Genomic DNA, 144179 nt, shown 5'->3' on the forward strand with positions numbered 1-144179 from the left:
AGAGGAAACCCGCTGTCGCCACATAGGCTACTCTTTTACGACAGTCAGCAAGGGATCTTTTATGTGCGCTTCCCACAGGCAGGATAGCACAAACCATGGCCTTTGTTGAACCAGTTATGGATCACAAGTCGGTGCAAATGGTTTACACCTACCCACTGAGCCTTGCGGAGCACTCACTCAGGGTTTGGAGTCGGCATCTGGATTAAAAATCCCATGCCTCGACTGGGATCCAAACCCAGTATCTATCAGCCTGTAGACCGATAGCCTAATCACGACGCCACCGAAGACGGTCGTCTGTAAGCCATTCCTTCATACAACGGTTGCCCGTGCAGTGTGCTGTCGACGCCATCTGCACTGGACCAGACAGCAGTGGATCAGAATCCTCTTCAACGACGACAGAAGGCGTATCTCAGGGTTTCTGTCAGAGGGTAAAACAGGTATGGCGCCATAGCAAAATATTTTGGTAGATTTTATTTTTTAAAGTTAATTTTTTGACAAAATTAATTACTCTTATCATTACTATACGATTTTATTAACCCTAACCCTAAACTTAACCCATTTTCTTTCTGGGGGAGGCCCTCCATATACACCCTGTTGACTGTGGATGCATTCAATTCCATACTGCCATACCCAAACAAATTTGTTGGGCAGAAACACTGCATGATCTGGTTCAAGGTCGAAGAGCGCTTTATTAGAGACATTGTTCGGGAGGTCGACCGCTACGGAGGCGGATCAGTAATGGTGTGGGGCGGCGTCTACCTCAACGGCACCAAATGTTACCAAATGTTTTACATCCAATAACCGATGAAAAAAAAGTGATTGTTTTGTTTCACGACACCGCGAGAGCACATTGATTTATTAATCATCGACTAATGGATGTCATATAGTCAGAGGAAAACCCGCTATGTTTTTCCATTAGTAGCAAGGGATCTTTTATATGCACGATCCAACAGCCTGGATAACATGTTTACCACGACTTTTGATATACCATTGTTGATGTTCTGGTTAAAAAAAAAAAAAAAGCACAATGGGCCCACCGACAGGGATTGATCATAGACCGGCCGCGCATTAGGCGAGCACTTTACTACTGGGCTACGTACCGCCCAATATTTAATGAATATGACAAGAGAAATAGTACCACACCCACGAGAGAGAGAGAGAGAGAGAGAGAGAGAGAGAGAGAGAGAGAGAGAGAGAGAGAGAGAGAGACTTAGACTTAAACAAGCCACTGCATACAGGTGTAAAATAAATGACCGAAGAACTGTTGAAAATGATACCTCTTTATTACTGTGCAACATGTTTTAGACGAATGATCATGAACACATCATTGCTTAGTAAAGTTTCTAAATGCGTCTGGTGAAAAAAGCGCAACAAGAAATGCACAAAAAAAAGAAAACAAGTAGTACAAATTATAAACATCATATTCTGTCCCCCACTTGTCTGTCGGGGGCAACTCTCATAAAACTATACTGTTATGTACAACAGCAAAAACAATTTACAAGATTTAACAAGCTTTTTTTTTCTTTTTCAATTTGTACACATCTGAAATATAGTATACACAAAAGGTTATCGATACAGGCAGTTGCAGCTATTCATAATGCATACATCAGGTAACACTGAATGCAGTATTACTATTACTACATTCATATAGTTTCTCGGTTATTTCTTAACTCAGCTGTATTACGCAATTAATTAACCATCTGGTTTTAACGCCCACCTGTTTATAAAGAACACAGTTGTAGTTTATCTGTACATAAATGGGTTTAAAGCTGCAATCCTACCAACCCATATTGTAAAATATTTTACCAATGCTAATTACAATTTAGTTAAACTTGTTTTGTTGTTGAAATATTCATGTAGCCACTGGTTAAAATAATGAAGTACGAAATAATGCACTTTTTATTTACGGTTTTATGTCCTAAAACATAGTAAAGGACAACACAAATAACGAGACAGGAAACCTATTGCCACTCGATAAACTACTATTTTTTAATTAGCAGCATGGGATCTTTTATATGCACCAGTTCCAAGACATGATAGAACATACCACGGCATTCGTAAGACCAGTTGTATTGCACTAGCTAAAACTAGAAATTCAATATGACGACGTATTCTGCCATCTTATTTCCACATTGTTGGGACTTAAATAGTGACGGATCCCACAATGTCCATCAGCTAAGACTGGTGTGTCACATTAAGAACATCAGTGTGGACATCTAAACAGTGAGCAGTGTTTATGCAACAAGAACGTCTGTGACCATATTTCTGATACTTCGTTAAAGGCCTACTTCTAAGTTTTTTATGTGACCTAGTTTACAAAGTACATCCACAGGATACGATATCAAGCAATGTTATGCGACAGTAAAGACAGTTCAGTGATAACGGTCTATCTATACGGATAAATAAAAACATACTCGTACAGCTTTAAATATTAATAACATTAAGAATGCAGCTTTAAAAACAACTCACAAATGCAGCTTTAAAGAATAAGAATTAAGAATACAGTTTTAAATAATATTTATGAATGCAGGTTTAAATTATAATACATTTATGAATGCAGCTTTAAATTATAATATATTGAAGAATGCAGCTTTAAATTATAATATACTTAAGAATGCAGCTTTAAATTATAATACATTTAAGAATACAGCTTTAAACAATATTTTTAAAATAGTATACTCGAGTATGCAGCTTTAAATAAGAAAATATATATTTTAGAATGCAGCTTTAATGACACATCAACACAGAGAGAACCATTCCAGTGGACTCTATAGACAGGTATATCTATGATACAATCTAACTTGGCCACACTCCCCATTGTAAACAATATAATGTTAACAGTTCCACAATTTGTTACAGGGAGGGGCGAGGTGAACACTTTTACAGTATGACAAGTTTCGTATTCAATATTGCATACTAATTGGAATAGCTGTATTGGCCAGTCAAAGCAACGGAATAAAGGAGGAATAAAATAATTAGTGTTCCAGTTATCATTTGTGAAGCTTTAGATTGACACGTCTAGTGGACATTGGGGTTGAATGGGTGTGGGTTTGAGGGATGGTGCTAGGTTAGAAATGAGAAGTATATGTATAGCCACAAAGTATATCACTTGAAGACTGCCAAATCAGTGTGCTGGTTTAGCATGATTACATGGTTTCTGTTGTTTTGTTTGTTTCTCTCTTCTTTTTTGGGGGTGGTGTTTCTTTTTTGGGAGGGGTTTGAAAAAAAACTGAGTTTCCTTTTTGTACACATAAACTGAGAAAAATTAAATTAAAATTACATAATGAAAATAAAAATAAATGGAAAGTGATGAGAATTTAAATTGTATTCATTACTATAAATATTCAAAGGAAAAGGCAATTATTAATTGGCCATCTTATTACAACATAAATTTATGGGGGGGGGGGGGGGAAAAAGAAGTTTTTAATCGTTACAAAATTCCATGTAAAAAAAACTTCAGTACTATTTTTTTATTACGGAAGTTGTGCAAACTGTATTAAAATATCAGCATTATCACTGTACAATATTAATGTACAAAACTTAATATTTGTACAAAATATACACTTGAATCATCTTACAAAAACGTAAGTTTATTTTACAAATTACATAACCTTAATCAAAAAAAAAATTCAATGATATAAAAACAGCATTCGGAAGAAAAAAAGAAGGAAAAAAGAAAGTTATAAAAAAAACACCCTAAAAGTGGTACATACAAATGTACACCTACGCACATTTGTCTAACCTTTCGGTCATTAACACTGTCAAACTGATGATTGTCCTGGGCATATTTTTCTGTCTATTCCAACTGTGTCATTGCGGTATCTTACATAATATAAGCACTGAGAAAAAGAAATTTACAAAACACACAAGCTTAACATAAAAAACACAGAGGTACACATACAGATATGTACAGCTGAACATATCAGTCCAGTTAATGACTATTCTTTAGTTCTTTATATTGGTGAAAAAGGGGGGGGGGGGGGGGGGGGGGGGGGGGAGAGAGAGAGGACGTCTACCTGCCATCTTATTAGTGGATTTGTTGGATGGTTCTTCTCATTACTACATAAATGTTTTATTTTGATACTGAGGTAAACTTAATTGACTGGAATGAAATCGAAAGTGCATAATAACACAGATGAATCTCTACCTATATAATCCTAGTTACATTATTTTAATGTTATTTCAAACAATCATTTATAAGAAGAAAAAAAAAAAAGAAAAAAAAAAAGAATTAATATTCAATCTTTAAAAAAGAAAACCAAAAGGACTTATATTCCATACCTTAATACATATACGAGTGGTACACTGGTAGTATATATTGTAATATTGTATCTTACGATAATACATACATCTAATGAAACTACCTGCATCTATGATAGGTGATAATTGTGAGAGTTTTGTGTGTACACATTGTTCAAATTTGAAGTCAGGCATTTTAATATGCATTTCATACATAATTAAGGTTTTTTAAAGCTAGACAGAGAAAAAAAAAGAGGAAATTTCTGTTATTTATTTTTCAATCATGTAAGTAGCACAGCCTTCTTATATGGGATAAAATAAAAACATTTAAAAATATCCTGGTTGTTTAGATAACAGTTTTATCTGCACCATAAAATGCCCCAAACATACAAAATCTCAAGCACTTAATTGAAACATGGAGCTCAGAAACAACAGAATAAGAGTTACCAACACATAATGTCATTCAACCATAGTAAAATATATTCTTAAATTTACACAAAATGCATTGCTTACATCTTAAAATATCTGCCATCGCAACATAAAAATTATAAATTACTCAAATACAACTCACAAAGAAAAAGTAATATTACTCCTCAAACATATGTCAAGGCCAAGTCAAATAGGATCAAACATATCTGGTTTATTATGTATTCACAAATAAGTTTTATTCATATTTCCAAAAATGATTTATTTACCTACATTTCTGTGTCAGAAAGTAAATCCGAAAATTTTAAAGCACATGCTTTAGAAATATGATTAATAAACAGAGTAAAAACCTACCAAGTTTTAATAGTTTAATCATTCTTAAAAATAAAATATTCCAAATTCTGGTTTTTGTAGGAAAAGTTAAAAAAATTAAAATCTTTCAAACTACTTTGAAGACGAAGAAGAAAAGAGAAGAAAGAAAAAGAGAACATTACTCTTTTTGTTTGTCGTTGCAAACAAGCGTCTCATCAAAAGAACTAAAAGGAAAACAATACATAACAAAGAAAACCTGCTTTTCACATCTTGCGTTTTAACTCAAGTTCTGTTATTTCTGAGCAAGACATTTTTTTTATGTATCACAATTATTAATATATATATACATTTTGTTGTTGTTCCCATGGAAATGAATACAGAAGAGCAATTTTTACAGCACAGACTATAAAATGTGAGTCAGCCATTCATGCTTTAGTACAATACCATGACAACCGCCAAACCCAGGAGCAGGCAATTCGGGACACACAGATCCTGTTTTATTTATTGCAAAGCTTATGTAGATCATCAGAACATTCTGCTTTAAAACAGAACAGACATCCCATGTCCTGTTTAATGGTGAAAATATCACAAAACGGTCAAAGGACATCAAGATGATAGATCTAAAATGATCATAGAAAAATGTTTTTTGTTTTTCTATGAAATAATATCATGATTCTACTTCATATATTGTGAATTCTTCCGTGATACAATCCTTTATACAGTGGCAGATCTAAAGGGGGTGGGGGAGTGGGGGGGGTCACGGTGGGGGGAGGGGGGGTCAGGGCCCCAGACTCCTAAATATTGCAACATTTATATTTTAATTTAATTTTTTCAGATGGAGAATTCAAAGAATCTCTTCGGAAAACGTTTGTGGCCTTCTACCATATGTCATTAGGGCCTCCACATATATTAATTATCTGGATCCACCACTTATTCAACTTCACACTAAAGTTCTCCTTCCAAAGTTGAAATCATTTACCTTTTGGCTAACACTCAGTTATCTTCAAGCTGTTGAGTTCTCCTCCCATATGATCTAACATTTACTTTACACATTCAGGCAGAAATTCATTTCAACTTCATGCTGTTGTGCTTTCCTCCTCCTTTATGGCTTGTTTTTCTTGCCAACCTTATTGTAAATATCCAATACTCGTTTTCCCTTATAATCAACTGCTTATTCTCAGCTCAAACTAACTTTGAATATGGACACAGATTCTGCAACATGGGCAAAGAATAGCTTTTGAACACGGTTAATGAACAATTTCCAATGCACACCTAACATATCTACATTTTGTTAAGCATACATATAGTGGCTCAGCACCATTAGAATAATCAAAACTGAAACCTGGGCCCATACTTTATAAAACTTTGGTCTAGACTCATCTCAGATTCATCCAGGAACTCTGCAGTACAGAGCATGGCCCACTTCTCAAAACAAGAGGCACTAAAAATTCACAATTTGATGTGTAAATATTTGTAATTATGTCCGACAAATTAATTTAACAATTATGATTGAACAGGCAACACCATTTTCTTAAGCATACATTATATAGCGGTTCTGTCTCATTAGAATGATCAAAACTGAAACGTGGGGCCATATTTATAAAACTATGGTCTAGACTCAACTGGGATTCATCCAGGAGTTTTCCGGTACTTACTAGACATGGGCTACTTCACAAAACCAAGTGGCACCGAAAATTCCAAATTTGATGTGTAAAATATTGGTATTTATGTCTGTTCTGATAAATTATGAGCGATTCATGTTAATTTCTCCAATCTCATCAGGTATGAGATGATGCTCACAAAAAAATGCTGAATAAAACCTTGCTCGACCCTCTAAAGATGTCACGCACATACAATTTGGATGTGTTGCCATGACAAAGCTTCTAGACATTGACAGAGACTAGTCTAAACTTTATACAAGTCAAGTCCATACAAGCTGTAAAGTCTGAAAACTGCTCGTTTTTTAAGTCTGAGGTGTAAAGTTTTATAAACACAGACCCCAGACTCCTGTAGATATTTCTTAATGATGTAGGCAATACTTGAATAGATGTTATATATTTGTACAAACACACCAAATACCCAACACTCCTTTTACAACCAAAAGCCAGAATAAGCTGCACAGACTGACTTTCAGTATTGGTACCATGTGAAAAATCTGTATATTTTATATTATTTCTCCCACCCTCATTAACAATAATGATCCATTATTAACCCACATAACCGACATGACACAATCTTTCGTTCCAAACTCTTTCAATCATTTACTGAATCTCGGGGCTAGCTCTGGCACTCGTCAAATTTGCCAATCGTCAATTTTAAAAAACAGTTTGGAAGTGTCATTTTAATTTGGCAAAATAATTTCATTGAAAAATTGTCATTTTAAAAAGAAAATAACTGTTGAATTTTGCCATTTTTGAAGTTTAATAGACAATTTGGTAAAATATTTTGCTCACCCGGAGCTAGCGCTGCATCTCGATGTCATTCGGTTTTTATACTGACAGGAAACTGCATGTTGGAAAAATCTATTGTGTTTGCAAGACTACTCACACCTCACTTCACCACCATTAACATGACACCGTCAGCAAACACTTGGAAATATTCAAAACAAAATTGTTGCACCAAACCTCCTATGATGATAGTCAGAAAAAAAATCAAAACAAATTCCAACACCCCCACCCATCCCGCAAAACAAATCTAATAAAAAAAACATCTGCAAACAAACTTGCTTAGTTGAAAACTATGATTATCTGCCAGAAAAATAAAGTTATCAAGATGGACTTTTGAAAAATAACACCAGGAAACACTAGGACTTGTATGTTTTACTAGTACATCAATATTATCAAAAGGTAATGGTCTGAAAACAGTCTTTTCTATAGGCCCATGCCTTCCATAAATGTGGTTTCGTGGAAACGTGCTTTTCTAGATCTTTGTTTTTTTGCAAGCAGATTACTATGACAAAATAATAATGCAATGATTATTTGCATGTAACAAGTACTTTTACATGCGCATGTACAATTGTGTTGTAGACATGCAGCCCGCAACCCAGGAGTGTAACTTATTCAGTGTGTAGCTTGCAAGCGCTTCAGTAAAATTTATCATTGTCGAAATGTACTTGTATGTCAAAAGTATATGCCTAGTGGTATGACATCACTGCAATGAAAAAAAATATCACTCAATCGATTTACTTTCAGCATGCTGAATATACGTACAATCGCAGATATCGAAAATCCACGAAAACCCACGAAATCGCATCAACAGAAAGCTGGACTTAATCTACAAGATATTTCTCAATCACAATGTCCACAGCATCAATTAGTCTTTTAAACATATTAAGACTTTTCATTAATTCCTCTCTTCAAATCTAGCTTCTTATTGACCATTCTTCATTCGATACCATTAAACATGCCACCATTTTAAAAGCAATTGGGGCCAAAATAATCACTGCCTTTTAAACGGTGAAACCCCTTGCTGATAACCATAACCAATACTATTCTGTTCGCTCTTTGACCAACTGCTCAACTGTCCAAGGACACAAATATGGCAGCTCGTACGTTGATTTACTGATGGAAACAACTATGGCACCTGTTGGAACTGATTTACTGATGGAAATAAAAATCTTGTGCTTCGTTTTGCTGGACCGACTATTCCCTACATCACCTCGCCTTGAAGGGAAGATAACCCATCCTCTATACAGTCTAACTGCACTGTAAAGGTGGAATTAATTTCGCTCATAGAATTAGATTCTCACTTGTTTCATTTCGGGTCGGTGGGTGCGTAGGATCACCCTCCTATTGGAGATTCACACCTTGCTGCAATCTATTGATAGTTGCCGTGAAAACCCACTCTGTTGCAGTCCACATACTGGGCAAGGAAAATCCAGGTAGACAGCATTTCTGAACACACCATCTCTCTCTCTCTCTCTTAAAAGTATGTCCTCACTTCTTTTTCCTGCAGATATGAATACCCTTCTGCGTCAGACAAAACACCCTCTTGTGGGGGACAAGAACGCAGACCCTGTTGCCATGGAAATGCCAATCAGACATTTTTGGAACAACCTCCTTTCTCGCTCTTAACACTTGGATTTTCAATTCTTTTTATATTGCTAACAGGAGGAACATCTTCCGGTGGGAGAGAAACGTTCTGCTGCAGGCAGTCGACACAGTTGCCATGGAAACTCACTTTGCTGAGGTCTATAGACACTTGCTGAGGATAAACCCAACCCGAACAGGAGTTCTGAAACCTGAAACGGCTCCCTCTCTCTCTGTTCTTACTCTCTCTTAGCCACTGCATTATGAATGTCATCTCTTGGTGATTCTTAACACAACCGAGCCTTTCTTTTGGTCGTCCTCGACAACTTCTGACAAATTCCATTCTGGGTCATTCGGATCTTCGCTAATCACAGAGTCCGACGACGTGCTGGGCAGCGGAGAACAGGGCATGCTACTTGAGGGTGTGCTACATCGCGCAGGGGTCGAAACAATCCGCACCCGCGTCCGCACCCGCTCAGGCATTGGTGGAGTCTCTGCTTTCATAACATCGTACTCCGAGTCACTAAGAGGGAATGTTCTTGACGGCCACGGATCTACTTTCATTTTCGGTTCGGCACTCTCCATTTCTTCTACAGTTGATCCCGAACTTAGTCTCTCTCTCCGGGAAACTGAACCCCTTCTCGTAAATGCCAGATACTCGTCGAAAAATGACCCCTGATTCATCACGGCTGAAAAAAGATGTGGCGAAGATGTCTGGGCGGGTGGTGTAAGCATCGCCTGGCTACCTGCAATCAGTGGTTCGGGTGTTTGTGGTCGGGTAGACGACAACTCCTGCTGCTGTTGATGCATGTCGCCGACGACTAAACTGGGTTCCGGAGATGCAGGTTCATTGATGCTCGATCCGCCGATGTCGAAGCGAGCGCGACCACGGCGAGCTGGGTACTGAACAAAGACCGAGAAACGCTTCTTCTCTTCTAACTCGCACACCAGATGGCGCTGTAGAAAGGCTTCATCAGTCAAGTCTTCATTCTGAAATTATAACCACAGCAAGATGAAGTTTGTTTTATTTAACGACACCACTAGAGCACATTGATTTATTAATCATCGGCTATTGGGGGTCAAACATATGGTAAATTTGACAGTGTCATTGAGGAAACCCACTACATTTTTTCCATTAGTAGCAAGAGATCTTTTATGTGCACTATCCCAAAGACAGGATAGCACATACCATGGCCTTTGATATACCAGTCGTTGTTCACTGGCTGGAATGAGAAATAGCCCAATGGGCCCATCGACTGGGATTGATCCCAAACCAACCACATCAGCAAGCATTAATGTAGTATAGGAATATCTAGCGCATAAAGGCACAAAGAGTAACTGAAAATTAATTAGTCTATTGCAATATCATACAAAATATATTATTAAAGAAATGGACTTGGAGAAACTTAGTTTGTTTTTGTTTAACACCACCACTAAAACACATTAATTAATCAATCATCGGCTGTTGGATGTCAACCATTTGGTCATTCTCACTCTAGTCATCAGAGAAAACCCGCTAAACATATCAAATAGCAGCCAGGGAACTTTTATATGCATTTTCCCACAGACAGAAAAGCACATACCACAGCTTTTGACCATTTGTGGTGCACTGGTGGAACGAGAAAAATACAAATCAACTGAATAGATCCAATGAGGTGGTTCAATCTGGACTTGGAGAAAGCAACTACATTTAACTAATTCTTTCATTGTGGAAGGTTCAAGCCAGATGATATACTTAATTATGTCCCATCTAGATTTTGCATGGGGGTTTTTTCAGCTTGTCTTATATTATATTATATAAGCTACAAGTTAACTAGGTTATATTAATGTTAGAAATAACAAAAACCAAGAGTACCAGTGAGGTACGCCATAGATATTAATGAATATGTTACGGGTATGATTCAATTTTAATTATGTGAAATTTTTACAATGGGATGGATGAACAACGTATCTGGTAATGATATTGCTGCATTCTATATCTTCATCATCTTTCATGTGAGGTTTGATGGTCCTGTATGCAAGATATGTTATGAAAAAGGATTTACTTCTATGTGCAGTAGACTGAAAAGTAGGTCACAGTGACCTAGTAATAGTACACAACACACCGCCATCCCAAGTTGTTCCTACACGTGAGGTTTGATGGTCTTGTATGCATCTGTATGCAAGATATGGTCAGGACAAGAAAACGTGAACAGACCAACGTACGAACGGACAACACCATACCATAACACGACTCATCAAAGATGGGCATATAAAAACTCTTTAATTATGAATTAGGGACTCTTTTATGATATATCTTCTGTGTATTTAAATCCATTACTTCATCATCAGTTGCTTTAAAAGACATGGTTCAATATAAGTGCCCTTTTTCCATGCTTTAATTTTAACTACATTAACCTTTAAGACTACTGGATTAATTTTTAACAAAAACAATGTTGAGTGGGTACAAGTTTATAATTTTCACTCACATATATACACTTAAATGTTTTATAAATACAACAAATAAAGTTCATATTCGAATTGGTTAAGTATCATTTGTTTTTCTAATTTTTATATTTTCGATCGGTTGATGTTGATTAAAATTGGCAAAAAAATCGAAAAAGTAGCGTCTACTTAAAGGTATTTGTGGTCAGCTGTCCAGTATTTATGTTCATTATTCCCAACAACAAGTGGTTTTCTGACCAGAATGTTTAAAAAAAAATTAACTTCAATTCATATTCCAATATTTGGTGACTTTCGTTGTTGGTAAAACGATCAAATTTATTATCAAATTAGCTGTCACAATCAGCTATTGACCCCTGAAAATTACTGCAACGTGCCACCAATGTTGTCAAGCGAAAATACTTGCCAAAAAACCAAAATCCAAAGGTATAATCCAATGAAAAACACTAAATCTAAAGAAACAGGAAGCAGACTGGTCTTCCATTTCCTGTTACTAAATCGCTTCCGGTGAGTTTCGTGTGTAAAACAGCGGGAAATATGAATTGGGGAATGCATTGTATACAGTGCACAATATGTTGACTGGCATAACATCGGGCGAGATATCTCGTCTGTAGTAGTCAGGTGGTTAGCAAAGGTAGAATAATTAAATTTTGACTAATGAAAGGAAACCTATGATGAATAATGAAAACTATTTAGTACAATCAATTCAATTTAACCAACGTTTTTTCACTTAAGATGCTAAATCTGTCATTTAAAAAAAAAATTAACTTCCAATTTGCAAATAAATATCCACAAACTGTCATACAAGTACTGAAATTAACAAAACCTAAAGCATGCTTAGTGAAACTTAACAGGAAAGGGTTACATGAGTTACTAGATACGTTTGCTTTATTTATCTAGTGATTAATGTATATCAACACAAAATACATAAGACTTGTACAAGTTGTAGAATAAATAAAGGTACACAATATATACCTCCTGTAACTCTAAGTCCAGAGTACTCTCCCCTGCATTGTCTGCTGAAGGTGTTTCACTGTCTTCTGGAGAAATTTCTCTCCACCTAGAAAAAAAAAATCAAATGAAATAATATAAATATAACTAGAAAAAATAAATATAAAAATAAAAAGATACTGATATATATATATATATATATATATATATATATATATATATATATATATATACTCTTCAAAAGAAGAAACGCAAAACCACATTGTCGTAACATTTGGAGAATTGATTTAATTATTGAATGGTGAGTCCGATAATTACCAAATGTTGCAGGATTGTTCACAATTCACTCTAGTCCATTGTGAGTAAGTGATAGGACACACCACCAAGGTCAAGGTCATCTGGAGTCAATACCGGGTGTGGCCTCCGCGTGTGTTGACAACTGCCTGGCACCGCCTGCCCATTGAAGCAACCAGAGTACGGATGACGTCCCGAGGGATGGTGGCCCACTCGGCCTGCAAGGCTGCTGCCAGCTCGGGCAGGGTCTGGGGCTGTGGTTGTCGCTGTCGGAGGCGTCGGTCCAACTCGTCCCATAGATTCTCAATTGGGTTCAAATCCGGTGATATCGATGGCCAAGGAAGGACATTAATGTTGTTGTGCTGTAGGAAAGCCGTTGTGAGATGTGCTGTGTGAGGCCTGGCGTTGTCATGTTGGAACACTGCGTTGGCGTTGGCCATAACTGGAACGATGTGTGGCCGGAGGATCTGGTCAATGTAGCCCTGTGCATTCAGGTTGCCCTGCACGTGGACCAGGTCAGTTCTGCCAGTGTGTGAGATGGCTGCCCACACCATGACACTACCCCCGCCGAATCTGTCCACTTCCTGCACGCAGTTTGCCGCATAACGTTCACCACGACGCCTATACACGCGACATCTTCCATCATGACGTCGGAGCAGAAATCGGGACTCGTCACTGAACCACACCTGTCTCCATCGCAGTTGAGGCCATTGTCGATGAATCTGGCACCACTGCAGTCGGAGTCGACGGTGTTGTGGTGTTAAAATGACACCTCGAACTGGACGTCTGGCACGAATTCCTACCTCACGTAGGCGGTTCCGTACGGTCTGGTCGGATATCCTGCGCAAACCTGGTATTGCTGCGGCTGTGGAGGTGGCAGTAGTCAATCGTTCCCGAAGGTGGCGTACCCGGATGTAGCGGTCCTGCCCGGGGGTAGTGACCCGTGGTCGACCGGACCTCGGGAGGTCACGTGTTGATCCATGTTGCTGGTAACGGTCCCCCAGTCTGGAGATGGTGCTTGGGGACACATGGAATGCCCTGGCAACGGCCGTTCTGGATTCGCCTGCGTCTAGTCGGCCGATGGCATTGTTTCTCTGCGGTTCACTGAGACGTGGCATGTCCTGGATTGTCAACTGTCGGCCAGATACAGAGGCCAGGCAATCGAACACCCTGCACTTTTATACTGTCGGTGTTCATGTTGCACGTGCAGACAACGCACGTGCAGTGGTGACATAGTTTGCACGTGGCTGCGTTTTTGCGAATATTCACATTTTGGAACTTTATTGTACAGTAGCTGCGTTTTATCGAATGTAACCGTGGGAATGTGTTTGGGACATGCAATGACCTTATATTCACAAAGCATGAACCGGTAGGAAACATAAAATCGGAGTTATAACCCATTTGTACCCTTTTGCGTTTCTTTTTTTGAAGAGTATATATATAAAAATTAATATTTAGCGACACCCCAGGCAGAATTGTCTTTAAAACACACAACTGGTCTTGTTTGTGCTGCATTCAATAGTCTGTAGGGTGTCAAGCCTACAAGAAAAGAAAATGATCTCGGACAAAAGAATCTGGAAAAAACTTGCAGTCCCAAACAGTTACTGTGATGTTTGCACTCAAGAAACAGGACATGAACAATCTCTCTGGAAGTACTAAACTCTTGCTCATCTTAAACTAAAGCTATTTATTCCATTATCTAGCATATGGTTATTTCAACGACTCTGTGACAGAAGAGATAGATAGGAAACCCATTCCCTGTAAGTGGATTTCTTTTACTAAAAAGTAGTCTGAATTTTCTTTTCCAAACAAGCTGTCTATAATCTTTAAGCCTTAATAAAATAGTGTTTGTCATATTGCCCAATCATTATTAAATACATCGTATTTACAAGTTTTTTAAAGAATATACCTTTCCATTTCAAATTCGACTTTTCATACTATAGATATATTTGATATTAATTATTAACCAGTTTATAAAATCGATTTCATTATTCTTTACCAAATCAAACATTATAATAATTTTATTAAAATTAATTATAGTTCCTGTTCGAGTAAATATCCAATCCGTTACTGCTTGCCATAGTGTGTGTACCTTATCGCAATCAAAAAATAAATGTTGTATTGTTTCGAAAAATTATTACCGAAGCTGCATATATCAAAATCAATGTAGTTAATCTTGTATGGAAAAGTATTAGTAGCAAATATGTTTTGCAATAATCTATACTAAAACTATCGAAGGCTATAACTTTCACACCTCAAAATTGAAATGGTAAAACATAATATCAGTTTGTTCAAATAAGAAGCCTTTGATTTACCAGTCATGGAGCACTGGCTGAAATGAGAAATAGCTACATGGTCCCACCAATGGAGATAGATCTCCAACCAACTACGCATCAAGTGAGCACTTTACCACTGGGCTACGTCGTCTCCCCCACCAATCATAAATTCTAGAATTCTGAATTTTAAAAATGAATACTTACTTCGGTGTTACTATTTCTTTGTACTGCAGTTTCTCCACCCTGGTTGCGGCGGCGATGCTATATGGAATGACAATATTGTTGATATCGTAATCGGTTTCACCACGTCGCTTTCTCAGCACGGCATCCTTCTGTTCCTTGAACGAGGAACCTGGACAGCTGGCCGACAGCGGGGATGGAACCGGCGACAGGTCATCCACAGACAGACAAAACGAGTCAGAGATGCTGGGGTCCGAACGCTTTCTCATGGCTGCTAAACAAAGTAAAGTGTAGACGAAAAAACATTTTAAAGTTTGTTTTGTTCAACTACACCAATAGAGCACATCGATTTCAGGCCTTCTATAATACGGTGGCCCGATGCTCGAGGCCAGTGCTTTTTGGATTCTGGCCAGTAAAAGTTACTTTGTGCAATCCCGATGGCAAGTGGTATAATAATAAAATAAAATAAAAATAAAAAATAAAATCTACAAGGCTACGTCCTACGATCATACAAAAACAAAAGAAACATCTACAAGTCACTTTTTTCGATTTGCTATCACATGCAATATTTCACTAACAAATAGTTGGCCACCAGTAATCTCTGACCCATCCATGGCATCAATATACCTACTGATATAACTTTATTAAAGTTATAAAGTGTAAACATTGGAAAAACAAAAGTTTGTTTTGCCGCCATTTTGTTTTTAACACTGAAATCCAAAGATTTGTTACTCTAATACTAATAACATGCAAAACGGTAACCAGTCTTTTATTAGTTTTAAAGGTTGCACTCACTATTTACAAATACTTTAAATGTGTAAATTATTAATTTCATTTATAAAATATAACATAAATTGCAGTTTTAAAAAAGAAGAAAAAAAGCTTAAGTATACAGTATCATGAAATAGATAATTTAACAAAGTACCCAAATTGCAAAATTACTAATATGGTGTGTGTGTGTTGGAGGTGTGTGGGGTGGGTTAAACTGCAATACATGTACACTTTATGCTAATAAAGGTTCTTAATTGTTTCTTTTCTCTTTGTTTTTTGAGGGGGTGGGTAAGTTCCCATTCATAAGTAAATGAATAATGCTGTTAATTGTTGTAATATCTCGGTAACAGATTATTTTTTATAATTTAGGTGTTTTTAGTGGAAACAATTATTTTAAAATTTTAATAGGTACGGTGACTTTATTCTAAACTAATGAAAATTATTTGCATATTTTTCTAAACAAACCATAAAGCATGCCCAATGAGCCTATCTGTTGTGTAAATTGACAAATTGATTAAACATGATGTGGGTTTTTTTCTTTTATCAACAGTTAAAATTGGGCAAGTGAATTTTTCACCATGGCCAGTGAATTTTCAAATCCATTGGCCCTATGGCAAGTGAATTTTAAAAATATTCTAGAACCCCTGTCGATTTAGTAATCATCGGCTATTGGATAGCAAACATTTGGTAATATTGACAGTCTTAAAGTTTGTTTTGTTCAACGACACCAATAAAGCATTTAAATTTATTAATCATCGGCTATTGGATAACAAACATTTGGTAATTAATAATGACATATAGTCTTAGAAAGTAAACCCGCTACATTTTTCTATTAGTAGCAAAGGATCTTTTTTATGCACCATCCCACTGACAGGATAACACATACCACGGCCTTTGATAAACCAGTTGTGGTGTACTGGCTAGAATAAGAAATAGCCCAATGGGCCCACCAAGTGGGATCGATTCCAAAGTAGAAAAAAAAGTAATTGCTCTATATCATCTTGGGTCCAAGTCACTTTAGTCCTGTGAAAACGTAGCGAGTTCAGAATATTATCTTTGCAAAAAGGATGTTATTTTTGTTTAAAAAGACTGCTAGAGCACACTGATTAGTTAATCACCGGCTGATGGATGTCAGATGCCTTCAAAGGAAAGCTGCTACATGTTTCACTAGAAGCAAGGATCTTATATCTGCACTTCCCCCACAGACAGTACACACAACGGCCTTTCATATAGCTATCTATCGACAACAAGGTGTATAATAAAAGCAGACAATGGTGGCGACAACTACAACCTGCCTTTTTACTAATCAAAACATATAATGTTCATTCGTATAATAATCATGGAAAACAAAATTTCGCTTCCGTGAAATCTGAGGGCCCATATTTACAAGAAATGGAACAAAACCCAAAAATGTAATGACAAAGGGTGATGCAATTGCCATCATAATTATAGGATATCATGAGGACGTAAATGTAGTTTAATATCGTATTTAGGTTTTTTGGGGGGTTTTTTAATGTTTTATTTAACGACGCACTCAACAACACATTTAATTTACTGCTATATCCACACAGATATTGAGGGAGGAAACCTGCTGTCGCCACTTCATGGGTTACTCTTTTCCATTAGCAGCAAGGGATCTTTTATATGCACCATCCCATACAGGATGGCACATACCATGGCCTTTGATATACCAGTAGTGGTACCCTTGTTAATATATATTAAAAAATTTAACTCACCAATAGCTAACTTAGCTGCACGACGTTTGATTTCAGTCTTCAGTCGCCGCGTAGATACGTTTTTCTGCGACGAGTTTTTACGCACCGTTTTGTTCTCATATTTACTGCGAATTTCTGAAAGTAAATTAAAAAGAATATACATAAACACTTTTGAGATGTGATCAAGAAACATTCGTCAGCAACAGTAAAAATTATTCAGATTTTCCAGTAACTGTTAAACCCAACTCACCAAGTAGCAGAGCTTTATTATCCTGTGGTAACGCCAACAGGATGGATGGACAGATAGACAAATGGACAGATGGATGAGTAAATGGTTAAGATGGATAGATAGATCAGTGAATGGGTGAATGGATGAATAGACGAGTTTCAATTGTTCGTTTAACAGGGATTTATCCAGAATGTTTCTCCAGGGTCTCATGTTCGATGGGATTTGGAAAATTAGCGTAGTGAACAATTCATACTTGGAATGTTTTCAGATCAATGAACGATGCAGTACATCTCTATTTAAATAAATTAATTAGAACAGGCATATATAATGGGAAATTTAAGTTTAAAAAGTTGGGAATTTTCAATGCCATTTTCTTTTGGGAAGGGTCCTATTGTTCGGACCCACAGAATACCCGAGTTTATCACTGGTTAATTTGTGTAGTATTTTCTTTTGAGAAAGCTGGTATGTAATTTGGATTTGGGTACAGAGTGATTAACTGTTCCACTAAGTTACTTATATATTAGATATTACCATACAGAGCATTGATATTTAGTTCTTTTGTAGCACTTTTTTAATTATTATTCACAAGACAGAGGGAGCTAAACATTATTCTCCTTGAACTAATCTTGGGGGAGCGATAGGCAACCAGAGGGATAGCTCCCCTTAAATTGGCTCGGTCTGTGGATGGAAGGGATTGGATGGGATTGGATGAGATGGGATGGGATGGGATGATGGATATGTTAGTAGACGATTAGAATTATTTGGGTGTGCGAAGGGGAGGTTTTTGACATCATTCTTGCAACATGATAAAAAAAACAGGACCTGCAGAGGCTGCAGAGTTAAAAGTTTTAGGGTTTTTTTTAATGATAACACCACAGCATAGACAGGAATAATTGTCAGCTATTGTATGTCAAACATTTTGTTAATTCTGACATATACTCTTCAGACGAAATGTGCTACATTTTTTCATTAACAGCAAAGGATTTTATAGATTCACTTCTTTGACAATACAGCACATACCACATCCTTTGATATATCAATTGTGAGGCACTGGTTGGGATGTGGGGAAAAAGGGTCTGCAGAGATGTTTTTGATCAAACAAACCACGCACCTCAGATGAGCACTTTACCGAATGAGCTAAATGCTACCATAACAACGGAAAGAAAAACGTCAACATACTAGATGAAACCAAAACAGCTGCTGCACTTTTGCGAACTTGGCGATTCACCTTTCCCATGGGATCTTGAATACGTCTGTATTTTCTGTCAAAATAAGTCATACAATATTAGTGTTGGCAAATGTAATGTTAAAGGCATATTGTCACAGACCACTGACCTATTTAATGGTCTAACAAAGTATTACCTGAACAAAAATAATTTGATTTGTCCCTAAATGTACTTTATTCAACCATCTTCATAACCACCATACTCCATTTATTAATGATATTTTGTAAAAATAATTGAATTATGGCAATGGTCTATAATTCAAAAAGTAAAATTGCCGAGAGCTTTGACATGGATTTTACTCCATCATGGTTCCATTTAGGTGATGTGATAGCTAGATTTGGTTTCCAACAATTATATGTAATTTTTATTTATTATCCATTTTAAGAGAAATATGGTCCTTAAATTCTTTAAACAACAACAATGCACAGAAACAAACCATTGATTTAAAAGCTGCACACTATCCAATAATATTCTCTCTCTGTGTGCGACTCGACACCTATGGCTTTGAGACTTAGCGTCTTTGTGAAGTGTTATATGTAATAATAAAAAAATTCAACTGATACAAGATAGCACATACCACAGCCTTTGATATACTAGTGCACTGGCTGGAATGTAAAGTTTGTCTTGATTAACAACACCACTAGAGCATATTGATTTATTAATCATAGGCTGTTGGATGTCAGACATTTGGTTTATCTGACATAGTCTTAGAGACAAAATCCGTTACATTTTTTCATCAGTAGCAAGGAATCTTTTATATGCACCATCCCATAGACTGGATATCACATAACACGCCCTTTGATATACCAGTCGTGGTGCACTGGATGGAATGAAAAATAACCCAAGGGGCTCACCAATGGGGATCGATCATGAACAGACTGTGCATTAAACGAACACTACTTTACCACTGGTCTACGCCATGAATTATAAATAGATTTGGAATTTTTAAGCCAATTGGGCTACATCCCACCCCAGAAATTGATCTAAATGCAAAACCTTAATGCAAATGTTGATGTGGTCAACGTCATAAAAATAATACCTGTATCATTCCATTTCAACTTATCTTTGTGCTTATATCCAATTAAGGTTCAAGCACGATGTCCTGGGCACATACCTCAGCTATCTGTTCAGGACAGTGGGTTAATTGTTAATTGTTAGTGAGAGAGAAAAGAGTGTAGTGGTCTTACACCTACCCATCGAGTTGTTAAAATTCGCTTTAGGTGGGAACCGAATTTTAACAACTCATTGGGTAGGTGCAAGGCCACTACATCCTGTACCCATCAGCGATGGCTCAATCACGACACCACCGAGGCCGGTATACCTGTATATAGCCGTATACTTCTTGAAAGGGAGACAAACATTAATCTGGTTAAAGTAGTTACCTTTTCTGCACCTCATTTTTTGTTCTCTTGGGTAGCTGTTTACTCTGCCACTCGCCTGTTTTGAGGAGAGCTTCAAAATAAATAGGTAATGGAATATCTGAAAAATACAAAGAAAATTCAGTTAAAAGTTTGTACCCTCACTACGCACTTACTACATTCTCAATTCTACACAAACAAGGCACAGAAATGCTTCACATCTCATAGCGGTTTCATGATCATGTTTCTATATGTCAAGTTTCATGAAAATTGGATAAGAAATGAAGTCAACACATCAATGACACTAACAATTCTATTGACCTTCACTTTTGACACAAAAGTGAAACTGTCCAAAATATGATACTATATTCCAATAGGTAACATTTCATAAAAACCTGATGAGAAATGAAGTAGTGTATTTTAATAAGTGACCTTGACCTCTGAAACAGTTAAAAGAAAATACTACATTTTTCCATTAGTAGCAAGGGAATTTTTATATTCACCATCCCACAGGATAGCACACATATCACAGCCTTTGATATATACCAAACACTTGCGTACTGGCTGGAACAAGAAATAGGCCAATGGGCCTACCGATGGGGATCTATCCCAGACCGACCGTGCATCAAGTGAGCACTTTACCACTGGGCTCCACACCCTACCCCCACCGTGCATCAAGTGAGCACTTTACCACTGGGCTCCACACCCTACCCCCACTGTGCATCAAGTGAGCACTTTACCACTGGGCTCCACACCCTACCCCCACCGTGCATCAAGTGAGCACTTTACCACTGGGCTCCACACCCTACCCCCACCACAAAGGTAAAATTCATACATTCAAGATATCATTAAGAATCAAGCATATTGTTATGGACACACACAAACCACCTATTTAGGACCGAGTTAATGGTTAGTTGTTATTGAAATTACATATACAATGGCCTACCCAGTGCAAGCCTGGAAATAAGTGGCCGAACATGGACTGTCTGGTAGAGATTTGTTATTTGTCAAGCTTTGACAGTCACCAACTGAAGATTAGCAATTATTTTGTCCAACACAAAATATGTATGTCAGTTAATAAGCTGATGCAGTTTGATGCAGTATGTTTTAAAATGCATATTTAAAATTGTTTGTTGACCATATCATGCAGCATGTAACCTACGTGCTTATTTTGCAACTGTTGCCAGAATGCCTTCGTGTTTTCCCGGAAATGGTGTTTCCCCACATCTATTAATAGACCCAAACAAGCCATATGATCTGATGTGTTCCGAAAGACCCAAATTAACAACAAACCTTATAACACGAAAATTTAACCGTCTAAACTGAACAGTGGACGAATAGTGGTTATCTAGTGACTAAGTCCCATTGGTTTATTTAATGTAAGTTGTAGCTCTGAAACCGTATGGTCCCACAGGTAGCATTCATCATATAAATTCTGATATGTACATCAGACGAATAAACAGGTAGTGTGAGGTGCACATGTTCTGGATTAGCTTTCAGTCTATATTTATCAACAGTATCTTAGCTTGTGGTACAATTCTTACGAATGTCAATTAAGCAATAAATATTAAATGGAGACGTATAATATTTGTTTTAAAATAAGTAAACTACACATTATCAGTGTTTGAAATTAAAAAAGTTCGGCAGTATCCCAGTTGGATACTAACATTTCAAAATCTGGTATCTGGATACTGGGTTCTTGAAGTCTGGTATCCAAAATTAAATTCTGGTATCCCCGGGATATCGGGATACCGTTAATCTATAACACTGCATTATTCCAGGGCTCGAACTTAACGGCAGCAACTGCACAGACTGCCGTCTGTGACATATAAACTGCCGTCGGTTGGGGGTGTCACCGATGGCACTTTTGTGCCGCCGGATAAAAATTACTGCCGTCGGTATAGCTCTTAACCGACAGCAAAATGTATAAACATGTATGAACATTATCTGCCAGTATTTAACACGGATGTTTGGGTCGTTGGAGTTAATTGGTGTTTAGTTTGTACCACGCAACGGAACTATATTTAGTCATGTGCATACCCTGTGCATGATTCCATTTATAATAAATTCTTGTTTATTGAAGTTTATTGACATAAATTCAAGAAATTTGACTACATGTAGCCTACATACAGAAAAATAACCTTTCAGTCAAGTTTATTTGCTGCAAAAGTTAGTTTTTAAAAATTGCCATCGCCATACTCAAAATTGCCGTCGGTGAGCCCTTTCACAGATGACAATTTATTTTTAATTGCCGTGGGTGATAAATTCTTAATTTCGAGCCCTGTTATTCAATATGTTTATTAGATGCTTTATGATAATTTAAATTTATTTCAGTTTCGAACGTGATTGGAATTCATTGATATTTTGTTGGCCTCACTGCAGTGACCGAGCAGTGATAAAAATAATGTTTTCTGTTGTAATGTTTTTAAATGTATATTTAACCAAATGAAGTTTTCAACCTGGTTTTGTGGAAAGATATCAACTGTATTTTATTTTCAAATGAAATTGCAGCATGTCAGAAAGTCTGATGAAATGTCAACTTGTTTGATTATCCATGTACTATAATTGATTGCAGTTATTTGCAGATTTTATTACTTTTTCTAAATTTAATAGTGAACAAAATACATGCTTATACCTCAAATGTTTTTTTTTAAAATAATTTGAGTTTGGTTTGATGTAAGAAAAAATGTAAGTGTTTTAGAAAAAAAAAAATATATATATTATGTATGTATATATATTTATATGTATGTATTTGCATGCAATTTAGAAAACAATAAGCTCAAAAATAAATATCTTGCAAGTTGTAGTAAATTCCATAATATGAAAAAACTTTTAAAGCCTTTCTCTGTGGGAAGAACTATAAATGGGTTTCACTACATTATAAATAGTTCTACAGTTATAATATAATAACATACATGATTAATAAAGGACAATTATTTCAACATTTGGATGACAGGTTACTTTTGACAAGCTCAAATTGACTGACATAGGTAAATTTGACAGGCACCACTAACAAATTATTTCCAGTGAGCTGTTAACACTGGGTGAAAGCAGGTACCATGATGTGAACCCAGCACCTACGATCCTGGCAGCTTAACCAGTGTTCAAAATAAGCACTTGTTTGTTTGTCCCGACAAGTGAAAATCTATTCGGACAAGCAAAATGTGCCTCAGTGGCTGTTCAGTGGAGAAGTATTTAAATGTTCAGTGCAGTTTCATTTTTAGCAATCACAAACATCATCCTGATACTTGAATAAAGTGGAAAATATTGGCGGACAAGTAGACTTTTATATGTATTTGTCCGGTGTACTGCTTATTTCTATCACTGTTAATCACTACACTGTCACCAACACTGGTTCACACAATATTATAATAGCTATTTATATTACTATATTTACAATGTTAATTTGTATGCCATTATGAACAAAAGGTTTCAAAAACTGGGTGAAGGAAAGGTGTTACTGTTAACCTGGATTGGACCATTAGAAAGCTATCAAGCGGGAGGACAGAAAATTAATGAAGTGTGACCATTTTCTGACAAATAAATGAAAACATGGCTTCAAGGCAATTGAAGCCAACTACAAAACAACATTCTCACAGCTATAATTTGGGTGTTATTTTTTTGTTTATTTTGTTTTATGGATACAAAGTTAACGATGCATGTTGCACATTAAACATATACAGGGCTAGAAATGAAAAAAAAAATCTACATGCACCAGATCCATGCTGAAAAAAAATTACATGCACCATTAAAATTCTGCATGCACCAAAAATAAGGCAACTTCGGGGTTTTTTTTATACGAAGCTATTCGGAATTATTCGGCAATACCTATATTTATATATTAACAGTACCGGAACGTTATACAACTGCGTTTAATACCGATTCTTTATCAAATTTGAAAATTTCACCCAACGTAAACGCCTTACAGAAATCTATAATAGGCCTATTACAAAAATGTACGAATATTTGTGTTTTGTATTACCGGTAAGCAAGTTATCAACTTTTTTAACTTGATAAGATCTGTTGGTATAATATAAATTAGCCTACGGAATTCGACGAGAAGTTGCGATTGAAATAATCACTGGCTGACTTCGAGTCAACTACGCGAGTAACGCACCTGCACGTTCGCAATCATCTGATCAAGTGCCCATATCTGAGGTCGAAAATGTTCAAGGCAGTTACAGTACTTTGTATTGATCACAGATCTGGCGGAGTTCAATTTGTCAGTGACGACAACTGTGTTATGCGCGTGGATACCCCAAAGTCAGTCTCGACCACCTTCCCTAATACCGTTCACGGATATAACAGAGATATTGCCGGCAATTTTCGCAAATATATTTCACTGAAATGACCGAAAGGGCACCATTGTTGTAAGTAGGATTATGGGATACAAAATGGATGCGCCCATAAGATAAAAGTTATCGTTTTCATGTGGCGAACAGATTACGAAATGCATACGCAAAATTCAACAACTTGAGTCTGAATCTGGTAGACAACAGGATACTAGTATACGCAATACACAGTACTTGAAAAATATTAGCATGCACCGCGTGCACCCAGTTTTAAAAGTTACATGCACATGCAAAAATCAGCATGCACCGGTGCATGTACTAACACTGCATTTCGAGCTCTGAATATATATATATATATATATATATATACACACATACATACATACATCTCAAATCACTTACAAGGTATATTTTATAAAATTTATAATACATTTGCTCAGGCAGGCATCGAAATAAGCATTGTGTCTGGTAACCCATTCACAGGTTACCACAAAATATAGCCTGGTAACCCATAGGTTACCACAACTATATGAAAGTTAGAACTGAATTCCTATTACTACTACTTTTAACTCCCTTGTATGTGTGCCAGATGATGATTGTAGTATACATGTATTTATGATTCATTCTTTATCTTATCACTGTTCTTAATGTATTACATATAATTCTTTACAAGTATGTGACTCATATTTAATAACTGAACAACTGAATAAATAGATTGATTAAAATAAAAATGTTCTGTTTTCTATTGTCTCATATTTTATCATACAACAATAAAAATGTATATGTATAAACCCTAGTTTTAAACTAATTAGGGTGAATTCATATTTATGGACATTTTCATGTGCAGCCCACAATATAAGGACTTCTCGAACAACTGGTCAGGTCGTGGTTTTCCCAATAACCCAATACTTCGTTAGAAGTCAAGGTTTTGTTTGAAATGTGTGGTTTTCATGATTTTCTCTGGTGACAGCACTTACTATATATATAACAAATAATATTCAACGAAATGATGTTTCTAATTAAATTTATCGTATTTACGGAGCTCATCGTTTAAGGGGAGCTACTGCTCTTCATCACTCCCGAGACTGGTTCACGGAGGGCAACTTTTAGCTCCCCTTACCATTTATCAATTTATCATGTATCAAGATAGTAATATCTTAAATGGATCCCCTTAATCTAAGTTAGGGAAGCAATTAATCACTTTCCGGAAAACATTTCACTTACTAAAACCATTTTAATTGCATTTAGCATCTCACAGGATTTCATCTCTTGACAATTAAATGGGTTTTACTAAATATTCAAAGGTAAGTAATCTATTGACAACAAATTGATATCTGCATCCAGCTACCACAAAAATGGATTGCAGTGTTTAATTAGTGATGTCATACAGTACGTGTTACCTAGATATTCGTTAAGCACACTATAATCCAGGGGCCACACTGGAATGAAATTTGCATCAGCCAATTTTCAGATATGTATAGTACTTGTTTGAAAATTATTAAAAAGTGGCCAATTAAACACCATTTTATCAGCCACATTCCAAATGTTTTAACAACTGTGTATAAAAAGTAACGATTGGCTAATTTAGTAATAGGTGAGCCCTGCAATTGGCTAATTTAGTAATAGGTGAGCCCTGCAATTGGCTAATTTAGTAATAGGTGAACCCTGCAATTGGTTTGCGCCAACCGATCCTCTTTCAATTATACAATCCGATCAAATTATACAAACTTTAGAAGGAATTGATAAGAACCGAGATAGACCCTACAAATTGTAAATTTTACCAAAACCCAGCATACTTATATGATCAATTCCATCATTTAAACTGTGGGAACAATCCATTTTTAATTATAACTGATCACTGGAACATCACTAGTTTGTAGTTTTTAGGCTTAAAGGAAGGAAGGGAATGTTTTATTTAACGACACACTAAACACATTTTATTTACAGTTATATAGAGTCAGACATGGTTAAGGACCATACATATATTGAGAGAGGAAACCTGCTGTCGCCATTTCATGGGCTCTTTTTGATTAGCAGCGAGGGATCTTTTATATGCACCATCCCACAGACAGGATAGTACATACCACGGCTTTTGTTACATGTTGTGAAGCACTGGCTGGAACAAGAAATACCCCAATGGGTCCAGGGACGGGGACTGATCCTAGACCAACCGTGCATCAAGCGAACGCTTTACCACAGGCTTTAAATGCATTAAATGTAAAATTGAAATAAAAAAAGGTACGTACCTCAGAATCTAAGCTATGACACTGTAGATAACACTTTAAATATCATAACTAGCTAGCATTAATGATGTGTCAACTGCTGGCTTAATTTTGAAAATTCTACTTTTAAAATCACAAAATCTCAAGACAAAGAATCGATGAACATGTTGGTAAATTCCTTGTACTTGCTGAAATTACCTTGAGGAAACTAATAAAGACTGCATAAGAAATCACATTAAGCTTGAAGAAAAGACGATACCAATTCTGCGTATACAATGGAATTACCTTGAGGAAACGATAGCACAGGATGAAAGTCTGGATCGAGTAGCGACACCCGTTCGTGAAGTGCCATTGTGTCGCTGTCTAGCGTCTGTGTGTTGTTGTAGCGTCCGCCACACATAGGACATTGCGAGTCTGGCGGATAGCACTTACATTTAACAGTTGAAAGACGGGCCGCTTTTCTGTTGGTCAGATACAAGCCACTAGTCTGTAACAATTTCCGTTTTCGGAAACTCCGTATGGGACGGCACCGCGCGGCCTGAGCCAGCGTGTCGACAAGTGGGGAAGTATCAGATTCCAACGTCGACCGAATATCACCTCCACCCACAGTCCGAACGGGACTGCCGCCGTTAGCGTCCGAATTATCCACAAAACCCCCCGGAGCCGAATTTCCCAACGGGGAGTCGATAATACCGTTCAACGACCGACCGGGAGAGGAGTTAGTTGATTTAACACTGTTTGGTGAAAGACAATTTCCCAGCGACTGCGTGAGCCGCGAAGCCTGTTTGTCGACGTTCGATAGGAGCGTTGAGATGTTACACGGGGAGGTCTCGTTCTTCCGGTTGTCCAGATTAGCAGATAGGGCATCGAGGGGTGAGGCCTTGTGGCCCAGTTTCACGGGGTGAAGTCTGGCTAGGAGGTTCTGCGGTGATGGGGTGTCACCAAGAACAACGCTCCCCTTCGTCGAGCGAATCTGTTTGTAGATCTCACTCTGCTGCCGGATGCGATATTCTAGATCAGAAACCTGCGCCTGTAGCCACGTCCACCGAGACGCTATTCCCGCCCGGTCTCTTGACCATTTCCATTCTGATCTACGATATCTGAAATAGAAAAACAAATTGCTTTAAAATAATATAGATCTTGAAACAAACGACATTTCAAGGAAAAGGAAGCAATATTTATTCAAAAACATCTCAGCACATCAGAAATTACGGACAGTTGGCATTTAACATACAGCTATTTCAACACGATTGGAAGAGAACCTGTTGTTAGGGTTCTAATTTTAAATGACAGCAAGTGCTCCAAATACAAAACAATTGTTGTGGTGCCCTACTTGGTTTGCTGCTGTGTCATTGCCATACATTCCATGCTGTATATGTAACACATAGTAAATTATCATTAATGGATGCAGGGTTTCTGCCAGATTGTATGATTTTCTTAACCCTAAACCAGGGTTCCACCTAGCATCTGGAAAACGGGAGTCATCATGACTCAGTTTTATTTTGGGAGTCATGCATTCATCTCCGATATTTATTTCCTAAATCACATAATTAACTGAATAACTGTCTCGTTTATATTACATGCATATATGTATATCCATTGTTTTCTCTTCTTGTAAATTATTTAGTGCTTTTTTTCCCCTGTCTTTTTATGTAGTCTGAAGGGACGTAGAAAGTGTGGTTCTTTCTACATTCGAATATTGTTACATATCCTCTATATAGCTGGTATTCAAAACTTGTGGCACCCTGTTTCAACCGTTTCTCAACCAAAATAGTGTAACAAATGGACACACCAGCCAAAAATGTATAACTTAGTGTATTCACTGAATCCCAACTGAAGTACATTTGCCCACCATTTTAAATTTGCTAAATAGAGGGAAGCAACTCGCCCTGCACATTAAGAAAAGTATTGACTTACCATGCGCCCTGGACTATCTTTTTATGCACATTTTGGCTTTTAGTCACCCAATGCTGCATGCTAACCTGCTCTGTAACATAGCTGCATCTGCGCAATAATTATGACTAACTCCTATTTGATTTGCTCAACCATCTACATGACACTGTACATGTCCGTAAACAGACCACGCATTCGACATTGTTGCGATGATCTAAATTTAGATAGGAACTGGCACACTACATCAGACACACTGTTTTTAACACTTATGTTACATAGCTTATTGATACGGTTGGGAACCTTTCAAACCGCTAGGCTATATTTGTTCTGAAACTTCGTAGTCGTTAGGTTTTTAGGTGTTTAAAACATATTTCTTTAATGTTAAAGGGACATTCCTGAGTTTGCTGCAATTTTTAAGATGTTATCGACTAACAGGTACTTTTTAACGACTGTAATTACTTCTTTTTTTTCCTGCATAAAATATTTGCGGCTGTATATTAAACGTGTTTTGATCGTTTTAGTATTTGTACTAGGTTAAATTTCATTTTATTTCCTAATAAAGATTTTTTCGTACATACGAAATTATTTGAAGACAAAATTCAGTTTGGGCTTCCTACAAATATTAAGACGACCAGAAACAGAAATAGAAATATTTTATTAGTCGGAAACATCTTACAATGCAGCAAACTCGGGAATGTCCCTTTAAAGCGATTGACATTGTCGCGATGATCTAAATTTAGAGGAAGGTACTGGCATATTACATGAGCCACACTGGTTTTAATACTTAAGTTGCATTAAACGTATTAATACGGTTGGGAACCAGTTAAACGGCTTGTCTATTTTCGTATTGAACTCCGTTGATGTTGTATGCTTTTCTTTTTTTCTATTTGCTAACACCAGTTTGTTTGGTATTGTGCAATAAATTGAATTGAAATTTAATTGAATTAGTCATTAAGTTTTCGGGTCATAAAATTTGAATTTTTCAGACAACCAATGTGTGTGTCGTTCATGTGGTTTTAGTGTTTACACGAATGATTTACTATGGTAGTTCAGAGACAAATGAAAAGGCGAATGGGCAACAATATTCAAACGATAATCTAAGAAGAGCAATTTTTGTAGTTTTTCTCCTATCATAAATATGAAAATATACTTTTTGTGTGCTTGAACTAACTTAAAAGCTACTAGGTGAAAGTAGGTTTGTTTGTCCTAACCCGACCGACCCATGAAAAACTACCCATGTTAAAATAGTTTTTGACCTTTTGTGGAAGATTTTTTTCTTAAATATTTAACCAATTTCAATGTAGGCTTAAATAAGTATAATATTGATCTATAGATGATATTTGTCAAACATTTTAAAACCTCAATATAATTTAACAAAAAAATATTAAAGGGACATTCCTGAATTTGCTGCATTATAAGATGTTTCCAACTAATAAAATATTTCTACAATTAAACTTACATATTAAATATATTTTTTTGTTTAGAATATCAGTGTTTGTATATTCAATGTGTTTCTGCTTGTCTTAATATTTGTAAGATGCCGAAACTGGATTTTGTCTTCAAATAATTTCGTACGTACTAAAAAAACAATTTAGGAAATAAAATGAAATTTAACCTAGTACAAATATTAGAAAGATCAGAAACAAGTTTAATATATAGCCACTAACTCTTAAAAAGTCTCTGTCAGTCGATATCTTTAAAATTGCAGCAAACTCAGGAATGTCCCTTTAACGTCAGTTTGGATTCATTGGAAATTAGAAATTCTATGAAATGCTATTCATAGTAACGAGAACACGATTTTCCCGTGATGGTGGGACAAGATCTCGCACACCGCAGTGCATGTTAGTAATACATGGTACATGCACTTATGACAGGCAAAATGGGTTTAAAACTAAATCAATCTAACCGTAGCTGCACAGATACCTTCGCTTGAGCTAGATGAGGCTTTGTATTGGCATGCTTTGACAGTCGCAAAGTTAATATTAGCGGTAATTTTGTTTTACACTAGGTACAGTCGCTAGAATGACATAGCGTTTGCTATTACCGTATATTGCCGTGTATTAGCTGACTTTTGAAGTCTAGAAACACTTTCCAAAAGAAGAGTCGGCTTATACATGGAGGCAACAAATTGGAGCATAAAATTTTGATCTAAAATACTCCCGACCGTGACTTACAAATTTTGATCAGACCCTTAGCCTTTCACAGATTATGTAACAATAATTTGTGCAGTTTAAATAAAACACCCCATCATGCAATATTATGCAGTTTTTTGTTCTTGAATGCATTATAACTTTGAATAATAATAATAAAAAACTACTTGTTTTATTGTCATTTCAATGGCAAAAACGTATTCTTTCCAACTGTCCGCCATCTTTGTTTGACCTGTGCTGTGCTATATTTCTAATATTATTGTTTTGTTGGGAGGGTGCACTAAACTGTAAAGCAATGCCATAAATAAATTAAGCTCATTATTAACATTACCGACTGAAAAAACTACATGCATTTGAGGATGATAATTACTCCCACTATTGTCACATGATCATACCATATACAGTGAACAGCTGCAGTCACGGACCACATGATCTTTTGTTTGTGTGTGTGTGTGGTGAGGGATTAAACATGCCTCAATGATTTAATTTTTTGGTGTCCAGTGAATAAATTAATTACTTATGTGCAGTGATATGTTGTTACAGCTTCAATTATTTATTTTCCTGTTATGCTTTATCAATTCTAAATTATTTTTCACGGCATGGTAGATGTTAGCATTGCCACATTGATGATCGATTGCGATCGCGATTACTGTGTTTGTAATAATTAAAGGGAAAACAAATGTAATGAACAAGAAAAGCACATGTCTATTTGTTGACAGTATTATTGAAATCGATACAACATACAGCTGGACAAAAGATGACTTCGGCTTATACACAAGGCCGATGATTTTTTACTGGATATTTAGGGTCAAACTAACAGGTCGGCTTATCCAAGGAGTCGGCTAATACACGGCAATATACGGTAATAGACCTGCATCCGTAATCGGCCGACTTATTCCGACTGGCTTGGAATAGCGGTGAGAGATTTTCAAGACATCAGTCTATAATTTTTGTAACATTTTGTTTTCATCAAGGTCATTAAATTGCATCGGTATATAATATATCATCATAAGAAACTACCCATAACTGTTCTGTGACGTACTTCAAACACCGAATATCGTGATGTCAGGAATGACAATTTCTGCAAACGAAATTTTATAACGAAAGTAGACGGACACGTTGAACGATGGAGAAAAAGCTGGTTAGAAGCTGGTTAGAACATTACCATCAAGCACATATGACATACATCTAGGCCAGGGATTTCCCACTGTACGCAGTTTTCCAAAACGTTGATGATATTAGCCAGCACACGTTTGTGTGGATTTTCTGATGAGTGATTACAGCTTTTGCAGTAACGATCCATTTATGTTGATATTCAATTGGTTTTGCATAAGTTACAGACGAATGACAAAATCGTTCATGCCAAATCTTATGCACTGCAATTTATTTTTCTTCCACCCCCTGAATGAAATTTTAAATAATCAAGTCATAGGAAATCCCGGATGTTTTTATGAGTGTAAGGTTTTACATTTAAAACATGTTTAAGATAGATATTGTTTAAAAGAATAAAGAAAAAGTAGGATATATGTTTATTTTGTTTGTTTGCTCAGGAAACTCAGGACAGTCCCTTTAATTTCCGAACAGCATATGATTTTGTGCACGTAGCGAAATGATCAAAGGGAACGTGCAACTATGTTACTAAACTTTTTCGAGACTACTTAACACAGCGCCGATTTTGTTTTACCGCAGTACCAACTTTGTATCGACTGTGATGCTGATTTCAAACGGATACATTGTATCTTTCTCACACCGGCAATGCAGGCTTATTTTCTTCCCAAAACAGTGATAATTTTTAAAACATTTTTTGACGAACAATTACAGCTTTTGCACGAACGATCCATCATTTATGTTGATATTGGTTTTGAATAACCAACAGACGAACAACAAAATCGTCCGTGCCAAATTTTATGCCCTGAGTTTTTATGTATTAAAAAAAAAAAGATGAATGTAAAATCGATTGACATCGGAAATATTTTGCGTCAACCTTGAGGCACACATATTTTATTTAGGAGTATTTTAGGTAAATGTTGCATCAAATACGCAGAATTCCTGCATCATGTGAAACTGCCCTAAACCTAACCCATTTTCTTTTTAGAGGAGACCCCCATACCCCCTGCGACTGCGGTTGCATTAAGCACACACATTGTAAATATTAAATTCCATAAAGCCATACCCAAAAATTTCTTTCTGGCAGAAACCTGAAGTAATATGATAAAAGGCATCCGCATCAAACAAACTGCATAGACAAAAACCCAAGGCACCAAGGTGATCTCAATTTTGTCTGATACAATTTGATTGTAAAGTTTGCCTTGTTGCCCCTCCAACTTGCCGTCATGTCCTTATTTCTGTTATTAAACTGTAGGCAACACTTGCCAGGCCCCACAAAAAATAATATTTGTTAAACAATAAGGCTGAAACTAACACCGAGTAAGATGCAACTTACTTTTTTTTTAATAACTCTTTAACTAAACTTAGGCCTACAATTAGTACAACTGATAGTGTTGGTTGGGGCATTGACATTCATGTGGCATTTTAAATTCAACAATTACGCTATCAGTCTCCCTCCCTTCCTCAACAGTTTGTAACATGTCATTTGACCTACAACTACCAGTTACGAACATATATGTCATTATTGATCTAGAACGGTCCCAATGTTGTCGATAAAAAAATATATACGAAATCTGACAAAATCTGTCATTACAGAGGATCCTATTCCAAACCTGGGATGCCATAAAGATAATCTAAAAACAATTTTAGACACCATCATAAATGTGAAACAAGTTGTCAAGTAGACCAGCGCATGCATACAGCCAAAATAATCTGACCCCGATAGCTCAGACTGGTCAATATGCCACAGAGTACTGTGCATCAAATCATGTTCTAGTAACATGGTCTGTGACATTTTAACAAACATATTGAAACAAACAAAAATTAAATAGTCAGCTATAATCACCGATTAAGTACTGTTACTTTATTTTGTACATTAATAGATTCATTAAAGGAGACCGGACACCAAAGGACATGTAGTGTGTAATGGATTAAGTTAGCGTCAAAGACCGCATTACTCTAACGCCCGGCTCGCTGCGAGGCACAGTTCAGCTGCGCGTCTTAGGTTTGGGGTAAAAACAGAAGTGGGCGGGATTATGCATAGATCTGAACGAAAGCGAGGCAATATGTCATCGGTGAGAGTTACCAAGCAATACCGGTACACGTGTTGATTCTTTGGTTGTGCCTTTTAGTCGTCTTCTTTTTCTTTTTTTGTTTCCAGGTTTATCGGAAATTTAATTTACAAGATAATTAGTGTTATTATATATTGTCGACGTAATTATATGATGGTTAACTGCGCAGTGTTTAACTGCAACAGCAACGCATACCAAGAAACGGCCAACATCATGGTTTCGATTTAAAAAAAAAACGAAAGTTGTTTTAAAACATGGACACATTATTGTTGTCGAACTGGCTTTACACCAACTAAATACAGCAGGTTATATGTACATTTACAATGTGAAAATTAAAACAAGTATGTACTTAAGATATACATTAAATAAAGGTATTGCAATTTGTTCACATACGAATATTTAAACTTCACATTTATTTACCTATAATTACCAAATTAATTTTAACCGACAGCCCATAACGACTCCATACTAACGTCTCTTTATCTAGTTGGTTTGTTAACCGTATAACAAAACACCTTCAAAACGTGAATTATTACGTTGGTTAACAATGTTTATAGTCAGTTTAGTATGTTGTCATTAAAATTAAAATGCTAACACTTTGGCAGGAACAACATTTGTACTGTGGCCAGAAGGAATGATGGTTAATTAGTTTTAAAGCTAATGTCGATTATTAAAGCATAATAAAATTGTACTTTTCAATGCTTTCTGTACATCATATTAAAAATACTCTACACCAAATAATTATTTTAATACCCTGGGTTTCTGCCAGAGGGTGCGGAGGGTAAACTTACATGTACATGTATGTACTAAAAAATCTCAGAAGTTTATATATATATATATATATATATATATATATATAATGTTTTATTTTTTCGATAGATTATAGTAACATAATTGCTGTTTAAAATTTTATAAAAGTGCATGAAATAAAATGTTCAATAAAAAAAACATTTCAAACCTATAACCACCGAATATACTCCTTTGAATATATTTAGTTTTTACAGGCCCGTAGCAACGACTTGGGGGTGGGGGTGGGGTGGGGATGGGTGTCACTGACGGACCGGGTATAAACTCTACATCAGATTTTGGTTACAATGGCAAAAATTAATGTAATAAAGAAAAGCTCACAAGTGGGGGGCACTCGTCGTCTCCCCCCCCCCCCCCCCCCCCCCCAGTTCTTACGGGCCTGTTTTATTACGTACCCTCAAATTATTTTCTGGTAGAAAACCTGGTACCTTTGGCAGAGGTTGAAACAATTGGTCGTCTAATTTTCGACTGTTACCATAAAATAACATAATTAATCACTTTTGGCATCTAGCAATTCAAAGCAAAATTAACAATTGTTACCACATGGAATAAGCATCATATATTATTTTGTTTTACCTGTAATATATTTTCATCAGGACTTCCTTCTTCCTCCATGAATGATTAAAGAAAATAACACTGGATATATTGTAATTATTATTTTTTATTCCAATATATACTACTCAAAAGAATTTAATTTAATGTTCCATATTTACAAAAAAAACACAAATAAACGTCACTGTATACAAGAAAGTCACATGACATGCTGTCAAATTTGATGGTTGTCAAACATTAGAACATTCGTTTAATAGTGTGTGAATCCACCTCTGGCACGAATACACTCGACACATCGTTGCATCATGCTGTTGATCAGACGTCTGAAGAACTCTTGGGGAATGGCCTGCCACTCTGCCATAAGAAGTTGACCCAGATCATGAAGGTTGGCCGGAGGGGCATGGTTATCCCGAACTCTCCTGCCTAATTCGTCCCAGGCGTGCTCTATTGGGGCCAAGTCAGGCAAATATGCTGGCCAATGCATCCTGGCGATACCTTGTTGTCTGAGAAAGTCTGTTACCACCCTGGCGCGGTGGGGTCTGGCATTGTCATCCTGCAGAACTGCCCCGCCGCCAATCTGCTGAAGGCCTGGGAGAACCAACGGCCAGATAATCTCATTCAGATAGCGGATTCCATTCAGATTGCCATCCACCACATAGAGGGGGGTCCTGTGGTGGATAGAGATGCCGCCCCACACCATGTCGCTGACGTTGTCTAACGTTAACGTCAGCGAAGCGCTCCCCAGGACGTCTGTAGACACGAACCCGACCGTCGTTGAACTGGAGACTAAACCTGGACTCATCAGTGAACATCACTCGACCCCACTGAACACGTTGCCACCGCAGATGAAGTGTGCACCAGTGACGTCTGGCCGTTCTGTGACGTGGTAGGAGTGGTGGTCGAACAGCCTGGCGACGGCAGTGTAGATTATTGTCTCTCAGACGATTGCGTATGGTTTGATCACACTCGAGTTCCAGTCACAGTCCGCAGATTGTCACGTAATTGGCGTGCCATTGACGTAGAGCCATATTGGTGATGTAGCGGTCCTCTCTATTTGTAGTGCTTCGGGGTCTTCCCGAACGTGGATGATTTCGAACAGAATTCGTTGCTTGGTACCATTGCCACAGTCGGCCAACGACACTCTGACTGACACCAAGTCTCAGAGCAACATTTCTTTGCGTATTGCCATCCTGAAGCCAAGCAATAGCCCTTCCTCGATCTTCGATAGTCAGTTGACGTCGTACCATTGTCGAATTTGGAGTGTGCACCGTACACGAACGCAAGCTCCAATTATACGGAAATTCAGCATTGGGAACATGGAATACACATGCAAAGCGTGCAAATGAAGCGCTTTGTGAAAAAGCAAGTTATGGGCACTTAGCAGACCTTTCGCTTTCGCCCTAATTTACGTGCAAATGTAAGCATGTTTTCGCCATTAGAACTAGTCGACAGTGTTAATGACAGTGGATTTTAATTCATTTATGGGTTGCTTAGACCCACTTTCGTCAAAATGGAACAATACCATGCGTGACATTATGGTTTAGCTAATATAATTGACATTCAGAAAATAATGTCGAAAATATCGTCTGACCCTTAAATTCTTTTGAGTAGTATATAACAAATGTGTTTTATGTCAGTATGTGGAGCAAACTACCTGAAACAGTTGGTTTGAAATCATGATTACAAAATCCTAAAGATAAAAGGAACTGGTTCCTAATCTCACCCTCTACATATTATCTACATTTGTATAAGCCTGTAGGAACGATATTTGGGGGGGGGGGGGGGGGGGGGGGGGGGGGGGGGGAAGGGGAATACAGTCTCTAGTGAGAAATACAAACTAGATTTTTATCTTTATATCATCTTTATTTATGTAAAGTAGTGAAAACTTAAAACATACATTTTCATCCTAGAGTGTGTGATGGAGAACAAGCCCCTAGGCCCGCCCCTCCCCAGTTCATACGGGTCTGTTGTATTTTATATTAATAAATGCAAAGACTACATAATAATATTGTCGATAAGACATATTAGTTGTAAAGTGATTTGTCAATATGTGGCAACAGTATAATATTTTCCAACATTTCTGTGTTTCTGTACCCAGCTGTGGACAGTTTCGGCAGACTGGTAACACATTTTCTTAATAATTAAAAATACACGGTTTAACCAAACACATTAAAACTTGGAGGGTAACTAGTTAAGAGAACAAAGTTTTTTGTTAAATTATTATATCTTGCTTTGGTGAGGAGGGGACGCTTTTTGAAAATTGGCGAAATCGGCCTATGGAATATCCACTGACGTTTCATATTTACATCTATGCTGAACAAGATTTATGATGAAATATTAGTAAATTTTGTGTGCTTTTCGTCTAATTAGGTTCATTTGCTTCAGTTTACATTAAAAATGTCATAAAAAATTATGTTTTAAAAATGCTTGTATGCTAGTCTATGACCGTGTGTAGGGGTGCAACGATACGGTCAAAACCGTATTGCGATATATTGCGATATAAGAAACTGTATTGCAATATAATTGATATTATTTATGGGTTGGGTTTTTTTAAATGAAAATAGAAGGCATAACTTTTTAATGATCTTTATTAGTTTCAGCTGTCAGGCTAAATGTTTTAGGCCATATTTTTATTTTTTAACACAATACTAGTCTACTAGAACACTGGCGTGACGGTGTCAAACTATTGATGATGATGATGATGATGATGATGATGATGATAACTAATTTAACGTGTCCATATACCACTAGGGTTTCGAACACGCCCATCCCGAGTCCGACAAGATCGGTGGCCTGACTCGGGATGGGATGGGATGGGATTGGGGGGGGGGGGGGGAGAGAGAATGAAAATGGGCAGAATTTTGAAAATAGCAATTAGTAAAAAAGTTAATAGAATAAAAAAAGAAAAGAAAAAAGGTTACAATCCAAAAATAAAAAAGAATTGACTGCTCGGCCGAATATTTATATAATTTGGAGCATTTTAGAAGGAAAGTCCAAAATTAAATAAGAGAAAGAAGAGAGGATTGGACTATTTAATAATATTTAAAAAACGAAGAAGTAATTTCGACATAAAATTTTGAACGCAGATCTAAAAGTTTAAAGTCCGATCGATATGTCCACGCGAGTGGCCTCGTTAAGGCCGTTTGGGTGCACAGCTTAAAGGGACGAGATAGGTTGCATCCCGTCAAGAAAACCCCTAGATTGACAGTCGATAGACGTTGAAGGTGTACTGCTGTGCTGAAATACAGATCTTGAGAAGCCGGATCTGTCTGAACGAGAGAGAGTATCAGACTAGGGTATAGTCCAGTCGTCATGGGTTGGTATAGTGGTGCGGACGGGCCAAGTCTAGAAAAAGAGTAGTAGGGGCCGACCCCGCTTCCTATTTCTTCTTAGAGCTGTCAATCTTCCAGTACTGCTAGGACAGGCTCGGACATGTAGAGACTAAACGCGAACAACCGTGGCGTTCTGCAGAATGGCCGTCATACAAGTCACGAAAAAAACCTGTCGACAGTCAGACGGAGAAATGACGTGGAAGCAAGGAATCTCGCTAAAAAAGAATCCAACCTGGTGGTGCAGGCTGTCGAAATGAGAAGCGTTCCAGCGTTCAATCAGTTCCAATGGCCGCATACATTCCAGTAGAAAACTTCATTTCGCTGACAAAAACAACGAAATGAGGGACCCCCCCCAAGTCGAGCACATGAAAGCACGTGCAGTGTGCACAAGCGAAACAAACACGTCTTACCGCGTGGAGCTCCAGACTGTGAATGGTCAAACTATTCATAAATTGTCACATTCGGAAATCCTTACTATCGGGCTTTTCCGTTGCTGCTCGCTTAACACGGAAATGTACGTATTGAGTCACAATGTTTCGCCAGATTGACCGAACCAGAGCCGAGGTTATTAGCCGAGGTATTTTGAACGATCGGCTGAAGTATTCCGAGTTCAGTGAAAAACAGCGAAGTGTGATTCTCATTTGTTGGTTTATTTCTTTGAAGATGATAGCCGTAGCCGTATTCCAACGTAAATTACCAACGAATGATAATGTGTAAGTAACAAAACATTTATTTGTAATTATCGTTAACTGGTTATTTTCACTGGACTTTTGACACGTTTTGTTTAGAAGTTAGAACCAAGTATAACCGACCTATCACTTCGTATGCCAACAAGTAAGCCGACTACGCTTGACGTGATTGTTACATTTCCTGTCATCACCAATTAATAAAATGATGTGGTTTTTGCCTATTTCAAATCAAATAAGTTACAAAGAAAAAAAATCACGGTACGCAAAACTGTACCGCGGTTCGTATCGAGCTGATCAATTATCGCGGTATACCGGTTTATCGTTGCAGCACTAACCGTGTGGCTTCCTCGTCTTCGTCGGCAGTTGATTCATCCGAATTTTCGTCTAAGACAACCTTTCCAGGATTAGGGACAAAGTCTCGGAACAGTGGTTCAAACTGATACGGTTTGATGCCATTAGCACAAGCTGGACACAATTCTTCGTCACTCGAATCGCTAAGTTCATCCATGCTGCTTGGTAGTTTCTTCAGTTTTCCTCTCATCGATGACGTCACGGGTCTAGCTCATCAATTGTCGACAGTTTCCGGCAAACATCGGAGATAGACGGGAAAAAAAACCCAACCAAGAGTGGCACGCTTAACTTAGTCAATATGGGGAGCGCGGTAGTTGCGTGTTGTGGTTTATGACGGCAAACAATTCATTACGCCGTATATATGGTTTGGTGTCCGGTCTCCTTTAACCTCTTTAAAGATAAATAAAGAAAAACTAATAAGATGTAAAAATAAAAAAACAAAAAAGACTTTTTTTGTAAATGAGACCTAGGCTTATTCATACATAACTATTATTATTTATTTTCCTTTTTATTATTCCATCTACTTTTGAATAGTTTTTGTCTAAATTTCATTTCGGCTATTGAGGAAGGAAGGAAGGAAGGAAATGTTTTATTTAACGACTCACTCAACACATTTTATTTACAGTTATATGGCATCAGAAATATGGTTAAGGAAACCCTCCCGCAGTCCCTATATCTCACCGTTTCACTTTGTGAAAGGGACACAAAAAATAAACCAACAAAGAAAATACTGTAATAAAGTTCGAAGTTTAAAAAAAAGATATGAAATATAAGTAAAAAGAAAATCTGGGGCAAAGGCATGACAAGGTAAACTGTAAGAGTATTCAATTTCACCAGAGGTGTCAACCACTAAGACATGGCCATGGGTTGAAAGGTCACGCTACCCATCTTTGTTTACATACATGTGTGTGTGTGTACTCCCACACCAACAGGGCTGGCAAACAGCCAACCATAGATGGCACAGCCAGTCATTATGTAGGTCACACTATATATATATATATATATATTATATATACATATATACATGTATGTATGTATGTATGGTAGTTCAGGACATAAACAATAGTATGTACAGTTACACTGGGGTTAACAATCCATACTAACTCTTACATAATTAACACTACAAGGAAACAATCCATACTCAAGTTAATCAGAATTCTTTCTCCATGAAAAAAAGATATTGACAGGAGTAATTAATTGCTCCCCATATTAATTTTAAGATTATAGGTAGCCATTTAAAACTATAACTACCATATTGAGTATTGATAAATTATGGTGCATATAAAATGTTTACAGACACCACTCGAGCACATTGATTTAGTAATCATCGGCTATTGGATAAATGTCAAACATTTTATATGCACCATGCCAGACAGGATAGCACATACCACAGTCTTTGATATACCAGTCGTGGTGCATTGGCTGGAATAAGAAATAGCCCAATGGGCCCACCGACGGGGTTGATAAATTATACCCTTTGTAGTATTACTATGTTCTTTCTAAATTCACATATTTCTAACGGCAGCTAAAAATTAATGTTGGGAATTTATTGCAATGTCACATTGATAACTGGGTATCTAATTGGTGTGCATCAACAAATCAACTTTTGATTACACAACAGGGATTTATGACCCAGTGGGCCCACTGACAGTGATCGATCCTAAACCGACTGCATATCGAACTTTTAATAACTATATATATATATCCACTATAGAATTTTATAGCTGTCATACTGGTGCTGAATTATTCTTAGTTTTATTTTATAAAACTCCAGGGTTTCTGCCTGAGGGTAAAACGGGTATGGTGCCATACCCAAATTTTTGTTGTAAATTTAAATTTTTAACTTTACTTTTTAAACAAATTAATGACTTATCATTACTGTATGATTTTCTTAACCCTAACCCATCTTCTTTTTGGTGGAGGCCCCCCATACCCCATTGACAGCAGTTGCATTCAGCATACACATTGTAAATATTCAATTTCATACCCATGTATATAAACCTCCAACATATAACTGTTACATACATGTATACTGAGACATCTAATTGTAACTTTATCAAAATGAGGGGCTGGACGTAGCTCAGTGGTAAAGCGTTCGTTTGATGCGCGGTCGATCTAGGATCGATCCCCATCGGTGGACTCATTGGAATATGTCGTTCCAGCCAGTGCTCCAAAAAAGGCCGTGGTATGTACTATCCTGTCTGTGGGATGGTGCATATAAAAGATCCCTTGCTGCTAATCGAAAAGAGCCCATGAAGAGGCGACAGCAGGTGTCCTCTCTCAATATCTGTGTGGTCCTTAACCATATGTCAGACGCCATATAACCGTAAATAAAATGTGTTGAGTGCATCGTTAAATAAAAAACATTTCCTTCCTTATCCAAATGTGTCACAGGTTGGTAGATTAACCTTGAATTTAGTGTCCAATGTCACAGGTTAAAACCAATCTGTGACTTGATATTTTTTAAGCTGGACCCCAAAAATTATTAGCAGTTTGGCAAATTTGGATAGAAAGTCCTTAATCTAAAACAAGTTTCAATTAGCATAACAATAATATTTAATAAAATTAAACCTTTTAAAATCTATATATTTGATCTATCTTTTAATGTGTTAAAGGTCAAGGTGTCTCAGTTTTTTCTTGGCAAGGCTAAAGTTTGATTTGTTTAACGACACTACTAGAGCAGATGGATTTATTAATTATTGGCTATTGGATGTCAAATATTTTGTCATTTCTTGGCAACGTAGTGAAGTAATTGGAAGGAGGGAAATGTTTTATTTAACAACGCACTCAACACATTTTATTTAGTTATATGGCATCAGACATACAGTTAAGGACCACACAGATACAGGCCTGCACAAATTGCACAAACGACCGTTTCGTTCGTGTAAAATTTACTGAATGATTAGTCCCAGCAAAGTACTAAAATATTTTTATCGCAAGTACAAACATTAGACTTGTTCCCTGACGCAGTGCTTTTTCGTAGCGCGTAATGCAACCAGTCGTCAAATTTGTATAAATATCTTGCGATATAGGTAATTCCCATTGGTTGTTAGAAGGCGTTATAGCCGAATTTAACCAATCAAAAATGGCGATATTGTGATGGTCATTACAATCTCGAACTGGATCAGCAACCAGTGTAAACCAGTCACAGTGACCCTCTTATTAACTGTAATTCCGAATCGGATAGTGACGACAGTGTCAGTGATAATGACAGTAACAGTATTAGTATCTACTGTTCCTCAGGTGAGGAGGATGGCACTGCGTCTCCCACTCACGACTGAATGGCATGACATTATACACACATAAAAGACTAATATTATCAAATTAATGGTAAGAGATTGTCTTTCAATTAATTCTTATTTATTCACACATAGTTATGCACACATGACGTGTTTTATTATATAATAGGTCAAGCCTGACATTCAGTATATTTTGGTAATTTATTACAAAAGTCCTAATTATTATTATTATTTTTAAATCTCTTAAACATTTGTATACATATACTTCTTACTTACCATTGCCACTCATTTCTCAAAATTAAGTTGATGATTTTTTTTCTAAAAGTATTATAAAGAAAAAAAACATGTTATGCGAAATCTTTTGGCATAACCCTTTTTCAGGTTATGCAAATTTTTAATTTGTGCAGGCTTGCTTATGTGTTTTGTTTTTAACAAGTACCCTCAAATTATTTTCTGGCATAAAGGCTGCCTAGATAGTTACATACAAGTATGTATTGATATATCATCACCTTTCACTTTCAGTGTACATTAATTAATAGAAGAGTTTATTATGACACCTGACATGACGATGTATATTAATGGAATGTATAGTTTTGTGTGTTGCTTGGAACTAATGTAGTTTATCGTGTGATAACCAATAACTGCTACTACACATACTACACATTCTAGATTAAACAATGGTTTGTACTGACTCAGTTCTAAAAATAGCACTAGTGGACAGTGTGGAACAGAACATGTGGAACTGAACATGTGGTGTGTTGTCATGAATTAAAAAACATCACTATGGTCCATTACTACTGGTGTAAATAGGCTTATGTAACAATATGACTTCATTACAATGAAGCTACCAAACTGCTCTAAAAAACATTTACACTTGGGACTTGACCTTGAAAACATTATACAGTTGGGTGGGGTTAGGGTAGGGTTTTAGGGTAGACCAATTGGGGTCATCAAGAGGATATTTTTCCAAGGCTTGAACTTCATCATTGCTAAATATAGCCCATTGTGTCAACATGCAGCAGTTCAACTCATGTGTCCAGTGGAAATAAAAGCATAAATGTTTGTGGGGCATGGGGGGCAGGGGAGGGGCCAGTTCTTAAAGGTTCATATGACTTTTGTTTTTAAATTTAACTTCCGATTACAAATCTTAGTAATGACAATAGTTAAATCACTGTCACATACATTATGCAGACATAAATTACAGACACTGCACAAATGTACAGAGATTAGTCCAACAATATATGCAGGGCAGTCTGAAGGAACATAGAAAGAAAAGTATTGACTTAATGTGTGTCCTGCACTACATGGAGAGAACAGTGTAAAAAGGATGATGGGAGTGGGATTGGTTTTAGGTGTATGGGTTAGGATTTATAATAAGTATGACCTAGAGGAAAATAAATTGGGTCATCTTTAAGGAACTGTTAAAAAATAATACGATACACACCCTCTGATCCCCCCACTCCCCCATCATCACCACACACAACATGACACTGCAATTATTCTGGGCCGTTTTGTTAAAGGTCAGGCTTCTGAAGTGGGTGGGGTGTCAATGCCCCACCCCCCATTTCTGATGTACAGGTATGATTTTCAGAAGGTGAATTGTCAGATACATCTGCACATGTGTTGCACTATCACAGTTCAAATGTAAAAGAATAAGCTGGGTTTCTGCCGAAAATGGGTATAGCACCATATCCAAACTTTTTTGCAGATTTTTTTTTTTTAAGGTAACCTTTTGACAAAATTAATAACTTTTATCACTAAGTATGATTTTCTTAACCCTATCCCTAAAATTAACCCATTTCTTTCTGTCAAGACTCAACTGTGGTTGCATTCAGCACACATTGTAAATATTCAATTCCATAGTGCCATACCCAAAACATTATTTCTGGCAGAAACACTGATAACTGCCCTCTGCATCCTCTGTTGATGACATCTTGTGCAGGGAATATATTACTAAAAGTTTCCGACAGGCGAAAAGTGATTCGTGAATAGATCATACACTACCATGCCTGCAGGCTACACAAAACACATTCTCCGATGTTCACTAACAGTTCCAAATACCCAGTAAGTTTGATATCACAAGTGGGTTGATATATATATGTACTCTGGCGTAAAAAAAATTTTTTTAAACAAATGAGGACCCAATAAAATCTACAGTAAATTTATATTGCAACTTACATTGGAACATGCTGCGTCTTTTTGCCTTTGTAATAATCTTCAAAATCGTCAGCACTCTCTCCACCTGAACTGCTTTCTGTCGCATCGGAGTCTAGCACAGATTCGACAAAATGAACATGGGATGAAATGTGATTGGAAATCAGATGAGATTCTTGTTTAACCGATGCGTCCATTGTCAACACATTTAGAGTAGTCTGAATCAGAGTTTCAGTCTTTGCGTTCGCATGCTGGTGTACCGAGAGCAGTTTCGGATTCATCGACATCGATTTCGGAGCCTGAAGTTTTCGCACCAAACTGACCAGCGCAGAGGTAGACATATTTTTGACGTCCTCACTCTGAAGTAAATCAGTCTTCAGGTCGGCATCGCTACTCACAGGGGCCTGGATGGATTTAACGACAGTCTGCAGGTGTTTGTGTTGGTAGTCGACAAAATGGCGAAGCTGATTGCGCGAGTGACCTTCCAGCTGTCTTCCCTGGAGTCGCCTTAGCCGCCTCAGCAGGAAATCTGCTCGTCTTTTCAACTGAAACTGTTGTTTAATAACATCCTGCTGTAACGCCTCCGTCTGGGGGGTATCGCAATCATCCCTGGGATTCTTGCTTTCACTCTCGGCTGTGTCCTGCACACTACAAGATGTTGGTATTGGGGACATTTTGCCATCTTTCACACCAGTGTCTGTAACACTGGTGGGCTTTAGCAGTTCGCTGTCCTTACACATGTTGTTCAAACGAGATGGCAAAATATTTCCATTTGTTAGTTTAGTTCCTTCACCGTGGCAGTCCAACCCATTTTTGTTAGACATCTGTCCATTAACCAAATTATTCTTCCCCATTTCGGATGCGACATCTTCTTTACCGGGACATTTGTTTTCATTTTGTAGAGAAGATCGATTCATACTCTCGGAATATCTACCATTCATTAAAGATTTTGCAGTGCATAGGTGAACCGTGCCGTTGAGAAAACCTGTATGCGACTTCTCTTTCCCGACAATAGAACCAATCTGTGCTACTCTTAAATTTTTCAGGCTTGTTGACAACGACTGTGTGGCCAATTTAACACTGGGGGAACTCTTTAACAGGTGATCTGCAAAGTGTTTTAATTGTTTTGTAGATCTTGGCAAATTAACTATGTTCAAGGACAACTTCTTTGCTGTTGTATATTTCGGTATGTCCCTCTTCCCGTTCAGATCTCGGCCGTTCAGAACTGCGGATGCAGATGTCACAGAAGGTGGCGAAACCGTACCAGGAAGCGTGTCTTTAATTCGGACTTGTGTTGCCGCCTCCGTTAGCGCGGGAGCCATTGCGGCCATGCAACATATCCTCAGAGAAAGTGGGCCAGACATGCACCCGGGAGAAACAACTGACAGCCCATCACCTGTTAGTAATCAGATTAGAATTCAAAACCAATTAAGCAGCCGTCGAACAAAGGAGCTGTCATCGGCGATCAAGTCGCCCAGTCAGGTCTGTCCCAACCCTAACATCGGAAACACAAACACGTGACCGTCATTGCATTACAAGCGTCTGAGCGCACTCGGAAGCTGTTTTAACAGTCGTGGTCGCCGATCACAGTGTCATACCTACTGCATGTGGTCAAGAAATGAACAATAAATGATCAAATATTACAATCGATGTGAAAACAGCACAATAATATCGAAAACAGGTCGACAAACCACAATACCACGTGATCAGGCCACGTCCTTGTCCCGGTTTAGCGATTTCATGACGCGTTTCAGGTGTTTTTCTATGTAACACCGCCCTTGTGCGATCTTATTTTCATCCCACAGTGATACTTTAATTCCATCAATTCATTCCAGTTCCAAGCACATGTGAACAAAGATGCAGAATGTCCCAGATTTATAGAAATCATGGAGACGCATTATTAAACTACTTATGCATCATGGCGGTCGTTTTGGTCTGCTCCATCACAAACAAAATGTGTAATTGCATCAATTGCCGACTCACCCTCTACCAAGCAATGGTGATTGGTTGAAAATTATTGGTCACGGGGTCGCATAAAGTGCGCGCCATTGTATTTTGTTATTAGATTTTTGCGTAATTTTCATTCATTGTTTTGAATATTTAATAAATGGGGTTTTTTTTAATACAATAATGTTATAATATTCTCGTAAAGTTATATTAATTAAATCGAGACTTCCAACAGCATGCATTTTGGAATGGTTAGTCACGAACGTTTGTCAAAACTTTATGTAGGCTACGGATGCCGTCCTTTTATTCATCAACACATTTTGTTGCTTTAAAAATGGATTAGGCATAAGTTATACAAATTACTTACTAGGCCTTCTCCATAATACATATACATCACGACAGTAACATTTATGCAATTTAAATATGAACAGAAATAAATATTGAAAGACAAAGCATTAAACAAATGAAAGAAAGAAAGAAAATCCGAACAATAATTTAAAAGTTCTCTGTGTTGCATAATCACACAGCAGGTTTGGAACAAAGAAAGAAATGTTTTATTTAATGACGCACTCAACACATTTTATTTACGCTTATATGGCGTCAAACATATGGTTATGGATCACACATATGATGAGAGAGGAAACCCGCTGTCGCCACTTCATGAGCTACTCTTTTTGATTAGCCACAAGGGATCTTTTATATGCACCATCCCACAGACAGGGTACCACTGGGCTACGTCCCGCCCCTACAGCAGGTTTCTTACAAAACAAAAGGGCATCTGATCAGTGATTACGTAGAACCTATACCCAACAAATCAACAACAAAAAATCAATGTCAATACATGTTTTACTAATTAAGGGAAACGTTTTGTTTCATTTAGCTTATATATTTATGTAGGTCCTTACCAGGGCAGTAGCTAACAGGGTGGGGGCACTATTTTTGTTAAAAACAAAGAATGTAAAAATCCGCTTAACTCATGTTAAGTTTAAATGCAAATAACATGACAATTTACTGGTTATTGATAGGCCTACTGACGTTTGAAGTATGTAACCTCCCTGAAATGGCTGCAAACTAATTCTAGGGCCTCTAGATTTCAAAATTTTCCTAACTCCACAGCATTGGAATAAAACAATTACCAAACTCGTTTTATAAATTCCATATATGACACTCCCGCTCATGCAGTAATTGCAGTAATATATATAGGCTACGTCATGTTAAAAATGCATTTAAAAGGTAGACCATAGGATATTGCATTTAGGCCTCCCAGTATAAATTTGTTAATAATGATGGATTGTATTTGTAGAATGTTGGAAATTGTATCTGGTACTTGCACAGCTTTTCTTCTTTTTAAAACAATTTCCGAGGAAGCCTGCTCCCGGACACTCCTGGACCCGCCTCACGCACATTTCCTTGGCCTACATGTACCTTGTTGAAATCCTCTTCTAGGGTTCGAAATTTGCTTGAATTCCTGCCAGACATTCGGAACGGAAAGCTACAAATTCTGTAAACCATAATTGAAACCTGTCGAAGCAAACATTAATGTATTGACTCAAACTAATATAAATGTAAAATAATTGCCTGTCCGTCGGAACAATAGGCAAAATGTCCTTCCGACCGTGGTGATTTGACCATAAGCGCACGAGACAGCGGGCAGAGGGGCAACTGCTAATGTGCTAACCTGAGACCTTTGTACCGTGTATTTCCATCATTCTACCCTAAAAATTACTTGTAATCCACGTAAAGATGCGTAGTGATTCGTTTACAACCCTACATAGATGTTTGGTAGTAATGCTTATATGAATAAATGTTGTTATCCAGATGGGCATTTTTGTTTAATTCGGGCTAAAGCCAGCCTGCCCCCCCCCACCCCCACCCCCACCCCACCCTATGATTTGGACCGCTAGAAACCGCTCGGGTCAAACGGTATAGTATTTCGACCCATGCCTTTCTATACACTAGTATATATGATACATGAGTAATTAAACCTACTGAACTGGATCCGACATAGGCAAAATGTCGATCTGACTCATACCAGTTAATCGTTATGTACAATATTAACACCAGATACGTTAACTCATAGCATGGATTTTGCCAGGTCATCCTCGAATATTTCTCATGTTCGCTTGAGGTAGTTGCGTTGCAGGATGGAACCATTCAACTGTTTAGTTTTTTCTCGTTTCAACCAGTGCACCACAACTGGTCAAAGGCCGTGGTATGTGTTTTCCGGTCCCTGGGAAAGTGCATATAAAAGTGCATACTGGCTCCCATTGTTGTAGGGTCGGGTGGGGGCAGGCTGCTTTTGCCCGAATTAAACGAAAATGCCCGATTTTGGATAACAGCATTTATTCATATTAACTTTACTACCAAACAGCTATATAAGATTGCAAATGAATCAATACGCATTTTTACATAGATTACAACTAATTTTGAGGGTAAAATGATAAAAATACATGGCAAAAAGGTCTCAGGTTAGCACATTTTGCCCGAATATCTGTATAATTTTTGCCCGAATTTGAGGTTTTGCTCGAGAACTAGGAGGTAGTTGCCCCCCTGCCCCTTCCCAAATGTTTGACATTCAGTAGCCGATGATTAATAAATCAATGTGCTCTAGTGGTGTCGTTAAAGAAAACAAATACACTTTTAACTGATGACTACGTGTCATAATTACCAAATGTTTGACATTCAATAGCTGATGATTAATAAATCAATGTTCTCTAGTGGTGTCGTTAAACAATAAACTTTAACTTTTTTATCCCAGACATGAGAGCACATACCACGGCACTTTGGTATACTAGTCGTGGTGCACTGACTAAAACAAGAAATAGCTCAATGGGCCCATCGTAATCATAATCGTAAACTCTATTAACGTGCCTCTATCCAATTAAGGTTCAGGCACGTCTCTCCCACACCCAATCTCTGGCATGGCCAGTGGTTGAGTGTGGGACAGAATGGGTCCGCCGACGGGGATCGATCCGAAACTGACCACGTATCAGGCGAGCGCTTTAAAATATCACTAGGCTACGTCCTGATTTTATGGAAATCGGGCTTTTGACCTAGTTATTAAATATCAAAGGCCGTGGTATGTGTTATCCTGTCTGTGGGATGATGCATATAAAATATCCTTTGCTGCAAGTGGAAAAATGTAGCGTGTTTCCTCTCTAAGACCATATGTTAAAATTATCAAATGTTTGACATCCAATAGCCGATGATTAATAAATCATTGTGCTCTAATGGTGTCGTTAAACAAAACAAATTTTATTTTAGCTATTAAATGTGATTATATGTGTCTTAGAGGTAGGGACATTAAAATACTGGGGTTGTTTGGAGGTCTTTTTGTTGTTGTTTTGCGGTTTTAAATGGGTTTTGTAAAAGTGGGGTTTTTTTAACTGTATTTTTTTTCTTTTTTTCTTTTTTTTCTTTCAAATATGGCTTAGGCTTTTTTTTTATTGGCGATGGCAAGAAATTATCATCTGTATGCTATGTCTCCCAAATGTCTTTTAAAAGTGTGCTGAATGCGTCAATAAATAAAAGTTTTCTTCCGTTTCCCAAAACACATTTCCAACAAATTAACTTTACTATAAACTAACTGATTATATTTAATGTTTAAAATGTTAAGTAATTTTGTATGCATGCTACCTATAGTATTTATCCTTGTCATGCACGTCTGCAATGCAATTTATATCCCGGACATGGGCTCATATATTCCGGCTGCACACTGTTATGTAGGCTGTTAAGAGATAGTCCAAAGCTTACCAAATACACTTTTTGCATAATGTGTAATGTTTCTTGTAGGCTACTGTAGCTGCACGAAAAGTTTGTTAATTAACTCAGAGTGCATCCAGTGCCGGATCCAGAAAATCAATTTAGGAGAGGGGGAGGGGCACTAACGTTCCCAAAGGGATTCCTCGGATTCTCCAACGTAAACAAAATGAAAAAATTAAATTAAACTATAACTGTCGCAAAATATAGTGGAGGGCGCTGCTCCCCACCTATATCCGCCACTGGTATAGCCGTATGGTGATCTTTGTTTTTGTTTAACGACACCACTAAAACACATTTATTTATTAATAATCGGCTATATAGTCTTAGAGAGGAAACCCGCTACATTTTTCCATTAGTAGCAAGGGATCTTTTATATGCACCATCCCACAGACAGGATAGCACACACCACGGCCTTTGATATATCAGTCGTGATACACTGGCCTGAGCGAGAAACAGCCCACCGACGGGTATCAAATCCTAGAACGACCGCGCATCAGCCGAGCGCTTTACCACTGGGCTGCGTCCCGTCTCGAATGGTGATCTCTCGTCGAGAGTAATTACAAAGTTACATTCTGTTCCGAGTTTGCTGTCACCGTAGGCGCATGTCTGGGGAGGGAGGGGGAATCGGGGGTTACCTCCGCGCCTGCTCATGTAAATTTTATTCCGTTCAATGTATTTTCGGGGGAGCATGACTCGACCTCCCTGTAAACTTCGCTCGCCACAGTTTTTACCTTCACCCCCTCCCCATTGCATAAATTCCTGCACACGCGCGTACATTGTCAAGATATTTCGACCAACAAATACTTGTGTAGCCGGGTGGTGGTGGGTGTGTGTGTGTGTGGGGGGGGGGGGTAGTGGTGGTGGTGATGGCATTTCCTCCTAACCACAACTCTTTTTTTTGTTTTTTTTTCAACTTTTTATAATTGCCCGTCGCCCTATATCCAGTGGCGGATCCAGAAAATCAATTTGGGGAAGGGGGCTCCAATGACAACAGGCGGAATGTCAAGGGAACTTTGGGGGAGATTTGGAGGGGCGGGGGATGAAGATTATAACTGTCGCAAAATTTATGGAGGGCGGCCCCTCCCCCCGATGATAACACATGCGTTTCCTTTCTATTTTTCTTTATTTGACTGTTAAGTTTCATAATATACACCAATCCAATGGACTGGGATTGAGCTTCGGCTGTTTGTGACCAGCCTCGGTGGTGTCGTGATTAGGCCATCGGGCATAAGGCTGGTAGGTACAGGGTTCGCAGCTCGGCACCGGTTCCCACCAGAGCGAGTTTTAACGACTCAATGGGTAGGTGTAAGACCACTACACCCTCTTCTCTCTCACTAACCACTAACAAATTAACAACTAACTCTCTGTCCTGGACAGGCAGCCTAGACAGCTGGGGGGTGTGCCCGGGATAGCGTGGTTGAACCGTAATTGGATATAAAAACGAAAATAAGTTGAAATGAAATGTTTGTGTATTGAGAGGCAGTAAAACTGCCGGCAGGGCTACCGGTATACCTAGTACGGGTATTCGAGCATTTCGTTGAAGCAAGCGACCTTTCATTACTTAGGGATTCTGTGGAGAGCGCGTGATTGCTAAATAGGCTTTTAGCGCTCTGCAATACATATCCGTCGATCAAACTGATAGTGTTAATACACACTATAAATATGTATTAATGAGTAATAATCAATTAGATGCATGATGTGAGAGATACCGATGAAGGCATACAATACATTATTGCCCATGTAATGGACCCATCGCAGGCCCGTAGCATGGTGGATATTATTGGGGGGCGGGGGGGGGGGGGGGGCGCGCAATTGAACAAGCGCCCAAGACGCAAGTTACTTGGGGGTTCCGGAGGCATCATTCAAAGGTTATTTGCCCGTTACTGTAACTCTCTCCGTTAATCTCGATCCATTAGTCTCGCCATAACTTTTACATTCAGTCGAGATGTAAAGGTTATAAAAAAAAGCATAATAAAAAAAAAAAACACAGCCAAAATTATTGGGGGTCCCGGTCCCCCCCCCCCCCCCCCCCCGGCCACCACCCACCTGCTACGGGCCTGCATCGTCTATTCAAATGAGGGCATATTCGATTTTAATTTCAGGCGCGTGTGCAGTGGGAGGCTTTCGGGGATTAAACCCCCTCTCAAGCAATGCTTTTCCAATATTTGTTTTACATTTCACTCAACAGTATATACTCCATCTGCTAAAATTCCTACACACGCACCTGAATTTAAGTGAGGTGGGGAGTGTAGTGGGGGAGGGTTTTTATAATAAAAATGGTTAAAACATTTGACCGTATGTCTGTACACTCGGGGCGGGACATAACCTGATGCGCGGTCTTTCTGGGATCAATCTTAGTTTCTCGTTTCAGCCAATGCACCACGACTGGTATATGATGAATGTCAGGGGCCGTAGTAAAAGATCCCTTGCTATCAATGGAAAAATATAGCGGGTTTACTCTATGACTATATAATGCTGTCACAATTACCGATGTGGACCCATCCCAGACCGACCGTGCATGAAAAGAGCATCTGTACATAGTTTGTAGGGGCGGGAACTGGCTCAGTTGGTATAGTGCTCACCCAATGACCTTTGCTCGTAACTGGCCTCGGTGACGTCGTGGTTAAGCAATCGGACATAAGGCTGGTAGGTACAGGGTTCGCAGCCCGGTACCGGCTACCACCCACAGCGAGTTTTAACAACTTAATGGGTAGGTGTAAGGCCACTATACTCTTTTCTCTCTCACTAACAATTAAAAACTAACCCACGGTAGCCTTGATAGCTGAAGTGTGTGCCCAGGACAGTGTGTTTGAATCTTAATTGGATATAAGCACGAAAATAAGTTGAAATAAAATGGGAGCAGGTACCGGGCTGCAAACCCAGTACCTACCATCCTTATGTCCGATGGCTTAACCACGACACCACCGAGGCCGGTGTTTCCATATTGATAAATTTACTTACTAAGGGGAGATAAACATTACTCTAATTAAAATAGTCTCGGGGATAACTGAGCGATAGTTCTACTCTAACGGAGAGGACTGCCTCATGACAGGACATATTAAAGGCTGCGGTATATGCTGCCCTGTCCTTGCTGCTAATGGAAAAATGTCGGGGGTTTCCTCTAACACTATATGTCGGAATTACCAAATGTTTGACATCCAATGGCTGATGATAAATAAATCAATGTGCTCTTGTGATGCCGGTAAACGAAACTTTACACGCCTATAACAGAACACAGTTTAAAGTTTGTTTTGTTTAACGACACCACTAGAGCACATCAATTAATTAATCATCGGATATTGGATGTCAAACATTTGGTAATTCTGACAGTCATCAGTAGAAACCCGCTTATTTTTCCTACTGCAGCAAGAGATGTTTTTATATGCACTTTCCCAAAGACAGGAAAACACATACCACGGCCTTTGACCAGTTGTGGTGCACCGACTGGAACGATAAAAAACCCAAATCAGTTGAATGGATCCACCGACATGGTTCCATCATGAGACGCAAGCACCTCGACCGAGCACAATCCCACTCCACTGTAACAACAGAGTTTTAGTGGTGTGCCAGTCTCGGTAGTGACTTAAAGCTGGTAGGTACTGGGTTCATATCTTAGTACCAGATGCCATCCAGAGTGACTTTTATGGGCTCTTGGGAGGTGGCTTGGAGCAATTTTATAACTGATCGAGGGGGCGGAGAGAGTGAAGGCAAAACATTTTTTGTCAAACACCCAGAAAATTACATTTTATTTGTAATGAAAATATTGCTTCAGATACAACAGGCATAAAATTATAATTACTGTGCCTTCAACCCACCACTGGAAACGGCACTTAAAGAGCTGAAAAAGTAAAATATAAACAATGTACTGTGGCCATATCCCCTTCTTTGAATTCTATCTTATTTTTTCCACGATATCAGCTCATCCTATCTTTCAACTGCTTTCACTGTCCAACTCCACATCCCAGTCCTTATCTGTCCAACCGTGACACATGCTTATCTTTTGTGGCCAACTGTGCCACACTGTCAGTACATAACAAACACTGGTTACTAGAATAGTACTGATTATTTATTCATACAAAAATATTTCACAGATATCATACAGTGTTTATCTATCTCCTGTAAATTGTACAACAATACATGTATATAATATTATATAAACATCATACTGATACTATATATAGTCAAGTGTAAAAATGCATTATAATAGTTGCAGTTGCCATATTTATTTGTCTATAAGTAGAAATTAATAATACATAATTTTAACTCAAGGATGTCAAAATTGTAATGTCCCATCATTTATCATAAACAGTGGCTTCATAAAATATTCTGGGTAAAAATAAAAAGTAGACAAAAAACTCTATGTCACGTATGTTATAAAAAACATGTATATATTAAAAATGACATCACATGCTTAACATGTCAGTCACACACACAAAATTCCCAATAAAAATCCAAATTCTTCTACTTGTAAATTAAATTATTTGATTTCATTTTTTTAAAAATACATTTTGTCCAAAGAATAATATTTATATTTAAAAAAAATAATTAATAAATCAAAATTGGCTCAACTCAACATTGTGTATAATTTGAATACCTGAAATTCAAAATCTTCTCAGAGGAGCAAGCTCATGAAACCTCCATTACAGAGTTAGACCCATACAACTATCATCACTTCAATGTCCCTGAGTGTTTATTTTAAAGTTAATGATTGTCACAAATCAAGGGTACTAATATAAGAACCATATTATATTTTAGAACATTTATTGTAAATACTTGGGTAATTGCGAATTATTGTTGAACTGTGTGTCATAGCTTGCTAAGGCAAACTATATTTGTATACTGTAATCACTAGCAAAGGTGTTTGTAAAGAACTTGGGCTTGGGCTTACATTGGTGAACACTTTTGTTGGTGAACACTTTTGTTTGTGAGTAAAGGCATGCATAGTGGGGATATAGTTGGGAGATGTAATGAGTTGTGGGCAGTCACATAACGTTCTTGAGAGAGAAACTGTGTGTTAAGATATTGTGAAATATTTTATTCTGTATAACTCTGGGTTGATGACAACCGTAAGTAGATTTTATTTGTTTGTTGTATAACTGTGGTATACTATTGTGTATATGTGTTAGTAGTTGTATGTAACGTCATTGCAAAACAAAAGTATTAGGTAAATCTGATTTATGTAATATTTAAGACACTTGTGAAGTGTGGACATTATATTAAGAGAAAACTGTCTAACATCTGATATGGTAATATTAATATTACATGGTTTTGATTAGGGTATATTGTATTTCAGTGTATTTGTGTATTGGGTCCTGGTGATGACGAACGTAGATGATGTATTCTGGGAGTTGGCGAAGAGTGAGTCTGGTGAATGGCGGTGTTGATAATGGTGAACAGAGAAGATGATCAGTGAATGACCGTGACGACGGTGTCAATGATTTTGACGAACGGCGAAGGTGATCTGAGTGACCCTGACAAAGAGTGTTGATGATTCTGGTGAATGATGGTGGTAATAAATTATAATTTGGTTAATCGTTTTTATCAAATGGAGTGAAAAAGCAGGTTTTATATCGATAAATACCATGGGAATCCCCATGTCCCAATTGCTTGAAATAATTTTGAAAGTTAGTATTCTGATGTCACTGGTAGATGTCGCTCAAAGCACAACAATGCCTACGTCACGACAAATTTCACAGACTTGGGGTACGTTCGTTTCACCTCTCCTGGACATGTTCCAACTGTTCTGTCCTGGTTGTATCCCCTCTCCAGATATCGTAAGACTTGGTTTGTAACGTTTTGGTGTGTCCCTTTAATGCAGCTTGGAATCTTTTAATGGCACTCTCCCTTAAGACAGGAAAATGCACCTGTGATGGTCTACTGTTTGGTATGGGAAGAAAATCATCATCTGTTGAGTGTAATCGGTCCTGCGACCCATTACGTCTTAGGCACAACATAGTATTCTACAAATCAGTATCTTACTGAATTTACTTCACAATTGTTTAGTTTATTTGGCTTCTGTATTTTGGCCAGCTTTCCAGTAACGTGGTTCTGCACGAGATTTATCAGCCATGCTTCCTAGCAGACAAATGTGCTTTCCTACATCTGCATTTTCATGTCCATACTTTGCGTTATGACGTCACGACACTGAAAAACGTATGCAACTATTTTGTAGCCCGTTGAATGCCTGTACAGAATCATGTATATGAAAAAGGTACCGTGTTTAAATACATTGTATTCCTAGATAAACGTGCAAGCAAAAACACTCACGAAATCACGTTACTAAAAAGTTGGCCTATTCAATTAACATAAAACACTTTTATAATTAAACATATCGACAATGTACTGGTCTAAATGTCAAACATTCAGAATCATGTATGAAACATATTCAGAATCATATATATGAAAAGGTACTGTCTTTAAAAGCATATCGATAAACGTGCAAGCAAAATCAATTTACAAGAAAGTGAGCCTTATTCAATTAACATAAAACACTTTTACAATTAAACATAACGATACAATATAGTTCCAAACCTCAGATACACAACAATTATTATGAAATTTCCCTCCAGAAGAACAAGCCACTTCCAAAACAACTGCACATAAAATCTTTCAACGAGTACATCCTTATCACTTGTCTGAAATAATCTGCCTCGCTATGAGTTCCTTCATGATTTCGTTGCTGCCTCCATAAATCGGTTGAACACGGGCGTCGACGAACGCCTTGGCGATGGGGTACTCCCACATGTAGCCCCACCCCCCGTGCAGCTGTACGCACTGCGACGCAATCTTCTGTTGAATCTCAGACACCCTGAAACATAAATTAAAACAGGATGCATTATATATGAAGAGTTCACTTTCGAAACTAATTAAGTGAGGGCACAATATTTCACATTGTTCTGTTCATGTGTCAGTTATCTACTTTAAAATCACGAGAACCGCCAATTGGTTACGTGGTGAACAATTACATTCTAAAATTAAAAGTACCATATATCAGTAATGAAAATGAAAATCAGTTTATGTTTTTGAACCACCAATGTATCACAGAACTGTACTTCAAGTGTTTTAGGACTAGGTAAGCTTAACTCATCGGTTACGAGAACTATATTCACGTAACCAAACAATCGGTTACCCAAGTAAAACTCACGTGAACAGACTTCCGGTTACCTAAGATTTTGAAATATTGTCCCGTTACGTCATTTTGAGAAAAACACAATTTTGCTGCAGCATGATGTACTTGCACCTTGCCTTATAGCCTTTCTTACATCCACAGTGGATCAACTCGTAACATGAGTCCTCTGCCTGACGTAAAGTTGTCCACAAAGGTTTTCATTCATCATGATTATTCAATAAGTTTGTTTTGTTTAACAACACCGCTAGAGCACATTTATTTATTAATCTATGGCTAATGGATGTCAAACATATGGTCATTCTGACACAGTCAAAGAGAGGAAACCTGCTACATTTTCCCATTAGTAGCAAGAGATATTTTATATCCACCATCCCAGACAGGATAGCACATACCATGGCCATTAATATACCAGTCGTGGTGCACTGACTGGAACGAGAAATAGCTCAAAGGGCCCACCAATGGGGTGATTATTCAGTCCAAACTCAATTTTGGAGGGATGGAAGATAATGTAATTTTTGCAGACAAACCCTCCCTGGTAGACTGCACGAAGGACATGTTGGTGTAAAGCGTCTGGTGTTGGGGGAATGTGTTCAGTGGATCTCTGTAGTTATTGTACAGTGAATATTTCTATTATACTGAAGCACTCATCGGACAGTTGTTCTCTACCAGAGACAAGTTCCAGAAAAGCAGCAGTCACGTCTGGGAACACTGTCCACCTTTCCCATGCAGTTATGTTTCCCTTTCCAGAGAAAAAAGATACGGTGTCACATCCCGTCAGAGAATGGATCAATGGTAGAGACTGGCACGGTCGGGTGGAATGGCGATGACTACTTTTCCAGGAATTTGACGAAGCACCAATTCTTTAGCCAAAAAGCAAAACAAATCTTCCTTGTTGCCATCATTTCCTAAGAAGCCCTTCCAGTTTGATGGAATTGGAGAAGTTGAAGTCACTTTCCATCTTTGACCATGGCCACGTTTTTGTCGTATGGAGGATTTCAAGCTGTTTGCAAGATACACATCCCAAACTACATCCAGTCTTGACAGTTTTTAATTGATTAACAATATATAGTGTGAAGACGAAATCTGCATACTCTTGAAATGTGCGTGATGTCTTCGGTGAAAGGAATTGAACAATAAAGGCACCGTCAAGTATCTTGACATCAACATCTGGAGGCCCGTCCTGTGCAGTGTCACTAGTTTCTCTTGTGGAGCTGGATGAGCATGCCGATAGCTAGTTTTTCTCATCTTCAACATGTGGTCTGCTTCATCTGTATCAGACATTATATCATCAAAATGTTCTGGACTCATTTCTTCAGTGGGCAAGGTACAAGTGAGACTGAGGCGCTCAAGACATTGGAGTAGATCTGACTTTGTCTTTGACCTCATGTCTTCATTTTTGCTGAGAGACGGATGTGTTGGTTGATTCTCATGTCTGAACAATTCAGGAAGATCACCTTTTCTGGTTTGGCAGCCAATATACAGCCTGGAGAACAAAAAGCAATCATTCTGCAGGAAAGAGATACATGCCTTCTGTGAGTCTTTCTTCTGCACAATGACTCACATTTTGTTGCATGACAGGGGTGACGTTATCGGTGTGGTTCTTAGCACATATCACTCAACATCATCAAATTGTTTCTGTCCAACGGTGACAATGTCATTGATTGTGATTACTGCTCTGGTATCCACGACGATTTTGGTGTACATGGAAAATAGAATACCGCTATCATCAAATGGATTTCCTACTTCCTCAAAAGCAGTGACAAGCAACAACACATCTCTTTTAAAGGCCTTTTGAACTGCTGTTGATTGCTTATGGTGTTCTCGCTTTGTTGTCTGTGAATGTGATGTTTGCTGTTCAAAGTTGTGAACAAGATGTGCAATTTCTGGTCCTGCCACCATCCATCTGTGAAGTGCTGCTGGATTGGTTGTCAGTCCAACTGCACCCCCATCACCTTTTACCATGGCATTGCACTGCTCATGTGCATGATCAAAGGCACCATGACAAAAAGCTTGATGCACAGATAGGTGTTTTCTGATGCGATGACACAGGTCACGCAAATGCACAGAAAGCCAACGTGCATAGTAAACATGGTCCAGGGCAAAAAAACCAGGGCATTAAATGGACATTGAAGTACACTCAGCGCTAACTGCAGAACCTGGCTACAGTAAGCAAACATCAGCTGCTTCTCAGTCGTGCACCATGCCTTAAATGTTTTATCCTTGTTTGTCTGTTGCAGAAAGCGGTTTCTTGTAATATATGGAGTGCTGCTACAGTCTCATGAGCAAGTCTTGTCCTTGTCACATTTGAAACCTTCAGCAGGGAGTCTGCAACACCGCCTCTGATGACTCCAGCAGAATCCTGTGTGCTGATCCAACCGCTTCCATCTAACCAATCGCCTAGGACTCGTACTGCAGACATTTCAATGTGAAGTCCCCCTGGCATTACTACAAAATAGTCTTTATCAAGTACCTCTGGCCAAGACCACTGATCGAACCTCCTTAGTTATAGCATATAATGGCTGATCCATCACAATTACTGGCACTTGTTCAGTACCAGCTTTGATTATATGGCCACACACACACACACACACACACACACACACACACACACACACACACACACACACACACACACACACACACACAGTCCACGCACACACACACACAAACTCTGTCTGTCTCTCTCTCTCTCTCTCTGTCTGTCTGTCTCTCTCACGTACACAAACACATGCACACACACACACACACACAGTGACATATATAAGCGCCCGCCCACCTAAATCTTTTCGATTTGTATTTGTTTCATTTTTTTTTTACGTTAAAGAATCCTTCAGGAATGTTTGTTCGTCAAATTTCATTCCCCTAATGAATTTTCTGGATCCACCACTGACACGCACACAGACACACCATGCTTACTACAAGCACATACTTTTCTTCTTGTTTTCATTCATAAAAACAAAAAAAACCCGGCTATTTAAAAGGTATGCATCGCACATTTACAACGAAACAACAAAACGGTGGATTTTAGACACTAACGGTATGCCATAGATTTACGCCTCTGATACAAAACAATAAAACAACTGACATGGATCAAACATGAAACAGATAAATGCAGAAGTATAATTACTTCCCAGTTAGCTAAACAGTGAACAAAGTTCGATTTTATCGGTAAGCGCTAGATAAAGTTCGAACCGACCGGAAACACGTCGAGGGTCGAGTGACGGGTTTTTTCCCCCGCTGACTGGTCTTATTATTGGTAGTACTGTATTTACCATGTTACAGAGCCGTAAAATGTAACCTGCTGAAACAGAATGCACACCACAGGCTTTAGATAGTAGATTCATTGAAAATATGGAGTAAACTACTCGTCATTTCAGGTAAACTTTTTAAATGACAAATAAAATCTTGCATCCTTTAATATTCGTAATCAGTAGAGTCAGAAGTAATAGGTGCAGTATGAAATATGCTTTGAACCGTTACCTGCAAACTGACTTCGCTTAACAACTACGCTAGTAGAGTATCCACACAAAGCACATATTTATAGGATATTAAACAAACTTTAGCGAGTAACATAAACATGATATGAAATGGTGAGGTTAATATCCTATTTATTACCCATAATCAATCTTAATTTATATCACTCAACTCGTTTGGTTGACATTACTGTAAGGTCGTAGTGCGCCAGTCGATGACATCAAGTGATGTCAAAGTGTTCTAATGGCATGTATCACTTTGATATGAACCAATATATTTTTAACCATATGGGTAATAATTAAGATTCTGTTTAATAGGCAAAGGTTACTGTTTGCTGTAAACTCTACTGTCATATTGCTGAGTTATACTAATATAAGTACAGACCCTAATCTAGCTGGCGAAATTAACATTTTCTTCGCCAAAAGTTAGCTCAAGTCACCGGGTTATTAGCAAAGGTGAGAAATCAGTCACCATAATATTTTGGACTTTCAAAAACCAAATCACACAACGGACGTCAAGATCCCAACTTGTTTAGTGTCATTTATCACTTGGCACCTTGTCAGTCCGTGTTTTTACTTTGGTGCCAGACTGTACATAGTCGCATGTCACACCAGTCAAGCATTGTTCATTCTCGGCTATTCATTTCAATAATGCCAGAAAATACTAATTATTACTTTCATAACAACACATTATCAGCTACTTAATAAAATCACGTTTTTAATGAACACAATTGTTTTGTTTAAATCTTATTATTGGAAGTAGTAGTACTAGTATATTATATTTAAATATAATACGATTAGAAATGAGTGTATAGGCTAATTCAGAATTGTTTCAAATGAATGCGGAACATGGAGAAACGTTAAAAAATGTACAGATAAATGTTCGCTTTGCCTTTTTTTTTTTATCAAACTTCTCCCCTTTCATCTGGGAATGGAGAAGTCACTTCTACTGTTTTCAATTCTAGATTAAGATCTGCAGTATACTTTCACTGCTAACTACAAAATGTGGAAATTGGTATAAATAGTGTTTTGAAAATGAATTCTATAGTTAAAGTTAAAGTTATAGCACATTGATTTATTAATCATCGGCTATTGGATGTCAAACATTTCGCATTTTGACATATAGCCTTAGAAAGGAAACCCACTACATTTTCCATTAGTAGCAAGGGATCTTTTATATTCGCCATCCCAGACAGGATAGCACATACCATGGGCTTTAATATACCAGTCGTGGTGCCTGGCTAGAACTAGAAATAGCCCAATGGGCCCACCAATAGAGATCTATCCCAGACCGATCACACACCAAGCGAGAGCTTTATCACAGGCTATGTCCCATCCACTCCCTCAATTCTCAGTCTTCAGTGTGACAAGGGGTAAATAGAGATCTATCCCAGAATGATCACACACCAAGCGAGAGCTTTATCACAGGCTATGTCCCATCCCCTCCCTCAATTCTCAGTCTTCAGTGTGACAAGGGGTAAATAGAGATCTATCCCAGACCGATCACACACCAAGCGAGAGCTTTATCACAGGCTATGTCCCATCCCCTCCCTCAATTCTCAGTCTTCAGTGTGATAAGGGGTAAATAGAGATCTATCCCAGACCGATCACACACCAAGCGAGAGCTTTATCACAGGCTATGTCACCAAGCGAGAGCTTTATCACAGGCTATGTCCCATCCCCTCCCTCAATTCTCAGTCTTCAGTGTGACAAGGGGTAAATAGAGATCTATCCCAGACCGATCACACACCAAGCGAGAGCTTTATCACAGGCTATGTCCCATCCCCTGCCTCAATTCTCAGTCTTCAGTGTGACAAGGGGTAAATAGAGATCTATCCCAGACCGATCACACACCAAGCGAGAGCTTTATCACAGGCTATGTCCCATCCCCTCCCTCAATTCTCAGTCTTCAGTGTGACAAGGGGTAAATGAAGGAAACTCACTCAATTCTCAGTCTTGAGTGTGACAAGAGGTAAATGAAAGAAACTGACCACATTTTGGCTATGGAAGCTGTGGAAGCGTCCAGCTTTTTACTGTTATGTAACTCAAGACACCGGTCAACAAACGCTCGCCCGACAGCAATGTCTGCCTTCATTTCTGCCAACTTGTGCTGGATTGTCTGCAATATAGACACACACAATCTCACAACAATAATTATTGACCAGAAGGTAAAATTACGTACCCTAGAATTGTGGAAATGAATGGATACATTTTTATAATATTTAGAGAGATTATAGTAAAAGAATATCAGTTAAAAATTTGTCTAAGTACATGAAATGCAGTGTTGAATTACGTCCAGGAGATACACCAATGCCAATACAATCATAATACTGGATAGATATCAAAACTAATCCTGGACCTATATCAACACTGATACTGAATATACATCAACACTAATAGTCTTATTCAACTTACTGTGCTAGCACAACAAATATGCTATTCAACCTGAGTCATACCTACACACTGCAGAATTCTCTCCCTTGCCGGATATGCGCAATGCTATCCTTGCACGGGCTACCTGTAACTTCATTCTCAATTCTGCAGTCCACCTGTTAACACCTGTTAAGCTTTGGCAAAAAGTTTTCTTTACTTGTAATTTTGTGTTTGTTTTTTTGGTTGAACTTGACATACGGTTGGTAGTTGGGAATTCTGTGTTGAATTTACCATGTCCGACGCGAGTTCGTTGACAGCTAGCGCACGGAAAGTTTGTGCATGAGATGGTTGTCCATTTCCTTTACGACGTAAAGACACACACGTGTTGTGTCCGGACTGTCGGTCTTGTTCTCAAGACCGTCAGTGTGAGATCTGCGCCACGTGGTCTCCTGACCAGTGGGTTCGGTTCGGTTCGCAGACTCAGGGTTCGGGTACCAGCAAAATCTTGTCGTCTGCTTCGGCAGTAGTCGGCAAGTCGGACTTAGTGGGTAGGTCCCATAAATCTGTAGACACTTCGAAAAGTGTCCGGAAAGGGGGGAAACACAAGGGTGTTTCTTCTTCGGTCCGTGTTACGAGTACAGTTACAGATACTTCGGGAGCGCCCCCCCCCCCCCGGGCTCCTATTGTGACCGTGGTACGTGAGCCGTCTTCGTTAGTGACGGCGCCTTCTTCTGTTTGTGTGGCTTCGTCGCGGGCGTCGCCATTGTCGTTACGGTTACCTTTACAAACAGAAGGGGGGCAGGGTGGAGTCGTCGCGACACCGGTTTTGACGACTTCATCGGTTACCGAGCACATGCACTCCGTTGTGCATAGGTCCACTGCTTCGTCCGCAGAGCAGGTGGCCCCGATTTTGCCTTCGATTGCTGACAGTCGCTTCGGCACCTCAGCATTCTCAAGGCCCGAGGAGAGTTCTGCCAGTTTGCTTCGAACTGAGCCAGTTGTTCCGATGCCGGGATCCGTCTCTGATGGCATCCCGACCGATGTTTACCGTTGGGTGGAGGACTCATCCCGTTTGGGTCCTCCGTTTGCATATGTTTACCCCAAGGGTCCGGTGACTTCGGTAGCAACGGACATCTCCTCACAGTTTGCACCGTCTTTGGTCCCTACCTCTTCGACTTTACTCGATAGAGGACGAGGTTCGCACAGATACCCCTCGGCTGGGGGTACTCTGTGGCCGCAAACTCCGACCGTTCCGCACTTGGCGCAGGAATGACCGTTAGGCTTTCAAGAAACGTTGTTTCGGAGTTTTGTGGAATTTTTGAACACTTCGCCTCAGTTGGGATCATTGCTTTTGCAGACGGGACCGTCGGGTGTGGCTCCCATTCCTCCCCCCCCCCCCCCCCCGGTTTTCCGCCAAAACCAGCAGAAACTGTGTCTCGACAGCAGTTTGACGATGCAGTTAGGGATTGTCGTTCGGTTCCTATTGTTTCCGTCTCGGGAGACGCTGCCCCAGGGGCATCTCGATTAGGGGGAGGAGTCCATATCGATCTTCGGGATCCAGTGGACAGTGACCTGGCTTCAGAGGAAGCGTCGGTTGGACCGGATTCTGTCGCTGACCCAGCTCTCTCTCACTTCGGTTCGGAGGTAGAGGAGGAGTGCGATTATCCGGCGGTTCTGGCTTTTGTCAGGGACCAGGTCCGACAGGTATGCGGGGACGCTATACCTCAGGTTGAGGCCCAGCCTACATTCAAGGGTGTCTCCTTCGGGAACCGTTCTTTGAATTTGGTCACTCCTCGTGAGGAGTCGGGTTTACCACTTGCACAGGAGGCGCACAGTTCACTTTGTGACATTGATGTGTTGATCACTGGCAGTGATCGTATCCTGGGAGTGGGTGTTGATGAGTACCCAACGGCACTGCCTACGGGGAAAATCTTAACGGGAGCGCGCATTTTTCGTGCCGACTCCTATGAGACGTTGGGGGCGGATTTTCTCGAACATCCGGCGGTCGTTCCCGCTAGTGTCCGAGCCGCTTGTTCCCCATCGCCGCATGTGTCATTGCCAATCGCGGATCTGGAATCATTCGAACGGCTGGCTAAGTCGATGTTCCAGGTTAATAACCATATAGGTACGTTCCTATTTGGCTTGGATAAGGCTGTCGAGAGCCTTCCCGCGATGGCGAAAGGCTGTTTGGAGGCTGCGTCAAAAGCCTCTAAGCATATCGCTCAGTTATCTGGCCGATTGTTTGCGAACAGTCTTTTGTTACGGCGTGACCATTACCTGGCGGGTTTGAGTGCGTCAAATGTTGCGAAGACGTTTTTTCGTACACGTTCGGTACGGGAAAATTTACTTTTCGGTCCCGATTTTAATATTGTCCTAGACAAGGATTTGTCGCGACCAGTCCCGAACACTCGACCCTCAACCTCTGGTAAACGTCTTCGGGGTTCAAGCCTCCTGTGAAAAAGGCTGCTTTTTTACAGTCGACTCAGATCCCTAGGGTTCCTGACACTAGGAGGCAACCAGGTAACAACCCGTCTTCCGCTAAGCGAGGACGCAAACGTCGTACTGCGTTCCGTTCTCAGTCCACCAAAGGCGCTGCGCCTACGGGTGGTAAGCGGTTGGGGTGAGGGTACGTGAACGATCGGCAGTTGCTTTCGGAGGTACCGTTAGCAACCATACCCGTGGGGGGCAGGCTCCGCCATTTCCTTCGAAATTGGTGCAAGCTGCCTGGTCTCGACCCCTGGGTTCTGTCGGTCGTTCGACACGGTTACAAAATACCCTTTTCTTCGAGCCCCCCTCTTACTTCCACTCCGAGAATGCCGCCGTTACCGTCCGCGGATGGGCGCGTTTTAGTGGAGAGTATGATTGCCGAGTTTCTCGACAAAGGGGCCATCCAGAGAGTCAGTCTGGACACTCCGGGATTTTATTCTCATCTTTTCTTCGCCTGGAAGAAAAATGGGGAATGGAGACCAATCCTAAATTTGAAGCCACTGAACGTCTACGTCGATGTTCCTTCCATGAAAATGGAAACGGTTCATTCGGTCCGGAACCTGCTTCAAATTGGGGAGTGGGCTGCGTCGATCGATCTGAAAGACGCACACCTCCATGTCCCGGTGCACAAGGCATTTTGGAAGTTTCTGCGCTTCCTGTTCGACGGGAAAGCGTACGAGTTTCGTGTGCTCCCGTTCGGTTTGGCGACGAGTCCCCATGCTTTTACACGTGTGGTAAAAGCGGTGGTAGGTCATGTTCATTTGTTAGGGGTTCGAATGCATACCTATCTGGACGATTGGTTGATCCCAGCTTCGTCGCAACAGGAGTGTCAGACCAATGTCGGGTTGGTTTTGGACACGATCCTCCAATTGGGTTTTATTCCCAATTGGGTGAAATCGGAGTTAACGCCGGCTCAGATTTTCACATATCTCGGAGTGGTCTTCGATCTTGTGGTAGCGTCGGTTCGTCCCACCGATGCGCGTATCCACAACTTCCAAACGTCGGCGCGACGTTTGATGGGGGAGCAAAGTACTACGGTACGATCTCTCCACGTGGTGTTGGGCCACCTCGAATCTCTGGCCTCATTGATCGTGCGGTTCAGACGATTCAAACGACCACTCCAGTGGCATTTGTCCCCACGGTGGGACGGTCACAATTGGGACACGATAGTGCCTCTGGGCCCATGGTTCACTCATCCGATACAGGAGTGCCTGTCGGACAAGTGCATTTCCCTATCGGTTCCGTTGCACCCCCCTGCTCCGGATCTGATCCTGTTCACGGATGCGTCGCTGCACGGGTACGGGGCGCATCTGTTGGATCAACACATTTCAGGGGTATGGAATCTCTCCGAGAGGAAGCTTCATATCAACTGTTTGGAGATGGAGGCAGTGCATCGTGCCTGTCTTCATTTCCGGTGTGTTCTTCGACACCGTCGAATTCTGTTGAGATGCGACAATACGTCGGTAGTGGCATATCTCAATCGTTGGGGTGGAACCAAATCGGAGACTTTGGGTCGCAAAGCTCTTGCGATTTTGGAATTCTGCGACCAACTAGGGACCACTCTGTGGGCGAAACACATTCCTTCATCGGTGAATGTGTTAGCAGATGCCCTCAGTCGACATACCCCTGTTCAGACGGAGTGGATGTTGAACAAAGGGGTGGTCGCAGCGGTTCTTCGGGTGTGGGGCAGTCCACAGGTGGACATGTTTGCCACACGGTTGAACAACCAATTGCCGGTGTTCGTGTCCCCGGTACCGGACACATTGGCGTTGAAGTACGACGCGTTAAGTATGGATTGGACGGGACTGGATTTTTATGCCTTCCCTCCTCCTGTCTTACTCGGCAAGGTGTTGACCAAAGTGGTCCAGGAACCTTGTCACGTGACGTTGATAGCTCCTCTGTGGGTGGCGCAGCCCTGGTTTCAACAGCTCCTGTCACTGTTAGTGGCAGTCCCGTTCCGGTTACCAGTGTTGTCCGATCTACTCAGCCAGCGACTGAGTCAGACGGTGTGGCATCAGAAGCCGGAGGTCTTCCGGTTTCACACGTGGAGGTTATCAGGGCTTCCTTGCGACGCAGAGGTTTTTCGACAAGAATTGCGCATCTCGTCTCTTCAGCAAAGCGCAAATCTACCGAGTCGGTTTATCAGTGTCACTGGCGTATGTGGGTTCGTTGGGCGAACGCACGGGATTTCGATCCCTTATCGCCTACTGTCAACGATTTAGCGGAGTACTTTCTGGCGTTGGTCCAAGAAAGGAAACTTAAAGTCACGACAGTGAAAAGTCACAGAGCTGCGATTTTTACTACTCTTAAACAGTGTGGATGTCGTGACTTTTCTACCAACTTGGTGTTGCATGATTTACTTAAATCATTACAATCCACGGTTGAACGACCTTCCATTATTCCGAAATGGAATGTCTTTCTGGTGTTACATGCTCTTAAGGGTGCGCCTTATGAGCCGTTGAGGTTTGCTAGTCTTCGTGCCTTGACGTGGAAGACTCTGTTTCTGGTTTCACTGGCAGCTTGTCGTCGGATCAGTGAGATACATGCTTTTTTGCATGACTTGGTTGATTACAATTCGGACGGGTCTGTCACTTTACGTACCGACCCTATCTTTTTTGCTAAAAACCAGTCTCCAGGGGAAGTTTCCACCTAATGTCATTCACAGTTTATCTCGTACACTGTCATCTGATAACTCGGATAGACTTCTTTGCCCGGTGAGAGCATTGAAGTATTATTTGCAGCGTACGAAAAACCGGCGGCAGGGTAAACAGAGATTGTTTATTTCTTATACCATTAGGCCGGGTGATGTCACAAAAAATGCTTTGTCTCGATGGATAGCAGCTACCATCAAGTTAGCATATGAGATGGCGGGTGATCATGTGTTACGGAATTTCTCTGTTAAACCACATGAGATCCGAGCCATTTCTGCTTCCCTGAATTTTCATGACTCTTTAGATATTATAAAGGTCATGAATGCAGGGGTTTGGAAAGGACGGCACACTTTTGACCGTTTCTATTTCCGGGATATGGCGGTTGGTCCTGACGGTACGCGTAGGATCCAGACAGTCATTGCGGCTCAACACGTCGTGTCTGTGCGCAGGGCAACGGAAAGGGGTCGACCTCTTTTCCGTCCGACTGCCATCGATTCACGCTTCGGACATGTTTAACACTCCACTCTTTTCTGAGGGATGGGGTTTTTTGTAGTGTTGTCTACCGTTTCCTCTCCCTGGGGAGATATTTTTCCTCCCTTTCATGGGGATAAGTTTTTCTTTTGGGAAGCCCCTTTTTATTCCCAAAAGTTTTTTTTTTTGACTCCTTGTTACTGTATGTCGTGGTTCGTCCTATCTCCATGTCATTACTTCAAAGGAGCTTTTTGGGTACGGGTAAGTCCTCTATTTTCTTACCTCCTCCCATTAATGTTGAATTCATGTGCTCTAACGGTGTCATTGCACGTCCGTTATAGCATATTTGTTGTGCTAGCACAGTAAGTTGAATAAGACTATTAGAAAATTTGTTTCTAATTTTCATTATTATTCATACTTACCTAGTGCTAGCACAACAAACTATACCTCCCACCCACCCCTATGAGGCTTTCCCTCGGTGGGTGGACTTTGAACCGAGAATGAAGTTACAGGTAGCCCGTGCAAGGATAGCATTGCGCATATCCGGCAAGGGAGAGAATTCTGCAGTGTGTAGGTATGACTCAGGTTGAATAGCATATTTGTTGTGCTAGGTAAGTATGAATAATAATGAAAATTAGAAACAAATTTTCTAATTCTGGACACGTATCAAACACTGATACCAGAAATATATCAACACTAACACTGAACATATATCAACATTGATACTGAGCAAACATCAACACTGACACTGGACATACATCAACACTGATACTGGACATACATCAACACTGATACAAGAAATATATCAACACTGATACAGGACACATATCAACACTGATACTGGGCATATATCAACATTGATACTGGACATACATCAAGATTGAAACTGAACATACATCAACACACATACTGGAAATAAATAAGCACTAACACTGGACAAACATCAACACTAACACTGGACATACACCAGCAACGATAATGGACAATATACATCGACACTGATACCAGAAATATATCAATACTAACACTTACATTAATACCGATACTGGACATACATCAACACTGATAACGATACTGGACATACATCAACACTGATAATGATACTGAACATACATCAACACTGACAACGATACTGGACATACATCAACACTGATAACGATACTGGACATACATCAACACTGATAATGATACTGGACATACATCAACACTGATAACGATACTGGACATACATCAACACTGATAATGATACTGGACATACATCAACACTGACAACGATACTGGACATACATCAACACCGATTCTGGACATACATCAACACTGCTGATAATGATACTGGACATACATCAACACTGATACTGGACATACATCAACACCGATACTGGACATACATCAACACTGATACTGGACATACATCAACACTGATTCTGGACATACATCAACACTGATACTGGACATACATCAACACTGATACTGGACATACATCAACACTGCTGATACCGATACTGGACATACATCAACACTGATACTGGACATACATCAACACCGATACTGGACATACATCAACACTGATAATGTAAATATTAGACCAAGACCCGTGTCAACCGAACAAACCTGGAGGTTGGAGAGAGTGCGGCCGAAAGCCTTCCTCTGTTTGACGTAGCTGCGTGTCTCCTCCAGCATCCACTCGCAGTTGGCGATGCCCATGACGGCGATGATGAGACGCTCCTGGGGCAGTTCCTGCATCAGGTAGTAGAAACCCTTGTTCTCCTCCCCTAGCAGGGCATCTTTAGGCAGTCGAACATCCTCAAAAAACAACTCAGCTGTATCCTGTAAAAGAAAGAGTTTAAAAAGACTTGAACCATATCCTAGGTAGTAGAAACCTCCCTATCCCCAGCAGAGTATAGACGGGTTATTGGCCAGTGACGTCAAAGACTTGAGCCATATCCTAGGTAGTAGAAACCTCCCTATCCCCCAACAGAGTATAGACGGGTTATTGGCCAGTGACGTCAAAGTACTGTGCGTCGCCATGTTTAGAATCACGTGATCGGTCCGCCATTAAGGGAGTGAAACGTGTGCACAATAATAACATGTGAAGGCATTGCATCTGGGTGCATTTTCAGTATTTATTACCTTTTTAATACATTTTGTGAAAGCAAAACCAGTATGTCGGATAATTAAACCTCATTTAAAGATTGTAGATTCATATCAAAGTTGGTAGAAGTGTGTTAATCATTAAAATTGTAAATAATAAAGCATGTTAATACAAAAGCATAACAAATAATTTAAACTTATGCAAGCAGTTTTCCTGGACACCTATATACATGTAGCCTAATATATTGAACTTTAAAACAGTATTTTAGCCTCAGCGGACAGCGGTATCAGATGACCCCCCCCCCCCCCTACTCCTCTTTTGTTTGTACTTGTCTTGGGCATCACCAGTAAGTGTCAAAGGGGTTTGTTTTGTAATTAACTAGTATATAGAACATTTAATGACAAATCAGAGACACTTGTTTAGTGTTGAATATTGTGGATGATTAATTTAATTTAAATTGTTTTTCTAAAAACAAAAAATAATAATTTTAAAAATATTTATAATAATACAATAACAAACAAATAAATACATTACTAATATAAATATAAATAAATGATAAAAATAATAATAAAGAAATTGAATTTGACGAAGTGGGTGGGGGTGCAATTTTTGGTGTGGCCTGCATGCATTACGTCAGTAAATTATTTATCATTTTATTTGCACACATTTAACACTATAATAACTCCTATTTATATATATTAGAAAAAAATAATAATAAAAATAAGAGCAATATTTGGAAGTGTGAACTGTGACCCACTTCAACCCCATGTGATCAAATCTGGAATATCCCAGAGCTAATAATAGTAACAGCTAAAAGTTCACATCTAGATCTAAGGTCAGTCTTTCTTTTTTAAAATGGTACACCATGTTTTCTACAAACATACATAACTGAAATATTTTTCTATATTTTAGGATGCATTCAGTAAAGTTTCACTTAATAACCATCAAACTATTTAGGCCTACTCGTGTGAGTTTAATTTATTCGCTATGTTTTTGTATTGGCATGTAGACCTATAGGTGCTTTATTATTTATGTTTTTAGTCATTAGCAGATTTCCACCGACATTGATATGAATAGACAATCTTTAAATGAGAGACTGGTTTTGTTTTTACAAAACGTTCCAAGAAAATCATAAATACTGAAATTGCACACAAATGCAATACCGTCACATGTCATTGTTGCGTGAATTTCACTCCCTTAATGGCGGGCGTATGGTTACGCCATCTATCTACAACGTCATAAACTACTGGCCGACAATAGGAAAAACCTGTCTATATCCTCAAAAAATCACCTCAGCTGTATTCTGTAAAAAGAAAATGTTTATAAAGACTGAGTCATCAGATAGAATCCCTTGTTCTTCTCACTCAAAAGAGCATCTTTAGGTAGTTCAACATCCTCAAAAAACAACTCAGCTGTATCCTGTTAAAATAAAGAGTTTATAAAGACTGAATCATCAGGTAGTAGAATCCCTTGTTCTCCTCCCCCAACAGGGCATCTATAGGTAGTTCAACATCCTCAAAAAACAGCTCAGCTGTATCCTCAATGGGCCCACCGATGGGGATCGATCCCAAACCAAGAGTACATCAAACAAGCACTTTACCACAATACATGATAAAGCTATATACAAAATTTCAGCTCAATATCCTGAGGCATTGTTAAAACTCAGGGCTCGAACTTAATGACGGCAATTGCCGTCGCTGAGATATAAATTGCCATAGGTAGAGAGCATTTTGTGCCGTCAGTAAAACTCCTCAACAATGGCAAAATATATACACCTGGTGTACATAATTTGCCAATATGTAACATTTTCACATTTGAAATATGTCTACATATAGCAAAATAACCTTTTAGTCATATTTATTTTCTGCAAATGACACTTCAAAAAAACCAATTGCCATAGGCAGGCTCAAAATTGCCATCGGTGGACTGTTTCACCCACTGCAATTCTTTAAAAAAATTGCCATGGGAGACGAATTCTTAAGTTCGAGCCCTGAAAACTTGTCTGGATAGATGGAAAGACAGACAGACAGACAAAGAGGAGACCTATAGTCCCCTACAGTTGTAACAAGGAATAAGGAATAATGAAGATTTATGTCTAACTAAACCTGAGCTTTGAGTCCGAGCTTCTCCAGTTTTTTCCCTTTGATGAATCCCGGCATCCCAGCCTCGACGAGAAACAGACTAATCCCGTGAGCCGCGGACTTGGCGGAGGTGTTGGTAACCGCGACGACGACGACGCAATCTGCCATGTAACCATTGGTGATGAACACCTTACTGCCGTTGAGGATATAGTCAGAGCCATCTTTCTTAGCATTTGTTCTCACCCCTTGAAGATCACTGGGAATGAAAATGTTTCGTTAACTACAATAGAATCTTGTTGGGTCGAATACACCACAACACTCGAACTAAAAACAAACTCCTGAGTTACACTTAAGACATTGTTGACCGAATGGTTAAGTCGAACTAACCAATGGGTTGAACAATTTCTCGAGCACTGACGGGGTTCGAGCCAACAAGATTAAACTATATATGAATTTTCGGATTAATATCACATTTTTTCTTTTTGAATACACAACATAGAGTGCGTTTGCAACATGTAGATTTCAGAAACAACCAACAGGTCTCTGAAAACCACAATAATAATAGCTGCCAGGTTTCTGCAACATGCATCCATGGCATTTGATGTGTTATTGTGTACAACTAGGAGAACATTGGTTTGCACATAGCTCCTGCAAGCCTATAGTCCATCCTTTTTTTACTACTATGAAATTTACTACATATTATTTATTTATGAGCCGAAAAATAGTACGTTTTTGTTCTTTCCAAAACACTTTTACTTTTCTTCTTACGTCAAACCAAACTGAAATTATTTACAAAACAATTTTTCATAGGATGGGATGGACTGTAAGTTTGCATATCCCAATTTTCGTTTGTGCCAAAATGAAGTAGGTTACCCTAACTTGTTTCTGCATAACCCATAAATGGCGTAGGTACATTTTCCATTGTCAGAGGCCTCAACAGATGGTACTGTATATGCAGGGAAAAATCATTAATGCGTAGGTTTAAGGATCCGCGGAGGCTGTAGCACAAATAACAGTGGGTCAGACCTGTCAACCCTCCCGGATTCCGCGGGAGACTCCTGGTATTTGATCAAGTCTCCCGCTGGAAAAACATTTCTCCTGGGAAATCCTTATTTTCTAAGCATAAAAAAAATTCAAGCTATCGTGGCTGTGTATTGACATTTAGTGTTGCCATATATAAAACTATCCAATTTAGTCCTAATAACACCTCTGACTCGTAAAATGTCTTCCCACTGGATTACATAACGCAAAGTCCTATGGCTGGAAGTGCCAGAGTAGACGGCGAACGCATGCATCAATACACACGACGTCAAAATCACATGTCAAAGCAAGACAACAGAAAGACCAATTAGCTGTATAAACAATACTTGTATCAATGGACGTCTTAGCTGAAACAGGTGGAGATAACTCTATTCCAGATGGCGCGACGATCGACAGGGTCCCAGAAACCTGGTTTGTCTCTGACTGGCTTCAGGTTATAAGCGACCAACTGAGTGACTTGAAATTACGTATCAGTTTGTTTTAACAGTAAAGTAATATTTTAAATATCAGAATGTGTTTTGTTGCATTTTTCTTAATGTCTATCTAACTGGGAAAAGGACATAAAAAAAAAGAAATTGGGGTGGCAAAGTTGAGTTTTTATGCGGCAAAGTGTACCCATGCACACGTTTTTATAGTGTCACCACGAACGCATTGAGTATTATACAAAATATATATTTATTACCTTTACTGTTAATGTCTTTTCCACCATATCTAAGTATATAAATACTAGACCGCCCTATATAGAGTCATGTATAGAGCCGTCATCACTATATACATGTATATATATATATATTTTAATACTACACACCCACACGTTATACCATCGACGTCCCAAACTGCGTTCACCTAACAACAAAAACACGAATACGATATTTACAGAAATATTATTCTATATTTTTCAGCTACGATACGTGAAACAAAATAGATTTTAATCATTTAACGTAAAAAAATCTACAATTTGGATTTAAAACAAATCCATTCTAGTAAACAAAATTGAAACACCCTACAGTAAACAGGAAAAAGTGCGACATTTCTAACTACGTCCAGGCGCATGCGTTTGCAAAAAGTATCGTAATGCGCATGTGCAGTTAATTATTTTCCATTTTTAAGACAACTACATGAAAAAATATATGTTTCTTAATTATGCACAGTTGCCGAACACTTAATTTATTCAATTTTTTTAAAGGAAAAATTCAATTTGTCAAGCATTCTGGTTCGGTCCGCGTTTTATCAACACACATCGCTCACACTTGATGTCAATACTGATAGGCATTACGTCCATACCTGCGCATAGTTTGTAAAATATAAATTTTTTAATGAATTGATTATAAATTAACAAAATTTATATACTCAAAATTATTTACAACTGTTATGAATGGATTATGAATACTATTCACTACAATAGAGGCACAAAAATGTAGCATACCTTTTGCAGATCGAATATAATAATTGAAAACAAATTCTAACAACAGGGGTCCTAAAAATCATAAAAATTAAATTCTTTGGCCTTGTTGATCTGGCACGTATGAGGTCATGTGACACGCATCGAATGTTAATTCATCTTTCTCCATTTTAAGTCAATTTCTACGAGTCATGTGGACCCCATATCGGTAATTTTAAGGAATAAACAAAAACGACTTCGTAAAATTAATGGTTTTAGGGGTTTGTAAAGTTTTGTATTTAGATACTTACTTTTCTCAACTTTATTGTTTATAAAAATGTTCCTGAACTATGAAGAAAAACCTTATAAATGAACGACATGCCGATGACAACAAATCGGATGTTGATTGCGCGAACCATGCACGAGAAAACAAAGTGAACGGAATTTGAAGCATAACACAGTTAGGGACGTTGACGATATATAAAAACAATCCCAGCTTTTCATATATATTTTATTGATTATTATCCACAATATATATATTTTTTCTTTATTATTACTGACTTTCCCCCTCATATCTCAGTACACGTGTAGACAAACGTCAACTGGTAACCATTCACTGCAGTGTATACTATAGACCGTCATGTTCAGAACCGTGCTGTGTAGGAACGTCCTGTACAGAGCCGTCATCACTATATATATTTTTTAATACTCGCACATGCACACATTAAATATATATTCTTTTTTTCCCCCGAGTATTATCCAAAATATACATATATTTTCTTTATATACAAAATATATATTTATTCCCTTTACTGTTATGTGTTTTCCACCATATCTAAGTATATAAAATACTAGACCGCCCTGTGTAGGAACGTCCTGTACAGAGCCGTCATCACTATATATATTTTTTAATACTATTATCCACAATATACATATATTTTCTTTATTATTACTCACTCACCCCCCACATATCTCAGTACACGTAAAGACAAACGTCAACTGGTAACGACTGGTAACCGTTCACTGCAGCGTATACTATAGACCGTCCTGTGCAGAACCGTGCTGTATAGGAATGTCCTGTACAGAGCCGATAAGATTTTGGTCCCGTATGATCGTGGTATAACAAAGAATGACAAAGCAAGGAAAAAATACAGCTATTGTCCAAGTTTGTTGGACACTGACGAGTGACGCGCCACCTGTTTTATTATCTCCCCTGTTCTGAGCTAAGACGCCCATTAGATTTGTAGGTTTGTGCAGTAAAATGTTAGCAACAAGAGTACACTTCAAGGGATTATTTTCCTACGAGTAATAAATCTTGTTTGACATAACGTTACTCACGGAAATAGGTATAATTCCGGTATATTTCACACGACGTCAGTATTGAGCTTTTACTTATGATTAGTAGAAATGATTAGTGGAAATACAATGTTTATTGCATGGTTATACTGTACCTTATTGTAGTAAAAACTTAATATTAATTTATAAGATTTAGGCCTATATAAATTTGTCTTGGGTCTACTTTTCATGAAACACAAATAACGATGATGCAACCTGTAAGTGTAATACCGTAAATGTACTAATTAATGTTTAAATTTGTTAGTGTTAAGATTTTTGGATCAAAGAGTTATTTTTAAAAATATGTATTAAATTATAATAATATTTAAAAATAATTAAAACAAAATATAATATATATATATAAATTTTTTAAATTAATTTTAAATGTTTTTTAATTTCTTTTTTTAATGCCAATAACTAAGGTTGACAAGTATACATGACATTATGTAGTGTTCATATAACTTATTGTAGTACTTTTTAAAAAGTTATGTTAAATCGTGTCCAGTTAAAAAATCTCCTGTTTTTTGACAAAATCTCCTGCTTATTCAATACACATCTCCTGCTTTATCTTGAGTAAAGGTTGACAGGTCTCCAAGGGGCCCCCTTCCCAGGATATATATTTTACACCCCCCTCGGGGAGAGGGGAAAACTGACCTAGGGAAAATAAATGTACACATCACAAAGGGGCCCCCTGAAGCGCGGGACCCGTAGCACGTGCTACTAGGATAAACCGGCTCTGTGTGAATAAATGTTGCATCTTGATGTTGGGCACGAACAAGCAAACTATATAAGCACATATTCCTCCCACCCAACCCACACCCAGTTTACAGTACCTCGGCAAGTTTTCTCATTTTGGTAGAATTTTACATTAAAGCCGCGAACCCTAGTTTCAGTCCGTGAAAAGTGACACTAAGTTTAGTTAATCTACAAACCTGCAACATACCGATAACGTTACAACAGAGAGATGCTAACGTCTGTGATGTTTTAAACAGGAAATACCGTCCAAAAATAGACTAGAGCTTATCTCGATAACCATTACTTCTCACAATAATGTGCAATTTTAGAATTATGAAAAATGAATTTTGGGGCATTACAAAAAACCATGATGACCCGAACCACTTTAAGTGTACAAAAATAAATATTTTAAATAATAAAATGTATGTACTACTAATTAATAGTGAAAACTATGTCATAATGTTTAAAAACTAGGCTATGTCACTTTAATTTTTGTTAACTTCTACTTGAGTATAAAAACAGATCCGATTCTCTACAGATTTACCTTCCTGCTCCAGGCTCCGTCATGGCGATCGCTCCAATACAGGTCCCAGCTGTCATGTTCGGGATAAATTTGGCCACTTGCTCCTTGCTACCGTAATTGGTGATGTACGGCATGACGATGTCAGAATGAAGAGGAAACCCACAACCAGAGAACGGTCCGTATGATCTAAGAAGAAAAAACAGGGCTTGAATTAAGAGAATGGAGTAATACATGTGTGTCACATGTCAAGGTAAGTTTTTTCAGTTATAGTGTATGTTAGAGCATTTATTGTAATTAACAAGTGATATCCAATGGCTGCTCCTGTAGTATTCTCGATAAAGCAAAACCTTTAGTATTCTGTGTATATATATGTATGTATGTATGTATGTATGTATGTATGTATGTATATATATATGTATATATATATATATATATATATATATATATATATATATATATATATATATATATATATATATACACATACACACACACACACACACACATATATACTGTAGATCCTGAAATTAATGCATCCCTAAATTAATGCGCGTGACGGTGGGCAAACTAAAATGTGACATAAAATTAATGCGAGTGCCTCCCTTTGAAATATTATTTTCCTAACAACACACGTCTGTGTACTTTTCAGTTAAATCCAAGTTACAGGCGTCTTCAGTGAGATCAATCCACTAACATGTCTGTGCACACATCAATTAACAACCTGTTGAGTCCCTGTCGTATTTGGTGAGATCAAAACAAAGTGATTTTCGTATCTCCTAAATTCAAGTGCCATACTTCTGTGAAAAGTGGGTAAATTACCATAAAAGTTAAACCTGATCAGTAACAGTACATGGTAAGGTATATACAAAATTTCATATCAATATCTTCAGGCATTGCAAAACAAAAGTCTGCAATTTCTTCAATCTAATTAAAATTAGCTCCACTGGTTAATAATTATTACCTGTGGATCTAACAGCACCACCGTTTGAGCTCATGTCCAGTTGACCTTTCATTCAACCAATCAAAACCTTACTTGCAAAATCATGCCAGTGATTTGAAAACATTCGGAATTATGCCGAGGGTATATGAAATGATTTGGGTGAATTATGAAGTTTGCCGGAAATTAATTTCAATATAAAATTTTAATGTTAAACTTTCGTTTTAAGATGGAAAAAAAACATCATAGTATAGCCACAAAATCTATTTATTCTAGTATACAATCCAGTTTATTACTTCACTTTTCCCCCCGTTTCTTAATAGGCTGAAATAGGCCAACAAGTTCCCTTATTACTTAAGCGACAATCTAATTGAATTGGAGCTCGGCTATATAAACCACGGCCATAACAGCCGAGAACTGTGTACATAAACTCAATGCAAAATGGTTACGATTATTATTTAATCCTGTTGCCATAGCCTCTATTAGAAACATACTCATCTGCCCTTGATTTGCATAGCGCTAAGTGGCCCCAATCGGTCACTAAATTACTTCCAGCGCATTCACGCTCCAGTCGCTTGCAACAAAGGCCCTTTGTTACTACTGAATTAGCTGCGATTTTCTGTACCGCTAGCTGCATTATTAACTACGACCTATGCAGTAGTTAATAATGAAACTAACGATACAGAAATTCACTTCCTCGCCTAACAATAAGGTTTTTAATGTCTGACTCAGTAATAAAGACAGTTACGAGAGCAAACATGCACATATTTTTCAGTGGAATAAACACAGGTAACAAATCGTACATCATGATGTATATTAAATGTAATTGAATACTGACAATGCAAATAAATGCATTATTGGTGAAAATTCGCAAACAAATCGGAACAGCGAGTCCAGTGTCATTGTCAGACATGGTGTAACAGACACAATTTCATATGTAATTTAATAGTTACGATCAACTATCTACCTGCAATTAATAATATTATGCACAACCATTCACACAGACAGAATTACTGAGATGAAACCTATAGTCCCCTCCGGTTTGACCGGTAGGGACTGATATCCTGTAAGTCCCTTATTAACTTGTTTATAAGACAGGAACATAACAGGATTCAAGGGCAGATCGCTCACTGTTCTTCCCATGTAATGGCCGAAGTCAACATGTCTGCTCCAATTCCGCCAAACTCGGCCGGCGTCTGAATTCCCAGGATGCCACATTCTCCGGCCTTCGCCCACACCTACAAATAAATTACTAGTGTCAATATATTGCAGAGTTCTTGTTTTCAAAGTCAAAAATCAGTGATAATGAATAGATGATAAAATGATGGATGGATGATGGACAGAAGATGCGGACCTCGCTGCTTAAAGGAATGAATGAATAAATGAATGATTAACAACACCCCAGCATGAAAAATACATCGGCTACTGGTATGAAACTAAGGTAAATGTGTCAATGAACTGATCACCGTTTAACAAGAGCTATCACTCTCACTCCCTATCAAAGGTTTTTTTTGTTTAACAACACCACTAGAGCATATTTATTAATCATAGGCTATTGGACGTCAAACATTTGGTAATTTTGACATAGTCTTAGAGAGGAAATTGTGTCCAGTTTAGAGAGTTTTCCGGTTTAAAGAGGTAAACTTGAGTGTTAAAAGATACATAAATCATGGGATTGTGGAAAACGTCTGGTTTTGAAAGAATTCCAGTTTAAAGAGGGTCCGGTCTTGAGGGGTTTCAGTGGATATATATATAGTCATTATTACAGGTACATGAAACTTTTTTAAAGCAAATCTATCATACCTAATTTTTATGGCACATTCCTGGAAAGATACAATTTGGTTTTAGGCCTAACTAGAAAACATGTGTTACTAGATGTATACCAGTATTGAATACCTTGTAAACATATTTCATTTACAGTAACTTACCTCTCGACTGACTTGACCATCTTTTTCCCACCTAAGTAAAACAAAACAATTTTGATTAAAACCATATACTGGAGAGAGAGCGAGAGAGAGAGAGAGAGAGAGAGAGAGAGAGAGAGAGAGAGAGAGAGAGAGAGAGAGAGAGAGAGAGTCTAGACTCTAGAGGGGGGGTGGGGGGGTGGTGGTGGTGGCAGACAGACACACTCACAGACAGCCAGACATACTGCGACACAAGTGTTGCAGCATCTAGACAAGTGTTAATCAGGCACGGATCCAATGAAGTGTAGCAGGGATGAATTTACACACAGACAAAATTTAAAGCGACCCGAAAAATGCAGTGTTTAGCAGATGTATATAATGCATTTATTGTTTTCAGTGCAGAAAGTAATTTGTCAGCTTAATATTTCTATAAAAAGGTTACCTAATAGAAAATATGTTAGTATGTTTGAATGATGTAGGTGCACTTTGTAAATGTTGCAACCCTCACCTGAATATTGGAGGAACTCTTTTTATACTTTACACTCCTCCCTAAACAAATCTGGCATCCAACCATTACTGGCTACTGACTAATCACAAACTGCAATAAGTTTTTCTGAGTTTTTCATAAGTTTGTCCCTCACATATTATTTGTATATTTCATTACGGCTTAAGTTGTATGCACTTTCTCTAAGACAGACAAGCGCATACACAGGTGTAAAATTGTTTACGTTTTTGATGCTCAGTTTAACAAATTAGGGCAAGTTAAAGGGGCACCAAGGCAAAAGTTTTGCTTCAAATGGGGAACACCAAGGCAAGTTACTTTCTATAACATCTTTTTCGACAAACATTATTTCACTTTGGTGTCTTGGGCTCAAGCCAATGTAAACTGGTGGATATGGATGTCTTTATCATATTACCAACAATAATTTTACTATTTCTTATATATCTACAACACTGAATGATTAAATACGCACTGACTATGATATGGAGCAACCTCTTCCTGAAAAAACTTCCTGACTGTGCGTCGGAAAATGTCATGTTCCTCTGAAAATATTCTTCTGGTACCAATGTCCATCAGAGTTGACGCCTGACATGGTTCTGGTCTGAATATGCTAGCTTCCCTGAAATACATCATTGTTTAATGACACCACTAAAGCAAATTGATTAATTAATCATCAGCTACTGGATGTAAAAACATTTGTGATGCAATAATTCTGGTATGTAGGCCTACAGTTTTCTGGCCCCTGAAAATTGTGAGAATGGTTGTTCCATTTTTTCCATCGCTTATGCAGGGCTTTAGATTACATCGAAGTCAGGGTGATAAACATTGTGCCCATAATAAATATGTCCAGATTACGTACATAGACAAAACTACATATATGTGCTTTTCTGTATTGCACTCGTGTATTTCCTGCCGGAAACCCCTCTGCGGCATCGGGGTTTCCTGCAGGAAATACACTCGTGGAATACAGAAATCAGAAAATCACATATATGTAGTTTTGTATTTATTGCATACCCTAAATTGGAATTTTGTTTCCAAATAATAGTTTAAAAATTGTAAAACTGCTAGCTAATGACAGGGATTTCTCAATTTACACAACTAGATCAACTGTGTTACTACACGGACCTATGAACCACCAATTATCACACATAGGAATATAGTTCTATTTAAACAATAAACAGAAATAAGAAAGAATGAGTGAAAAGTTATCTATAATTTTAATGATATTGTTTGAAATTCCTTTTAAAGACAATGTAATAGCTAAAATTCACGAACAATGTAATATTTAATTTGCTCGTAATGAGTCACAAAACTTTCAGCATGCCAGTTTTATCAACGAAGAAAAATGTCAAGAATTGTTCACTCAATGTCTGTGTCGTCACCTGCTTTTACTTTTACTGATGTTCATTGACTTACTTGTTGATGAAAAGTTGAAGTTTATATTAAATGTGTCTCCATAAATCATCGCTCCACTGAATAATCTGATTATCAGTTCATCCAATAATTCTGATATGTAGGCCGTCTTTAGGCCCCTGAAAAGTGTGAGAATGACCATTCCATTTTTGCATCGCTTATGCAGGGCTTTAGATTACATCGAAGTGAGGAGACTGTGCATGCAATGTCATTCTTACTAAGTCAACCACAGTCACTTTTCGAACCCTTGTTTTAGCTTCGTACACAATAAATATAGCATATCTTACCGTAATTTCACTAGAAATCCATATTTCGTAAAAGGTACAATTTTTTAATCACAAGATTTTGTTCAAACACATCCAGGTGCATTAATAACGTTAAAAGAAAAAAAAATTCCAATAGCAATTTTGCATTGGAAGTTGTCCAATATTCTTAAAAAGGAAACGTCATGTACAGAGTTTATGGTTATTGTAAGGAAATGCAAAGTGACGTCATTTAAATTCAAAAGCAGCTATGTTATTGCAATGCTTTGCCACATTAAAATAGAAAACCAACCATGACCGCTGTAAAATTCCTATAACAAGCAGACAATGCTGTTCACAGGTCGGTATTTTTTTATTTTTCATAATTCTGGACAACATATTAATTAAAAAATTTTAAAGATGAAAGAAATAAAAGGTACCTTTTGTCAAATCTATCATATCACAAAATTATCATTGGATATGTTTTATTTATTGTGTACAAAGCCAACACAATGGTCCAAAAAGTGACGGTCGTCGACCTTTATCGTAGATTAAAAACTCGTTGGTGAGTGTTCCTGTCTCTAGTTTTGGTATTGCTCTCATTAAATTGTAAATATTTGTCACTGTTTTCGTCTGTTTTCAGTTCAAATGTTCCACAAAATAGCATTTTAAAAATGCATATAACAGTTAACTGCTTTAATAGCCAATTTGTTTACATATCGCTACAGGCATTCCCGGTAACCATGACAGGGCTCGAAACGGCCTGTGGCTAGGCGACCTATGTCCTGTTTGGGCGACTTAAATATTAAAAAATAATGGTGTTAGTCGCCCAAATAATATCTTCTTTAGAGCTACAACACATGAGACACTATTAATATTTGTATTCTACATTAAAATCTTGCTCGTGGTTCACTTACCATAATTTGTCAACATGCATTATTATTTTTTGGGCCACCATGTTTTGGCGGGTTTCGAACCCTGCATTGTGCATGACATTATTATAAATAGCAGCGTTGAATACGGCATAGTTCCAGCAGTTGAGTTGAATACACAAAAGTGTATTTTATTTTTGTATTCAGAACTGTATTTTAACTATTTATATTTATAAGTTTATTAATTTGTTTTTACATATATATAGTCTTAGAGAGCAAACCCTCTTTTAACAGTCTTTATGTATGCACCATCACACAGCCAGGATTGCACATACCATGGCCTTTGGTATGCCAGTGGCAGTTGTGAGGCACTGGCTGGCTATGGTATGTGCTATCCTGTCTGCACGAAAATGTCCTTTTCTGTCAAAATATATATATAAAGATAAAAATCAGGCTTGTAACCCCCCCCCCCCACACACACTAGAGACTGTGCTCTCCCCCCACCCCTATACTGTTCCTACGAGCCCTGTCTGTTATTTGGATTGGTCACGCTCTTAAACAGGTGATAGGACTTTGGACTCCTTGAACATGTTGAAGTCCTTTCCCCAAGCGACGCCGGTTACTGACAAAAACATTTAAATATATTGCGTAGACTATGCAAAATCTTTGAATTCCGAAAATAAAAACAATTTAAAAAAATTACGATGCGCTGCAGTATGATGCACCACGGCTTGCATTACACAAACATCGTCGAAGAAGGCTATTTCCAAGGAAACGGGCAGTTCCAACACCAGTCATCGTTCCACCAGTTTACGAGGTTTGTGAGTTACCGGTGTGCCTCTCGGGTGAAAAGAATCGTTTTTACTCGGATATTACCGTTATGTTTCGGCAATTCAAGTCAGAGGCCTCACTTGGGTAATCATTTATTTTATTATTATTTATTTATTTAAATTTTATGTATTATTATTATTATTATTATTATTGTTATTATCATTATACGTCACATAAAAAGCAACAAGAGTACTGTCATTATTAGTTATTTGTTAATAGACGGTGTTTTGTTTTGTTTTTTTAGGGGGGGGGGGGGGGGGGGTAGTAGGGGGACCACAATATATTGTGGGGCTGGCACAGTATAGTGTGTGTGTTTGGGTGGGGGATCACTCGCCAATTTTGTTTTTAGATATATAGATAATAGAATAAGAAGTTGGTTTTCTTTAACGACACCACTAGAGCACATTGATTAATTAATCATCGGCTATTCGATGTTAAACATTTGGTAATTCGACTCGTAGTCAACAGAGGAAACCCGCTACATTTCCCTAATGCAGCAAGGCCTCTTTTGTATGCACTTTCCCACAGACAGGAAAACACATACCACAGCCTTTGACCAGTTGTGGTGCACTGGTTGGAACGAGAAAAAACACAATCAGTTGAACGGATTCACTGAGGTGGATCGATCCTGCGACGCAAGCACTTCAGGCGAGCGCTTAACTGACTGGGCTAAATCCCGCCCCCATAAATAATAGTGGGACGAAGAACGGACACACAGACAGAAAAAACTCTCCCATTTGTTTCTCCATGCATGTGAAGCAGAATTTCGGACTAATCTGGTTTAAAAATCAAACCAATTAAAGGAATCTGGCTAAAACCTTTGACTTTAAATACGTTATATTGATGATCTTATATTATTCAATAATATCAGGATATCATATTGACTTCCATTGACTTACCTACAAGTTAGAAATAAAAGAAAGATCGGAAGGTATTATCGTGTTAGGTTGACCTGGGCGTACAGGTTCTAAGTCCTTGTAACGATAAACAATAAGAACGTGACACTTTTAGTATGCTGCAAGGTTTAATATCTAAGACTACCATTCCATGCCTGGGGTAACTCCCCGTATGTACTTCTGTATTAAATCCCTAAACTATGTTAGATGCTCTCTAACCTTACAGGTATCAGGTCAGTTTTAGACGTCAAGATCTATGCATAAAGATTCAAAGCGACACTGATCTCCAAAGTAAGCTGTGTGACAAAAGGAATAACTTCAAATTTCCAATAGTTAGTTTTTCATTTGTGTCGAGCAATGTAGGGCCTAACTTCTGCTCCAGCTTTTGGTGTTTGCATGATTGTCACAGCTTCTAAGATATCTAAAGGCATGGTCATGGTATGCGGATTTCAAACAACGCCATATTAAAGATTACGATGTCCAGATACTCCTGAGGGCGGGGGAGTGGGGCAGATGAATTATTGGAACGAACGAGCATGGAAGATGCAAGACACCAGGGGGTCCAGATGGCATCCCCCCCCCCCCCCCCCCCCCCCCCCCCGGACATTTTGAAACTACAGGCTGTGAAATACCATGTTATAGCCATTTCAGGGAGGTTACGTACTTAAAACTCCTCAAAAACAGTTTTATAAGCATCTGCGGTAATGGAGGACGGGACGTAGCTCAGTGGTAAAGCGCTCGTTTCGTGCGTGATTGGATTAGGATCGATCCCCATCGGTAGATATATTGGGCTATTTCTCGTTCTAGCCAGTGCACCACGACTGGTATATTAAAGGCCGTGATACTCTGTGTGAGTGGCTCCGTTACGTAATGGAAACTGTATTTATGCGGCTACTTATGACTCAGAGCAATTCATACACTACGAAACATCATTCTGGGAAGATTCGGCCCCCATAATATTTTTTCATTTATCTACCAAATAGCCAGTGCACCACGACTGGTGTATCAAAGGCCGTGGTATGTGCTATCCTGTCTGTGGCATGGTGCATATAGGCCCTAATTGATCCCTTGCTACTGATGGAAAAATGTATCGGGTTTCCTTTCTAACACTATATGTGAAAATTACAAAATGTTTGACATCCAATATGGCTCCGATGATAAATAAATCAATGCGCTCTAGTGGTGTCGTTAATCAAAACAAACTTCTTCTGTCGTAATGTTTTAAAATATTTTCTATGCAATATTGGTTTGTTTTTTCGAAGATTTTTATTGTGGTATATTGTTCACAGCTACATGTGTTTACTTTCAAATCTGTTTTTTTTTTTTATCTTGATAATTCGCTAAAATATTAGTTTCTTATAAACCTTTTTTTCTTTTTCTTTTCACGGACTGACCACAGCATTTGTTTTCACATTTTCGAACATTTTATTTTTGGTATATCGCAAGCTGTCTATTTTCAAATCTGGTGTTTGTGTTGTCTTGATAATTCGGTGCAATATTGGTGTTTACCACATAACAGCTCCATACACTGTTTCCGTGGTCTGACCATAGCGTTTATTTTCTCTTTCTGAAGATTTTATTATTTTGGTATTTAGTGTTAATATGCTTCATTGTGTCTTTCAGAAATGTGACTCTCTTAGATGTCTACACTACAATGTAATTAAAATTAGCTCCACTGGTTAATTACTATTACCTGTGGATCTAACAGCACCCGTTGGAGCTCATGTCCAGTTGACCTTTCATTCGACCAATCAAAACCTTAATTGCAAAATCATGCCAGTGATTTAAACAGAATATGAAAACATTCGGGATTATGCCGAGTGTATACGAAATGATTCGGGTGAATTACAAAGAATGCCGGAAACTAATTTCAATACAAAATTTTATATAAAATTCGTTTCAAGACGAAAACAAAAACCGTGATGGTATAGCCATAAAATCTGTTTATACTAGTATGTAATCCAGAGTTTATTACTACACTTTTCTCCCTGTTTTTGAACGAAGGTCTAAATGTTTAAAGTCCGATATACATGTCCACGTGAGTGGCCTCGTTAAGGCCGTTGGAGGTTGGCCTACGGCGAACCGATGAGCGGAGAACCGGCAAAGGAGGGGATGAAGTGCTTCCATCTCTGGTCGGCGAGGATGGTTATAACACTCCGGTAGTCGTTGCCGAAAAGGGCCTTGACGATCCTGTGGATGGTGTGGCTATCCATCTCTCTAACTAGGACCGCTTGTCGGTAGACTCCTTCTCGGCGCTGAGTTAGTACCAACCCCGTCTTGCCGGCTGTAGATTTGATGGTGTGTAGCTCGTAAGCGCTTCTATCAGGCAGTTGTTTTAGTTCTGGTTTCACTAGTCCGCCCATCAGTGATGCCGGATCCGAGGTCTCCCTCTGCACGAACTTCAGGAATCCTGACCTGATTTTCCCGATCTGAACTTTCCAGACGGCTTCCGAGTCGGAGGGGGACGGTGCGAGTGTTGGAGGAGGCCGGGCCTTGTCAGGTTGGTCGCTCGGCTGAGCGACGGCCTTCCTCTTTCCAACGGCTGCTGATTGGGCCGGTGGATTGACGACTGGCAGTTACAGGGATACCGGCCAGTTCTGTCTGGGTCACGTAGTGGTCGGCGATGGAGGGCCTATACGGGGTGTCTCACACACCGTGGTGTTGAGTCTGTCCCTCTCGGTGGTCGACGGTTCCGGCGTAGCTGGTTTCCTCGACTCAGGCTGGGCTGGGGGCGGCGTCGCAGAAGGGACCGCCGCTGGGGGCGGCGTCGCAGAAGGAACCGCCGCTGGCGGTGGAGGCGCCAGTTTTGCCCCCCCCCCCCCCCCCGTTCCTGGCGCGCTTTTCCTCTTCCTCCATCTCCTCTTCTTCTGTACGATCGCGTCACCGTACACAAAATTCACGGAAGTCCGTGACCCGGTGTACGTGACGCGATACTCAAGTAGATTCCCGTAACTCAGTAAGAGTCCCCCAAGGTTGGGGGTAACTCGAGAGTACATGGCGAGACGTCTGTCCTCATCGCAAGTTAGCTTGGAAGTCCAGTGATTTGAAAAGAATATGAAAACATTCGGGATTATGCCGAGTATACGAAATGATTCGGGTGAATTACAAAGTATGCCGGAAACTAATTTCAATACAAAATTTTATATAAAATTCGTTTCAAGACGAAAACAAAAACCGTGATGGTATAGCCATACAATCTGTTTATACTAGTATACAATCCAGAGTTTATTACTGCACTTTTCTCCCTGTTTTTTAATGTTGAAATAGACCAACATTTCGCCTATTGCATAAATAGTCTCGCCCGATATTTTTAGAATTTGTATGCTCTCCAATCTAATTAAAATTAGCTCCACTATTACATGTGGATCTAACAGCAGCCCGTTGTAGCTCATGTCCAGTTGACCTTTCATTCGACCAATCAAAACCTTACTTGCAAAATCATGCCAGTGATTTGAAAAGAATTTGAAAACATTCGGGTTTATGCCGAGGGTATACGAAATGATTTGGGTGAATTACGAAGTGTGCCGGAAACTAATTTCAATATAAAATTTTATATAAAATTCGTTTCAAGACAAAAACAAAAACCGTGATGGTATAGCCATAAAATCTGTTTATACTAGTATACAATACAGAGTTTATTACTGCACCCCCCCCCCCCCCCCGTGTTTTCAATTTTGAAATAGACCAACAAGTTGCCTATTGCATAAATAGTCTCGACCGATATTTTTAGAATTTGTATGCTCCCGAATAACGTTATAAAAGGCGAAGTGTAATTGGTCGATATTTAAATTGTTATTTATAGATGAAATGTCACCTGGACATGAGAGTCCACACAATACTGTTAGATTTACTGGCGAGATCAGTAGAGCTAATTTTAATCAGATTGTATGCTCTCGAATAACGCTACAAAAGGCGAAGTGTAATAGACCTCTTTCACATTCCACTGCGCATGTGTCCGTTGCGAGGTAACTCGAGGACACAAACCGCGAACTCACGCGAGATCTCGCAAAAATAGACCTGTGGACAAGTTGGGGGGCATAGACAATGGGAGGCCACGCAATAGGAATGTGAATATCTCCATGATTAATTATTCTATTGGTAGGGAACCCGAAAATTCTGTCGACACCCAGTAAGACTTATTGGAGACATTTGTGAATTATTGCTTATAAAAAATATTTTGTTGTTAACGCCCGACAAACCATCGGTTCGGATTCGTACGCAATAAATATCGCATATGGGTTGAAATAATATCAATGTGTGCGCGCTTGTACGTATGCAGATATTTATTGTATTTAACATAATTTAAATATTTATAAAGCATTATACAGATAAATACATTAAGGATTCTTGTCGGGATTTCTTTTCACCAAGTTATTAAAAAAAAAAAATCGGTATTTGGAATAAAATTAAATGATACATATGAAAGTTGAGCTATTGTATATAAAACATTAGAATCAGGTCCGTAGGAACGATATCTGGAGTTGGGGGAGTGGAGGGGGCACAATCTGTAGTGGAGGGACACAGTCTAGTTGGTGTGTGTGTTGGGGGGGGGGGGGGGGGGGGGGGTGGGGGGGGTGGGGTGGGGGGGGGGGGGGGGGGGGCAAAAGCCATATTTTAAACCGGGCTATAGTCCCCCTCTCCGACCTCTTGGTTGCTACCGACCTGAGAATGGTCAGAAATGTAACGTATTGCATATACAGCTATTTAAATTCGAAGCAAGATTATTTAACCTAAGAAAGATTAAGTTTTATTTATAAAAGATTAGACTAGCCGACAGCTTGATAATATAGCTACAAACTCAGGATAGTCTCTTTATTATAAACTCACGAGGGTTTATTATGCGCAGTCATAAGGTACTTCGTTTGAATGTTTGAAGCAAACATATTAAGTACCATGTCAGGCCCGTAGCTAGGGGCGGATTGAGAGTTCCGCTCAAATGAAAAAAACAATAGGATTTTACATATAAAAGGCCTTTTCCCAAAATGAGCGGGAGGTTCCATTTGCTTAAAGTTCGATCCTCCTCAGTGGGACCGTTTGATTATTTCCTGTCCCAACCAATGATCCACCAAAGAACGTCGTATATGCTATCCTGTTTGTGGGATGTGAGAAGTATGCCATGTATCATTTATTATAAATAAATTGGTACGACTGAAAACAAACGGTTTCTTGTCGTGGCTCTGTGACCAGGCCATTTTACATGCATATCACAACTTAATGCAAATTGTTAAAGGTAGACTACTAGTAAACTCCAACAAGAGCCTTATGTGTTGGAAAGATGCATACCCGGACCACCAACACACACTGACACTTTAACAAATGAAAAACGCGTAATTGTAGAATTAATAAAAAAAAAAACCCATGATTATTCCTGCTAACTGGGGGCAGCCATTTTGTTTCGTTTTTGTGACGTCCGGTTGTATAGATTGGGGCGAAGTGACGTCAGCTCAGGTCCAACTTCTCTATTATGCACAGTGTAAACAAACGCTCTAATTTATGACAAGGCGCTTCGCTTTCATCAACCTGACTTGTAAAACAACATAAATGACTTGATAGTATAATAAACTATTTAACTAAATATATTTCTGTCTGCATCAATATAACGAAATGGAGTTATAGTATTGTTTTCTTTTTAAAAATCCAAAGAAAAAATGCATATTATTAGGCCTATTGGTAGGATACGTTCGAGCAAAAACGACCACTCACGATACCCAAGTGATAATTTTATTTTCTTTGGGACTACGTAATTGGTCAGTTTTGTGATTTTAGATGGGAAAGTCCACTTAATCAAGGGTTTTACAGAATTACTTACAGTAATAAAACAAGACGGCTGGTAAAGTCTATTACGATTTGAGGTTATCACACAATACCCTGTGATCTTAATAAAAGAGGCACGTCTTTTTAGTGTGTCTAGACACAATGTATGGGGACCGTCTAAATATACACCTGCCAATCAAAAACCACAGGTACAGGTCACGGAAAGAAAAGACCAATTAACCAAGAATACACTCCGACTATTATTTCAGTACATGGGTTAATTTATATACAAAATATAATACAGTTATTTCAACACTTTGACAATGGTGGTTTATTTTGTATTGAAAAATAAACCACATATACACGTTGCTGTGTTACTGGGATGGATATTATTACAAAACATTGCGATGCATCTGCAAAAATCAGGTATGTTTTGTTTCTTCATTTCGAAGACTAATTCCTGACGTAACACGTTAGGTATTACGTAACCATCAGCTTGCCAGTGGGCGTATTCACTGGGATGGTACAAAATGGCTGCGCCCGTTATATATAATAGCCGTCACATTTAACCGGGCTACGGGCCTGAAGTTATATACACTATTCATAAGTTAGACCAAACATCAAATTAGGATCGTATCGGGTTGCATGGGTCTACCACTCTGGAAAGGTTGCTGCACTTTGTTATGTATAATCATGTACGTTATAAAAACGTGTGATACTTGCATACCATATCGATATATAGCGCTAGGACTTCTCCCAAGGGGCGTGCGCTGGAAATTTTGAAGGGGGTGGGGGGAGTCGAGGTGTCTGGTGTCTGATGAAAACATCTCAGTACTTCCATATCCATTCACAGGAATGTAAAAAATCGGATATGAAAAAAAAAATTCGCCTGCTCCCTATACTTGTAAATGTGTATCAAAGTGCTGATGGTATCGCTAACGATATCTACCAATGTTCTCAGGTACAAAATAGTAACCAAACACTATTGTACATACAGATATATGTTTACTTCAAACTGATCTTCATGTAAAGAAGAAGATGTCATCTTCTAAATTCTTCAAAACAAACAACGCATACAGCATGTCAACTTTTACTTCTGCGTTTACATGTGATGTCAAACTTTGATCCGCGTTTACTCGGTTTTTGACGTCATGCTAAGTTGTAGGTTTTCACGTGTGACGGCTCATATGTTTTAAAACTTCGTAAATATCAGATATTATTTCAAGTGAAGTTGTATGTATCTGATATAGATGATAGTGAAAATAAAATAAAATAAAATAAAATAATAAATAAAATAAGATAAATAAATAAATAAATAAATAAACAAGTAAATAAATAAATACATAAATAAATAATTTGTGGATAGACATGTAACATTGATTAGTAGTTGTACGACTGTCTGTTTTTTAATGAAACGATAAAGGGAAAATAGAGCTGTGATAAAGGTCTATATGACAACCCAGAGGAGAGTCGTGCAATTGTGTAGACACTGGTAGGCAAGGCGTTTTGTTCCGGGGTGGTCGACGTGCTGATGTTGGCATGGTCCTCCGCTTCCTCCTTAGTGACACCAAGTACAAGTTTCCAGCAGCAAGTTTTTGGGGGTTGGGTAGGGGAGGCTGATATTCTTTTGTTCGGCCTCCCCCGGGTGCATTGCAATTGTGTACTCGGAACCGGTATTCTTTTGTCCGGTTCCTTATTAGAGCACGTGCTGGGCCATTGAATGTGGGGCGGATGCATTGTTATCATTAGTCAATGCATCCTGTGTACTGATGCGATGAGCGTGTAGTCTGTATGTAGTCCTAGTTTGGTGTTAAGGTTGTACCTACTGTCTTACGTCCCTACTCTAGTGATTCCAACGGTCTTTACGACCACCCCTCCCCCTCCGCCCTTGTGTAGCATTTAACACAATGGCGGGGGGGGGGGGGGGGATTAGACTAATCTAGGTATCTAATTTAAAGGGCAAGCCCTTATAGTGTATGTATTGGTTAAAAAGCCTATTGCTTGCATAATTATTTTATTACTAATGAACAATCTTTCCGCATTCACACATTCAAACGACACACCCAGCTTGACTAATATCTATATGTTGGTAATCGTTGTTAGTAAAGGGTAGTTAGTTAGGCTTGATTTCTTATTGGTTTGTTGTCGTAATTTTTGATTCCCGCCCCCTGTAAGGATGTACTGATAGGTGAGGATGATAATATACACTAGGGTTAGCGTGTGCTGCATACAATAGTTTGGGTTACCCCTTGATTTCTTATTGGTTTATTGTCTTACTTGGTTTGTCTTCTGTTCTCTGTTGTTCGGTTGTTCTTCTGGGCTCTGGGTGGGTGACTTACCGTGGTCTGCTATTTGTTCATTAGTAATAGTGCATGGTGCGACATAAATTGTGCGATATATACAAGTCGGCATGCTGTAAGAAGAGCAAGTGATAATTAGAGTTCCTATCCTGGTTGACTTGTTTGGTTATTCATTGTCACTCTTAGGTTATTCGCTACCGACCCACCTTTGGCCACCTGCTCATGAGTGCATCGGGTCCGAGTTCAGTATTGGTTGCAGCTCATGTGTAGGGGCTTACAAGTGGGTGGTTTTGAGTAGTTCCTATAATTTTATTGGCACTATAGTAGGTCTTGTTTTTACCTGTTCACCTTTGGCCCCCAGGTTATTTAATGTTATTCTTAGGTTACTCGCTACCGATCCACCTTTGGCCACCTGCATTTGAGTGCATCGGGTCCGAGTTCAATATTGGTTGCAGCTCTTGTGTAGGGGCTTACAAGTGGGTGGTTTTGAATAATCTTTTTAAATAATTATTGGCATTATGGTAGGTCTTATTTTAACCTGTTCACCTTTGGCCCCCTGGTTGGAAAGCATCGAGTGGAGTTCGAAATTGGTTGCAGTTCCTTCTTAGGGGCGTACTAGTGAAAGGTTATGAGTGCCTTTGTTGGTTTATTTATAGCTTTGGTTTGGTGGACTGGACGAATAGATAAACTGCTTTGAAGGTTTTATGTTTTAGATATTTATCCGGGTTTAATAGGAAGTTAGGCGTTATTTTTTTTATTATGATTGGCTTCGGTTATTGATTTTATCATTAGTTGTCTCTGAGTGGTATGTAACGTGCAATCCAGGAGATAGTGTTTCATATCTTCCCGGGTGCCACAATCACACTCTGGGTTTAGTTTGGTAAAGGAGCAGCTGTTGAGTTTTGAAGATTTACCTAGGCGTAATTTAGTGATTAGCTTATCCACATAAGTGTCTTATTGAGTTGACTAGTGGCTTGATGTTATAGTGCCATGTATTATTGGTTAGGTCCCAGTTTGCTTGCCATTGATTTATGTAATGTGTTTTTGCTTTTGACATTAACTCTGTTATTCCTAGTGGTACTGCGGTAATTGAGAGTGCTGTTTTTGCTCCATAGTCGGCTACTTCGTTACCAATTATCCCTACATGAGCTGGGACCCATTCGAATACTACTGTTAGGTTAAGTTGGTTTAATTCGTGGAGTTTATTGTGGATAGCTGCTAAGATGTCTGGCCTAGTAGATTTGTTAGTTTGAAGAGATTGGATTGAGCTAAGGTTATCTGAGAATATGACACTTTTAGGATATTGTTTATTTCTAATCCAGATTAGTGCCTCGTAGATGGCTGTCAGTTCTGCTGTGTAGACTGATAGGTTGTCTGACAGCCTGGCATATTTAACAAGTTTGGAGTGTTTAGATATCTTTTCTTCTACTATTGCGAAGCCAACCCTACCACTATCTGGGTTTTTTTAGCCATCCGTGTATATATGGATGTGCTCCGGGTAATTTTCGTTGGCTGCGGCTTCAAACAGGACTTTTTTAAAAGGTGGAAATGGTGTTTCGTCTGTTGCTTTTTTAATTAGATATGGAGTGTGGCACTCCATAGGCTGATTAATATGATATAGAGCCACTGGTATGTTATCAATTCCTACCTCTATTTCTAGTTTACTAGCCCTAGTGGCAAATGAGTCATTGAGTTTTTTAGTTTTTTATTAAATTCTAGTCCTGGTTTAGTTATTATAGGAGTAAGTTCCTGAACTGGGTGGTCTAACTTAAGCGAGTGGATTTTGAGGTGGTAATTAAGATGTTGAATATTGCGGCGGTATTTAAGTGGCATGATGTTAAATTCTACTTCTAAGCTTTGGCCGCTAGTATTACGTGGAACTTTAGCTATTGTTCTTAGTGCTTGGTTTTGGATAACATCTAATTTTTGCAGTAATTTTGGGTCGGCGCAGCTGTAGGCTTGGGCTCCATAGTCTATCCTGGAGAGTATACATGCTTTGTAAACCATAAGCATTGCTTCCGTTTGCGCCCCCCAACTGGCGCCTGAGATTGCTCTTAGTAAGTTTAGTGTATTTTTAGAGTGTCTGATTATATTGTTTATATGGTCACTAAAGGTTAGTTTTGAGTCGAATGTGACTCCTAGGAATTTAAATTTTTTGACTCTTGGGATTGGTTTATTATTTGAAGTTATTTGGTGATTATCGGCTGAGTTGACTTTATTGAATTTCCGATAGTTTGATGCCCCAGTCCTTGGCCCATTTATTTAATTTATTCATATCGTTTTGCATTAGGCTAAATAGATTTTTGGTTATTCTGCCTGTGCGCCAAATGGCGCAGTCATCAGCGAAGAGTGCTGTATTTAGTGGAGTGGTTGATTTAATTTTACTTTTAGCATCGAGTGCTTTAGTTATGTCGTTGATAAATATATTGAATAAGGTTGGTGATAGGACCGATCCTTGTGGGATACCATTTATTATTTCGTTTTTTTGTGAGTAGTGTCCGTTTACTCTGACTGATATTGATCTGTTGTGAATAAAGTTATTGATGAAGTTGAACATATTGCCTTTAATACCGTTAGTTTTTAGTTTATTGAGTAGTCCCTGGCACCATACCATATCAAATGCTTTTTCTATATCTATAAAGATTGCTAGTACTTTATTGGACTTGCGGAAGGCGTCATTTATGCTATTTTGGAGTCTAACTATCTGATCTATTGTTGAGTGTTTAGTTCTAAATCCGCTTTGTACATTTGTGATTAGTTTATTTTCTAGTAAGTAGTTATTTAGTCTTTTATTGATTATGGTTTCTAGCGTTTTGCACATGTGCGATGTGAGTGTTATCGGTCTATAACTTCCCGGGAGGGAGTGGTCCTTTCCCGCCTTTGGGAGGCTGAAACACTCTGCATGCTTCCATGCTGTGGGCATTTGGCCTTCTTCCCAGATTCTGTTATAGAGCGATAACACTACCTCTAGGGTTACATCTGGCATATGTTTTAGTAGAGTATAGCTGATTTGATCTGGCCCTGTGACGGTGCTTTTTTTCGCTTTAATGGCCGTTTTTAGTTCTATTAATGTTAGTGGTTTATTAAATTCTAGATTATCCGTGTTAGGTTGTTTGTCCATCATAGTATCATTTGTTGGTAAGTTGTTTTGTTTTTTAAGTTTATCAAAAAATTTGTTAGGGAAATTTTCGTTGCTGCTATTTTTACTAAATGTTTTACTTAGGAGATCTGCTTTTTGTTTATTTGTGGTAGCTACTTTATTTTTTTGGAGGACTGTAGCGATCGTGCGTTGTCCTTGAATAGCTTTGACTTTTTTCCACATTTCTCTAATAGATGTTCTGTTATTAATTTCCCCGCAGAATGTCTGCCAGCTGGTCTGTTTAGCTTCAATGATTAGTTTGCCTATTTCGTTTTTTGCTATTTTATATTTGGTGTGGTATTCTGGTTTACCTGTTTTTTTTAAAGAGTTTTCGCATCCTGTTTCTGAAGCCGCATTTTGTTTTAATTTCGTCCGTCCACCAACTGACGGGTGTATTTTTTTTAGATTGTTTGGTTTTGGGTATATTATTTTCCGCTATTTTAATTATTTCGTTGGTAATTTTAGTGGTCGCTTCATCGATATCTGTATTAGTTTCTAGTTTAATTTGGCTGCATTCGCTTGTAAAGCCTGCCCAGTTGGCTTTACTAAATTTTAATTTTGGTAAGAATTTTTCTTGTTCTGTATATTCTATATTACTTTTATAATTGGTTAGGATGGGTAAGTGGTCGCTATTTAGCGTATCAAGTACTTCCCATTGGGCGTTTGCCCCTATATTATTGGAGGTTATGGTAAGGTCGATGGCAGATGAGGTTGCTAATTGGTCATGGTAGTAGGTGGGGCTGCCATCGTTGAGACATACTAGATTGTTTATGTTAATGAAGTCTTCTAGTATGTCTCCTTGTGTGTCGGAGTGCTGACCTCCCCACAGTGGGCTATGGCTGTTGAAATCTCCTACTAGGATTAGGTTATTATTAGGTTTAATAAGTTTATTGTAGTCGTTTATAGTTAGCTGTTTATGGGCTGCTCCCGGTGGGCTATATACATTGATGACGTCTATAGGCATATTTTTATTTAATACAGTGAGTCCTAGGACTTCCAGATTGGTATTTAAGGCTTCGTATTTAATTTCGCTATGCGGGATGGTACTTTTAATGAGTGTGGCTATTCCACCTCTGGTGCTATTTTCTCTATTTTTATAGTAAGTTGTATAGCCTGGGATTTTTTTTTTTTTAGTTGTTATTATTTTTTAAATTTCTTTTTGAGCCAGTTCCTAGCCAAGTTTCTTGTATGCATATAATATCTGGCTTGGTGTTGTTGGTGCTAATGAGTTGAATGAGTTCGGCACCATGTCCCATTGAGTGGAGGCCTTTAGCGTTCCATTGGAGAACGCTAAGGCCTTTTTTGTCTGGTTTGTTATTAATTTTTGGGGCGTGTGGAGACTTGTCTCCCATTATCTGGTCTCGTAGTTAGTTGTTATTATTCTTCTTATTATTTTTTTTTTATCTTTAGTTGTTTGCCCGGTTGATGTTGTTTTTAATTTCAGATATTTTTTGTGCTAATTTTTCTATTATTTTGGTTAGTTCACTAATTTTGCTTTGTTCCTTATTTTTGACCATTTCGGCGTACGAGATGGTTGTTGAGACTGGGTTTGGTTTATAAGCTACTTGGTTTATTTGGTTGGTTTGGATTTTTTTAGTGTTATTGAGCTGCCTCGTTGCCTTTTGGAAGTGGTGGCAGCGACTGTCGTGGGCCATGTGCCGGCTAAGGCAGTTGGGGCACTGGATGGGTCGCATACATGGGGAGTTTAGGGAGCTTCTAGGGTGTTTTTGGCCGGATCTGTGGCATGTTGGGAGCTCCCTGTGTTGTCTGCATTTGTTGGCCCCATGGCCCCATTGTTGACAGTGGTGGCATTTAGAGGGTTTTATTTCGTACTCTTGGAGTTTATGACGGCAACCTAAGATATAAATCCAGTTGTTGACGGTTGTGTCTGCTGTAATGAGCAGATAACCGTTGGTCCAAATGTTAATCTCATCTATTATGAGTTGGGGGTTTCCAGCCTGTAGCGCAGATTTGGTCGTTTCCTGGGGGGGGGGGGGGGGGGGGGGGGAGTTTTTTACCAGCCATTTGTTGGTGGTTTTGGCTGTTTGGCTGCTTGGTGGGTTGGTTTGGGTCGTGGGTGGTGGGTTATGGGGTGATGTCAGGGTAGGGTTGGGGGTGTGGGGGGTTGGGGTAGGATTTAGGTTCTGGGTTGGGGTGGAAACTAGGGGAGGTAGGGTATCGGTGAGGGTGGGTTCTTGGGTTGTGCTGGAGGTAGGGGTGGGGGTAGGCGGGGTGGTGGTGGTGGTTGGGCTGGTGTGAGAGGTGGGTTTTTGGGTTAGAGTGGGTGTTGGGGTGAGGGAGGGTGGGGGGTTGGCGTTTGAGAAGGAGATTGAGAGTAGGGAGGGGATAGTTTTGGAGGTAGTGGTAGTCGTTTTGTTAACGGTTTTGCTGGCTGCACTTTTTTCTTGTTTGGTGATCCTGACTCTAGTTTGGGTGGTTTTTATCGTTTTGGTTTTTAGGAAGTTTACATTTTTCGCTGGGGTTCGTTTGGAGTAGGTTGTTCTTTTTGCGTGTATTGCTTTAGTTGGTGGGTAGCTTTTGTACGCTTTATTGGTCTGGTTTAGTCTTGGTTGGGGCCATAGGCTACCTGCGTTGTTTTTAGCGGCCATTTTGTTTTTTGCGAGTGTGGCGGACGCGGTTGCTTCTATGGAGTCCGCCCCTGTTGTTGGATTTGCCGTTGGGTTGGGTAAACGGTTTAACGTGCATATATACCACGAAGGTTTCACGCACGCCTGTCCTGGGCTTAATCTCTGGACAAGGGGGGGGGGGGGTGAGTTTGAAGTGGGCAGAATTTTGAATAAGTATTTAGTAGCGTCCAGCGACTGCGCAGACCGACTAGTAGACACCGAAAATGGGCCGTGTTCTGACTGGCTGAATTTCGATTCCTTCGGATCTAACTAGAAAAACCTAAATCTACGGAGAATAACTGCACCTAGCATCATGTCCGGACTAAGAATTTAAACCCAAAAATAAGTTTGACTGCTCGGCCGAAAAGGTTTTAAGGTGATTTGAGCAATTGAACGGGCGCCAAAGTAAAATGCGTTGGACTATTTATAAAAAAAAATAAACATAAGAATTTTGAAGCTCGATCGAAAGGTATTTAAAGTCCAACTAAGCCCAAAAAGGAGGTTACCTGTCCTAGTTAAGGTTGGCGTCTACGGGGAGGAGATGGTGTAGCTGTTGTTGTAATGGGGCACCAACTTCCTGAAGTCGTGCGCCCAGAGGCGTTGGGTCAGTGGGAGGTATTGGGCGCCGGCGATGATCTTGATGATCCTGTGGACGGTGTGATTGTCCATCTCTTTGAAGAGGATCCCTTGCCTGTACAAGCCATCCCGGCGCGAAGTGATGACCAGGACCTGCCCGATTCCCCGTAGATCCCCAGGATGGATGGCGATCTGGTTGCCATCCTGGAAGGTCCTAAACGTTTCCTCATGGATCCCGCCTGGCAGTTTGTAGGGATCCATGACGTCACCGACCACGTACTTGGCGTACTGGCTCTTGATCTTTGTCTTCGAGAGCTGCCACTGGTCCCTGGCGGAAGCAGAAGGCCGCGTCTTGGCTGGTTGGTCCCCCGGGGGGGTCACGGCCTTCCGCTTGGCAACTCCAACATCCACTGTCGCCATCGCGGAGTCCCCCGTGGGTGGGGGTCTCGACGCTGATGGGCGACGGGCGAGAACAGGTGATGCGGGCCGTGGTGCACTGGGATGCTCCTCTTTCCGCTTCTGAACGGTCGGTGCGGTCGGTTGACGAGTCGTCTCCTTCCGCTCCGTCTGGATTGGTCGTGGTGGGGGCAGCGACGCAGACGGGACCGCCGCTGGCGGTTGAGCCACCAGCTTTGTCCTCGCCTGAGCTGTCCCTGGCGCACGTTTCTTCTTCCTTGTCCTCTTCCTCTTGTTTGAAACCGCGTCCCCGTACACCAAGGTCACGGTTGCCCGTGACCCGGTGTACGCGACGCGGTATTCCAACAGCAAGCCGTAGCTAGCCATCAATGCCCCCAGGTGGGGGTGGGGGGTATTGGGGGGGGGTAGGTTGAGAGCACACGAAACAACGTCTAGTCTCATCGCTAGTTCGCTTGGGAGTGGGGATTTGCCGTTGGTTCTTTTTTTTTTCTCCGTTTGTTTGTTTGTTGTTTTTAAAGGTTTAACGTACATATATGCCACGAAAGCTTCATGTACGCCTGTCATGGGCTTAATCTCTGACTTCGCCAGTGACTAAGTCTAGGACAAGGGGGGGAGGGGGAGTTTGAGGTGGGCGGAATTTGGAATACAAGTATTTAGTAGGGTCCAGCGACTGCGCGGACCGACTAGTAGACACCGAAAATGGGCCGTGTTCTGACTGGCTGAATTTCGATTCCTTCGGGTCTAACTAGAAAAACCTATGTCTACGGAGAATAACTGCACCTATCATCATGTCCGGACTAAGAATTTAAACCCAAAAATAAGTTTGACTGCTCGGCCGAAAAGGTTTTAAGGTGATTTGAGCAATTGAATGGGCGCCAAAGTAAAATGCGTTGGACTATTTATAAAAAAAATAAACATAAGAATTTGGAAGCTCGATCGAAAAATGTTTAGAGTCCAACTGAGCCCAAAAAGGAGGTTACCTGTCCTAGTTAAGGTTGGCGTTTACGGGGACGAGATGGTGTAACTGTCGTTGAAATGGGGCACCAACTTCCTGAAGTCGTGCGCCCATAGGCATTGGGCCAGTGGGAGGTACTGGGCGCCGGCGATGATCTTGATGATCCTGTGGACGGTGTGATTGTCCATCTCTTTGTAGAGGATCCCTTGTCTGTACAATCCCTCCCGGCGCGAGGTGATGACCAGTACCTGCCCGATTCCCCGTAGATCCCCAGGATGGATGGCGATCTCGTTGCCATCCGGGAAGGTCTTAAATTCTTCCTTTTGGATCCCGCCTGGCAGTTTGTAGGGATCCGAGACGTCACCGATCAAGTACTTGGCGTACTGACTCTTGATCTTCGCCTTAGAGAGCTGCCACTGGTCCCTGGCGGAAGCAGAAGGCCGCGTCTCGCGTCCTGGTTGGTCCCCCGGGGGGGGGGGGGGGGGGGTGTCACGGCCTTCCGCTTGGCAACTCCAACATCCAATGTCGCCATCGCGGAATCCCCCGTGGATGGGGGTCTCGACGCTGATGAGCGACGGGCGAGAACAGGTGATGCGGGCCGTGGTGCACTGAGATGCTCCTCTTTCCGTTTCTGCACGGTCGGTGCGGTCGGTTGACGAGTCGTCTCCTTCCGCTCCGTCTGGATTGGTCGTGGTGGGGGCAGCGACGCAGACGGGACCGCCGCTGGCGGTTGAGCCACCAGCTTTGTCCCCGCCTGAGCTGTCCCTGGCGCACGTTTCTTCTTCCTTGTCCTCTTGTTTGAAACCGCGTCTCCGTACATCAAGGTCACGGTTGCCGTAGCTAGCCATCAATCCCCCCAGGTGGGGGGGGGGGGTAGGTTGAGAGCACACGAAACAACGTCTATTCTCATCGCTAGTTCGCTTCGGCTGTCTTTCAATGAAGGTGGACGTGTCTACCTGCGCTCTCGAGCTGCCCCCCCACCTGGGGGGACTGATTGCCAGCTTCGGCTCTATGTTGGAGTTTCGGGTCACGTATACCGGGTCACGGGCGACCGTGACTTTGGTGTACGGTGACCCGCCTCCACAGAAGAGGAAAGGGGGGACTGGAAGAGGAAGAAGAAGGAAGAAACCGGTGCTAGGGACGGCCCGGGGGGGGGGGGGGACAAAGCTGGCGGCTCAACCGCCAGTGGCGCTCCCTTCTGTGACACCGCCCCCACCGAGTCCTCCGGAGAGGAAGCAACCGCTTGCGGACCCTGCATCCCCGGAACGGCCGTACACCACCCAGGACATCCAGATGTTCAAACGGACGAGTGTGCCACCACCGACTTCCACCTCCACCCCAAAGACGACTCCGGTGCAGCGGTCAATAACGACCGCTCCCGTCGAGTCGCCACATGGACTTGTTGTTCCGGCGACGAAAAGGAAGGCGACATCACCGACCACCCAGCCAGCCAAGACAAAGCCGCCGCCGGAATCCGCTCCCCCTGCTGACGACGAATGGACCATTGCCATCAGTGGACTTCGCCGTCACCTCCATCAGTACATGCAGGGGGACACGCTCGAACCACACCTACTTCGGGGAGGATTTCTCAACGCCAACTGGAAACCATTGGATCACGGCAGCAGTTATGAGCTCCACTCTAAGATCTTCGGTGGAACCAAGGGAATAGTCGTCACGCACCGAAGGGACCAGACCTACAGGCAGTGCATCCTGTTTTGGAAACTCGACAACAGATCGATCCACAGGATGCTCAAAGCGGTCTGCGGCCCCGACTATTCCCTGGTGGTCAAGCATCTCCAGCAAATCAAGGAACAGCTGCCGTCACTCCGAGACACTCCAAGCTCCCCGAAGTAGAACAACCTTACCTAGGACAGGTATCCTCCTTTTTGGGCTTAGTTGGACTTTAAACACCTTTCGATCGAGCTTCCAAATTCTTATGTTTATTTTTTTTTAAATAGTCCAACGCATTTTACTTTGGCGCCCGTTCAATTGCTCAAATCACCTTAAAACCTTTTTGGCCGAGCAGTCAAACTTACTTTTGGGTTTAAATTTTTAGTCCGGACATGATGATAGGTGCAGTTATTCTCCGTAGACATAGGTTTCTCTAGTTAGACCCGAAGGAATCGAAATTCAGCCAGTCAGAACACGGCCCATTTTCGGTGTCTACTAGTCGGTCCGCGCAGTCGCTGGACACAACTAAATACGTATTCCAAATTCCGCCCACTTCAAACTCAATCCTCCCCCCCCCCCCCGTCCTGGACTTAGTCACTGGCAAAGGCCAGAGATTATGCCCAGGACAGACATGCTTGAAACCTTCGTGGTATATGAGCATGTAAATAAATATTGGAATGGAATGGAATGCCGTTGGGTTGTTTTTTTTCTCCATCGACTCTCGATGAAGTCAGACGTGTCTACGTGCGCTCTCGAGTTGCCCCCCCCCCCACCTGGGGGGATTGATGGCTAGCTACGGCTTGCTGTTGGAGTACGGCGTCGCGTACACCGGGTCACGGGCAACCGTGACCTTGGTGTATGGTGACGCGGCCACAGCCAAGAAAAAGAGAACAAGAAAGAAGAAACATGCGCCAGGGACAGCTCAGGCGGGGACAAAGCCGGTGGCTCAACCGCCGGCGGCGGTCCCGTCTGCATCGCTGCCCCCACCACGACCGATCCAGACGGAGCAGAAGGAGGCGATTCGTCCACCAACAGCACCGACTGTACAGAGGCAGAAAGAGGAGCAACGACCCATTGCACCACGGCCTGCCTCACCTGTTCTCGTCCATCGCTCATCAGCGTCAAGACCCCCACACACGGGGGACTCCGCGAAAGCGACATTGGACGTTGGAGTTGCCAAGCGGAAGGCCGTGACACCCCCGGGGGACCAACCAGCCAAGACGCGGCCCTCCGCTTCCGACAGGGACGAATGGCAGTTGGCTAAAAGAAAAATCAAGAGTCAGTACGCTAAGTACGTGATTGGGGACGTCTCGGATCCCTACAAACTGCCAGGCGGGATCCGAGAGGAAGAGTTCAAGACTTTCCAGGACGGCAACCAGATCGCCATCCATCCTGGAGAGCTACGGGGAATCGGGGAGGTACTGGTCATCACCTCGCGCCGGGATGGTCTATACAGACAGGGGATCCTCTACAAAGAGATGGACAACCACACCGTCCACAGGATCATCAAGATCATCGCCGGCGCCCAGTACCTCCCACTGGCTCAATGCCTATGGGGACACAAGTTCAGGAAGTTGGTGCCCCACTTCAGCGAAGAGTTCATCATCTCCTCCCCGTAGACGCCAACCTTATCTAGGACAGGTAACCTCCTTTTTGGGCTTAGTTGGACTTTAAACGTTTTCGATCGAGCTTCAAAATTTTTATGTTTATTTTTTTATAAATAGTCCAACGCAATTTGCTTTGGCGCCCGTTCAATTTCTCAAATCACCTTAAAACCTTTTCGGCCGAGCAGTCAAACTTATTTTTGGGTTTAAATTCTTAGTCCGGACATGATGATAGGTGCAGTTATTCTCCGTAGACATAGGTTTTTCTAGTTAGACCCGAAGGAATCGAAATTCAGCCAGTCAGAACACGGCCCATTTTCGATGTCTACTAATCGGTCCGCGCAGTCGCTGGACACAACTAAATACGTATTCCAAATTCTGCCCACTTCAAACTCAATCCCCCCCCCCCCCCTCTGTCCTGGACTTAGTCACTGGCAAAGGCCAGAGATTATGCCCAGGACAGACATGCTTGAAACCTTCGTGGTATATGAGCATGTCAATAAATATTGGAATGGAATGGAATGCCGTTGGTTTATTTATGAAATCTATTTTTTTTGGACAGGTTTTAATCGTGTTTCCTACGTCTAGGTTTTTTTTAAGCAACATGTGCAGGTTTTTGCTGTCCGTGTTGGTTTGGCTGGTCTCATAGTTGATTGTTTCCACCTCAGTTTCGTTTATTTCCTTTTCTATTGTTTTTAGCTCTATTTTATCCCTACTTTCGGAGTTTGGGTTCATTGTTTGCTGGATTGTTGGACCTAGCGCTTCTAACTTTGTTTCCTCACCTTTAATGTAGGTGGCTCCATTGGCTAGCTGGGTGTGGTAGAGGGCTTTGAGAGGGTTCGTGGTTGTTTCGCTTAGGAACTTTTGCCAGTATACGTATTGGTATGGGCTGGGGTTTTCTCCATTTATGATTACCTGTCTTATCCCTTTTAATCTACAGTCCTGTTCTGCTATTTTCGCTTTTTTGTGGCTTCTGCCCGGAGTGGCGAGTATGTCAAATTTGTTTTTAATGGGGATTTCTGGATGGATATCATTGATATCCATCTCATCTTCTGGTTCACTGTCCGAAAACAGGTTAACTCTTGGCTCAGATTAAGAGATCCGGGCCGCTTTATCGAGCTCCTAGGAGTCGTGGGGTGTGGGGCGGCAGGTGGATTTACGTACTAGGTTTAGCGCCAGCTCCTTTGTTTTAAGGTGGGGGTTAAGGCTGACGAATTCAGTTTCAGGGTTTAATTCCTTATCTATTTTGTTTTTTCTACCTTTTTTTGGTGGCGGTGGGCTTACTGAGTTGGGGAGGTGGGGTAGGAGATTTTGGGGTGGGGGTTGGCTCTTTATCGTCCTGGGTTAGGACATGAATTTCTTCCTCGGCTATGTTGGGCGTGGTTTCTTTGGTTTGATTTTGTTCAGCCAATTTGTTTTTCGGTTTTTAGCGGGGTTATTTCTTTTTCCTATTTCTTTTGGGCTTTTTAAGGCTTTGTTGAGCTATCTAGGTAATTTTGAGTAGTATTACGATATACTTGTATTATTGTACAACTAGAGCTAATTAGAAGATAAGTTTGTTAGTGAATTTAGTAGTTAATATAGCGATGATGATGATAACTTGTTTAACGTGCCCATATACTACTAGGGTTTCGAACACGCCCATCCCGAGTCCGACCTCCGATAAGATCGGTGACCTGACTCGGGATGGAGGGGGGGGGGGGGGGGGGGGTAGAGTTGAAAATGGGCAGAATTTTGAAAATAGCAATTAGTAAAAAAGTTAATAGAATAAAAAACCCAAAAAAACAACAACTTACAAGCCAAAAATAAAGATAATTGACTGCTCGGCCGAATATATAATTTGGAGCATTTTAGAAGGACGGTCCAAAATTAAATAAGAAAAACAAGAGAGGATCGGACTATTTAATAATAATTTTTAAAAAGAGAGTAATTTCGACATAATCTTTGGAACGCAGATCTAAAAGTTTAAAGTCCGATCGATATGTCCACGTGAGTGGCCTCGTTAAGGCCGTTTTGGGTGCACAGCTTATAGGGACGAGATGGGTTGCATCCCGTCAAGAAAACCCCTAGATTGACAGTCGATAGACGTTGAAGGTGTAGTGCTGTGCTGAAATACAGATCTTGAGAAGCCGGATCCGTCTGAACGAGAGAGAGTATCAGACTGGGGTATAGTCCAGTCGTCATGGGTTGGTATAGTGGTGCGGACGGGCCCGACTCCGGAGGATACGAGATGGTATCACTATAAAGCAAATAAAGTCTAGAAAAAGAGTAGTAGGGGCCGACCCCGCTTCCTATTTCTTCTTAGAGTGGGGCGGTCAATCTTCCAGTGCTGCTAGGACAGGCTCGGACATGTAGAGACTAAACGCGAACAACCGTGGCGTTCCGCAGAATGGCCGTCATACGAGTCACGAAAAAAAAAGTCAACATAGTTAGACAGAGAAATGACGTGGAGGCAAGGAATCTCGCTAAAAAATAATCCAACCTGGCGGTGCAGACTGTCGAAACGAGAAGCGTTCCGGCGTTCTATCAGTTCCAATGGCCGCATACATCCCAGTAGAAAACTTCATTTCGCTGACAAAAACAACAAAATGAAGGATCCCCAAGTCGAGCACACGAAAGCACGTGCAGTGTACACCAGCGAAACAAACACGTCTTACCGTGTGGAGCTACATTTCATTAATTCATTTCAACTTATTTTCGTGCTTATATCCAATTAAGGTTCAAGCACGCTGTCCTGGGCACACACCTCAGCTATCTGGGCTGTCTGTCCAGGACATTAGGTTAATTGTTAGTTGGTTAGTAGTTAGTGAGAGAGAAGAGGGTGTAGTGGCCTTACACCTACCCATTGAGCCCTTAAGAACTCGCTCTGGGTTGGAGCCGGTACCGGGCTGCGAACCTGTACCTACCAGCCTGTAGTCCGATGGCTTAACCACTACGCCACCGAGGCCGGTCGGAGCTACAGACTGGGAAATATAGCGAGTTAAGTGATTTAGATGATGATGATGATAACTAGTTTAACGTGCCCATATACCACTAGGGTTTCGAACACGCCCATCCCGAGTCCGACCTCCGATAAGATCGGTGGCCTGACTCGGGATGGAGGGGGGGGGGGGGGGGATGGACAGAATTTAGAAAATAGCAATTAGTAAAAAAGTTAATAGAATAAATAAAAAAAATAAAAAGGTTACACACCAAAAATAAAAAGAATTGACTGCTCGGCCGAATATTTACATAATTTGGAGCATTTTAGAAGGACAGTCCAAAACTAAATAAGAGAAAGAAGAGAGGATCGGACTATTTAATAATATTTTAAAAAAAGAAGAAGTAATTTCGACATAAAATTTTGAACGCAGATCTAAAAGTTTAAAGTCCGATCGATATGTCCACGCGAGTGGCCTCGTTAAGGCCGTTTGGGTGCACAGCTTAAAGGGACGAGATGGGTTGCATCCCGTCAAGAAAACCCCTAGATTGACAGTCGATAGACGTTGAAGGTTTAGTGCTGTGCTGAAATACAGATCTTGAGAAGCCGGATCCGTCTGAACGAGAGATAGTATCAAACTAGGGTATAGTCCAGTCGTCATGGGTTGGTATAGTGCTGCGGACGGGCCCGACTCCGGAGGATACGAGATGGTATCACTATAAAGCAAGGTAAAGTCTAGAAAAAGAGTAGTAGGGGCCGACCCCGCTTCCTATTTCTTCTTAGAGTGGGGCGGTTAATCTTCCAGTGCTGCTAGGACAGGCTCGGACATGTAGAGACTAAACGCGAACAACCGTGGCGTTCTGCAGAATGGCCGTCATACGAGTCACGAAAAAAACCAAGTCGACAGTCAGACGGAGAAATGACGTGGAGGCAAGGAATCTCGCTAAAAAAGAATCCATCCTGGTGGTGCAGACTGTCGAAACGAGAAGCGTTCCAGCGTTCAATCAGTTCCAATGGCCGCATACATCCCAGAAGTAAACTTCATTTCGCTGACAAAAACAACGAAATGAAGGACCCCCAAGTCGAGCACACGAAAGCACGTTGTTGTTGTTTAAAGCTTTAACGTGCATATATACCACGAAGGTTTCACGCACGCCTGTCCTGGGCCCAATCTCTGGCCTTTGCCAGTGACTGAGTCCAGGACAAGGGGGGGGGGGGATGAGTTTGAGGTGGGCGGAATTTTGAATAAGTATTTAGTAGTGTCCAGCGACTGCGCGGACCGACTAGTAGACACCGAAAATGGGCCGTGTTCTGACTGGCGTAATTTCGATTCCTTCGGGTCTAACTAGAAAAACCTAAGTCTACAGAGAATACCTGCACCTAACATCATGTCCGGACTATGAATTTAAACCCAAAAATAAGTTTGACTGCTCGGCCGAAACGGTTTTAAGGTGATTTGAGCAATTGAACGGGCGCCAAACTAAAGTGCGTTGGACTATTTATAAAAAAATAAACATAAGAATTTTGAACTCGATCGCAAATGTTTAAAGTCCAACTAAGCCCAAAAAGGAGGTTACCTGTCCTAGTTAAGGTTGGTTATCACGGGGATCCTGGAGTTTCTCGGAGTGACGGCAGCTGGTGTTGTCGCTGGCGTAGAGCCTGTACCACTGTGGAGTAACCGGGGCCGCAGACTGCTCTGAGCATCTTATGAAGAAACCTGTTGTCCATCTTCATAACCATGACGCACTGTCTATAAATCTGGTCCCTTCGGTGGGTTACGATCACTCCCGGCGTAGTGCCAAAGGTCTTGCGGTGGATTTCATAGCTGCTGCCGTCCTCCATTGGCTTCCAGTCGATGTTGGCAAAACCTCCCCGGAGTTTGGTCGGTTGGAGAGTGTCCCCCTGTAAGTACGGGTGGAGCTGATGGCGAAGACCACCCAGGGCCAGTCTCCATTCGTTCTCGTCCTCGTCCTCGTCCTCGTTCTCTTCCTCTTCCAGGGGGACGGCTTCCGGCGGTGGCTTAGTCTTGGCTGGTTGGATGGTCGGTGATGAAGCCTTCCTTTTCGGTGCCGCCACAGCAACAAATCCTGGTGACGACTCAACGGGAGCGGTCGTTAAGGTTGACCGCTGCACCGAAGTCGTCGTTTTAGGAGTGGAGGTCCATTTCGGTGGTGACCTACTGGCCTACGTGCAGTGTGCAGTGATTTACGTGCAGTGTGCAGTGATTTAGACAAAGGCTTTTCTTTGCGGACCTGAACGGAGCCAATAATTTTCGTTATTTTGTTGTTTTTTAGGTTTAGCAGCGTTTTGCCACTAAGTTGCTTTTAATTAAAAGTTTAAACAAGGTCTATAATATTCTCTGTTTTGGGTTGGGTTTCCTTAATTATTAGTGGTTTAGTAACTTAATACATGAATTAACAGAAACAGTTCTAAAGAGATCAAGTGCACAATATATTTTGCTATAAGGTCTTAGCGGTTTTGACTTTATACAAGTAGTGTTTCTTAATACAATATAATGAGTTGCTAGCGGTTTATCAACTTAATACATGGATTGAAAAAAAAAACAGTTCTAGAGAATTCAGGTTACGAAGTATGTTAATACATGAATTAACAAAAACAGTTCTAAGAGATCAAATACACATTCCATTCCAATATTTATTTACATGCTCATATACCACGAAGGTTTCAAGCATGTCTGTCCTGGGCATAATCTCTGGCCTTTGCCAGTGACTAAGTCCAGGACAGAAAAGGGTGGGGGATAAGTTTGAGGTGGGCAGATTTTGGAATAAGAATTTAGTTGTGTCCAGCGACTGCGCGGACCGACTAGTAGACACCGAAAATGGGCCGTGTTCTGACTGGCTAAATTTCGATTCCTTCGGGTCTAACTAGAAAAAGCTAAAGTATACGGAGACTAACTGCACCTAACATCATGTCCGGACTAAGAATTTAAACCCAAAAATAAGTTTGACTGCTCGGCCAAAAAGGTTTTAAGGTGATTTGAGCAATTGAACGGGCGCCAAAGTAAATTGCGTTGGACTATTTATAAAAAAATAAACATAGAAATTTTGAAACTCGATCGAAAACGTTTAAAGTCCAACTAAGCCCAAAAAGGAGGATACCTGTCCTAGTTAAGGTTGGTTTCTCGGGGATCCTGGAGTTGCTCGGAGAGACGGCAGCTGGTCTTTTCGCTGGCGTAGAGCCTGTACAACCGTGGAGTAACCGGGGCCGCAGACTGCACTGAGCATCTTGTGAAGAGACCTGTTGTCTATCTTCCAAAACAAGACGCACTGTCTGTAGATCTGCTCCCTCCGATGGGTCACGATTACTCCCGGCGTACTTCCAAAGGTCTTGTGATGGATTTCGTAGCTGCTGCCGTCCTTCATTGGCTTCCAGTCTATGTTGGCGTATCCTCCCTGCAGTTTTGTTGGTTGAGTGGTGTCCCCTTGCATGTATGGGTGGAGCTGATGTCGAAGTCCACCCAGGGCCAGGCTCCATTCGTCCTCGTCCTCGTCCTCGTCCTCGTCCTCTTGTAGGGGGACGGCTTCCGGCGGCGGCTTGGTCTTGGCTGGTTGGGTGGCCGGTGAAGTCGCCTTCCTTTTCACCGCCGGAGCAACAAGTCCATGTGGCGACTCGACGGGAGCGGTCGTTATTGACCGCTGCACCGGAGTCGTCGTCTTGGGGGTGGAGGTCGAAGTCGGTGGTGGCACACTCGTTCTTTTGAACATTTTAATGTCCTGAGTGGTGTACGGCCGTTCCGGGGTTGCAGGGTCCGCTTGCGGTTGCTTCCTCTCCGGAGGACTCGGTGGGGGCGGGGTCACAGAAGGGAGCGCCACTGGCGGTTGAGCCGCCAGCTTTGTCCCCCCCCTGGGCCGTCCCTAGCACTGGTTTCTTCCTTCTTCTTCCTCTTCCGGTCCCCCCTTTCCTCTTCTGTGGAGGCGGGTCCCCGTACACCAAAGTCACGGTCGCCCGTGACCCGGTGTACGTGACGCGAAACTCCAACATGGAGCCGAAGCTGGCAATCAGTCCCCCCAGGTGGGGGGGGGGGGGGTAGCTCGAGAGCGCAGGTAGACACGTCCACCTTCATCGAAAGACAGCTGATCAAATACACAATATATTTTACTAAAAGGTCCTAGCGGTTTTGACTTTACAATGTAGTGTTTCCTAATACAATATAATGAGTCGCTAGCCTTTTTTTCCTCCAGCTGTCTCGCGATGCGACTAGACGTGTCTACGTGCGCTCTCGACTTGCCCCCCCCCCCCCCCCCCCCCCCCCACCTGGGGGGACTGATAGCCAGCTTTGGCTCTTTGTTGGAGTTTCGGGTCACGTATACCGGGTCACGGGCGACCGTGACTTTGGTATACGGGGACCCGCCTCCACAGAAGAGGAAAGGAGGGACCGGAAGAGGAAGGAGGAGGAAGAAACCCGTGCTAGGGACGGCACAGGGGGGGGGGGACAAAGCTGGCGGCTCAACCGCCAGTGGCGGTCCCTTCTGTGACACCGCCCCCACCGAGTTCTCCGGAGAGGAAGCAACCGCCTGCAGATCCTGCACCCCCGGAACGGCCGTACACCACCCAGGACATGTTGATGTTCAAGCGGACGAGTGTGCCACCACCGACCTCCACCTCCACCCCAAAGACGACGACTCCGGTGCAGCGGTCAACTTTACCGACCGCTCCCGTCGAGTCGCCCCATGGACTTGTTGTTCCGGCGGCGAAGAGGAAGGCGACATCACCGACCACCTAGCCAGCCAAGTCAAAATCGCCGCCGGAAGCCGCCCCCACCCCCCTGCTGACGACGAATGGACCATTTCCATCAGTGGACTTCGCCGTCAACTACACCAATACATGCAGGGGGACACGATCGACCCACACCTACTTCGGGGAGGCTTTCTTAACACCAACTGGAAAACATTGGATGACGGCAGCAGTTATGAGCTCCACTCCAAGATCTTCAGTGGAACTAAGGGAATAGTCGTCACGCACCGAAGGGACCGGACCTACAGGCAGTGCATCCTGTTCTGGAAGCTCGACAACAGATCGATCCACAGGATGCTCAAAGCGGTCTGCGGCCCCGACTATTCCCTGGTAATCAAGAACTTGCGCCAAATCAAGGAACAGCTGCCGTCACTCCGAGACACTCCAGGCTCCCCGAAGTAGACCAACCTTACCTAGGACAGGTATCCTCCTTTTTGGGCTTAGTTGGACTTTAAACATTTTTCGATCGAGCTTCAAAATTCTTATGTTTATTTTTTTTATAAATAGTCCAACGCATTTTACTTTGGCGCCCGTTCAATTGCTCAAATCACCTTAAAAACTTTTCGGCCGAGCAGTCAAACTTATTTTTGGGTTTAAATTCTCAGTCCGGACATGATGTTAGGCGCAGTTATTCTCCGTAGATTTAGGTTTCTCGGTCGGTCCGCGCAGTCGCTGGACGTTACTAAACACGGCAAGTCCCGAGTCAGACTTCCGATCTTATCGGAGGCCGGACTCGGGGATAGGCGTGTTCGAAACCTTAGTGGTATATGGACACGTTAAACAAGTTACTAAGCTAAGCTAAACACGGCATTGCGTGCAGGGGGACACCACCGACCCCGGCAAGCTGATGGGGAAGTTCCTCAACCAGGCCTGGAGACCACTGCAGGATGGTACCGAGTACGAACTACACCATCTCCGGACCAAGGAAGGCCACTCGGGACTCGTTGTGACCCACTGGCGTCGAGACTGCTACCGACAAGCGATCCTGCTACGAGAGATGGATAGCCAGACCATCCACAGGATCGTCAAGGCTATCTTCGGCGCCGGCTACCACCAGGTCATACCAGCTATTATGGACAGGAAGCACGAAGTCCCGAACTTGACCACCGGACCCCTCATCAGCTCGCCGTAGCCGTCAACCTTTTTCAGGACACATAGATTGGACTTTAAACTTTTAGACCTCCTTTCAAAATTTTATGTCGAAATTACTCTTTTTAAAAAAAATATTATTAAATAGTCCGATCCTCTATTCTTTCTCTTATTTAATTTTGAACTGTCCGTCTAAAATGCTCCAAATTATATAAATATTCGGCCGAGCAGTCAATTCTTTTTATTTTTGGCTCATAACGTTTTTTTTATTTTTTATTATTCTACTAACTTTTTTTTTTTTTTCTCTTTTTTTTTTCTCTTTACTAATTGCTATTTTCAAAATTCTGCTCATTTTCAACACTAACCCCCCATCCCGAGTCAGGCCACCGATCTTGTCGGAGGTTACTCAGGATGAGCGTGTTCGAGGCCCTAGTTATCTAATTTCTTTTTGACCGCCCGATCTAATCTAGCGACCAAATTTCATGAGTAGAATTATTATTTTTAATTAGAGACGCGCATCAAAATTTTAAAGGCCCACTATTTAATTTTTGGATGTAAATTTCAAAATTGACCCTATTTGTTAGGTTATCCCTGTCCCGAGTCAGACCCCCGATCCTATCGGATGCCGGACTCGGGATAGGCGTGTTCGAAACCCTAGTGGTATATGGACACGTTAAACCAGTTACTAAGCTAAACTAAACACTTGTCCCGAGTCAGACTCCCGATCCTATCGGAGGCCGGACTCGGTATAGGCGTGTTCGAAACCTTAGTGGTATATGGACACGTTAAACAAGTTACTAAGCTAAGCTAAACACTTATTCAAAATTCTGACCATTTCAAACTCAATCCCCCCCCCCCCCTTGTCCTGGACTTGGTCACTGGCAAAGGCCAGAGATTAAGCTCAGGACAGGCGTGTGTGAAACCTTCGTGGTATATACGCACATTAAACATATTACCTGACCTGAGTCGCTAGCGGTTTATCAACTTAGTACATGGATTGAAAAACACAGTTCTAGAAAATTCACGATATGCAATATGTTATACTAAAGAAGGTCCTAACGGCTTTGACTTTATGCAAATAATATTTCCTATTATAATAAAAGAGAGTTTTCTTACTTTAGTCCAAGTTCAATACAGCTCCTAGTTTTGTTACCTTACTCATTAGAGTCCGATGATGATGGTCGATCATGGCCCCCAATTTGTATATATAGCCTCGATAGCGTCCAATTCGGCAAGGGACGGTACTCTTCGCGCACATGCGCAATGGGAATGTGAACGAGGTCTATTGGTCGATATTTAAAATGTTATTTATAGATGAAATGTCACCTAGATATGAGAGTCCACGCAATGCTGTTAGATCTACTGGTAGACCAGTAGAGCTAATTTTAATCAGACTGTCTACACTACATATATTAATAATGTTAGAAATTTATACTGACGTTGACCATCATATAATTGTGTTTTTGTTGTGCTGGGGTGTTGTCAAACATTCATTCATTCATTCATTCATTCATTCATTTAAGGATTGTTTGTTATTTCTTTTACGTTCCTCGGGGTATGAAAAAAAAAAATCATCCGTAAACTGTGTGAATCGACGAAGCCGTTCTCACATAAGTTTGCGGATGATTTTTTCTTGTTCATGCCCCGATGAACGTAAAAGAAATAAAAGACAATACTTACAATTAAATTTGAATCATACAGGCTAATAATAACACTAAAACGTCATATTTTATTTTGAATTATTTTTTATTCATAAACAATAACCCGCAATAAGACAACTTGCCCATATAAAATGACGTAATCAGATATGATGTTTCCTGACGACGTAATTTTTACGTTCATAAAAAATTAAAAAATTCCCGTTGCTACGTCTGTACCAATGGGACGACGTTACGTTGTAATGAATGTAACAGACATTTAATCATTCATTCATGCATTCATTCATTCATTCATTCATCTATTCATTCATACATTCATTTATTCATTCATGAAATCATGAATTCACTCGATCATTTATTATAGTCAGGGGGCCACTTCGAGCTATCGTGCAAAAAAAGAGAGTTTTTACATGTCCCCAGAAGATAATATAATATATATTGCAATAGTATCGCCATAGTTAAAATACTATTGTGGTAGTATTGCAATATATATTATAAGTATATTATACTTTTTAAACCAACAATATCATTACTGCTATCATTGGTAAGCATGAAAACCGAAGATACCTTTTCAAAATGTTTTTCAGTAAATACTTTTGGGAGGTGTAGTATACATATTTATGGTCATAGTGTGCTTTATATATTGCATATATATATATATATACCATGTACGTTCAGGGGCCTAGCTTGGGATTACCACGTGGTACGCAGACTTTTTCAGCGATGAAATAAAACGCTATCGGCTGTGCTCACCCCCACCCCCCACACACATAAACAAAAATATTTGTAAACTCACGTGGTACGCAGCTGCGTACCTGCGTATATGTAAGCTAGATCCCTGACTTTAACATTGTCACATATGATATTCGTTTTGGTATAGTGCAACCTGTAACAATTTGCTCCTGTTACAGACGTATATTTTGGGGTGGAACGCAAAGAATGATTAGACGAGTATATGATGCTTGCATTTTTCATTATGTTCATTTCATCTGTATTTTGTCTTTTGTAAAACAGCCGACATCTTGAATTCAAAATGGCGGAATTATCCACGTGATATTTCTACTTCAATATATATAGTTACAAATGTAATGTAAAACATTAATAATACAAGCATCATGTGCGTACATACGCACGCACGCTCGCACGCGCACGCACACACAAACAAACACGCACACATACATGCACATACATATTGGAAGACTGAAGTAAATAGTTTAGCGAAATATCTATTTACGTTACTGATATTAAGCGATTTAAGAATTCACAATACTTTTGTAATACTATTGCAATAGTACTGTCACTATTGCAATACTACCACAATAGTATTTTAACTATGGCGATACTATTGCAATAGAGTAATTAAAACAGACCACAATGTTCAATCTACCCCTAGTAGAACGGTGGCCTGAAGTGATTGCGTCAAAGATCGATCACCTCAGTGGACCCAATCCTTGATTGTTTTTTCCCGCTCCAACCAGTAGGCCTATGTACTGACCTGCCTGTAGGGAAGATCCCTTGCTCCTAACGGAAAAATCATATATAATGTCTCTAGTGGTGTCGTTAAACTTTTACTTTTCTTCCCTTCTTTAATTTACAGTTATAATTATTTTAAAAACCATTATGTTATCACAGTTATAATTAAAAAAATTAAAAATAATAATAAAAATAAATCATTATGACATGATTTCCCCAAATGAGCCTCAATTTCTACATGCCAACTGTTGTACGGAATGAGCCGATTGCCATTCGGCAGGTATCTAATCCCGACCTGTTCATTCCCGTAAAAAAAATGGCGTCCAAAAGAAAGGTGGAAAGGCAGAAATAGAAGCAGATCTTGGTAAGCCATTCACTCAGGACATTGTACATTTAACACACTGAGCTATGAACTTTTGTAAAATACACACGTCGCAATTATTAGTTTTAGAATTGATTTGCAAATGTCTAGTAGATGCTTTTCTATCTTTAAATTAGGGATTATCCCCGACTCTGGCTATGGCGTCCGATAATTTTTTTTTCCTGGCATATTTTGGTCTTTCAGCTGTTTAAGGATGCTTTCTTTTCCACACAACCAAACGTCGAGTTGTAGCTATATCATACTGTAGTTTAAACAAAAACTAATATAAATTAGAAGTGTGCATGTAGGGCAACAGCCCCAGTATTCGACCAGTACCCAATATCGACAACAAACACTTCCTTCACCAACGTTTTGGCTTTATACACAACAGATCAAGTGCCCTCTAGCCATATCCTGTTTATATGGGAGAGTAATTCTAGATATAACTGTACAGGTGTATGTTACCAGGGGTAGGTTTCGGGTGTGAAACCCACCCCAAAGTTGAAAGTAGGGGTCGTACTATTTATCGAGCTCATCCGAGAACTACTGAGCACAGGGGAACAGTTACTGAGGTTACTGAGAGTAACTGGATTACTACCAAGAGCAAGTATAGAACTACCGAAGTAATCAATAAGGACAAATAAATACAAGTTACAATTGAAATGTGTTTAATTTGTTTAACAAAGCACACATTGATGTATATAAATTAATATAAAAGTTTAAAAACATAAAATGGCCATTTAATAAGAAATATATGTTATTCTGAATATGCCACTAAGTATAATATATTATAAAACTTATATTTAAAGCTATAATACAGAATATTTTTTTAATATTTAAGCATTCAGAACAGGTCTTCGTAATTAAAATGTGTTGAATAAAACATTTCTTTCTTTCAGAACAGGTCTTAAATTATAAACAATGTTACAGTATCAGGAAGGGTGATATTCCGCCTATTATAGCTTTAATAAAGCACAATGTGCTCTCGGTAGCCCTTGGTTGAGCTTGGTAAATAGGACCTCCACACAGTAGGGTCTGCACATTTTTTTTACATCACTTTGCCACATGTATGCTTGCCGCTGGTTACATTATAGGTCTATGAGACATGGAGGAAAAACAAAAGTTGAATCTGTGGAATGCAATACACCACAGATCTTGCCTTGTACATTGCCAACAGCCCTCTTCATTGTGACCGATTTAGTCGCATAAATGCAACCATTTTTTTAATTTGGCTAAAACATTTCATAATATCTATATATAAAAATACAAGTAGGTGCCATCTGACTCCTAGATGGAAAAGGTAATGTAGAGGGCTGATTGCCAAATTAGCCAATTACTAATTTTTATACTAATGTAACTAAAGTCTGAACCACATTGTTAACAACTACGATAAATTATTATTGTCACGGGGATCCTATAATACCCGTAACTGAATAAAACACGATTATCCAAATATCTCTTCTAACTGTATATCTATTAGATCTCTCTGTATCGGGCAGTCCAATACCTGAGTAGCTCGGCTCTAGGTACATATCACCATAAAGACAATAACGTACAGTTTACCTAGGTCCTCTTAGGATGACTGGTTAAGCTTTAATAATTTTAGAACAGTGAAGCCTACAATTTACTTCGTCAGATTACCGGAAACACTGTCTAAATAATATTGGTATAATACAGTATTAAAATATTTAAAGTCACATCAATCACATCAAGGTTATACAACAGAGCAGAAATATATATTTACCAAGTCCAGTCGGACTAACGTTCCCCGGGAGCCGTCCAATGATTCTCCCCGATATCTCTAAAATCCTATCTATTTATTCAAAAAATCTGAGAGACAGCGAATATCGCCTGGGGGCACCTCGCGGTACTACCCCTATCATGTGATATTTCCACAGCGACCAAGACGGCATATTTCCTTAGATGGTCAGACTAGCTGTCGCCAAGTTCGCTAGGAATACAAGGTAGTAAAACACAAGGTAGTAAAACAGAACTTGCGGAGGTATTACGTAACCACTGGCCACATGGCCTCCACACCTGGTCTGGGTGTGTATTGGGAACAGCTCGACCACCGTCGCGCGGGGGTATTACGTAACCCAGTCGCACACGGCCCTCTAAAACAATTAACATCGCCACAGGCAAAAAGATAAGAGCATGTTCCGTCACAATTATCCTGCCTTTAATTACTGATAAAGTTTACCCACATTTTGTCCAGACAGAAATCGTGAAATTTTTTTTACAACGATACGGAGTCCACCAGTGTGATTTTTTTTTTAAAATTTAAGTGTGATCAGAACCTGCCACCAACCCAACGAGCTCTAACGTGCGTCTCCAAGTAGAACTAAATGTTTTGCATGAAACCATGGAAAAGATCGCTATTCTAGACAGGTTTCCTAGGATTGTGAGATATATGTTACAGGGCTAGCTCTGGCACTCGTCAAATTCGCCAGTTGTCAATTTTAAGAACAATTGGCAAATTTTATTTTCTTTTGGCGAAACTATTGCATGTAATAATTGACATTTTGTTTCGATATAGGTGACATAGTTAACATCTAGTATACATGTGGAATCTGTGTCATTGTATTGCTTTTCTTCAAGATTTCTGTTTGGACAAAATGAAGTGGGAGTATAATGGTAAATAAAGTTAGGAGAGTAATTTATCGTAATTGTTAACAATTTGGTTCAGTCTAGTTTAAGTGACTTGGCTAATAAAATGTTACTTAAGTTTGCACCATTTTAATCAATTTAAAGAATATACTCTACATATTATGTGAAAATTGCATTTATAAATTTTCATCTCGATTCATAATAATAAAATTTCCCTTACATTCATTGCAATATAATATCATCCCATTGGTCCAGACATAGCAACGGAAGTTTGTTCAATTCTCGATGAACAAAAAAAAATATGTTGTAAGGGGCCGTCATATCTGATGACGCCATTTTATATGGACATGTTGTCTTATTGAGTGTTATTGTTTATGGCCCAAAAATAATTCCAAATAAAGTATGAAGTTTTTGTAGTATTTTTGGCAAGTATGATTCAAATTTAATTATAAGTATTTGTTATTTGCTTTTACGTTCTTCAGGGTATGAACAAAAAAAATCATCTGCAAACTTATGTGAGAACGGTTTCGAGATTCTTTTTTTTGTTCATACCCCGATGTTCAACGTAAAAGAAATAACAGACAATCCTTAATTATTTCGTAAAATATATATTTATTTAAATTATAATTAATTGAAATCAATTCAGGTCTCACATTGGAACAAACTTTGATTTAGCCAGTTTTGAGATTTTTGGAATATTTTCTTGAGAATGGTTAAAATGTTGGTAATTTAAGGAATATTTTATTAGCCAAAGACTATATGTTGTATCCACATTGTATAAAATTTTGCTATTGGCTAATTTGGCCATGTGCCAGTGAGCTCTGCAATTGATGGGGATTTTTTAGGTTTATTTTTTTGCTTTTTAGACTGAACTACATGTATATTGGTATAAATAAATTTCAAATCATAAATTGTTTGAAAACATGAATTTTTTAAATTATTGTTATTTTTTAAATATGCATTGGAATTGACATTCCTCACACATCTGTTACACCAAACCAGGGCATAAAATTTGGCACGAACGATTTTGTCGTTCGTCCGTCGGTTAGGCCAAAAAAAAAACTAGGTGTGTTTCCGATTGCATCCCCCCCAAAAATTAGGGTAGGTAGGTAGGTTTTTTTTTTTATAAATTGAATACTATCATAATACCGTATTTGACCGGAAATAAGCCATGGGGGCCAAGACAACTCATTGTGAGCTTAGCATGGGGTGGGCTTATTCCCAGACAAGGGGCCAGTTTTGTTGAATTTTTTTAAAATAATAATTAAAATAAATAACAATACTTAAATGAACTAGGAAGAAAACAAAAAACTTTCAATAGCAATTAGTGTTCCATTTGTTATTAATAAATAATAATTGTTTATTAATTAAATTGTGTTTTTTTTTACTAGTATCTAATTATCAGAAACACACCTTCTATGTTACAATTACTTACCAGTGCTGTTTAGTTACATCCAAAATTTAATGCTGAGAAGACTTAAAACAACAGCAATTAACAACAAACTCAATAGCTTATACACACGTTTCTGACACAGACAGCCAGCTTACACTACAAAGAATTATCAATGTAAGGTCATTGTTCTTAGCCAATCAGAATACGGTATTTGCTTAATTAGCATTAACTGCGGACCCAGTGTGGTGGTAAAAATAGACATTGGTTTTTAGTTCATACTTGGGCTTGGATACTTCAGAGAAATACTGCAGGCATGAAATTGAAAACAATGTTACACACTGTTATTGTTAGCCTGCTAAATCTCACTGGTGGTAAAATATTGTGTTACATTTGTGTTTAATTATCTGCAGGAGGTATGACCTTTTAAATGAACTTTGAGCAAACTTTCAATTTCGTGTTATTTATAAGGTGACGAAGTTGGGGGTGGGCTTATTTACGAATGAGGGCCTAATTTCTTAAATGCTATCAAAACGGAGGGGGGCTTATTCAAAGACATGGGCTTATTTCCGGTCAAATACGGTAATAATAATAATAATTATTATTATTTATTATTGTTGTTGTTGTCGTTGTAGTAGTAGTAGTAGTATTGGTATGCACTGTTTGTGTATTTCCTTAAATTAATGGGACATTTGTATTAATTTCGTTGTTCTTAATTTAAATACTTTATGCAAACATTTGAGATGCATTAATAATAAGACCTGTTGATTTAAGTGAAGACTAGAATTAAGCTGAATTGATACGATTATATTTAATCGAAATAACCTGTACCAAGGCTATGTTCGTACATTTGGTTACTTCTGTGTCCGACCAAGCTGTTCGGTGGTAGCTAATCAGGGGAAGGAACTCTTAATACAAAAGCTTTTCCATAAGGCCTCAGATTACAGTTATCTTCCCATTTGGTTGTCGAAAATCCGGAAATTTGACCGCGCAAGTAGTCTGCTGTTTGACTGTGATTATTTCATGGCAGACAGCTATGAAGTGGCAACTATTTGACTGAAGTGACAGGATAGCAGGGGAAAATATTTCGAAATCTGAGGGAACCGGAAGTCGGTTCACGTGGTTTTTACCTAGGTAACCAATTGTTCGGTTACGTGAATTATAGTTGCGTAACCCGTGGGTTACCTCAAAATTACGTTGAAATTATATTTTAAATACATTGTTTTTAGCTGAAACAAAGTTAAAACAAATACAAAAGAAAACATTTGACAAAAAAGAAATGTCTTTAATGCTTGCTAAAGTTAACAATATTATAAAAGAACTGAATATCAGCCACTGTACTGAAATAAAATACAGGGGCGTAGCCAGACATTTTCTTAGCATTACACACGCCAAAGGCGTGCCCGAGCGGGGATATTCGGGGGGCCTTCCCCGGTGAAAAGTTTGAAACTCAGGACATCTGTAGATGCAATCAGCCTTTTTGGAGGGTTTTTTTTTTTTTTTTTTTTTTTTTTTTTTAAATCAATTTTAAGAGGATATTTTATAGAACAATTACAGACAGCCTCGACCTATTCCAGGATTTTGTTTTTGGATTACGCACGTGCGTAATGGGCGCTACGCCTTTAAAATATATACATAATCATTTCGAGGGATTCCTTTTTCCGTTTTGCAGTGGCTATGCTAATTTCACTTTATCGATGATACTTCTATACTACAGATACGTTCCAAATGTTTGGGGTTTTTTAAAGCTCATTATGTGATGTTAGTATTTTACATTTTTTGAGACACTTTTGGATTCCTGTTTACGTTAAAACTGTTTTTAACGTGTAAAATTATAGGCAATCCAATATTATGTCTACATATATTCCTTTAGAGATAAAATAGCAGCAGATAATTTAGCCGTCCCCACCGGTCTGAGCACATTTCTTTAAAACTTTTCGCTCGACTCTATACTGAGCATTTACTTTAACTGGTAGAAAATTACAACTGTTGAAATATAACGTTGTTTACTGATTTGCTGCGCATCAAGTATCTAAAATTCAGCCTAAAACGCTTGTCGAAATACTAGTAGTATGTCTGCGTGAATAAACGTCCTGTAATTGTGAAGTTTGCAAGTTTTAATTTTTGAACGTTTACAGGCCATGGCGTAACCAGTTTGCGGTTCACGTAAATTTAACTTTGCGTAACCGACACGCGAACAGAACGGCGGTTTGCGTGAAATATTGTGCCCTGGGATAGCATGTAGTTTGTAAACATGTGTAACTTGTTGACATTGAAGACTTGTTTGTGGTAATTCCGGCCCATGCAAAAGTAGTGCTTTTTGTGTAAAATAGGAGTACTCCAGCAGCCTGGTTTAGAGGGTGTGTCTGTTTAAGCCAATATGCTGGGAGAATGAGCTGGACAACAGGGGTTGTCCTTTTCAGGGTATGTGTCCCCCATACAGGCAAAGGCAGGCATCAAAATAAGCATTGTGTCTGGTAACCCATTTACAGGTTACCACAAATTATAGTCTGGTAACCTATAGGTTTCCACAACTATATGAAAGTTAGAACTGAATTCCTGTTACTACTACGCGGTCATTCTGAAATTGTAACGGTCCGCGCGAACATCGGTACGAGAAACGAAATCCGGACGTAAATTTATCTAGTGGGCGCTGCTTAAACGCGGATTGCAAAAATTGCTTTGCAATTGCACAAGTGCGCACGAACATTGGTGCAATTTTGTATGAGAAAACAAAACGCGGACATAAATTCATCTAGTGGACGCTGCTTAAACGCAGAGTGACTTGCGCGCGAACATCGATGCATTTCCTAACGAGATAATGAAACTCAGAAGTCCTGAATGCATTGCCTGGTTTACGTTCGGAAACGAAACTACCGTTCGTTGAAATTTTTGTCGAGAACGAAACACCGTCAAAGGTACATACAAAACGTCACGGGCCTGCTGATATTAATAAAAATGTTATAGCCACTAAGGCTATATAGAAACATATATAGCGAAATTAATTGTGGTCTGAGGCCATAATTTCTCGATTTTTTTCGGAAGGGAATTACATGTGCAAAATGTATCGTATAATAGTACGTAAACAATGTGCAAGGAAGGAAATACTCTTGTTTGGTGATTTTTATTATTAATTTTTTTTTTTCAGTTTAAGAGAGAAAAAACTAGGGACGGTCGGTCGACCGGAAACAAACCTATTTTTTTTTTTGGCCTTATGCAAAACCAATATCAACATAAATGACCGATCGTTTGTGCAAAAGCTGTAATCATTCGTCAGAAAATTGGCTATTTTTTTTCCACTATTTTTGGAAGAAAATAATAAGATAACGGGCCTACATTGCCGATTGTTGGTTATTTTGGCCGATATAGGATTCGCATAATTTCGGTACTTTCCGTTCAGACCCGGAAGCATTAAACTCAATGTTTCCAGGAAATCCCTGTCATTTCATTCAGATTATTGTTTGGCACCAATAAGTACTCCCCTGTAAAAGAATCGATGGGGTTGTGTGTTGTAATAAAAAAGGGCAGCTTTCAAGTTGGTTCTAGCATACATTTAAAAACAAATTGTATTTATAATAAGACATTTGATGGAGAAAAGCAACGAAATTCATTCATATTGCATTCACGTTTAATTACCGTGATCCATTATAATTTGCATTTGTATCTGAACTACTGAAGAAAATCGTTCGTGTAAACACTAAAATCACACGAACGACATCGGTTGTCTCAAAAATTCAAACTGTATGCCCTGCCAAACTAGGTGACACACGGACAAAAAAAGTTTATAGTTTTGCCAATATTCAGAGACCTGCTAACCACTAACCTTCAGCCGTGGACAGACAGTCCAGGTAGCTGAGGTATGTGCACAGGACAGCGTGCTTGAATCTTAATTGGATATAAATTATAAATGAATCAATTGAGAGTAATCTACTTGCACAGATGAACATATTGTACCTGAACGCAGTCACTGGGTGGGACAGTGTAATCAGGTTATGAGGTACCTGCAGTTACTGTTTCACATATTGTACCTGAACGCAGTCACTGGGTGGGACAGTGTAATCAGGTTATGAGGTACCTGCAGTTACTGTTTCACATATTGTACCTGAACGCAGTCACTGGGTGGGACAGTGTAATCAGGTTATGAGGTACCTGCAGTTACTGTTTCACATATTGTACCTGAACGCAGTCACTGGGTGGGACAGTGTAATCAGGTTATGAGGTACCTGCAGTTACTGTTTCACATATTGTACCTGAACGCAGTCACTGGGTGGGACAGTGTAATCAGATTATGAGGTACCTGCAGTTACTGTTTCACATATTGTACCTGAACGCAGTCACTGGGTGGGACATTGTAATCAGATTATGAGGTACCTGCAGTTACTGTTTAACATATTGTACCTGAACGCAGTCACTGGGTGGGACAGTGTAATCAGGTTATGAGGTACCTGCAGTTACTGTTTCACATATTGTACCTGAACGCAGTCACTGGGTGGGACAGTGTAATCAGGTTATGAGGTACCTGCAGTTACTGTTTCACATATTGTACCTGAACGCAGTCACTGGGTGGGACAGTGTAATCAGATTATGAGGTACCTGCAGTTACTGTTTCACATATTGTACCTGAACGCAGTCACTGGGTGGGACAGTGTAATCAGGTTATGAGGTACCTGCAGTTACTGTTTCACATATTGTACCTGAACGCAGTAACTGGGTGGGACAGTGTAATCAGATTATGAGGTACCTGCAGTTACTGTTTAACATATTGTACCTGAACGCAGTCACTGGGTGGGACAGTGTAATCAGGTTATGAGGTACCTGCAGTTACTTTTTCACATATTGTACCTGAACGCAGTCACTGGGTGGGACAGTGTAATCAGGTTATGAGGTACCTGCAGTTACTGTTTCACATATTGTACCTGAACGCAGTCACTGGGTGGACAGTGTAATCAGGTTATGAGGTACCTGCAGTTACTGTTTCACATATTGTACCTGAACGCAGTCACTGGGTGGGACAGTGTAATCAGGTTATGAGGTACCTGCAGTTACTGTTTCACATATTGTACCTGAACGCAGTCACTGGGTGGGGCAGTGTAATCAGGTTATGAGGTACCTGCAGTTACTGTTTAACATATTGTACCTGAACGCAGTCACTGGGTGGGACAGTGTAATCAGGTTATGAGGTACCTGCAGTTACTGTTTCACATATTGTACCTGAACGCAGTCACTGGGTGGGGCAGTGTAATCAGGTTATGAGGTACCTGCAGTTACTGTTTCACATATTGTACCTGAACGCAGTCACTGGGTGGGGCAGTGTAATCAGGTTATGAGGTACCTGCAGTTACTGTTTCACATATTGTACCTGAACGCAGTCACTGGGTGGGGCAGTGTAATCAGTTTATGAGGTACCTGCAGTTACTGTTTAACATATTGTACCTGAACGCAGTCACTGGGTGGGGCAGTGTAATCAGGTTATGAGGTACCTGCAGTTACTGTTTCACATATTGTACCTGAACGCAGTCACTGGGTGGGACAGTGTAATCAGGTTATGAGGTACCTGCAGTTACTGTTTCACATATTGTACCTGAACGCAGTCACTGGGTGGGGCAGTGTAATCAGTTTATGAGGTACCTGCAGTTACTGTTTAACATATTGTACCTGAACGCAGTCACTGGGTGGGGCAGTGTAATCAGGTTATGAGGTACCTGCAGTTACTGTTTCACATATTGTACCTGAACGCAGTCACTGGGTGGGACAGTGTAATCAGGTTATGAGGTACCTGCAGTTACTGTTTCACATATTGTACCTGAACGCAGTCACTGGGTGGGGCAGTGTAATCAGGTTATGAGGTACCTGCAGTTACTGTTTCACATATTGTACCTGAACGCAGTCACTGGGTGGGGCAGTGTAATCAGTTTATGAGGTACCTGCAGTTACTGTTTAACATATTGTACCTGAACGCAGTCACTGGGTGGGGCAGTGTAATCAGGTTATGAGGTACCTGCAGTTACTGTTTCACATTTGTTTATTCAGAAAGCAGCAGGCAGTGTTAGTCACCTAACAGCTGTGGATATATATATACATACATGTATGTACAGATCTATAGATACATTGTATTATTCCCTTTAACATCAGGGCTAGACTTCCAGTTTAAGCTGTTCTCATCTTCTTGGCCAGGTACAAATTTAAGTTGAAAGTTATAAAGTTTGTTTTGTTTAACAGCACTACTAGAGCACATTAATTTATTAAACATAGATTATTGGATGTCAAACATTTGGTAATTCTGACACATTTACATCGGAGGAAACCAGCTACATTTTTTTCTAATGCAGCAAGGGATCTTTTATGTGCACTTTCCCACATACAGGATAGCACATACCACAACCTTTGATATATCTGTCATGGTGCACTGGCTGGAACTAGAGCACATTGATTTATTAATCATCAGCTATTGGATGTCAAACATTTGGTAATTCTAACACATACTAGTAGTCATTGGAGGAAACCGACATTTTTCCTAATTTAGCAAGAGATCTTTTATGTGCACTTTCCCACAAACAGAAAGTACATACTACAGCCTTTGACCAGTTGTGGTGCACTGGTTGGAAGAAGAAAAATCCCAATCAGCTGAATGGATTCACCGAGGTGGTTCGATCCTGCGATGCGACTGAGCTAAATCCAACTTCTAAATTTAAGTTGAATACATTCACCAGGCAAAATTTCCATATTTACTTACCCACCTACCTACCCACCTGCAGGACTTGAACTTGAGAATTTGTTACCTAGGCAATTGTGAAATGTTTTTACCATAGGTAAAATGCTCACCGACGGCAATTTTGAACCTGCCTATGGCAATTTTTAATTGGTAACTTTTATATAAATTTATATAAAAAGCTAAAATAGTCCCTTCAACTGACAGCAATACTTTTTATCCATCGGCAAAAAAAACCTGCCATTGGTGAAGCTTCTGACCGATGGCAATTCATATCAGAACTAAAACAATTGCCGTCTGTGCCGGTGTTAAGTTTGAGCCCTGCACAATTTAGCTCAATCAGTTGAGTGCTCACTTGAGGTGTTTGCGTCACAGGATCAAACCACCTCAGTGGATCCATTCAACCAATTGTTTTTTTTCTGTCGTTCCAACCAGTGCACCACAACTGGCCAAAGGCTGTGGTATGTGCTTTCCTGTCTGGGGAAAAGTGCATATAAAAGAAGCCATGCTGCATTAAGAATATGTAGCGGGTTTCCTCTGATGACTACGAGTCAGAAATACCAAATGTTTAACATCGAATAGCCGATGATTAATTAATCAATGTGCTATAGTAGTGTCATTAAACAAAAAACAAACTCCCCACCCACAGTCTCCACTAGGAAGGGCGACAGATCACTTCTGCTCCCCTCCACTCGCCATTTCAGGAGAGTGATCTTTAGCTCACCTTGGTTTTGCTCATGGTAAAGATTGACTTTATGTATGTATATGTGTATGTAACTAGTTATTTCGATGCCTGATAGTGCTTAAAGTTATTTTATTGAAGCAATAAAGACAGTTGGCAAAAATTTCCTGAATTTCGAGTGCTGATGTGTTGAAGTTCAAATGGACTCGATTACTTGGCTCGGAGCATTAATCTGTTGACACAGATATGTTTGTGTGCACATGTGTTTGTGACATTCACAATACTTTCAACACCATTACTTGTGATAATTGAAACAAATGTCACTGCTGTACAGTGCACCATGTTTAAACAGAATATTTGAACTTTTTGAATACATTGATACACTGCATACATATATCAATTAAAAAAATATGTACATGTATGTATAAATAATAAAAATGATCGTTATCACAATATCAGCATTTGGAATTAATATGTTGTAAGAAAACCTATAATAGAAAGTTGCAGATTGGAGATTACAAAATTTCAAGGCTAGCTCTGTCACTTGCCAAATTTGCCAATTGCGAATTTTAGGAACAATTGGCAAATTGTATTTTAATTTGACTAAAAAATTCAAGTGATAATTGTTGTTTTGTTGGAAAATAAGTGTAGGTTTTGCATTTTTTAAGATAATTTGCTGAAATGTTTTGCTTACCCAGAGCTAGCCCTGAATTTGTATTGACACAAGCTGACCGGTGTCTCCCAGGAAGTTCATAATCACGTGTATGAAAACCACCAGTAAGGCAGAAAAAAGAGTGTCTCTGGTTATACCAAAGTTCCAAAATTGATGTAGTGATGCAGCTTTTTAATTAAAAAATTTTTTTAAAGCATGGTTTGGATAGAAAAGGATGGATATATTTGATACCGAAATAAGGGGCATATTTAAATTGAATTCAGAATGCACGTCCTAGTTCATGCGTCATAGTAAGAAAAGCCTGGAAAAAATCATCGTCATACCGTGGGTAAAAAAATATAAAAAGTTGACATGCAAGAGTCAAAATGACATGCGTGCTGACAAGAGACCAGAAATGTATTTTGTTTGGCCTAACAGTGATCTTTGTACCAAACCATTTGGCTAGGACAATCATATTTAAATAAATTAGTTCTTACTGTGAAGCAGTAAAGCAACGTGTCATGAAACATGTTGTGTTGAGACCGGTACATGTTAAAATGTGTATTTTTATTAATGCGTCTGGCTATGAATTAATGAATGTTTATTGACAGCCCAGCACAAAAGTTCATCACAAAAAAAACCCCAATGAATTAATGCAGAGTTGAAAATTAACATGAAAACCAAGTTCGCCAGCAGGGCTAGTTGAAGAAAAATCTTACTGGCCCTTCTCAAATTCAACTAGCCCTTCAATTATCACATTGGAATTTAACTGCATAGGTAAAATTAAAACTATAGTGGGTTTTTTTATTGAATAATAACCATTTGCGTTAAAGAAAACCGAATTGACATTTAATTTAATAATGAATAAAATAAAAATTTATATAAAAACATGTTGTTAAGTTTTAAACCCATACCAACTCAAATAAAAAAATTAAATTTTTTAAAAAGAAATATAGTATAAATAAACATATTTCTTTACAAAGTACATGTACCATTAAATTAAACATATTAAATTTCATTTTCAATACAGGATAAAAGATAATGCTGTGGAAACAGACTAAATGTAGAACTGCGTGTGCTTTAATAAACTAGTCTGGGAGTGGCAGTCCACTTTGTAGTGATGCAAGATGGATGGAATGGATTTTGTGGTGATACAATTATTTCCTCAGGAGTGGCTGTTCTCCTAAATAGAAATCCATGGAATCATCCACTGTTTTGCCAAATGCCTATTCGACTACTTTGTGCAGAGATATGGCCCTGATCATGTATTACAGTTATGTCATTCAGATTACCTTGGATGTTCCATCAATGCCTTAAAACTTGTATCACAAAAAAAAGAGAGTTAACCTATGCAGTTTGATGGTAATTTATAAAGAATTTTTGTTTTAATTTACACTGCACTTCTACCCCAATAAAATGTTATTTGAGACGGTATTCATTATGTTGGCGCTGTCAAAATATAGAACATGTTCTAGGTCTTCTGCTGCCAGATCTTTAGTTTGCACCAACATACATGTAGATGCGGTGTGTTTTGTCACATTCAATTCAGTTTCAGTGTGTTTCTTTTTTAACTAGTACCATACTCGCCAGACTCTAAAATCGATGGTTGCCAAACGGACTACCTTTGTAAAATTCTTAGTCGCCCTTAGCCAATAAAGGTCGCCCATGGCGACCGGGCGACTGCTAATTTTTAACCCTTTTAATGATCAACATCAATATAACCTTAAAAACACAGTATAATGCTATAAAGAGAGCTGTGCAAAGTATAAATATCACCAGAATATTAAAATTTCAAATATATGAATATCACAGATAACTATATTAAAATTCCATCACATTTTGTCTTTCCAAATCTATCTTTCCATGTCTGTCCAAAATTATTACACTCCACCAAAATATGGTACATCTGGCAAATGCAAATAAAATAGATCATGCTGCATACAAGAAATGTGGAGTTGTTTTCAGTTAATTGAATGATGCCAACAAAGTTTGAACACTGAAGCAAACATTGTAAATATAGTTATTATGAACAACACAAATTCATAAACTGCTTGTTTTATTTGTCCAAAATGCATTTTTTTTTTTTTCATTTCATGATTACTTTCTACTGACATTAAATAATATTTTCATTCTAACAGATTCTCTACATTAAGTGTGTCTTGTTGGCATTTGTTTTGTTTGTCTTTTTATTGTGGGGTGCAGCATTTAGATCAGTGGGTTGAGCTCTTGCCTGAGGTGCTTGCGTTGCAGGATCGAACCACCTTGGTGAGTCCATTCAACTGATTGGATTTTTTCCCGTTCCAGCCAGTGTTTGTCTGGAAAGTGCATATATAAAAGATCCCTTGCTACTAATGGAAAAATGTAGTGGGTTTCCACTGATGACTACATGTCAGAATGACCAAATGTTTGACATCCAATTAATAGCCGATGATTAATTAATCAATGTGCTCTAATGGTATCGTTTAACAAAAACAAACTTTAACTTGTTTTGTTGTTTGTCATTTTAAATTATTTTTTATATACATTTCCATCTTTGTGAATAACTGATATAAAATGCAATGTGTCATGTAATCACTAAATAGATAAACTGATCAGGCACATTTTTGGCATTAATATCTTTCTCGCATTAATTTCATGATTTACAATGCTGGGCAGTACATGTAAGTATAAATAACAAGATTGATGTCTTGTTGTACTCAAATAGAAATATATGACCCACTTGTCTGATATCACCAGGAAGAACTGCGATCTTTATGTGTGCAGGCAGTATTTAAAATACAATGCAGGCTGTTCATTCAGGGGGTGCAAAAAGTAGTAGTCCTCTTGCTAAATGCGAATACACATTCTAATGGGTGAGTTGAGAAACATAGCCATCAGACTGGCGGCCTCCTTTTTCAAAAAGACTTGTATTAGCCCCCTACTGGTCCATCGAGGGGAGGGGGACGATAACTTTTGTCTCCGTCTGTCTTTCATATACTTTAAGGTTTCTTCCCCCACCCCCGGCAATGCCTCAAGATGTTGAACTGCAATTTTGTATACACATGTATGTAGCTTTATCGTATACAGTTTCAAATCAAGGTTGACTTTTATGGCGATTTACCCAATGTTTTGATACCAGTTTTTAAAAGTGTGTTGGTTGGGGATATAAGGAAGTCACTTGTAACTATATTATCATTAGAAGTTATGGTTGTATTTAATAGTGTTTTCCTTATATTATTTGGCAAGACACGGTGGAGTAAGTACTTGAGACATTTCTAGCATTATTAGGGTACTTTTTTTTTCTCATTAAAAACAAACAATTGAAAAAAATTATGTACTTGCTTGAATAAATGAATGACAAAATATATAATAGGCATAGATGTTAATAAATTAAACATTTTGTGAATGTTTTATAAAGGCAATTTTAGAATTAATTATATATATTTATTAAACAAGGCTTGTTTAATCTCAGGGCAGTCTGGTGCTGATTGAGGCAAGATTACAGACTATTGAGGCATGGTGCCACACCATGCTAAAACAATCTAGTGAAAACACCATTTAATATAACAATAGCACCAAAATTAACACTGAAAACATATATTAGTAAACCTGCAAAAAACTACAAATAATTTTCTCTTGCCTATAAAAGGAATCTCAAAATATTTCGCCAATGAATTCTACATTAGAGGGGGGCCAGACGAAGCCCAGTGGTACAGCACTCGCTCGATGTGCAGTCGGTGTGGAATCGATCCCCGTCGGTGGGCCCATTGTGCTATTTCTCGTTCCAGCCAGTGCACCACGACTGATATATCAAAGGCCGTGGTATGTACTACCCTGTCTGTGGGATGGTGCATATAAAAGATCCCTTGCTGCTAATCAAAAAGAGTAGCCCGTGAAGTAGACGACAGCGGGTTTCCTATTTGAATATCTGTGTGGTCCTTAACCATATGTCTGACGCCATATAACCGTAAATACAATGTGTTGAGTGCGTCGTTGAATAAAACATTTCTTTCTTTCTTTCTTTCTACATTAGAGGAGGATAATGTTTTAAATATAGAATCTATTCGACAATGTTGTGTTCGTGTGCTTTCCTAACTGTCTGCCTGTTTTTGCAGATCTCCACAGTTAATCACACACCCAGGGCTGTAAGTATATATCCATGCTGTGAGGGAGCATTAACAGTAATTGATAACTCTTTCACGACCAGAAAACCCAAGTACAAACCTCAAATGTACATTAAGAAATGATTTCCTTGCCAAATACTTAATTTCTACATGTAGAGTAACCCATTGTAAAGAGCTGATAAATGTTTAATGAAAAAGTTAAATTGGCCCTGTCTACAGGTACTTGGTGATTGTGAAGAGGTACATGTATATATTTTATATTTATATGTATGTTGTTTATGTTTAACATTTATTTTTCAGTTAGTACAATTTTGGCAGTATAGTTGAAGGGAGGGGAGATAAAGTTCTGTGTAGATAACCATGTACATAACCTTGCTATGACTCTTATCATTGTCTGTATGTACAGTGTGTGCATGTAATTGATAACGCTTTGAGTGCCAGCTATGTTTTAAAACCCCCATATCAAATAACAAGCTTTAAAAAATACAGGGCTTCTAGAATATGGTAGCCTGACACCTGTGGCGAGTGGGTTTTTTAACGGTAGGACTAGTAAAAAAAAGTATATTCCACCATGCTTGATGGCGAGTAAAGAATTTTTTAATTTTTTTGGCACAAATTTACGGTACATACAGAAGTAAGGCTGGTAGATTTCTAACCATGTCTTATGTTAGTGGATTTTTAGAAAATTCTAGAAGCCGGGGAAGTAGCATATATATTTTCATGCCAAAAACATAAAATTCTTAGTGCTTTGGATTGCATCAAGAAGTTTGTTTTGTTTAATGACACCACTAGAGCATATTGATTAATCAATCATCGTCTATTGGATTTCAAACATTGGGTACTTCTGACTCGTCATCAGAGGAAAGAAAGAAAGAAATGTTTTATTTAACGACACACTCAACACATTTTAATTACGGTTATATGGCATCAGACATATGGTTAAGGACCACACACATATTGAGAGGAAACCCGCTGTCACCACTTCATGGGCTACTCTTTCCGATTAGCAGCAAGGGATCTTTTATATGCACCATCCCACAGACAGGATAGCACATACCATGACCTTTGATATACCAGTCGTGGTGCACTGGCTGTGATGAGAAATAGCCCAATGGGCCCACCAACGGGGATCGATCCCAGACCGACCGCGCATCGAGCGAGCGCTGTACCACTGGGCTACGTCCCGCCCCTGTCATCAGAGGAAACCTGCTACATCTTTCCTAATGCAGCAAGGGATCTTTTATATGCACTTTCTCACAGACAGGATAGCACATATCACAGCCTTTGATATACCAGTCGTGGTGCACTGGCTGGAACAAAAAATAGCCCAGTGGGCCCACCGACAGGGATCGATCCCAGACCGACCGCACATAAAGTGAGTGCTTTACCACTGGGCTATGCCCCGCTGCTAGGATATTGCATCAACACTATGCCCAAACTAAGTACCCTCAAGTATTGTAATTTTGAGACTGTAAGGTTTGACTGATTCTGAATTACCACATATAGAAATTAACAAGAAATCTTTTTTTTTTCTTTTTTTTGGTGCTTATATCCAATTATGGTTCAAGCACGCTCTCCTGGGCACACACACCTAGGCTATCTGGGATGTCTGTCCAGGACAGTAGGTTAGTTGTTAGTGAGAGAGAAGAGGACATAGTGGTCTTACACCTACCCACTGAGTCGTTAAAACTCGCTCTTGGTGGGAGGCGGTACTGGATGTCTGTCCAGGACAGTAGGTTAGTTGTTAGTGACAGAGAAGAGGGCATAGTGGTCTTACACCTACCCACTGAGTGGTTAAAACTCGCTCTGGGTGGGAGGCGGTACTGGGCTGTGAATCCTGTACCTACCAGCCTAATTATGTCTGATGGCTTAACCTTAACACCACTGAGGGGCCAGGGCAGTGAAAACAATACAAATTTATGTCACCTACCTGCACATACAGGTAGGGCCTATATATATATATATATATATATATATATATATATATATATATATATATATATATATATATATATATATATATACATAGTCAGACCTCGTTACAACGACCATATTCGTCACTGGGTCACTTTGTCGTTATATTGAAATTGCCGGTGTATCGAATTGTTATTTCCATTGCCAAAATAACGTAACAAAAAATACTAATTAATATTAACTGATGACTGAATAGTATATAAATAATTAATACATTGCAATTATTATTAAAAACAACAAATACACATACATACATTAAATGTGTTTTTAAAAAACATCATTAAATATATTAAACAAGTCTAATCATTGCTTGGTTAAAGACATCACCGATTGGTACCTGTTTCGTTTACAAAATTTGAAAATAGAAGAATTTATTGTTCAAAGTTAATCCTTTAATTGGTTAACTAAAGGCTTATTTGCAAAACCAATACATGTCTACTGATTTTGCAAACATCGGTAGCTTGGACAGCATGTGACACAGTCGGCTCACTACCAGATCAAGGATTCTAAGTGGCTGTGTGTGTACTGCCAATGTGCTACAGTATCTGTGATTGTGTAATGTTGTTGTAAAGAGGTGTTTTCAGATATCTGATGCACATTTGTTACTAATTTGCTCTGTCGGTGTCGGAAGGTGTGAATTCTGGTGTAATGAACAGAATAACACTGATGTTTGTTCCCGACAATTTGTGGTTGGATGGTGTAAATGTTGTAGTAACAACGGTCGTTGTAATGAGGTCTGACTGTATATATATATATTATATATATATATGTTTATGGGACTCACTGTCAAATACAAATAAAGTCCAATGGAGCTGTGTTGATATCAATAAGAACATTTCAGACATTATAGTGCCCCTAAAAAAAAGCCCATGGTGTCCAGACAATGTATTGTAAAGTCAAGAGTCACAATACTCTCGATTTTACAATACTTAAAGGTAGAGTAAACTCAAACAAGAGATTTATGTGTTGGAAAGATGCATACCTGGACCACCAACACTTTAACAAATGAAAAACGCGTAATTTTAGAGTTAATAAAAAAAAACATGATTATTCCTGCCATTTTGTTTAGTTTTTATGACGTCCGGTGGTATAGCTTGGGGCGAAGTGATGTCAGCTCCGTCCATCTGCTCTATGCACAGTGTAAACAAATGCTCTAATTTACGACAAGGCGCTTCACTTTCATCAACCTGACTTGTAAAACAACATAAATGACTTGATAGTATAATAAACTATTTAACTAAATATATTTCATTTTGCATCAGTAGAATGAAATGGAGTTACAGTATTTTTCTTTTTTTAAAAATCCAAAGAAAAAAATGCATATTATTAAGCCCATTGGTATGCTACGACCACTCACGATATCCAAGTGATAATTTTCTTTTCTTTGGGACTACATAATTGGTTTTGTGATTTTAGATGGGGAAAGTTTCAAGGGTTTTACAGAATTGCTTACAGTAATAAAGCAGACAGCTGATCGATTACGATTAGAGGGGTGTCTGTACGGTTAATACACAGTAGTCTGTGATATTAATAAAAGAGGCACGTCTTTTTAGCGTGTCTAGACACAGTGTCTGGGGACCATCTAAATATACACCTGCCAATCAGAAACCACAGGTACAGGCCACAGAAAGAAAAGACCAATTAACTAAGAAAACACTCCTATTATTATTTCAGTATGTGGGTTAATTTATGTACAAACCATAATACAGTTATTTCAACACTTCGACAATGGTGGTTTATTTTGTATTAAGTATAATATATAATTGTTGCTGGCTTACTGGGATGACTATTATTACAGAATATTGCGATGCATCTGCAAACATCGGGTATGTTTTGTTTCTTCAGTTCGAAGACTAATTCCTGATGTGACATGTTAGGTATATGTAACCACCAGCTCACCAGAGGGCCTATATTCACTGGGATGGTACAAAATGGCTGCTCCCAATATATATATAACAGCCATCACATTTAACCGTTTTATTAATTAACTATACAATTATACTTGTTGATATTAAGCAGTAATGTACATTATATATCGTTGAATATGCATACCAGGTCAGATGCCTTGACTGTCCCCTCCTTTAATTGACCCAAACTAATTGACCTCAAAACATTTCACCTGAAAACCACTGAAGTGTTAAGCTGTAATTAAATTAAAATAGTATATACTAGTAACCCAACTAGTAAACTTGGTCATAATTGTGTTTTAGACAGGACCAGGAGACTAGTACAGAAGACACATTAGACTGACTTAAAAACTGGAGTCTTGACAGTCTCATATATCTGATGGTAATAATTATGTAATTATTTTTGGAAATGATGTTGAAAAAGCTGATTGTGGTTAATGAACAGGTACATGCAGTTTGTTTGTATGTTTGTGAAGGATATTAATTTAAGAGTATATCATGAGGATAAAAGCATTTGTACAATGTATTCTACATGGTCTACATTTCTGTTACATAATACTGCAAGTATATATACTAAAATATCCTGAGATTGCAGCTTTTGACTTTTTAAGCATAAAAGCTTGGTCAGAAGCTTTGCATCCAGTGCCTTTATTTTAATTTTATGTTCTATAAAGGAGCAAACTTGGAAAACATACTGAAGATTTTTAGGATAAATTTTAAAATATTTTTTTATATTTTTATTATTATTTTTTTTGAGGGGGGGGGGGGTTACAGAAGATAAATTGCTTTCTGCACCTTTTATTATATTATCTGTTCTAAGACAGAGCAAAAGGAAATTAGATTTACCAACTACTGAGCTAGTGTCTTAATTCGCAAACATCAATACAGTCTTTAATAGCAACATGTGCGCAGCAGATTTTGTTTTCAATACTTTTTTATTGTATTTTCTGTTTTGCAGGCAACAAGAGGAAATTAAATCCATTTTATAAAGACCACATTTGATCAAGTTGCTAGCATTAATCAGACAGATAAGAGGAGACTTGTGGTGTTGTGGAAAGGTGAACAACGTCAAGGCACTGGTGGTTTTTGATGAAGAGCAGACGTGGGGTCATCATTGTCTGCACTTATCTAGTGGGTGGAGGAGAGTTCTACTGCACATGTGGTAAGAAAAGTTAAAAAGTTAAGTTTTTTTTTTAATGGCACCACTAGAACACATCACATCATGTGGTAAGGAAAGTTAAAGTTTGTTTTCTTTAACGACACCACTAGAGCACATCACGTCATGTGGTAAGGAAAGTTAAAGTTTGTTTTCTTTAACGACACCACTAGAGCACATCACATATGGTAAGGAAATTAAAATTATTTTTTAAAATTTTCTTTAATGACTGGATTGCACATACCACTGCCTTTAATATTCCAGTCATGGTGCACTGGCTGGAACGAGAAATAGCCTAATGGTCCCACCGATGGGGATTGAACCAAGCGTTAATAAAGAAAGCACTTTACTGCTGGGTTATGTCACACTGTAGGTGCGAGACGTAGCTATACCAGGTCTGAGCATGGATTTATTCCAGAGGGTAAAATGGGTAAAATGGTCTATCCTCAAATATTTTTAGGGTACTGATGCATACTATAAAGATTGCAGATTGACATTGCTTTTAGAAAGGTTAAAAAGTAGTTCAAAGATTACTTTATGCTTTGGAGTGAGCCAGTGACATGTAACAACAGGACTCGAAATAGTAAAGAGTAAAAAGCAGTCCATTTTTCTGACCCAGCAAGTTAAATAGAAATTCACCTGCCAAAACAACCCAAATATCATAGGTTATTTGTAAAGAGACAGAAGTATGTATATAGGATTAAGCTCTATCCTAATTGGCAACGAGCGATGTGAGCGATTATTTTAGAAGTCATTGATTTCCATTACCGCATCCTAACTTCACGCGCACGATGTGACAGATTTATATGTTGCTTCGCACGCATGCGGTTAGGATACGGCAATTGAAATCAATGATTTCTAAAATAATTGTTAGTGTCGCTCGCGGCTGGTTAGGATACAGCTTTAAATCTCATCTGCTGTTTAGCTCGTGTTTGTGTAATATTTGGGACAGTGTGTGGACAGTTAGAGCCTCATGTATTTTAGCTCGTGGTTGTGTAATATTTGGGACAGTGTGTGGACAGTTAGAGCCGCATGTATTTTAGCTCGTGATTGTGTAATATTTGGGACAGTGTGTGGAGAGTTAGAGCCGCATGTATTTTAGCTTGTGATTGTGTAATATTTGGGACAGTGTGTGGAGAGTTAGAGCCTCATGTATTTTAGCTCGTGATTGTGTAATATTTGGGACAGTGTGGACAGTTAGAGCCTCATGTATTTTAGCTCGTGTTTGTGTAATATTTGGGACAGTGTGTGGACAGTTAGAGCCGCATGTATTTTAGCTCGTGTTTGTGTAATATTTGGGACAGTGTGTGGAGAGTTAGAGCCTCATGTATTTTAGCTTGTGATTGTGTAATATTTGGGACAGTGTGTGGAGAGTTAGAGCCTCATGTATTTTAGCTCGTGGTTGTGTAATATTTGGGACAGTGTGTGGAGAGTTAGAGCCGCATGTATTTTAGCTTGTGATTGTGTAATATTTGGGACAGTGTGTGGAGAGTTAGAGCCTCATGTATTTTAGCTCGTGATTGTGTAATATTTGGGACAGTGTGTGGAGAGTTAGAGCCTCATGTATTTTAGCTCGTGTTTGTGTAATATTTGGGACAGTGTGTGGACAGTTATAGCCGCATGTATTTTAGCTCGTGTTTGTGTAATATTTGGGACAGTGTGTGGAGAGTTAGAGCCTCATGTATTTTAGCTCGTGATTGTGTAATATTTGGGACAGTGTGTGGAGAGTTAGAGCCTCATGTATTTTAGCTCGTGATTGTGTAATATTTGGGACAGTGTGTGGAGAGTTAGAGCCTCATGTATTTTAGCTTGTGATTGTGTAATATTTGGGACAGTGTGTGGACAGTTATAGCCTCATGTATTTTAGCTCGTGTTTGTGTAATATTTGGGACAGTGTGTGGAGAGTTAGAGCCTCATGTATTTTAGCTCGTGATTGTGTAATATTTGGGACAGTGTGTGGACAGTTAGAGCCTCATGTATTTTAGACCATTATAAATAAAGTTAGTTTGTTTTCTTTAATGACACTTGTCACTAGAGCACATTGATTTATTAAAGAAATGCTTAGGCAAAGATTTTGGGCTGGTATGCATATTCAACGATATATGATGCACATTATTGTGTAATATCAACAAGTATAATCTTATATTTAATTAATAAAATGGTTAAATGTGACGCCTATTATATAAAATGTTGGCAGCCATTTTGTACTATTCCAGTGATTGCGAGCCGATGGTTACATAATACTTAACATGGCACGTCAGGAATTAGTCTTAGAACTGAAGAAACAAAACGTACCTGATTTTTGCAGATGCATCGCAATGTTCTGTAATAATATCCATCCCAGTAAGTCAGCAATAAGTATATATTATTTTTCAATACAAAATAAACCACCATTGTCAAAGTGTCGAAATAACTGTATTATGTTTTGTCCATGCATTAACCCACGTACTGGAATGATAATCGGAGTGTTTTTTTAGTTAATTGGTCTTTTCTTTTCGTGGCCTGTACCTGTGGTTCCTGATTGGCAGGTGTATATTTTGGACAGTCACCAGTTAGTGTGTCTAGACACACACAAAATATGTGCCTGTTTTCTTAAGATCACAGGGTATTGTGGGATAACCGCACGGTCACTCCTCGTATGATAATGGACATTATCGGCCGTTCTGCTTTATTACTGTACATAATTCTATAAAACCCTTGATTAAGTAGACTTTCCCATCTAAAATCACAAAATTGACCAATTACGTACATATTTATACTTCCCCCAAAAAGAAAATTATCACTTGGATATTGTGAGTGGTCGTTTTTGCTCCATCATACTTTACCAATATGCCTAATAATATGCATTTTTCTTTGAATTTTTTTAAGAGAGAAAAATCATATAACCCCATTTCGTTCTATTAATGCAGATTGAAATATATTTAATTAAATAGTCTATTATATTGTCAAGTCATTTATGTTGTTTTACAAGTCAGGTTGATAAAAGCGAAGTGCATTGTCGTAAATGACTGCCTTTGTTTACACTGTGCATACATGAGTTGGTTGGAGCTGATGACGTCACTTTGCCCCAAGCTAGAATTCCGGACGTTCTGAAAACAAAAGAAAATTGCTGCCCACAGTTAGCAGGAATAATCACATTTTTTTATTAACTCTAAAATTACTCGTTTTTCATTTCTTACAGTGTCAGTATGTGTTGGTGGTCCAGGTATGCATCTTTCCAACACATAACGCTCATGTTTGAGGTTACTCTACCTTTAATCATTGGCTATTGGATCTCAAACATTTGGTAATATTGACATATATGATATAATCTTAGGGGAAACCCACTACATTTCCCCATTTTTTTTAGCAAGGGATCTTTTATATGCACCATCCTACAGACAGGATAGCACATACCATGGCCTTTAATATACCAGTCGAGATGCCCTGGCTGGAACGAGAAATAGCCCAGTAGGCCTACTGACCACACATCAAGCGAGCACTTTACCACTGGTCTACGTCCTATCTCAAGCTAAATAAGAAGTAACCTGCCATTTTTTGGCAATTTTAGCTTTTTAGTATTTGCAGATCAGCTTTTTTGTATTTACATGTACATGTACCACTGTCGTGAAACATGAAATGCAGTCAAACCTGGTTATCTTTACATGTATCAGTTAGCTTGTTGACCCAGGATACCTTGATGTTTTTCTCTGCTTGGCTTTATTCACGTGCATGCTATATACATGTAGCAATTTAAAAATTATCCTGTTGTGAGAAATCAATAAAGATGATTAGTTTGGCAGCATATTATACATTGACCTGCATGATCAATATGTTATAGTGTTCATTATTAGGAGGGCTCGCACGAGAAAGAATTTTGTTTCAATCAGTTATCAGATATTATATAGATTATTTGCTTCAAAAGTGGCTAATTTAAAGACATTCAATAGCCAAATACTGAATATAGTTGCCCTGTTGCATGTAAATTAGCAGTTGGCTAATTTGGTAGTGAAAAGGGTGAACCTTGATTATCGCTGAACAGTGAAAGTGCAGTGAGTTGTACAGACTTAGCTGTGAAAACATTTAAGTGAGCGATTAATTGCCCTCCTAACTTAGATTATGGGGAGCCGTTTAAGACATTACCACATTTGGCATAATCATTTTCTTACCCACTGGTCTGAATTAGCCAGCTTATGTCTAGCTCTCCAAGGTTAGACAATTTTCTAAGTATGCTTGACAACATAACTACTGATTTACAATGATTGATGTCATAACTATTTTTTTTTCAGAATTCTATTGAATTACTTATTCCCCAGGTTACCATTTCATTGTTGGATCATTGTTCTAAAAATGTTTAAACAAGCTATATTTTTAACTTTATATTTATTGTTACGTTCTTACATTTTTATGTCATTGCATAATGTGGACTATATTTTTCCGAGTATGATTAAATGAGTTTGTAGTTGAAATGTTTATGAATGGTTCTACAATAAACAAACTATAGCTTACAAAATTAATGTTTTGTTACTGTAATTAAATGGGGGAAAACAATAATCAATCACCATTGTGAGGTGTAGATAAGACGATTCAACCCATGGGACAAAATGTGTTTTTCCTGGGTCAGGGCTTCTAGAATTTTTTTTTAAATCTACTAGCCATGGGATTTGTGAATCTAAAAATAAAATAGCCCTACTTTACTTTAAGTTAATACAATTTTACTAAATAATAGTAATAATCAGATATGTCACCTAAAGAGGGAGATGGAGCTTAAAAACACTAACATTAGGGTTTGGGATGGGGTCATATTTACAAAATAGACTTAACTGCAACATGTGACCAAAAACATTTCACTAGCCATCGGGCATGGCAATAGTAGTTATTTACTAGCCCAACATTGAATGTCACTAGCCATGTGAGTGGGGCTACCATAATCCAGAAGCCCTGTCTGGCACAGAAATAGTAGTTATTTACTAGCCCAGCATTGAATGTCACTAGCCATGTGAGTGGGGCTACCATAATCCAGAAGCCCTGTCTGGCACAGAAATAGTAGTTATTTACTAGCCCAGCATTGAATGTCACTAGCCGTGTGAGTGGGGCTACCATAATCCAGAAGCCCTGTCTGGCACAGAAATGGTAGTTATTTACTAGCCCAACATTGAATGTCACTAGCCGTGTGAGTGGGGCTACCATAATCCAGAAGCCCTGTCTGGCACAGAAATAGTAGTTATTTACTAGCCCAACATTGAATGTCACTAGCCGTGTGAGTGGGGCTACCATAATCCAGAAGCCCTGTCTGGCACAGAAATAGTAGTTATTTACTAGCCCAACATTGAATG

At 39.5% G+C, this 144179-nt stretch overlaps 3 protein-coding genes across 4 annotated transcripts in view; 1 reads left to right on the forward strand and 2 right to left on the reverse strand.

Annotated features, from left to right (window-relative positions):
* Positions 1 to 1264: 1264 nt before the first annotated feature.
* Positions 1265 to 47232, reverse strand: LOC121385454 (KAT8 regulatory NSL complex subunit 1-like). 2 transcript variants are annotated; one of them, XM_041516140.1, is made up of 8 exons: positions 45332 to 47232; positions 27247 to 28061; positions 20472 to 20568; positions 19043 to 19125; positions 17656 to 17769; positions 15173 to 15419; positions 12423 to 12507; positions 1265 to 9995 (listed from the first exon to the last, which is right to left on the reverse strand). In XM_041516140.1, exons 1-8 carry the CDS (start codon positions 46669 to 46671, stop codon positions 9276 to 9278), a joined length of 3501 nt encoding a protein of 1166 aa, XP_041372074.1. In that variant the 5' UTR covers positions 46672 to 47232; the 3' UTR covers positions 1265 to 9275. The 2 variants fall into 2 exon arrangements, with proteins under 2 accessions (XP_041372074.1, XP_041372073.1); XM_041516139.1 differs by having other exon boundaries at positions 15173 to 15422.
* Positions 47233 to 56706: 9474 nt separating this feature from the next.
* LOC121385404 (long-chain specific acyl-CoA dehydrogenase, mitochondrial-like) lies at positions 56707 to 85511 on the reverse strand. The gene is made up of 9 exons (XM_041516074.1): positions 85362 to 85511; positions 82604 to 82750; positions 81654 to 81684; positions 80857 to 80963; positions 78810 to 78974; positions 73798 to 74029; positions 71212 to 71427; positions 63610 to 63737; positions 56707 to 57824 (listed from the first exon to the last, which is right to left on the reverse strand). The coding sequence occupies exons 1-9, from the start codon at positions 85454 to 85456 to the stop codon at positions 57644 to 57646; spliced, it is 1302 nt and encodes a 433-aa protein (XP_041372008.1). The 5' UTR covers positions 85457 to 85511; the 3' UTR covers positions 56707 to 57643.
* Positions 85512 to 138117: 52606 nt separating this feature from the next.
* The window catches only part of LOC121385076 (G patch domain-containing protein 8-like), a 48547-nt gene continuing 42485 nt past the window's right edge, over positions 138118 to 144179 (forward strand). The window contains exons 1-2 of the mRNA XM_041515613.1: positions 138118 to 138153; positions 138767 to 138870. Coding sequence (XP_041371547.1) covers positions 138118 to 138153; positions 138767 to 138870 — 140 coding nt within the window. The remainder of the gene's footprint in view (positions 138154 to 138766; positions 138871 to 144179) is intronic.

The sequence above is a fragment of the Gigantopelta aegis genome, chromosome 11 (genome assembly GCF_016097555.1).
Source record: "Gigantopelta aegis isolate Gae_Host chromosome 11, Gae_host_genome, whole genome shotgun sequence".
Lineage (NCBI taxonomy): Eukaryota > Metazoa > Mollusca > Gastropoda > Neomphalida > Peltospiridae > Gigantopelta > Gigantopelta aegis.

Excerpts from the sequence above, each read along its gene's own strand:
- LOC121385404 (XM_041516074.1), bottom strand. The coding sequence starts at position 85,456 with ATGACTGGTGTTGGAACTGCCCGTTTCCTTGGAAATAGCCTTCTTCGA. Across the intron at positions 81,685-82,603 it reads GTTGCTCCATATCATAGTCA|GTGGGAAAAAGATGGTCAAG; the intron begins GTGCGTATTTAA and ends TGTTTTACTTAG. Across the intron at positions 78,975-80,856 it reads GCCATTACATGGGAAGAACA|ATCATACGGACCGTTCTCTG; the intron begins GTGAGCGATCTG and ends TTTTCTTCTTAG.
- LOC121385454 (XM_041516139.1), bottom strand. The coding sequence starts at position 46,671 with ATGTCTGGCCCACTTTCTCTGAGGATATGTTGCATGGCCGCAATGGCT. Across the intron at positions 28,062-45,331 it reads AAGACGCAGCATGTTCCAAT|ATATCGTAGATCAGAATGGA; the intron begins GTAAGTTGCAAT and ends TTTCTATTTCAG. Across the intron at positions 19,126-20,471 it reads AAAAATGAGGTGCAGAAAAG|AAAATACAGACGTATTCAAG; the intron begins GTAACTACTTTA and ends TTATTTTGACAG.